Source organism: Microtus oregoni, unplaced genomic scaffold, assembly GCF_018167655.1.
Source record: "Microtus oregoni isolate MIOR12 unplaced genomic scaffold, Mior012 000000F_ref0000247, whole genome shotgun sequence".
Lineage (NCBI taxonomy): Eukaryota > Metazoa > Chordata > Mammalia > Rodentia > Cricetidae > Microtus > Microtus oregoni.
The window spans coordinates 46186545-46330723 of NW_024543059.1; the positions used below are offsets into that span (position 1 = coordinate 46186545).

At 38.6% G+C, this 144179-nt stretch overlaps 1 protein-coding gene across 1 annotated transcript; it reads left to right on the forward strand.

Moving 5' to 3' along the window:
• The first annotated feature begins 28766 nt into the window (after positions 1 to 28766).
• On the forward strand, positions 28767 to 59523 carry LOC121464656 (ankyrin repeat domain-containing protein 7-like). The gene is made up of 8 exons (XM_041677715.1): positions 28767 to 29017; positions 31269 to 31383; positions 31549 to 31731; positions 36756 to 36862; positions 37777 to 37914; positions 42679 to 42718; positions 58683 to 58770; positions 59471 to 59523. Exons 1-8 carry the CDS (start codon positions 28767 to 28769, stop codon positions 59521 to 59523), a joined length of 975 nt encoding a protein of 324 aa, XP_041533649.1.
• The last annotated feature ends 84656 nt before the right edge of the window (positions 59524 to 144179 follow it).

A 144179-nucleotide genomic window follows, 5' to 3' on the forward strand; every position in this document is an offset into this window, starting at 1 on the left:
CCACCATTTGGTATCTTCAAGTTATTTCTTTAAAGACTTGTGTTTTTTGACATAAACGTCTTTCACTAGTTTGGCTAGGGTTATCCCAACTATTTTATATTGCTTGTTGCTAGTGTCAAGGGGGTTTCCCTGCTTGCCTTCTAATTCCATTTGTCATTTGCATATAGGAAAATTATTGAGTTTATCTTATAGTTTATCTTGTATCCAGCCATTTTTCTGAATGTGTTCATTGGCTGTAGTAGTTCTCCAGTAGATTTTTTTTTTGGCTGCTTATGCTTTCAATTCTATTATCTGCAGAAACGACACTTTGATTTCTTCCTTTCCAAATTGTATTCCCTTAATCTCTTTTAGTTATCTTTATTCCCCTGCTATTACTTTAAGTACAATACTGAATACATATGGAAAGAGTGGACAGTCTTGTCTTGTTCCTGATTTTGTGGAATCACTTTGAGTATCTCTCCATTTCATTTGATGTTGGTAGTAGCTTTGCTGTAGATTGTTTTGATAATGTTGAAGTATGTTCCTTGTGTCCCTGCTCTCTCCAGGACTTTTCTCATAAAGAAGTGTGGATTTTTGTCAGACCCTTTTTTTTAATCTAATGAGATCAAGTGATTTTTTTCAGATTAAACATGCGGTGGGTTACATTTACTGATTTTCATATTTTGAGCAGTCATCTCTGCATCTCTGGGATGAAGCTTCCTTGGTCATGGTGGATGATGTTTTTGATGTGTTCTTGGATTTAGTTTTTGAATGTGTTTTCAGTGTTGTTGTGTCTATGTTCATGAGAAGAATTGGTCTGTCATTCTCTTTGTTCAATCGTGGTGTGCTTTGACTATCAGCATACCCTATAAAATAAATTTTGCAATGTTTCTTCTTTTATTTTGTGTCATATTTTGAGAAGTATTTTCTTTAAAAGTGTGATAGAATTCTGCAATAAAACCAGATAACCCTGGGCATTTTTTTTTAAATGTTCAGAGACTTTTAATGACTGCTACTATTTCCACAGTGGTTATATGTCTATTTAAAATATTTATCTGACCTTAATTTAAGTTTGTAAATTGGACCTATTAAGAACATTATCCATTTCTTTTTTATTTTCCAATTTTATGGAAAATAAATTTTATGGAGTACAGGTTTTTAAAGTGCAATCTAAAAATCTTTAGATTTCCTTGGTGTATATTACTAGGTCCCCCCTTTTGTTTCTGATTTTATCAATTTGGGTATTCTTCCTATTTTTTATTTAGTTTATTTAGTTTGTCTGTCTATCTTGTTGAGTTTTCCCAAAGAACATACTCTTTTCTTTATTGATTCTTTGTATTGTTTTCTTTGATACTTTGTGATTTGAATCTGCCCTCAGATGGGATATTCCCTACTTTCCTCTCTTCTTGGGTTTGCTTGCAGAAGTTCTAAAATTTTCAGGTATACTGTTAAGTTGCTAGGAGATTTCTCTATTTTTTTATGTAAGCACTTACTGCCATTAAATTTTCTATTAGCAGTACTTTCGTTGTGTGTGATAAGGCTAGGTACATAAGGTTAGGTATGTTGTATATTCATTTTCATTATATTCTAGAAGTTCTAAATTTCTTTATTTCTTTCTTGAGCTTGTTTTCATTCAGTAGAGAGTTGTACAGTTTCCACGAGTTTGTCGGCTTTCTTTCTTTCTTTCTTTCTTTCTTCTTCTTCTTATTTTATTTATTTATTTATTTATTTATTTATTTATTTATTTATTTATTTATTTAAGATTTCTGTCTCCTTCCCGTCACCGCCTCCCATTTCCCTCCCCGTCCCCCAATCAACTCTCCCTCTCTCATCAGCCCAAAGGGCAGTCAGGGTTCCCTGCCCTGTGGGGAGTCCAAGGTCCTCCCACCTCCTTCCAGGTCTAGTAAGGTGAACATCCAAACAGCCTAGGCTCCCACACAGCTAGTACGTGCAGTGGGATCAAAACCCAGTAGCATTGTTCTTGACTTCTCAGCAGTCCTCATTGTCTGCTATGTTCAGCGAGTCCGGTTTTATCCCATGCTTTTTCAGATCCAGTCTAGCTGGCCTTGGTGAGTTCCCGATAGAACATCCCCATTGTCTCCGTGTGTGGGTGCACCCCTCGTGGTCCTGAGTTCCTTGCTCGTTCTCTGTCTCCTTCTGCTCCTGATTTGGACCTTGGGGTTTCAGTCCGGTACTCCAATGTGGGACTCTGTCTCTGTCTCCTTTCATTGCTTGATGAAGGCTAATATCCAGGAGGGTGACTATATGTTTTTCTTTGGGTTCAGCTTCTTATTTAGCTTCTCTAGGATCACAAATTATAGGCTCAATGTCTTTTATTTATGGCTAGAAACCAATTATGAGTGAGTACATCCCAAGAGTTTGTCGGCTTTCTATTGTTTCAGTTGTTGAACTCCAACTTTAAATCCGTGGTAGTCTAATATCATGAAGGGGATTATTTCAATTTCTTGTGTCTGCTGAGATTTGCTTTGTGACTTAGTATATATTCATTTTTGGGGAAAGGTCTGAGAAGCTATACTCTTTTTTGAGTTGGATGAAATGTGTTTATATCTGTTATTTCTGCGTGGTTTAGAATGTCTCTTATCTCCAGTATTTCTCTTTTAGTTTTTGACTGGCTGTTCATTGGTGAGAGTGGGGTATTGAAACCACCCCCCCCCCATCAATGTGTGAGGGTCAATGTGTGATCTAAGCTTTACCAATGTTTCTTTTACAACCATGGTGCCTTTGTGTCTAGTTTATTGATGTTAATTATTGAAAGTTCATATTGGAACATTTTTCTTTTGATGAGTATTAAAGTATCCTTCCTCATCTCTGTTGAATAATTTTGATTTCAAGTTTATAATGTTAGATATTAGAATAGCTACACTAATTTGTTTCTTAGATCAATTTCCTTGGAAAATATTTTTCCAACTCTTTACTCTGAGGTAATACCTATGATGTTGAAATGTTTTTCTTGTATATCAGAAAGAATGATCCTGTTTTTGTATCCATTCTGTTTTTCTGTGTCTTTTTTTTTTTTTTGGTTTTTCGAGACAGGGTTTCCCTGTGGCTTTTGGAGCCTGTCCTGGAACTAGCTCTGTAGACCACGCTGGTCTCTCTGTGTCTTTTGATGGGGATTTGAGTCTATTGATATTAAAATGTATCAATGTATCACTGACAAATGATTGTTAATTCCTTTATTATTCTATCTCTCTCTCTTTGTGTGTGTGTGTGTGTGTGTGTGTGTGTGTGTGCTGTGTTACACTTCCCTTCTTTGGGTTTGCTAGCATGTGATTATTTATTTCCCATATTTTCATGGGTGAAGTTAACCTACTTGGGTTGATGTTTTCCCTCTAGTTCCGTTTGTAGGATTGGATTTGTGGATAGATATTATGTAATTTGTCTTTATCACAGATTATCTTGTTTTCTTCACTTACGATTTATGGTGATTGAAAGTTTTTTGGGGTAGAGTATTCTGGTCTGGCATCTGTGAACTATTAAAGTCTGCAGAACATCTGTACATCTCCATTGAAAATTTGGGTGTAATTCTAACAGGTGTGCTTTATATGTTATTTGGTCTTTTCCCCCTGTATCTTTTTTTTTTCCATTTTTTTATTGAGAAAAGGAGAAAAAAAAAACAAGTTTCCACCTCCTCCCAGCCTCCCATTTCCCTCCCCATCCTCCTCCACTTCTCCCCCTCCTCCCATCCTTCTCCCCCTCCCCCCACTCCTCTCCCCATCCCTCTCCAGTCCAAAGAGCAGTCAGGGTTCCCCGCCCTGTGGTAAGTCCTAGGTCCTCCCCTCTCCATCCATTTCTAGGAAGGTGAACATCCAAACTGGCTAGGCTCCCACAAAGCCAGCACATTACGTAGGTTCAAAACCCCGTGCCATTGTCCTTGGCTTCTCATCAGCCCTCATTGTTCGCCATGCTCAGAGAGTCCAGTTTTATCCCATGCTTTTTCAGTCACAGTCCAGCTGGCCTTGGTGAGCTCCCAATAGATCAGCTCCACTGTCTCAGTGGGTGGGTGCACCCCTCGTGGTCCCGACTTCTTTGCTCATGTTCTCCCTCCTTCTGCTCCTCATTGTGACCTTAGTCCAGTGCTCCAGTGTGGGTCTCTGTCTCTATCTCCATCCATCACCAGATGAAGGTTCTATGATGATATGCAAAATATTCGTCAGTATTGCTATAGGATAGGGTCATTTCAGGTTCCCTATCCTCAGCTGCCCAAGGAACTAACTGGGGACCTTGGCTTGGGCATCTGGGAGCCACTCTAGGTTCAAGTCTCTTGCCAACTCTAAGGTGGCTCCCTTAACTAAGAATTGTGTTTCCGTGCTCCCCTATCCAACCTTCCTTTATCCCCATCCTCCTTTTTCCCCAAGTTCCCCCCATTCTCCCCTTCTCCCTTTACTCTCCCCATCTCCCCTTACGACCATCCCACCCCACCCCCAAGATCTCAATTTTCTCCCCGGCCATTTTGTCTACTTCCTATAGCCAATAGGACAACTATATGTTTTTCCTTTGGTTCACTTTCTTACTTAGCTTCTTTGGGATCACCAAGTGTAGACTCCGTGACCCTTGTTTATGGCTAGAAACCAATTATGAGTGAGTACATCCCATATTCATCTTTTTGGGTCTGGGTTACCTCACTCAGGATAGTGTTTTCTATTTCCACCCATTTGCATGCAAAATTAGAGAAGTCATTGTTTTTTACCGCAGCGTAGTACTCTAGTGTGTATATATTCCATACTTTCTTCATCCATTCTTCCTTTGAAGGGCATCTAGGTTGTTTCCAGGTTCTGGCTATTACAAATAATACTGCTATGAACATAGTTGAACAAATGTTCTTGTCATATGATCGGGCATCTCTTGGGTATATTCCCAGGAGTGGTATTGCTGGGTCCAGGGGTAGGTTGATCCCGAATTTCCTGAGAAACCGAAACACCGATTTCCAAAGTGGTTGCACAAGATTGCATTCCCACCAGCAATGGATGAGGGTACCCCTTCCTCCACAGCCTCTCCAGCAAAGGCTATCATTGGAGTTTTTTATTTTAGCCATTCTGACAGGTGTAAGATGATATCTCAAAGTTGTTTTGATTTGCATTTCCCTGATCGCTAAGGAGGTTGAGCATGACCTTAAGTGTCTTTTGGCCATTTGAACTTCCTCTGCTGAGAATTCTCTGTTCAGTTCAGTGCCCCATTTTTTAATTGTGTTAATTAGCATTTTAAAGTCTAGTTTCCTGAGTTCTCTATATATTTTGGAGATCAGACCTTTGTCTGTTGCGGGGTTGGTGAAGATCTTCTCCCAGTCAGTAGGTTGCCTTTTTGTCTTGGTGACAGTGTCCTTTGCTTTACAGAAGCTTCTCAGTTTTAGTAGGTCCCATTTATTCAATGTTGCCCTTAAAGTCTGTGCTGTTGGGGTTACACATAGGAAGCGATCTCCTGTGCCCATCTCCTGTAGGGTACTTCCCACTTTCTCTTCTATCAGGTTCAATGTGGTCTGACTGATAGTGAGGTCTTTAATCCATTTGGACTTGAGTTTTGTGCATGGTGATAGATATGGGTCTATTTTCATTCTTCTACAGGTTGCCATCCAGTTATGCCAGCACCATTTGTTAAAGATGCTTTCTTTCTTCCATTGTATACTTTTGGCTCCTTTATCAAAAATGAGGTGTTCATAGGTTTGTGGGTTAAAATTCGGATCTTCTATACGATTCCATTGGTCGACTTCTCTGTTTTTATGCCAGTACCACACTGTTTTCATCACTGTAGCTCTGTAATAGAGTTTGAAGTCAGGGATGGTAATGCCTCCAGACAATCCTCTATTGTATAGGATTGTTTTGGCTATCCTGGGTTTTTTGTTTTTCCATATAATGTTGATTATTGTCCTCTCAAGGTCTGTGAAGAATTTTGATGGGACCCTGATGGGGATTGCATTGAATCTATAAATTGCCTTTGGTAGAATTGCCATTTTTACTATGTTGATCCTCCCAATCCAAGAGCAAGGGAGGTCCTTCCATTTTCTGGTATACTCCTCAATTTCTTTCTTCAAAGACTTATAGTTCTTGTCAAATAGATCTTTCACTTCCTTGGTCAGAGTTACCCCAAGATATTTTATGCTATTTGTGGCTATCGTGAAAGGTGATGCTTCTCTGATTTCCCTCTCTGCTTCCTTATCCTTAGTGTATAGGAAGGCAACTGATTTTTTGGAGTTGATCTTGTATCCTGCCACATTACTAAAGCTGTTTATCAGCTTTAGGAGTTCTTTGGTGGAGTTTTTGGGGTCGCTTATGTACACTATCATATCATCTGCAAATAATGAAAGTTTAACCTCTTCCTTCCCAACTCGAATCCCCTTGATCCCCTTATGTTGTCTTTTTGCAATTGCTAGAACTTCAAGCACTATATTGAAGAGGTATGGCGAGAGTGGACAGCCTTGTCGTGTTCCTGAGTTTAGTGGGATGGCTTTGAGTTTCTCTCCATTTAATTTGATGTTAGTTGTCGGCTTGCTGTATATAGCTTTTATTATATTTAGGTATGACCCTTGTATCCCTAATCTCTCCAATACTTTTATCATAAAGGGATGTTGAATTTTGTCAAATGCTTTTTCAGCATCTAATGAAATGATCATATGGTTTTTTCTTTCAGTTTATTTATATGATGGATTACATTGATAGATTTTCGTATGTTGAACCAGCCATGCATCCCTGGGATGAAGCCTACTTGATCATAATGGATAATTTTCCTAATGTGTTCTTGGATACGGTTTGTCAGTATTTTGTTGAAGATTTTTGCGTTGATGTTCATGAGTGAGATTGGCCTGTAATTCTCTTTCTTGGTTGAGTCTTTGTGGGGTTTTGGTATCAGAGTGACTGTATGATGGAGGAAGGTCATTGGCTAATAAAGGAACTGCCCTGGCCCATTTTATTGGTTAGAAGATAGGTGGGAGGAGAAAACAGAACAGGATACTGGGAGGAAGAGGAAGTGAGGTCAGAGACTCCACAGCTCTGCTCTCTCGGGAGCAGACGCCTGAGAGAGATGCCATGCCCCGCTCCCGGCATGAAGCTCCGACCCAGGATGGACTAGGCTAGAATCTTCCCGGTAAGACTGGTTCTCACAGATTATTAGAGATGGGATGATCGGGATGTGAGAATTAGCCTGTAAGTGCTAGAGCTAAAGGGCCAAGCAGTGCTTAAAAGAATACAGTGTCTGTGTAATTATTTTGGGGCATAAGCTAGCCAGGCGGCTGGGGTGCCAGGGACGCAGCCCCCTGCCACTGTTATTACTTCAACTGTAGCTTCATAAAAGGAATTTGGCAATGACTCTTCTGTTTCTATATTGTGAAATACATTAAGGAGTATAGGTATTAGTTCTTCTTGGAAGATCTGGTAGAATTCCGCATTGAAGCCATCTGGTCCTGGGCTTTTTTTGGTAGGGTGGTTTTTTATAACCTCTTCTAATTCTTCGAGACTAACCGGTCTGTTTAGATTGTTCACCTGGTCCTGGTTTAACTTTGGTATATTGTATTTATCTAAAAAGTATCCATTTCCTTTACATTTTCCAGTTTTGTGGCATATAGGCTTTTGTAGTAAGATCTAATGATTCTCTGAATTTCCTCTGTGTCTGTGGTTATGTCCCCCTTTTCATTTCTGATCTTATTAATTTGCAAATTCTCTCTCTGCCGTTTGATTAGTTTGGATAGGGGTTTGTCAATCTTGTTGATTTTCTCCAGGAACTAGCTTTTTGTTTCATTGATTCTTTGTATTGTTTTCTGTGTTTTTATTTTGTTGATTTCAGCCCTCAGTTTGATTATTTCCAGTCTTCTCCTCCTAGGTAAGTCTGCTTCTTTTTTTTCTAGAGCTTTCAGGTGGGCTGTTAAGTCTCCAATGTGAGCTTTCTCTGTTTTCTTTAAGTGGGCACTTAGTGCTATGAACTTTCCTCTTAGGACTGCTTTCATAGTGTCCCATAAGTTTAAGTATGTTGTTTCTTTATTTTCATTGAATTCCAGGAAGACTTTAATTTCTTTCTTAATTTCTTCCTTAATCCAGGTATGGTTCAGTAGTTGACTGTTCAGTTTCCATGAGTTTGTAGGCTTTCTAGGGGTAGCATTGTTGTTGAATTCTAACTTTAATCCATGGTGATCTGATAAGACACAGGTGGTTACTAATATTTTTTTGTAACTGTGGAGGTTTGCTTTGTTACCGACTATGTGGTTGATTTTTGAGAAGGTTCCATGAGCAGCAGAGAAGAAGGTATATTCTTTCCTATTTGGGTGGAAAGTTCTATAGATGTCTGTTAAGTCCATTTGATTCATTACCTCCATTAATTCTCTTTTTTCTCTGTTAGGTTTCTGTCTGATTGACCTGTCCATTGGTGAGAGAGGAGTGTTGAAGTCTCCTACTATTAGTGTGTGCGGTTTGATGGCTGCCTTGAGTTTTAGCAATGTTTCTTTTATGTACGTGGGTGCTTTTATATTAGGGGCATAGATGTTCAGGATTGAGACTTCATCCTGCTGAACTGTTCCTGTTATGAGTATAAAATGTCCCTCTCCATCTCTTCTGATTGATTTAAGTTTGAAGTCTACTTTGTTAGAGATTAGTATGGCCACACCTGCTTGTTTCTTAGGTCCATTTGCTTGATAAGCCTTTTCCCAGCCCTTTACTCTGAGTAGGTGCCTGTCTTTGCGGTTGAGGTGTGTTTCTTGTAAACAGCAGAATGTTGGATCCTGTTTTCGTATCCAATCTCTTAGCCTGTGCCTTTTAATAGGTGAGTTAAGTCCATTGACATTAAGTGATATTAATGACCAGTGGTTGTTATTGCCGGTCGTTTTTTTTAGTAGTAGAGTTTGTGTGTTTCCCTTCTTTGATTTGTGTTTGTGAAGGGTCTCTAGACGTCTGAGTTGTTGTGGTCATTGTTGGACTCCTTGGTTAGTGATTTTCCTTCTATTACTTTCTGTAAGGCTGGATTTGTGGCTGCGTATTGTTTAAATTTGTTTTTATCATGGAAAATTTTATTTTCTCCATTTATAGTGAACGAAAGCTTGGCTGGGTATAGTAATCTGGGCTTGCATCCATGGTCTCTTAGTTTCTGCAGTACATCTATCCAGGACCTTCTGGGTTTCATGGTTTCCATGGAGAAGTCAGGTGTAAGTCTGATAGGTTTACCTTTATAAGTAATTTGGCCTTTTTCCTTTGCAGCTCTTAATATTCTTTCCTTATTCTGTATGCTTTGTGTTTTGATAATTATATGGCGAGGGGATTTTTTTTTTGATCCAGCCTATTCAGTGTTCTGTATGCTTCTTGCACCTTCATTGGTATATCTTTCTTTAGGTTGGGAAAGTTTTCTTCTATAATTTTATTAAATATATTTTCTGGACCATTGAGCTGCACTTCTTCTCCTTCTTCTTCTCCTATTATTCTTAGGTTTGGTCTTTTTATTGTGTCCCAGATTTCCTGAATATTTTGTGATGAGAGTTTGTTGGACTTGCTGTTTTCTTTGATCAGTGTGTTTATTTTCTCTATGGTATCTTCAGAATCTGAGATTCTTTCTTCTAACTCTTGTATTCTGTTGGTTATGCTTGTTTCTGTAGACTCTGTTTGTTTACTTAAATTTTCCATGTCCAGCCGGCCCTCTGTTTGTGTTTTCTTCTTTGCCTCCAGTTCAGTTTTCAAGTCTTGAACTGTTTCCATTATCTGTTTGATTGTTTTTCCTTGGTTTTCTAGGGTATCATTCACTGATTTATTTAATTCTTAAAACTTTCTGTTATATTTCTCATCCATTTCTATAAGGGCGTTTTTTACATGCTGTTTCAGGGCATCAATCACTTTCATGAAGTCAATCTTTTTTACTTCTTGAAAGGTGTTCATGTCCTTCCATTGTGAGGTCGCTGGTTTCTGGTGGCTTCATGTTGCTTTTCAGCTTGTTGGGCGAATCCTTGCCTTGGCGTCTGCCCATCTCTTCTTCCAAATGCTCCCTTATGAATCTTCTTTGATCAGATCAGGTCTCATTGCCTACCCAACGCTGGCTCTCCCCAATGTTGGCTCTCCTGTCGCCACGAGATCAGGTCTCCGTGCTGGTTGGGCAGCTTGCAAACAAAGTGCCTACCCCCAACGCTGTGTCTCCTGGCACTGAGAGATCAGGCCTCCATGCTGGTGGGCCAGTCGCAAACAAAGGGCCTACCCTGCTTGGTGCAGGCAGGCGATAGAAACAAAGGGAGTCCCGTCCGCTTTAGTGTCCCGAGGATTCGGACCCAGTGCCCAGACAGGCTGGGCTGGGTGATGTTATTTGCAGAAAGAGGACAGTGGGGCCGAGGTGAGGAGGGTTCTGGATGGGAGCTGGGTGGGCTAGGAAGAAAGAGGAGGTATGCAGGGAGTAGAGGCCCTGCCAAGAGCCCAAGAAGGATATGGGGCCAAGGAACCTCTGAGCTCCCCTTCCAAGGCTGGCGCCCCGGGGCCAGAAACTCACCCCAATGTTGTCTCTCCTGGCGCCAAGGGATCAGGCCTCCGTGCTCTCCCCCTGTATCTTTTAATATTCATTCTCTGTTCTGTATGTTTAGTGTTTTGATCATTATGTAACAGGTAGGTTTTTTTCTGGTACAATTTTTAAGTTCTGTAAACTTCATATATCTTTATTGGCATCTCATTCTTTAGATTAGGAAAATTTTCTTCTATGATTTTGTTGAAAGTATATTCTGGGCATTTCAGCTGGGATTCTTTTCTTTCCTCAATTCTTATTATTCATAGTTGTGACTTTTCCATAGTGTACTTGACTTCTGGCAACCAATGGACCCTAAATTATTGAGTTTCTTCGTGAACTCATTTATTTGCCTTCTTTATGGATTTTTAAAATATTATTTTATTAAAATTTATTTTATTTATTTTATATCCTGGCTGCAGTTTTCCCTACCTCTTATCCTCCTATTCCTTTCCCCAATCCCCTTCTGTTCCCACCCTATATCCCACTGCTCCTCTCTTTTTGTTTAGGAAAGGCCATTTCTCCCATGAGTATCAACAAGGCATGGCACAAAGTTACAGGAAGTCTATTCACCACCCCATGTATTAAAGCTGAACAAGTTGACCCAGTATGAGGAGTATTGTCTAAAAGCCAGTAAAGCCATGGTTAGGGGTCCCACAAGAGGACCAAGCTATACAACTGTAACATGTATGCAGAATGCCTAAGTCCAGCTTGACTAAAGGTGTTTCTCAACTGTAGGAGTTCCCTGGCAGTTTTGGGCTAGCTTAGGTATACTATCATATCATCTGGTAATAATGATACTTTGACTTCTTCCATTCTGATTTATATCCCCTTAATTTCCTTTAGTTGTCATATTGATCTAGCTAGAATTTCAAGTAATATATTGAATAGGCATGAAGAGAGTGAACAGCCTCGTCTTGTTCCTGATTTTGATGGAATTCCTCTGAATTTCTCTCTGTTTAATTTGATGCTGGTATTCAGCTTTCTATATATTGTTTCTTTTTTATGATTAGGTATGTCCCTTGGATCCCTGATCTCTGCAAGACAATTATCAGGAAGGTGTGTTAGATATTTTCAACGGCTTTTTCAGCATCCAAAGATATAATCATGTGGCTTTTTCCTTTCAATTGTTGCTATGGTGGATTACATTGACAGACTGTTTATGTTGAAGCATCCCTGCATGCCTTTTCTGAAATCTCTTTGATCATGGTGGATGATATTTTTGATGCATTCTTGGATTCAGATTGCCAGTGTTTTATTGAGTACTTTTGCATCATTATTCTTGTGTGAGTTTGGTCTGTAATTCTCTTTCTTTGATAAGTCTTTGAGTCGTTTGGTTATCCAGGTGACTCTGGCCTCAAAGAAGGAATTTGACAGTGTTCTCTCTGTTTCAATTTTGTGCAATAATTTAAAGAGTATTGTTATTAACTCTTCCTTGAAAGGCTGGTAGAATTCTGCATTAAAACCTGCTGACCCTAGACTCTTTTGAGGGCGGGGGACTTTTAATGACTACATCTATTTCCTTAGGGGACATTGTGTTATTTAAATTGTATGTCTGATGTTGATTTAACATTGTTAAATGGTATCTAGCAAGAAATCTATTTTTTTTTATACTTTTCAACTTTGTGGAGTAGAAGTTTTTAAAGTATTACCTAAGGGTTCTCAAGATTTCCTTCAAGTCTGTTGTTATGCCTCATTTTTCATTTCTGATTTTATTGATTTGGATATTCTCTCCCTGCTTTTTTTAGTTTAGATAAGTGTGTATTTATTTTGTTTATGTTTTTCAAAGAAGCAACTCTTTGTTTCTTGATTTTTTATATTGTTCTCTTTGTTTCTATTTTATTGATTTTAGCCCTCAGTTTTATGATTTTCTCCCATCGACTGCTCTTGGGTGTGTCTTCTTCTCTTCATGCTAGATCTTTTCTATGTGCCTTACAACCACAGCTGTCAGCTGGGCAGTGATGAAGCACACCTTTAATCCCTGCTCGAAGAAGGCAGAGGTAGGTGACTCTCTGGGAGTTCGAGGTCAGTTTGATCTACAAAGTGAGTGCCTGGACAGCTATGACTCTTTCACAGAGAAACTCTGTCTCAAAAAAGCAAAAGGAAAAAAAAGTTTTGCAGTTGTCATTGTGCATATAGAACTGTCATTAACATGAGCAAAATAGATAATCATTAAATTATTATTCTCACCAGAATTTGGAAAAGCCTGTCACAATTGCCTGACAAATTCTCTGACCACAATAGGACTACTCAGGAGAAAATCTGTCACTTCTCCAATAATTGATTCAAGAAAAAAAACACAAGTTCATTTTATGTTTTAATAAATTATAGTACAATATTACATAATCTTCAGTGATATTCCCACCTGCTTATTTTATTATGTTGTAGTATATTATTGTTATCTTCAATGTTTGTTTTCATGTGTTTATCTTATGTTTTATTATACTATATTGTATTAATATATTGTCATCTTCATGAGTTAACTTATATTCATCTTCCTTCCTTTGATGTAAAGAGTTTATGTATATGTGCATATATTTATATATGTATATGTGTTTATGTGCTTTGCCTTATGTGACTTTTTAGAATGCATCATTGTTGAGTGTTGAAAGTTATTGAATAAGTTAAATTATGAATTCAAATTTGTTTGAATCCAATTGATTTCTGTAATTCCCATTGCTCTTTCTAGTTACTAATGCAATCATCCAGCAACTGAAGAGGGTCACTGATGGTTCATTCATACCTTCTTTATGTAAATGAGCAATGCTTAATTAAATCACTGCATTTGAAAATGTTTATAAATCATCATTTGCAGTTTTGTATAAATATACATGAAGGACTTTTATTTTTAAACAGACTGTTATATATGAAAAATTATATGTGATACATAAATTTTTAAAAGATGGTTAAGCCTCAGAACCAAGCCATAATGATAATTTATTTTGAACAATATTTGCACAGTAGAATTTTTTCTTTCAATGGTGGCAAGAATAGGAGAAGAAAAGGCACAGTGTAGCAAATCTCTGGAAGATGGATAGACTGTGAGGTGGCAGATGTTTCTATTATAGTAGACCTATAAGGTGAGAAGTTCCAAAACAGGATTTGGAGTAGTTGACAAAGGAATGACTCTATTGATATATTGTTCAGGTTATTCCTCAACTTTTCAGGATCCCACAGCATCACACTTTGGAAAAAAATTACTGCATGTTGTGCTGGAAGACATTTCACAAATAAATCCAAAAATTTCATACATACGTAAGACTCATAGATGTCTCATAATGTAAACTGCATTTAGTGCAACATAGAGTGACCCTATTTGCTTAACCTTTCTAACAATATAAAAAAGTCTGAAGTCCAAAGTCTTTTCTGAGTCTCAAGGTTTTGATCCTTTAAAAAAATCAAAATGAGTGTTGAGTCTTTATGCCATACAATGTCACAGATTAAAGACCAACATTCTAAAAGGAAAATTTTAAGTAATGGTAATAAAAATCTTGACCAACACAAGAATGATTACCAATGGGAAAAATATAACATAATGTGACTCCTGGTCCAGTAGCTGGGAAATATGTTTGTGTGAAATGAACTCCAGAGGGAATAGGCACACCCTTTTCAGCCTTCAATCCTGCAGTCCACCTGGCTGGTCTCTCAGGCTTGTTCCACTTGTTGACTGCAGGGTTCCTTACACACACCTACATGTCTGGCATCTCCAGCATCCTTACATGTCCTTATAGACTTCAACCTCACCCTCATGCATAGCTTACTTTGGAGCTTCCAGTATGGAAACTTACTACATATTACCTGAACAACACTGTTTTATTCAAAATATTAGTACAAGCCTTAATGTCTCCATTGCCCTTGTTCTAGTTAGCTTTGGTCAACTTGACAGTCTAAAGTTGCGTGAGTCTCAACTGATTGCTAAGACTATGTTTGTCAGTGGTCATGTCTGTGAGAGATGGACTTCATTAATCAATGATCTGAGCATGATGTATCACACTATCTTAGGCTAGATCCCAGGAGAGTCAGTCCTGGCTGTGTAAGAAAACTAGATGATGAAGACAGAGTGAGAATCAGCATGTCATGTCTCTCTGTTTTTGGTCTTGAATTCTTTCCATATGTGTCCTCAGCTTTGGATAAAGATGTGGAAGTGGAAGTAAAGCCCAATAGACACTTTCCTCCTCAAAGTTCAGTGATTTATCACAGCACGAGGAATGGATCTAGAACACTTGTTTTCTGCATGCTTAAAAACTGTGGCAGCACAGGCAAGACTGGTCCTGCTGCCAACTTGAGCAGTGGTTGGGATTTCACACTATAGCTGTAGTAGCTCCTCAGTGCTGGGGGTGGAGAGAAGCCAGAAAATCACTTCTCCACTCTCTCTCTTTTAAAATTGTCCACAGAAATATATCCTATCTGAATCACAGTTTTATTTTCTACAAAATGAAGCACATAGTTGTGTCACATTACAAGGTCATACAAATAAAATAAGATAACATACATGAGAAAAGAAAATACACTTTGCTTTATTAAAGTTTTATTTTCCATTTAATTTTCAGTAATAACTTTTGCTGCTAAAAGTGTGCTTTTACAGAACCCAAATTAAGGCTAAAGTATTAAGATAATGATTACTGCACAGTATTTAAAGTAGATTGCATTGTATCACACTGACATCACTAAAAAGAAACAGATTATCACAAGTAAAGCAGAATCCTATTCATTGTAATATTTCTCTTAACTTCAGTTATTTCTGTCAATATCTGAAATGTCTTAGGATAAAATTCAAATATCTGTGCTCTTCAAAATCAACAAAACTATGACTATACAATGTGGTTATTAATATCCTGATAATAGAAAAAATCATAGAAATTCACAGAAAGCAATATTCTTAAAGAATGAGAATAACACGTCATCGTTTTACTTTTTCTTTTTTATGTTTTTGAGACAGGGTTTCTCTGTGTAATAGCTTTAGCTATTCTGGAACTCTCTGTAGACCAGTGTAAGGGGCATGTAAGCAGAAGCCATGATGTAATCATCTGCAGTGCAGTGCAGAGATAAACCCTAAAAGGAGTGTGGTGTGATAACCCATGATGGGAAGGTAATGATAAGAAGAAATGGAAGGATAAAGCTACGACCCAGAACAAAGCAGACAGAAGCCTCCAGATGCGGTAACGATGGACCTTTTCTTCTGCCAGATCCTGAAGCAAGAACTGCCCGACCCCGTCTCATCTCGGCTGATCAAAGATCCCACAGAGTAATCCAGAAGAAGAAGAAGACATCCGAGCCGGACCACCTGATCACTGTGTCGTGATATACTGGGTATTCCATGTCCATCTGACCCTACTGATGTGTATGTGTGTGCTGATTTAATGTTGAATACATGAATTAACCACAGTGTACGGAAACCTAATTCCTTCCTCTCTACTGAGAGGTAAGTGCTTGTGACAACTAGGCTGGCCTGAAGTCACAGAGATCTGCCTGCCTCTGCCCCGAGAGCTGGGATTCAAGGCGTCTATATCCACTGCCCAGCAATAGGCAACACCTCATCTTTTTAAATGCAGATTACACACACACACACACACACACACACACACACACACACACACCTTGTTAGAGAAGTTGGGTGTAATGGCTCCCACTTACAATTCTGGCATTTGGGAGACTAAAGCAGTTATTATTATTATTATTTATTTATTTATTAAAGATTTCTGACTCTTCCCCGTCACCGCCTCCCATATCCCTCCCCCTCCCCCAATCAACTCCCCCTCTCTCATCAGCCCAAAGAGCAGACCAGGTTCTCTGCCCTGTGGGGAAGGACCTCCCACCTCCTTCCAGGTAGTAAGGTGAACATCCAAACAGCCTAGGCTCCCACAAAGCCAGTATGTGTAGTAGGATCAAAACCCAGTGCCATTGTTCTTGGCTTCTCAGCAGTCCTCATTGCCACAAACTCAAGACTACAGAAAATTTCCCAAACAAGAATAAAATTAAAATCACAAAAGCCTTACAGGACTTTTATCATCTTGAATTTGTTTGGCTAAACTAAGCCCAGTGGGGATTCTTTTCCAACACTAACACTGGAGACCTGGACTCCACAGGAGTGGAACAGGCCCCCAGGTGAGCTTCATCAGAGCTCAGCTCACACAGTGTCCTACCCTACCCCCGCCTCTAGTCCCGCTCTGCCAGGGCTCAGCCATGCATGATCCCGCCCCACTCCCCCACTGTCACCGCCCACCTCCCCGGTTCCCTCCACCTTTGCCCCTCCTTCCTTCTCATGCATTCCTTTATGGGGGTTCATTTCTTTCTGGCTGTTTGGCTAGTCAGGAGTTCCAAGGCTAAGGCGTGTCTGGTCTGGTCCCATGTCTTCCTCTTCTTCTGGAGTCTGCTCACAGGTCTCGTCGTACAGGGAGTTGCTGACGGTGAGGGGCGAGGGATCCGGTGGTGAGCGGTGGCAGAGAGAGGGCAGGGCTGGGCTGGGGATGTTGCAAATCGGTGTTGGGGATGCTGCGAAGCCCTGGACGCTGAGGGGGTTGGGGAAGCTGAGGAGACGGTAAAGCTGTGTGTTTATGGGAAATGAGGAGCCTGGGATGCCCTGGAGCTCGGGAGCCATAGGGGTTTGAGGATAGGATTTGGGCAGCCTAGGCAGGACTGGGAGGACTTGGACTGGCTTCTGGCTCAGCTGGGATGGGAGGTAACAGAGTGTTACGGGAGGTCCTCCCACTCCTCCAGCCTATCGCTGCTGAGATACCAGCCCATTGGGGCGTGGTCTCTCTCCCTTTAAAAAAGCGGCCACTTCCCTCTCCTCTCTCTTCACTTCCTGCTCCACAGGCAGGCGACTAGACTCCCTTCCTGGTTGCGCAGAGGGCTGACGGTGATCTGTAAGTTTTTTCCCCTTTAAATAAATACCACCCTATTAATCATAACTCCAAACTGGTGTGGCATTGTTTATGACTTATGCCTTCAACAGAGGAATACCATTTTTAATAATGTTTGTCGTAGGCACGTATTCCTTCTTGTCTCGGTGGTGGGTGGAGACCTGTGTGCGGGAGGTCGACTCACCAGCTCTAAGCCTCATTCCAGGAAGACCTCTCTCTTTGAACAGTATTCACTGGGATGCAAGGAGGCCTTGTAAGTACTGCCTTTTCACTCTAGGGGGTGCTCCCCCAGTTTAGGCTAATTACTCACTATTGGATGGGATAGACTGTCTTCATGGCTCATATCAAACCATAGAGTCAAATACAGCAAGCCTGATATTGTATAAGACATTGCCTAAGGAGTAGGATTTCTCATTGTAATCCCCTGCCTGCAGTTTGCTTTTCTTTTTGAAACTGAAAATAATGTTGCTGTCTGAGTGAGGTGTCCTACATCTGCAGTTGGAAGGCCAAGGCTGGAGAATTGTTGAACGTTGGAGATCAGCTTGGGCAGTTATCAAGACTTCACTTGTTTCAGAAAGCACTAATTGTTTACGTACTTTGGAATATTAAATATGGTTTTGATTCAGTTGTGTAGCCCTTATATAGTCTGTGCTATATAGATGTGTCATCAGAATTGAAGCATTTTCTTAAATGGTGTAAAGAGGCTCTTAAAATATAAAAGTAAGTCAGGCAGTGGTGTTGCTCTCTTTTAATTTCCACACTCAGGAGGTAGAGGCAGGTGGATCTCTGAGTTCCAGGCCAGCCAACACTACTCAGAGAAACTCTGTCTTGAAAAAAGAAAAGAAAAGAAAACATACAGACAGTAACCAAGCTTTGGAAGTAAGTTTTCAGGGTTCCCAAGACCCCTTCCCTTAGGATTACACCAGCAGTAATAGGTGAAGCCTAGCAGCTTGTGGCCCCTGCAGACAGCTGCAGGGGGGCAGCTTTGTGAGTTCTCACTCTTGGGAACTCCATCTGTAGACCAGGCTGGCCTCAAACTCACAGACCTGCCTGCCTCTGGCTCCCGAGTGTTGAGATTAAAGGTGTGCACCATCACTGCCCAACACATTTTTTTTTTATTTTTATTTTGAGACAGGGTCTCTTTAAGTTGTTCAGGTTGGGTCTGAACTTCCTCTGTATCCTAGGCAGGCCATGAACTTGTGATCTTCCCTCCTCCTACCAAGCAGCTGTAATGTATGGACCTTTAGTAATTTAATTTTTTTTTTTTTGAGATATGGTCTCACATAGTCCAGGTTGCTCTCAAACTTCACTGTGTATCTGAGAATGATCCTGAACTCCAAATTCTCCTTCCTCTCCCAATTCTAGGATTAGTTATGTGCTGCCATGCCTAGCTTTAGGTATTCTTTATTTCTCTGCTCCTGGACAGAATTTTACTGTTTATCCCTGGCTGGTCTAGCACATTCTATTTAGGATAGAGATATTTTGACTGAGGGTGACATTGTGGGGCTGGCAAGAAATGTGGCACTACAGAAATTCCCAGGAATCCACAAGATGACCTGAGCTAAGACCCTAAGTAACAGAGGAGAGAGTGCCCGAACAGGCCTTGTCCTGTAGTCAGACTGATGAATATCTGAAATGTCAGCATAGAACCTTCATCCAGCAACTGATGGAAACAGAGGCAGAGACTTGTAGCGGAGCACTGGGCTGAACTCCCAAAGTCCAATTGAAGAGTGGGAGGAGTGAGAATATGAGCAAAGAGGTCAAGACCATGATGGGTACACCCACTGAAACAGCTTACTTGAGATAATGGGAGCTTATCAACTCCAGCCTGACAGGGAAGGAACCAGCATAGTAACCAAGCTAGACCCTCTGAATGTGGGTGACAGTTGTATGACTGGAACAGACTGTGGGGCTACTGGCAGTGGCACAAGAATTTGTCTTTACTGATTGTACTGTCTTTTTGGAACCCGTTCTCTTTGGATGAATACCTTGCTCTACCTGGATATAGCAGGGAAGCCCTTGGTCCTTCCTTGGACCAATGTGCATTGCTCTCTCTGGGGAGTGGTTGTGGAGTGGGGTTGGGGGGAAGATGGAGGGAATGGCAGGACGGGAGGGAGTGGGAACTGGGATTGATATGTAAAATTTAAAAAGATAGTTTGTTTTCTTTTTAAAAAAATAAAAATCAGACAGTTTGTATTATCACCAATAATTAGATTGATTATTGGATTATTGTTTTAGCCCATCTTTCTCATTCAATACTGTTTCAGGTGTCTACTTCTATATCAGCTTATGGTTCTCCATTCATTAAATTATTACTTTACTATTCTGCTTCATTATAACATTTATAAGACACTTGATGTCTGGACAGTGGGTGATTGTCAGCCATTTCACACTCTGTCAGTGATACGTGTCCCTTAACTGAAATACTGAATCAATAAATCTATAGCTAGAGTCATGGAGGCCTATAACTTTTATTTTTTTATATTTGAAATAAGAATTGATAAAGAAATTTGCTATGTAGTAAATAAGTATTATTTAGCAATACTGAATTTTGTTTTTCCTGTTTAATTTTTCAAAAAAATAATGAAAGGAGTGGGAAGATACTTAACAAAGAGAGAGGTAGTCAAAATGTTCTCCAGTCTGATACTCAGACATGTATGGATACAACATTTTCTTTTGATACTAACTGCTTCTGGATCACTTCTTGCTGTACTTAATAGTGTTGTTTCTCTAAGTTTAGAGAAACATCAACAGAGATTTTTTTATAATACTAGTGACATTCAGGATCTGGACATACTTCGCTAAAGAGACTGTCCTGTATTGGAACTCATTAGCTCAATTAGCCAGTGACATGCCTGCCACCATGGCATTCAGAAAAGTCTGGGGAGCCATGGTACAGAGAGAGGCACTTGTGTAAATGTCTCTGTCTGGGGATGTAGGAAGCAGTTGGTGCCCCACCTTCTCCAGCTCCTATACTTCGCGGTCTTTTTGACGTAACAGGTATTTGAAGTGCCATTTAATCTGTACATGTTTTACCTTTATTCATAAAGAACTTAAAGGGACATTTTCCTGGTCAAGAAAATAAAAGTTGTAGCTAACTAAGAGGTAGGGCTAGACATGCTGTTATTCCTGATGCAGTTCCCAATGTTATTTCCTGTCTTTGATAATTTCTGTTCTAGCTGTATCTTCACTGTATGAAGAAACTAGATAGATCTAGAAAGACAAATATAATACTCACTCATAAGTGGCTTTTAGATATAAGACAAAGAAAAACCAGTCTACAATCCACAATTCCAGAGAACCTAGACTTGTCTATTTTCTCATCTTAGACTACTTCTCTTTACAGAAAAAATGTGTGGGATATGATTATTTTACTCTTGTCATTGTTATTTAATATAAGCCTTTTTATGTATTTGATGCATAATTCAGTATAAGTTAAACTCTCTTATTCTGTTAAAATTCTTAGAATAAACCACTTTAGAGCCCACATTAGCTAACTGCTTTAGTATTAAAAAAACTAAGAATAATAAACCGAACAGTCCTTTGTAGTTGAATTACTATGAATACTTCTATTAACTGTATGTGTGATCCATATTAAAACAACATCAACAATAAAACATTCACCTTTTTCTTTTGGAAACATTAAGGTTTTTTAAAGTAAAATGTTACAAATGTTTTTAGAAATTTGTTTTTTAATACAATTTAGTTTCAAAGAATCTTGTAAACTACTTGACCTCTTGGATCTGAGTATAGATTAATATTATATTGTTAACACTCTTGGAGTGTTGCTGTTACTGTGTGAGTGTTAAACCTGCAGATGCTAATGGCATTACAGTTTCATTAAAAGGACATGAATACAAATATGTAGCTCTATTAGCTGATGTTCCTGACACAGGATTCTGACAGCATCTGGGTTCCTTACCCTTCTGTCATCCCACCATATCTTTGGGGAACTGGGAACTACAGTGGAGACCAGCGTTCCAGTGATGGCAGTAGTTCCCTCCGACAGATACAATAAGAAAGACCCCACAGTGCCGATAGCAGAGACTTCCAGTAGCTCTGCACCAGTACAGAACCCCAACAAACCAGTGGTTCTTTGAATTGCTACCCCAAGAACTGTTCTGATCCCCACCTGAAGGAGTCTGCACTATCAAAACTGCCTGTACCCACAGCTTTTATCCCTGTACAGAAAACAGAGGAAAGGTGTGCCATTGCTACAGGAACTGTAGGTTGTAAAATGGTCTTTTCTTTGGCTCTTTATAATAGATTCCTTTCCAGTCTTTTATAGTGCTATTAGTTAGACTTAGGTATAAAATTAATTGTTTATGTTTTTCTTGTAATTTATCATTCTCAGGACTCAACATTTTGGTTTTGTTTTTTGACAAGTATTTAGCGCATAATGATTAGTTTTAATAGCATGTCAAATTTGAATGCCACAGTGTATTGCAGTTGCATAAATATAAAAATATTTTATTTGTTTTTTATATTTTTTTAAAGGTTTGTGGATATTATCTTGATAACTTAGGATATAGTGTCAATGTAAAGACAATTTAAAGCATGATTTTCCACTTCAGACAGTTACTTGCCTCAGCTTGTATATTAGAAAATGAAGGCATGAGGTAAAAAAATAATTGAATTAGACCTTAGATCTGAAAACTGGAAGGAATCATTGCAAGCCAAATTACCTTCATACAACTTATTGTAATATCCTTAACCTGCTCAAAAAGTTAATGAGGCAAGAGCTACACCATAAGCAGTGTAAACTGCCCCCTCACATAAGACATTTATAATTCAAGCTTGCAGAACAGGATATGGTTTGCACTCTCAGTGACATAGAAGGGAATCCATAACCAATCACAAATCACAAATATATCTGTACTAGAAATTGCTGACTCCCATCAGGTTGATGTGTTGGTCTTTGGTAGTGTACTGTATTAAATGATGTATTAAACAGGATCTTTAGTTTCTGTCCTTGAGTGATGCTCTGTCCCTGAGCCTTAGCAAATAAGACATCTGTGGTTAATTGTACAAGGTAGGAAGGGGACACCTGAAATAATGGTAAGAAATGTTTCAGAGTTAGAGAAATACCCACATTGGCCATTTTTCAAAGTGAACTTGACTCAACCTACATATGAATGAAAGACTACCTGCTTTGTTTCTCAATTAGGTTGTTAGCTATGTGACTTCCATGTGCTTAGAGCTGGCATGAGATCTTCGAGCAGGTCTGCTTACATAGCTGTTTTGTGTTAGCAAAATAACTTGTAACAAGTCATGACTTTAAATTACTAAATGAAAAGCTTGCAATTTTAAATTTACCGAATTCCTCCAAAAAGGGGCTTCACTCCTACTCTGTGTTCTGGGGTTTATACCCTGGTGTCCCCTTTTTTTCTAAAATTAGGGATGGTGCACGGTGAAGAACCCTTGCCATCACTAGATTCCCAGCAACACAACACAAGAATTGAACAATTCAGTTGATACCCTTTCTAGCAGCCCTGGCCATAACTGCAGGGACAGCCACTGTAGCAGAAGAACTATTTCCCTAGCTATTTATAGTCAGCTTTCCTGGAAATTCATCCAGTATTCCCAATGGCTGACTCAACTATCCTTACTCTTCAGGATTAAATACACTCAGTGGCCACTGTAGTACTTCAAAAGCAGAGAGAATTAGATTTATTAACAGCAGAGAGAAGTGTTCTTTGCCTCTTCCTCAGGGAGGAATGTTGTTTCTATTTTAACCAGTTAGGTATAATAAACGACAAAATCCAACAACTCCAGATGGATCCTCTAAAACATAAACAACTTGATACCCTGACCAGTGGATCACTAATAATCAAATATGGACCTGGATGCTACCCTTGTTACCCCATCTCCTCCTCTTTTGCTTAATCCTTTTAATTGGGCCCTGCTTCATTCACTGTATGCTATTATGCTCTCTTTGAATTGTTTGAATGCTGAGGAAAGAGCAAAAACTACTAAAAGATATTTGTTTATAAATGCTGCTGAACTAATCCAACATAGATATTTTGAATTTGGATCTAAGAATATGATACTTTGGAAAAGAGATTCTTCTTTTGTTTTCACAGAGGATCAGACCTTGTGGATTGCATTAATCCCGATATGGTATGATAGACCACGCCCTCCTGAAGGGTTGGTGTGAACACCTTCAGAAAATTGCTTCGCTCAACTGCCAACTAAGATGAAACTAGCACACAGGTTATACCATGAAAGACCTAATTAATGACGCCCCCGTTCAGCAGGAAGCAGTTTGGAGAGAAAAAATTGCGCCCATGTTCCCAAATATGGTTTATAAACGTTCTTTAACATTTAAAGGGGGATATGATATAGACATGAATAATTTGCATTAGTATAGATTTTGCTTTATTGATAGAGATTTACGGTCAATTTTGTTATATGTATATGTATTTCTGATATTGATTAAGGTATTGTGATTGTGTAGTTCATTTAAATATGTACTGTATAATTAAGAAATATAGGTTGTGAATGGATAATCATTGATAATAGTAAAGCTTGTAGTCATGTTAGTTAGATTTTCTAGATATATTGAGATATATTTTAGATAGACATTCTTCATGTCTTTCAAAGATTACAGAATAGGACATTTAATGTTTTGATAACTGAGGACTTTTCATGACAATGAGACACTCTGCTCCTAGCAGCACCAATCTACTTCAAGAGGAAGATGGGCATCGAAGAGGCTCATTATGGAGTTTGATATCCATTTGGGCAAGAAACTGTTCTTGCCTGGACTGTTGCATAAACTGGACAAAGAGAACCTGCAGAGAGAGGACTGCTGAACTTGCCTAAAGGTGAGATGGTCTTTCGGGGTTCCTGACTCATGAAAGAGTCTGCGAGACATTCTGCAGGATACAGCAGAAAATGACTAAACTGTCTTTGGAATTTCCTGCTTGATGAAAATGTCTGCTGGATACTTTGGGCCTGAAGGCTGAAGATGGATGCCCCAACGGTACAAAAGAACTTTGGGTGACTGTCCAGGCAGCGAGATGTCTCTGTCATTTCTAGAGTTTTCTTATTTCTTGTTAGGTAGTATTATATCCTTCTGGAGTCTTTGATGGAGTTGAAGAATGAATTGATAGTTATAGTTTTCCTTAGTTATGATAAAAGATAAAATAGATATAAATATTGTAACTGTAATTCTTGCTTGATAACTTTTTATATATAATTTTACTATGTTAAAGTTAAAGCCTTTTTTGTTTAAACAGAAAAAGGGGAAGTGATGTGGGAGTGTCATATATCAATCTGTTGATTTCATTGGTTAAGCAATAAAGAAACTGCTAGGCCCATTTTATAGGCCCACTCTTAGGTGGGAGGAGTAAACAGAACAGAACGCTGGGAGGAAGAGGAAGTGAGCTCAGACTCCACAGCTCTCCTCTCGGGAGCAGACGCCTCAGAGAGATACCATGCTCAGCTCTCCCGGGCAGACGCACGCGATGAAGCAAGCCGCCAGGTTAGACATGCTGAACCTTTCCCGGTAAGACCGGTGCTCGCAGATTATTAGAGATGGGTTGATCGGGATGTGAGAATTAGCCTGTAAGGGCTAGAGCTAAAGGGCCAAGCAGTGTTTAAATGAATACAGTTTGTGTGTTGTTATTTCGGAGCATAAGCTAGCCAGGCTGCTGGGGTGCTAGGGATGCAGCCCCTCCGCTCATATTACTACACTTCTTGTCTAGATTTATTCGCTAACAGATCCAAAAGATTTCTAACCAGACTTTCAGCCAGTTACTATTATAGGATTGCTAGGCCGTACCTATGGAGCCAGATTGGCAGCACACAGTTACATTCGTGTGTGTGTGTGTGTGTGTGTGTGTGTGTGCGTGTGTGTGAAATGTACTGGGTTCTTTTTTATTGTTTATATGTATCTTTTTTAAAAACTAAATAATATGGTATTGGATAAACTGTCAGGGTGTTCATATCTGGAAAAGACTAATTCTCTCTCTCAGTAGTCATTAATTCCTTGTAGCTATTCATCTAGAAATGAGCACCCCCATGAGATTTTCCTTATCAGTGCTAGCATGTCAACAAATGTTTCAATTGCTCAGGTCATGTTTAAGCAGCCATATTGTTGAGATTTCATGGCTGTAGCCTCTTTGTCACAGCTGGAAGACACCACCTTTTAGCTGACTTCCTCTTATTATAATCTTTCCACTTCTTTTCCAGCATTGTTTCCTGAGCCATAGGTGTAGGAATTGTATTCTAGATGTCTATACTGGGATATTTTTAAATTTGTAAATACTTCTACATTAATTTTATGATTGCATAACTAGCTTCATATTGTTCATATATATGAACTTTTCTCCTTTTAGGTGAAACATAAAATTTTTCCTGTGAAATGCAAAGTTCTTCTATAATTTCCTTTATCTCTGTTTCTGCATTTCAGGAACTTATTTTTCTCCTCACCAACCCAAGTAATCTAAATGAGCTATAAGGAGTGTGCACTCATAAGAGGAATCTGTTTGTCGTAGATTAGTGATGCATCATATGAAACTTGACTAGTGGAATGGGACAGGACAGACATTCTTTTCCACTTCTGTAATAACTGCATTTTACACATTCTCTAATAAGCTGTATACAATAAAATTTATATTGACCTATAAAACAAAACAGAGAATATCTACCTCTGAATTAAAATCTGGATGAACTATTCAGGATAGACTGTATCTCATGGACTGGAAGAATGCCATATCTTTACAAATTCTGTTGAGTAAGCATCTTTTTTTAAGTATTTTTTCAACACTACGTTTGGTTGATAATCATGTAGGGGTTATGAGGTTGGAAAATAGAGCTCTTTTTTTCTAGATAAAAGATGCTTAAGTTTAATTTTCTCAAATTGAATGAATAGTTCTTACTTTCTTCTATATACATATATAATAGAATTACTTTAAATGTATCAAACGAGTTGTCTACAACACATACATACTTATACAGAACCAGAGGAAATATGTGCTTGTAAAAGAGAAATTGTTTGTTTCAGAAGAAAGGTTGATACTACAAAACTTTCATTGTGGATTGGAGGAATTAGTCACATTCTTATCCAGCTATATAATTTAAATGCTCTGATATGCACCTCATATATTGAAAGTAGATCATTAGTGTGCAGTAGTTAATATGTGTTTACAAAATAAAATCTATTCATTCTATAAAAACCATGCATCAGAGAACACTTTATTATTGGATGGGATTTTTTCCAACGTTTTATGTGCCTCATTTCGAAAAAGTTCTTGCATGCTTTTTGTCCATACAAAGTAAGATTTACAAATGCAATAGTAAGGGTGTGCTTTTCATTATAGGTACAGAATGCTTCGTACGCAAACCTCTGTCATGGGACACAATTTTTCATTATAGGTACAGAATGCTTCGTACGCAAACCTCTGTCATGGAAAACAATTTTTCATTATAGGTACAAAATGCTTCGTACACAAACCTCTGTCATGGAAAACAGTTTTTCATTATAGGTACAGAATGTTTTGTACGCAAACCTCTGTCATGGGACACAATGGTGTTTCATTTTTTCATCCATCATGTAACTGCATATTACCAATGTGGTAACCTCTCATCCATAGAGTGAAAATCTCCCTATATCTAACTTATTATTAGCATGTTATATATCCCACAATGAGAATCTTGGCATATAAAAAAGAATATATTCACTCATGAAAAAATTTAAAATACAAATATTTTTGTCAAATGAAAAAATATAGAAATAGTGTCTTCTAGGCACAATGGGACTGATGCACAAATGAACTTGCAGAGACTGTGGCAAAACACACAACACTTGTACAGGTTCAAGCTACATGTGGCTCTAGTACTGAGGGATCAAGTGCACACAGATTTCCATCTCTTACAGAGAAGGTATGTGTGATTTAGACTCTCAAGAAAGGGAAAGTCTGTTTTCTCTAATGGAGAGCCACTGGGTATAATAATAAAGTCCAATGTCTAAGTCCATTTGGACAACAAAAAATTATTCAAGATTTTTTTGCATGTGTGTGAGGTGGAAACTTTGTGTTTTTGCATTTTGTCTGATATTTTTTAGATTTTTTTTTGCTATTTAAAAAAAATTGAGACGAAAACATAATGATGGATGGGGGGTAGGTAGAGGGAGGATCCAGGATAATTGGGGGAAGGGAGAAGCATGATCAAAGTATCTTGTATGAATTTTTGAAAAGCAATACTGTTGCCAATGTTAACAAAAATACATAATTCTAAAGAATGAATATTTTAACGCTAAAAAAATTACTGAGCAATAGACAACTAATGACTACTGAAAGAGGAAGACCTCGTCTTTTCCATGGATAAACCCCCTAGTTGGTTATGCAATGCAAAATAACCAGAAAGTCTACACAGCCCAGCCTCCCACTTCCTTCTCCAGACTCTGGCCCAGTGAATTTCCCGTGACCTCCCCATCCAGACCTTTTACTCATTCTTGCCTTCTTAGTCACGTTCATTGCTGCTCTATGGTAGGGAGAGTTAACAGCAAGTGGCAGGCATGGTAGCAAGAAAAGGAAGCTTAGAGAACCTATCTCAGCCACAGTCAGGAAGCAGAGGGCGAATAGTGGGCAGAGACTGTAAACAGTCAAGACCTGTCCTCTATCAAGGCTCCGCCTCAAAGTCGCACCACCACGTGGAACCACGTGTTCAAGTATGTGAAGATGTATGGGCTGTGCTCATTCAAAGCCCTGCAGAGACCAAATTTAAAGATCCGATATTGAGAATATTGTGGAGACACTAAGGGCATTGAAAACAAGTTCTACGAAATAAAAACAGGTCTCAACTTTAAGGGAAATATGTGGACCCCGCTGTAAAGAAGACAATTGGAACCACAACAGCCATGGCTGGAAATGACATCTCCTTATTGCGTTATAATCATGTTAAACTCATTTGGCACCACTTCTGGGCTCACAAATAGTTTAACTTAAAGCTCTTCACAGCACGGAAAAGTTCGTGGACACAAAACCAAAAGCGCACAGAGAGAAGCTTAAAGAGAAGCTGCATTTTCATGGTAAGGCAACTCCCGCCCATGGCCACCTAGTGGGAAAAAAAGATTTTAGAATGAAGAATTGTGTTCCCCAAACAAATAAACTGCCAAACAAGATTACTGTAGGAAATAAAGGAATCCTTCAGCTTTGAGGAAGAGACAAAGAATTTGCAGGATAAGCATAGATTTACATGTTTACACTGCACATGCGCAGTGAGCACTATTTGTTCTGAGCTGTCAGTTATCCTCGAGGAAGTGCAGACATGCTTTTGTTTACCAGTGTGGCTTAGCAATGGCTGTTAGTAACTGTCAGCGTCTGTTTGGTCAAACCAGATCTTATGACTTCTGGGATTCACAGAGTTAGGCTCTAGTTGTTAGACGACCAGTGGAAAAAAGTTCGTATTTAAAGTTATTAGTGTTGATCTGGCAAAAAGGTAGCCGCGGTGATGTTCTCCACCTTGGGGAAGCTCTTCAGCTTTAAGAAAGAGCCAAAAACCCCTTTGGGGTTTTGTGACGGCCCGAGCATTGGAAAGGGGAGCTTGTCCTGTTGTGACTGTCGCACGGAGGATAGGTACGCACAGCCTTATGACCCTGAGAATAAATTCCATGAAGCGGTTTGTGAAGGAAGGAGCAAGGTGATGATGCGCCTTCTGTCTAAGAAGAAGTTTCACGTAAATGACAAGGATGAAAGGAATCGGTAAGAACGTTTGGAAGCTAAGGATGAGAGGCCATGAGGAAATTGGGTGACGGGAGAATCCTACCTTCCTTAGCTCCATCGCGGGCAATCGGTGTGGAGAATTCCCAGTTACGCTCTCTGTGCCGCAGTCTCCATGGCACCTGAGATAACAGAGAGGCCCAGTGTCCAGATCATCTTCTGGAGCTGGAGAAGCACAAGACCAGATCTCCAACAGGTTTATCATCCACCCATAACTCCCCCATAGAGTATTTTATTGACCATGAAATAGAATAACATAACAAAATACAAAGACATGTGATTTAACTTCAATGTACACAATAAAAAATGCTCTAAAATTGGAAAGTGTGGAATTTAGGTAACGTTCCTCATAATATGTCTTCTGTACGTCCCTCAAAACACATGAGCAAGCCGGGCGGTGGTGGCGCACGCCTTTAATCCCAGCACTCAGGAGGCAGAGGCAGGCGGATCTCTGGAAGTTCGAGGCCAGCCTGGTCTATGAGAGCTAGTTCCAGGACAGGCACCAAAGCTACAGAGAAACCCTGTCTCGAAAAGCCAAAAAAAAAAAAAAAAAACATGAGCAGCCAGGTTCCCTCATAGAACACTATAACTTCCCTAAGGACTGGACCGTGCCCTCCCCCATACAGAGTAAAATGCCCAGTCTCTGCACTTAAAATCCCACCAATCCCCACCCTGGAAATCTTTCCCCTGAAAAGTTCTACCTCCCCTCCTCAAGAAATGGTATAATCCCTGCCTTCTGCTCATTCCTTTGCTGTTTCTTGCCAGGCCACCCTCCTGGTTCTTTTTATCCTCCCAATAAATCTCTTCACTCCTGACTGCCAGGATACCTTTCCATCTGAGCTGTAATGCTTACATATCTTTTCACCTAAACTTGTCCATATAAAATCCAATATGAATTTATATTAATGAGTATGGACATTTATATTCCTTACTCATTTGAAAGATGGCTTTGTGCTGCTCCCTTTCCTTTTCTTCTCATCACTGGTGTTCTAGGGATGCCGTTCTCACGTCTCCACAGATGCCTATTTCTTATTTCTCCTAAGCTTGACTTCATATCGTTCTCAGGGGTTATTCAGGGCTGCCTTGATCAGCCACAGTTTTCATAGCACCATTTTCTCACAAGTCCAGGTTATCTGCAAGTTACTTCTGACAGTTTTTGTTACTCCTGGTAGAGGCCAACAAAGCTTGTTGGGAGTTTCATAACTTACAGAGCAACAAACTCATCTTGCTTATCCAATGTGAGCGCAGCTGAAGGTGTCCTAAATCTCCCTTGTGAAATTTGCTATTAGATGCTGACATTAGACATAGCAAATATCTGGTTTACATATACATGGTGAATCTAACTAATGTCAAGAAAGAGTCACACTTACTTATTCAAATCCCAAGTTTCCTTTGGCTTAAGTTCCTTAAAAGTTAAAGCAAAGCCTCCTGTGCACCTAGATTCTTGCTCTTAGTTATTCATAGTAATTTCACAGCTAGCATTTTTAAACCTCAGTGTAAAGACTAGGAATGGTGTCCATCTCTGTCACAGTCTCAGTTTAAGACACCATGGATTGCAAGGTGACATTCTACTTGTGCATTAAGAATTGCTTTCAAGTATCGGTGACGGTTTTACATTATGAATTATAAACGATTTTCCAATTTTAATGAATTAAAATTTGAGAAAAGAGAATTTAAGCTGGGTACTGTGTCATATCTACAACCCTAGCTACCTGTGGGTTGATGCAGCAGGAGCAAAAATTTAAAGTAGACCATGTTTCAAATTTTGAAGAGATTATCTTAGACTGTATAAAGTATGTAGTCCTTAATATAATTGCAAAAGAGATACAATGGAACTAACACTGACTTGGAATGTATTTATTACAGAGTTAACATTAAGCAGATATTTTGCTGTTCATGAATATTTTCTGAGTCATTGCAAAGGTCCTTATTTTTGTATCGTAATTTGGTAGGAGAGGCATACTTTTAACACCCAGTTTACCGACAAGGAAATCACAGCTAGTACCTAGCTGCAGGAGCTGTGGATTTTATTCACACTGTCATAAAAGTTCTATATTGTGAATTTTTCTAATATAGTAAATAATAAGAGCAAATAAATATAATTTTGGAAAAAAATAAATATTGGTTTATGGGTCAGAGGAGTTAAACGCTACATAATTGTAAGTATGTAAGTGACTGTGTATGTTGACATTATGCCCTGCAGTTTCACTAAAAATATCTCTCATTCCCACAGAACTGCACTCCATTTCGCCTGCTTTTATGGCCATCTGCATCTGGTTAATTTCCTTTTACATAATAAATGCAACGTAAATGCACTTGATGATCAAAAGTGCACACCACTAATGAAGGTAGTTCAAAGTCTTCAATTTCAGAAATGAATTTTATGTAAATGGTTAAAATGAAAGTAAAATTAATGTCACTTATATATAAATCATGGTGAAGGAATAAGTTAGGGGGACATTTATGTTGAATTCTTTGTATGGATAAGGTTTCCCTTTTTTCAATATCCACAGGCTGTACAAAGCTGGGAGACAAAGATTGTTTCTGTTCTCCTTGATAACAAAGCAGATCCCAATATTAAAGATTCTAAGGGAGAAACAGCATTACATCAGGCAGTGTATGTAAACAAGCCAGAGATTGCCACTATTGCCACCAGTCTTCTTGAATTTGGGGGAAACATTGAGGAAACTACAAAGGTAACTATTTTCTAAATGGAATTCCCAAGCATTTGAAAATCATGTGTTTTAACAGTGTCATGTATAGGGTCAATTTTCCATGTTTCTATGTCCAAGTATTCCTTGACTGATGCTTTGAAATAACTTGACTGGTATTCATTTAAATATTGATATTTTGTTACTGTTTGTTTTCTGATGTGGGATTCCCCTCTGTATGCTGAGAATACCATTGGTTAATAAAAAAAAAAAAACTGTCTTGGGCCTGAACAGGGAGGGAATAGAGGTGGGGTGGGGAAAACTAAACTGAATGCTGGGAAAAAGGAGGAGGAGTTAGGGAGAAGCCATGGAGCCGCCTCTGGAGACAGATGTGCTGAAACTTTGCTATAAGCCCATGACCTCGAGGTGATGCACAGATTAATGGAGATGGGTTAAATAAGATGTAAGAATTAGCCAACAACAAGGTAGAGCTAATGGGCCAAGCAGTGTTTTAATTAATACAGTTTCTGTGTGATTATTTCAGGAGTCTGGGTGGGAAATAGACAGGCACCCTCCTTACAACAATTTTCTAATTCATTGAGTCATTTGTGCAGACCATATACTTATGAGTACATGACCATCCACTGGAGCATGATTAGGCTACCAGAGACTACATATTTGAATAAAAATGACTATCCCCTCCCAGCATCTATCACCTGTCAATAAGGCCTCAGTTAGGAGCAAAACTTCATGCTAAATTCCTGTATCCACACTGAATTTTGTGTCGCTTGAGCTTGTGAATGTTTTCACAATGGCTATCACTTCATATGCCTATCTGCTCTGTTGTATGCAGAAGACACTGTATCTTTGTAGTCATCTAGTTTCTCTGGCTCTTAGAGTCATTCCCGTGATCTTCTGCAGTGAGCACTGAGACTTGAGAGAGGGTTTTATCAATGAGTGCAGAGAGATATGTGAGTGGAGAAGTGGGTTGGATATGGGAATTAGTTTAGTAAATCGAGTTAATGTGATCAAAACACATTGTGTGGAACTCTCCAAATGTGATTTTAAATGAGGAAGAAAAGTGTTGACTTCTTGAAAGAAGTATTAGAGAATACAACCTTCTTTTATGCATCTGTTGAAAGTATTTGTGAAAAGGTTTATTTGGGTTGCAGTTCCAGATTACTGCATATTATTGGGAAAATCACAAAGGCAGGATTTTGAGACAGCTATTCACATCTCATATAACCTCAAGAGGGCTAGAAATGAATGAATCCATGCTGCCTGTTCTCTTAACACTCAGCTGGCCCTCTGAAGTCTTACACAGCTCTATTCCCAAACTGGGCTATGGTCCCAAGCACAATGTATGGGACCACCTCATCAACCATCCATCAAGATAATTTTATACAGCGATGTCCATTTGTCAAACTGATGTAGATAATCCCTCAACCAAAATTTTTCTTCCTAAGTAACTCTAGTTGGTGTTGTTGTTAGATAAAAATAATCACCACAATGACTTTACTACATTTGGGGGTCTGTTACAGCTTGTGCTACCAATATTTGATTTGCATACTTATCCAAGGATGTGTTCACATGCAGCAAAGGATCAAATTTTAATAAATAAACTAGATGGCTAGGAGACAGTGCGGCCATATATACCCTTTGCAAATTCAGTGCACATTCAATCTCTAGGAGAATTTTAATAACTCCAACTTCATCCTGATCTTAAAAAATCAAGTTCTATCTCCATTGACCCTATTAGATTGAATGGTTCCCTTCAGGGGGCACTTCCATTATCCAACATCCAAGTGTGTTCTATTTGCAAACAAACACAGCAGGAGTTACTCATTTCACCTGCTTGGTTTTTTTGCCTATACAGGTGTTTGAGTCTACTATCATTATTTCTTGGTGATTTTGATATAAATTTAGGATAGCTGAAGATTAGTATGCTCCAGAGCTCTTTTAGCACCCTCTCACTTTCTAGGAGAGTTAGTCTGTATGGGAAGAAGCCATGAGTAATTCCAGCTTGATTCCTTCCAGTCCTGTGTCTAAAATAGGTGTTGTCTTTATTAACAAGATCTAAAATTCAAGTTACAGGGAGAACTCACGAGTAGTGTCAAGAGCTTGTATTGTTTGGGAACTTTCTGGGATTCCCAGTACTGCAGAGAAGGGTTCTCTTGCCTGGCACTGGGCATCTCATTAGTTATGGGTTTGGGGAGAGCTTTTTCACCCCTTGTGGCATAACTCTATGCACACTACAATAGATGGTTTTAATCTCACTGATAACGATAATCCTAAAACCCCAATTGACCTCAAGTATGTAGGTTTTTATGTAGGGTCTCACTAGTTAACACAGGTTAACTTACAAGCCATGGTTCTCCAACACCCTTCATTCTCTTGACAGAATTACTATTGTGCTGTCACATTTGAATCATCTTGTTTTAAATATCTTTAGATCATTGCTCCATGTTGATTACTGCCTAAGTTGTTATTCTTAGGAAAATTGTAGGTGAGCAATGCATTACCTACCATTAAACACTCAATTGTACTGATCTGTATGCACTAATTTAGAACACTACAGTCACTCTGTAACTTGGACTTAGACACAAAGCTGATAGAGAGTATAACAGAAATAGTGTTATACAGACTCTAACAGGGAGAGAGTATAAGAGAAATTCACAACTGGTCAAAATGCAGAGAGTAAATGCCCATGGGAGCCTTTGCACAATGGGCACACCTACAATAAAACCCCACACTTAAGGCTCAGGGAGCACTGAGAAAGGGGGTTGTCCTCACACACTATGATCCACAGACTAAAATGCCTTTTTCAAGATAGTGTGTTCTAGATATGAAAAGAATACTGCACCTATTAAATTTCAATAATATGGTGACCTAAACAAGACCTGTACAATGAGAACATCAGTTGACGTGTAAACACTGATGGGGGAAACTTTCAAAGTTCTACCCCTAAATGAAAATTTGCCCACAACGCATGGCTGATGAGGGAAGAATTCATTTTTCTTCACTGAAAAAATCCAACCCCAATGTCCAGACATAAATACATGCACACACATGCACGGACACATGCACACACACACACAGAGAAAGAGAGACAGAGGGATAGAGAGAGAGAGAGAGTCACACAGAGAGAGACAGAGAAATGACCAACATTAAATGGAATTAGTTTTTACAAATACATGTAAGTGTGTAACCTTAATAAAGAAGAGATCATGAGTTTGAGAGCAAGAAGGTAAGGAGGAACTGGAGAAGTGATGGTGTACAAATTATGCAATATAGTATTCATATAGGAACTTATCAACAATTTAAATTAAAACATTTTTTAAAATCATGTACTGGGCTTTCTAAACTATAAGACAGTTTTCATTTTATTAAAGTACAGAATTCATTTCAAGGTAAGCAATCAAGTTTTCTCTGAAGTCTCACTCATTTTGAGTCCATTTCTTTGGTGACCTATTTGGAGCAAGATCCTGACATTGTTACCCTGGTCCTCCCTCATAAGAGAATCAAGCAGAGGTTCCACGGTGTCCTCAGGAAACTTCCATATCATCACAAACTTCTGAGAATTGTGTCTCTTAAACAACTTCTGCTGTTGCTAATGTTTGCCCCACAGAACATTTGTCCAACAGGATTTCAGAAAATATTTCTTAATGCTGAACAATTCCACAATTTTGTCATAACTCTTATTTTAATTTTTATTTATTCTTTCATACAATACATCCCAACCACAGCTTCCTTTCCTCTCTACACCTCCAAGTTCCTCCTCCACTCTCTTCCATGTCCTCATCTACCACCACCCTCACCCCCAGACAAGTGCAGGCCTCTGAAGGATATCAATCAAACACACCACAACAAGATACAATAAGACCAGGCACAGAACCTCAGATCAAGGCTGGGAAAAGCAACCCCATAGAAACAAAAGGATCCCAAGAGCAAAGAGACAGAGACATCCCCACTCCCACTGTCAAGAGTCAGCCTAAAACACGAAGTCAACAACCATAACATACATACAAAGGACCAATACAGACACATGCGGGCTCCGTGATTGTCACTTAGGTCTCTGAGCCCCCAAGGGTCCTGCTTAGTTGACTACTCTGGCCTTGCTCTCCCTGTGTCCTCAACCCTTTTGTCTCCCATAATTCCTCCTCTCCCTCTTCTGGAGAGTTCTGGTGCCAGGCAGAGGGACCCAAAGGGGAACTCTAACTTGGGCTCTCTCTCTGCCTAAGGTTTGTCTGTGGGTCTCTGCATCCTCTCCCATCAGCTGCAGACGCAACTTCTCTGACGATGACTGGCCTAGGCCCTGATTTAGGAAAATAATAGAATTATGAAACTTTTCATTGATGTCTTTTTGCAGTGGTGGAGAGGGCAGTAGTGGTTGGTTCTACCCTAGATTCCTGGAATACCCAGTTTCCTGGTTCTGGTTATCCAGAAAGCATCTGGCATAGACTCTGTCTCATGGCCTGGGTCTCAAATTTTACTTGTTATTGGTTGGTCACTCCCACAATATCTGGGTCATCATTGCTCCAGCACATCTTGCAAGCAGGATAGATTGTAAATTAAAGAGCTTATGGCTGGGTTGTTTTCATAATGCTTAATCAAATTTCTCTATTGGGAAATGGGGTGTCTACTACATGTCTTTTGAAACACAGGAGAACTTCTGACATAGTGAAGAAAATTTAACTCATCCATGTAACAAAGGATTGAAAACCTTTGCTTCTTTGTGGTGGTTTGGGTTTCTTGAGATATTCTAAGGAAACTTTCCTTAGATGGAAATAACAACAGGACTCCAAAATTCCATGGTAAATGCTGTGACAGGAACCAGTGGTTCATGGGACAAGATGTTTCCCATGAGAGGACTAGAGTCTTGTGACAACTGTAAACAGGGTTGGAGCATTGCAAGGCTGAGAAATCTGAAAATGCACAATGGGCTGAGGAGACAAAGACTACTGCTCTCTAGTCTGTGGTAAGCACTATGTTCATGGGGCTAGCTGTATGGTTTTCATTTCAGTTATGGATAATGTAATATTGTGACTTATTCATGGATATCATTACAGGATGGATTTACACCTCTGCTGCTAGCACTCAGAGAAAGGAAACTTCTCATGGCTAAACATTTAATAAATCATGGTGCAAACATTTATGCACGTGATGACTTTCAAAGGTACTGTGTTTTGAATATTTAATACATTACTTGTGGTCAAGAATAGTAAAAAATCACTCAAAAATATTATGGGAATATACTAGATTTATCAACAAAACATCAATTATTTTTTCTAAAAAATACCGATTTTATGAAATGGCTATAACAGAGAACAATACATAGTCAGGTTCACATTCCCCATGATAACGAGATGTTTTTCTTGCTTAGAATCTTATATGAACTGATAGATTTTATATTAGTGTTTTGAAAAAACTAATTGATCACTATTAGTTCAATTACTGATATATCTTGAAATTCTTAATAACTATAAAATTTTAATTTCTTCTAGTATGTATAAAAGTTAAAACCATAGGTTGGATGACACTTTGCTTTAAACTTTTTTCTTTGAACACACTAAGACAATGGGGATGTTCTATTGGGATCTCACCAAGGCCAGCTGGCCTAGGTCTGAAAAAGCATGGGATAAATCCGGACTAGCTGAACATAGCGGACAATGAGGAATACTGAGAATTCAAGAACAATTGCAGTGGGTTTTTGATCCTACTGCACGTACTGGCTTTGTGGGAGCCTCGGCAGTTTGGATGCTCACCTTACGAGACCTGGATAGAAGTGGGCAGTCCTTGGGCTTCCCACAGGTCAGGGAACCCTGATTGCTCTTCGAGCAGATGAGGGAGAGGGAGGGGGACTTGATCGGGGGAGGGGGAGGGAAACGGGAAGCGGTTGTGGGGACGAGGCAGAAATTCTTAATAAATAAATAAATTTAAATAAAAAATACTTAAAAATCTGAACTCTGAGCTTTCAAGATGCTTAAATGGTTAGTAAATGGTCAATACTACACATGCAGGCCATACACTGAATTGACAAAATATATTAAATTCACCGTGTAAGTAATTTAATTGCCTTTGTCATTCTAGAACAACGCTCATGTATGCAGTTAAATGGGATTCTGAGGATATTGTTGAGCTGTTACTGAAGAAAGGTATGGACCACTCCACAAAGGATGCATTTGGGTGGAGTTCACTGCAGTATGCCATGGCAGGAAAACGCAAAGTGTAAGTATATACATTAAAATACAAACTAGTACTGAACATAGGCACAAATTTCTTACAAATGTTGTACTTTACACCAGATGGGATTTCATTATTTAAATACTTACAGAATGGAGGTATTTTAGTTAACTCCACCTGCCATAGAGCAAAAAAAAAAAAAAGACATAATAGTCAAAAGTAGCAATGTGTATAGGAGATTTTTCTTTCAGGGTTAAGTAATGTTGTCTTGTCACCTATTCAAACTATCCCATTGTCCTAGAAGGTCATCACAGTAAGCTGCCTCGGAGAAGTCTCTCTTTTCTACCACGAAATGAGTTTGCGGATGTACTAAATAATCACATGGATCCAAAAGCTTGCAGAAAGAGGGCAGAGATGCATTCTTTCTTTGATAATAGTAATCTATATACAAAGGTTCCCTTCTATCGTCTTCTGCAGCACAATCTATGGTTGTGACAGCTCTCTTTCACCTATCTCAGGGAAAGTGGCAAGAAGTGTTTGGTCTATCAAGTGCTTTTGTACCTCAAGAATTCATGACATTTTCCAACTTTACCCCAGAAGGAAGACGCTGACTAAAATTCTGTGAATCTAAATTCTTTTTTTTTTCATTTGGAAAAAATTTCATTATTTACTAATCAGAGATTTTTATTTTGCTATGTAGATGATAACATATCTATTTTGTAAACATTTCTGAAGGCAAAATTTATTAATAATTTTATGGAAACAAAACCATTAGTTTACAATTCTTGGGAAGAATAATAACTGTTTTTATAGCTAATTCCCATCACATCTCATCAGTATGCTTATTCATGTGTAAAATTTGACTCTGTCTTCTGTGTCAGTTGGGGTTAAGCATGAAGATTCAAAATCAGTATAAAAAACTCACTTTAGTATGTCATTTCTGAGTAAAGGAAGAGTAGCAATAGACTAACCCATGTCATGAAATTCAGTAGTGTTCTCACCCTGGACTACCTCTATACTTCAGTAATAACAATATCTTACAGTTGTAGCATTTATTCATAGGCTCAATTATGAACTACACAGTGGTTTCCATTTGGGATTATAATCAGCCCAAGATTGAGAAGAAAATTTGATAGTGCTTCACTAATTCTGTGCATGTTTTAGGTGGTGTAATTTTCAGAGCCATCTTAGTGAACTCAGGTAGTAAATGCAGAGATTTGGAGCTTAAGAGAAACACTGTCACAGAAAAAGAGATTTAGAAATCCTTCTAATACCAGGGCACCATCTATCCTGTCAAAATAATCTAGATGATCTGAACTGTATTGCCACTGATTTGACATTTTACTTTTTTTTTCCTTCTTCAGTGAGAAATTGTATAAAAAGTTTTAGAGTTTATAAACCTAAAGGACATAGTAATATGTTCTGATAAAATGTCTGATACTGTTTAATACTTAAGAATTTAATATGTTGATGAATTCTTTCCTGTCAGTATTAAAATAATAACTTTATTACCACCATGTCTGTACATGGAAGAGAGAGTATAATTTTGGAGTATGAGGACTGGCTATTCTCAAGTCAACAGAGTGACATCACAGGTATGTCTTCTTCAGTTTCATCCTCTCTAGTCTTTCCTCAGATTTGAAAGGGTGGAGGAAGAATGTTCTGATTTCTATAAGAGAATATCATTGGTAAGATGTTCATGAGTGGTACAGCTGGATCTTAAGATAGACCTATTCCAAGGTTCTTGAAGAACTGCCACACTGCCTTCCCAAGTGACTGTACAAGTTTGTACTTCCACCACCAGAGTGTTCCCCTTACCCTACATCCTCAAAGAGGAGTTTTAATTTTTTAAATACATTTTAATTAAAATATAATTGCATCATTCCCATTTTGTGTTCCTCTTTCCAGCTCCTCCTATGCAGTTAAAAAACAAAACGAAGTGTATGTTTTGGTGGAAATTATTTAAGAAATTAGTTGTATAAAACTGTGTTGTCTAAAAAGTATGTCAGTTTTGTGCAGGAAATTTAACTCACATCTAAAAATATTTTGATATTAGCATGTTGTTGACAGTCCTTCTGCTTTTGTCTCGCCCCTAGACCATTCACTGTTCTGAATAATTTTTCCTTTGAAAAATGTTAACATGCTGTCTATTTCCTTAACAGTCATCACACTACACCGTATTGGAGTTCTGTGCTCATTTTATGTGTGCATGTATCTCTTGTGCATGTCTGGTGGTTGTGGGAATGAGATGATGGAGTTATAGATGGTTGGAAAATACCATATAAGTTTTGGGAACTGAATCCTTGTTCTAAGAGCAAAAAGTACTCATAACTTTTAAGTCATCTTTCCAACTACCCCACCCACGTATTATAGTTGTATTAAAATTCATTTTTACTTCCCATAAATAACGAATGTAGAGCAGAAAGTGCTCATCCCTGAGTGTCAGTAACTCCCCATGTCTAAATAGTCATTAGTTTTCTCCAGTTCCTTATCCAGGAGCATGACCCTCTGAGATTACCCTACTCCTTCTTTGTTTTTTGGGTTTTTTTTTATTAATTTATTTAAGATTTCTGCCTCCTCCCAGCCACCGCCTCCCATTTCCCTCCCCCTCCCCCGGTCAAGTCCCCTCCCTCATCAGCCCAAAGAGCAATCAGGGTTCCCTGCCCTGTGGGGAGTCCAAGGTCCTCCCACCTCCATCCAGGTCTAGTAAGGTGAGCATCCAAACTGCCTAGGCTCCCACAAAGCCAGTATGTGCAGTAGGATCAAAAACCCATTGCCATTGTTCTTGAGTTCTCAGTAGTCCTCATTGTCTGCTATGTTCAGCAAGTCCGGTTTTATCCCATGCTTTTTCAGACCCAGGCCAGCTGGCCTTGGTGAGTTCCCGATCATCCCCATACAGGCATCCTTCTGAATATTAACCTTCATCAGGCGATGAAAGGAGACTGAGACAGAGACCCACACTGGAGCACCAGACTGAAATCTCAAGGTCCAAATCAGGAGCAGATGGAGAGAGAGCACGAGCAGGGACCTCGAGGGCTACTCCTTCTTTGTTAGCATGTCTTTTGATATTGTCTTTGTTCAGATCTTGTTTATACAGCTGTTTCACAACAGACTTCCAGACTCATTACAGTCTTTCCACCTGCCTCTTCTGTGACATTTCCTGAGTCATAAATGCTGAAGCTGTGATGCAGATGAATCCATTGGGACTTGGATCCGTACTTTCTGTTGACCTCTGTTTTGTGTCTACTTGTAGATTGTGGTGATGGTCTCTGCTTGCTATACAGAGGCACTTCTTTGAAGAGGGGGTCTTTTGATTCTGTTTGTCTTCTTAGAAACTAGCTCTTAGACTCACTGTATTATTTGATTCTTTGTGGTGTTTTCTTTGTATCTAATGCATTCTTTTTTATTATTTCTTGCCATTCAGTATTTGGGGGTTTGGAGTGTTCTTGTTTTTTTCCAAATTCTTGAGTGAAATATTTAAGTCATTTATTTTTCTTCTTTATGATCTTTTAATGTAGATAATTAAAGCTATGAATTGCACTCTCAGAATTGTCACAGAAGTTTTATTTGTGTTTTCTTTCTATTTTCATTTATTTTAGGACTCTTTTTCTTTTTTGATTTCCATTCTGATCCATTCAGTAATGAGTTGTTAAATCTCTATGACTTTATATGCATACTATACTTTCTTTGCTATCAATTTTAAGTTTTATTATACAATAGTCAGATAGGATACATGGCATTTTTAAAATTTTTTTTATTTCTTTACATTCTTTGTGCCCCAGCATATACTCTATTTTTGAGGAGCTTCTATGTGCTCTTGACTGTATATTCTTTGGTGTTTGTGTGATGCATTAATTATCCTTCAGGTCGATTTGATGAAGTTGACATTTAATTTTCCTTTTCCTATTTTTTTTGGCCAGATGACCTATATATTAGGAAAATTGTGCTTTTGATTTCACCTACTATAACTGGGTTTGTGTTTTTCTGTACCTTTAATTCTATCAAGTTGATTGTTTATGACTTTGGATGCAACAGAATTTGGTGTGTATATATTAATTAACTAAATTAATTGATACTTTTGTTAGTATGAAGTGCCTTTGTCCATTTTGGTTCATTTTAGTTTGAATTCATTTTATCAGATATTGGCATGGCAGTACCTGCTTGCTTCCTAATACTATTTGCTAAGAATATTTTTTTTCATCCTTTTATTGTAAGATAATTCCTGACTTTAAAACTATAATTTTTTTGTAGACAACAGATGGTTGAATTTTGTTTCTTTATCCATATAGGTAGCCTTTGTCTTTTTCTTAGTATTTTGAGGTGACTAATAATTGGAATTGTTATTGAGAGGTATGTGTAGACTCTAGTATCCTTTCTTGATGTTTTATGTTGTTTACTGCTCTTTATATTTCATTAAATTATAACTTTGTTTTGTCTTTAAAAGTCTCTAGTTATAATCATTCTTTTCTTCAGTTAAAAGTATTCCACTCAGTATTCATCCTAGAGGTTTTGTTTGATACACTATTTTACTCTGTTTCATGGAAATGTTTTCTTTCTTCTTCACCTACAGCAGACAGTTTTCCTAGGCACAGGAATATTGTTTGGCATACATGGTCTTTTAGTATGTGAAGTATATTGCTTCATGTTCTTCAGGCTTTCAGAATTTCAATTGAGAAGTCAACTGTTATTCTGATGGCTTTTCATTTTTAAGTGACTTGTGTGTTTTCTTCTCTTAAAGCTTTCAATATTTTCCTTGTCCTGTAAATTTAGTGGTTTCACTATCATGTGCTTTGTGGTGTTTCTTTTCAGGTCTTGTCTAATTGTAGTTCTCATTGCTTCTTGTATTTTGGTATGTATATCTTTCCTTTCTTGGGTAAAGTTTTTCTCTTTGATTTTGTTAGAAATATGGTCTAGGCTATTGACTTAGAATTATTCTCCCCTATCTATGCCTACAATTTAAATATTTGACTCTTTAATAGTGTCTCAAATTTCCTGCATGGTCCTTTACTATGCCTTTTATTTTTTCATATTATTTGTTCATTTTGTCTAAATCTTCAAGTTTATCCTTACATCCTGATATTTTATCTTTTGTCTGATTCCTTATGTTGGTAAGGCTTTCCTCTGAGCTTTCAAAATGGATATTGAGTTTTTCAGGTTTTATCTTCATTTTATACATTGAGTTAGGCCTTTGGGAATTGAGATGGCTCCAATGGGAAATGGTGGGAGGATAGGAAGGGGAAGAAGTGTCTTATCCAGCAAAGGTGGCTCACAAACAGCCTTAGTTCTGGAATAGGCTTGTGGGTTTGCAGAGAAAGTTGAGAAGCAACTTTCCCAGCAAAGATAACTGGGAAATATGGGTGCTAAGCCTCCAGCAAGTCTAAAACAAGGTAAGTTTTTTTGGAAATAGAAGTAGGCAGGAGTAGGATGGGAAATAGAAGAGACTTACCCAACAAAGGTGACTGTCTTAGTTAAGGTTTCTACTGCTGTGACAAAACACCTTGATTCAAACCTAAGTTGTGGAGGAAAGGGGTTTTGGCTTCCACTTCCAGATCACAGTCCATCATTGGAGGAAGGAAATCAACCAAGGCTGGAACCCAGAGGGCAAAGGCTATACAGAGGTCATCGAGGGTAGCTGCTTACTGGCCTACTTCACATGGCTTGCTCAGTCTGCTTTGCTATAGAAGCCAGGACTATCAGCCCAAGAATGGCCACAGACACTTGGACTGGGCCCTCCCCAACTGTGCACTCGTTGAAAAAATACTTCATAGCTTGATTTCATGGAGGCTTTTCTTCAAATGAGGCTCCTTTTTCTCTAATGTCTGTAGCTTGTGTCAAGTTACCAAACAAAACCAGCCAGCACAGTGAAAGTACTTACTCAAGAGTAATGCAAGTAGGAGCTCACTGTGTATTGTGTTGTCCTTAATGTCTTATATAAAAAAGAAAACTAATTTTCTATCCCGATAGAAAGAATGTTAGTGATTTATTAAGTGATGTGCATGCACATAACTAGGTATGTGATGGAGGAAGGTCATTGGCTAATAAAGAAACTGCTTGGCCCTGATGGGTTAGAACATGGGTGCGTGGAGTAAACAGAACAGAATGCTGGGAGGAAGAGGAAGTGAGTTCAGATGCCAGGCTGCTCCTCTCTGAGGCAGACGCGAGGAAGCTCCGACCCAGGATGGACATAGGCTAGAATCTTCCTGGTAAGCGCACCTAAGGGTGCTACACACATTAATAGAAATGGGCCAAGCAGTGTTTATATGAATACAATTTGTGTGTTGTTATTTCGGGGTATAAGCTAGCCAGGCAGCCAAGAGTCGGGCTGTGGGAAGAGGCCCACAGCTCTTACTACAGGTATGCACCTATAATTTTATAACAATCCATCTTCCATAGCAACATTCTCTGACCCTGTCTTCCCAGTGCATACTTTTGAACTTCTACATTGAGCAATGTACAGAAAGGATGTTTACTGAAGGAGGTCAAGGGTGGAAAACAATAGCAATTGAGTTTCTGCCTTATTGCATTATAGGTAAGAACAAGAATTATATAAGGGCTCATGGCTACCTAACCCCAGAGGAGATCAGGGAGAGTGTGTAGCATTGATTTTGCCTTAGTTCTATATTCTGATTTCTTGCAAGTCTTGATGAGAAATATTGTCCGGAACAGTTCTCATCATCTTATGGAGGATTAAAAGGTACAATGCTTATTGTCTCATCGTTCTCTCTGACAGGCTGTTTCATCCTTACCTGAACAAATGCTGCTGTCAGCTGTGTATCTGAAGAAGGTTTGGAGTGTGTGTGTGTGTGTGTGTGTGTGTGTGTGCATGTGTGCCTGTGTTCTTTCTATCTTTAAATGGATCCTAGTACCAATATTCCAAACAAACAACCTTACTTTGATAGTTAGTTATGGTCAGTACTGATTCTGTCAATGGTACTATTTTCCATCAGTCTGATAGTTCATTCTTGTTTATGGTCACTTACTTTTGGGTATCAAATGCTGATAATTTCTTTAATTCTTTATCCAATAAATTCGAACAATGTGAATATCTCTTGATGCATTAATCATTTGTCAGTAGCATTGCTATTATTTACCATAGAAGCTTCTTCAGATATAAATGTTATGTTTTGTAGAGTAATATCATATACTGAAATTTGTTTTACTATTGCTTCAGTCACAGAAAATCAGCCTGAATACACCTCTCCATCACGGTAGGATTTTAGAGTGTTTAAGAATGAATGTTAAGTTATAAATTGAACCAGGACTTAAGAAGCTAGTGTTGATTGAATATTCTATTCTTGACTGTATTCCATGTGATATACTTTATGTATTCGTATAATCATGTTTTAAACATTTATATCATTGTAATTGTCTTGCTAGTTTAGCAGATGTCGTCCAAAGATTTTGATTAATTTCATGATCACTTAGTTAAGTAGTAGCTATCTCATGAATTGAATGCCATCCTGTGCATTTTCTTGCTCTTCTAACTACATTGTGATGGTCTCATATAGAAAGTCAGTTTTTCTTATTGTGAACTGTAGGTTAGAGTTTTCCTGAGAAAACTATTCATAGCTCAATAGATTGTTTTAATCTTTTGACATTTTTAATTTAATAGTCAGTGCATGGGTACATCAATCTGCCATCAAAGATTGGAGCAAAAAAACCTCAGTTAACTGTGTGCATAGTGTCATAGGTTGGAAATGAACAAGATGAGAGAAGTCCTGGAACCACTTTATTGTATTTGCACTGCATGTGCACACACACCACATCACATTTATCACGTTCATCACCTATTCAAAATGCATTTCTAATTTATTCTCAGTTTTGCTTACTCTTCAAACTTCCCAAGTGATGGAAGTTTTTTCCTTTTTATCGGGTCTTTGTTTCCACATGACATCAGGCTTCTTGAAAACTTAATGTACATTTTACTTGTCTTCAAGTTTCTTTCCATGAAGTTTAGAATTTTTTTTGTTTTTTTTTCGAGACAGGGTTTCTCTGTAGCTTTGGTGCCTGTCCCAGAACTAGCTCTTTTAGACCAGGCTGGCCTCGAACTCCCAGAGATCTGCCTGCCTCTGCCTCCCGAGTGCTGGGATTAAAGGAGTGTGCCACCACCGCCCGGCGAAGTTTAGAATTTTTGTTAGGAAATTATGCTTCCTGTTTTTACTGAAGAATCTCAGATGCTAAACAATTTTGAGTTCAAGGAATCTTGAAAACTAATAAAAAATATCCTGAGCACAACAAACTAGATTCAGCATCTTAGATAAATATTTGTTCTGATGGAACACCCAAAGTGCATGTGGAAATATAAATGGCCCAATTCTGGTTCACATGTTCATTAACTAGAAGACCAAGTGTCTTCTTTGCTGACCAGTATTTGATTGAGTGCTTCAGCAGTAGAATAGGGGAGTGAGTCAAATGTTCTAAGTGGAAGAGAAGAAGAAGGGCATTGAAAAGTGAGCACAATGGTAGATTAGACTGACTTTAACAAGGGAAGGGCAATATTAAAAGAAACAACGTGGTGGTCAAAAGGACTAAGTGTTTGGGCTTACAATTGAAGGCAATAAAGTTATTTGTAAGTACGCAGGATATTGAAAGTCTCTTAGAACTACATGCTAAAATAGGCCTGAAAGTAATTTGTAAAAATATGTTGCTTTTTGTGCTTAATTGTGAGAAATGACAAATTCCAATTTTCTTTTGAAATTTCCTTGAGCTATGGTGATGTTTTTATAGAAAACAGAAAACTATCACAGAGGGCAGGCTAGAGAGTGTTCCAGGAACTGGAAGGAACACAATGAAATCTATCTGTGATCCAGGGCAGCTGCTTACTTTCATGTGTATCTTTTCCCAAGTCAGATTCAAATGTGCAGCAACAATATCTTCATAGAAGTAGGAACGTATCTAGGCGTGGGGTGGGTACTGACCCTCATTTACCTTATTTGGCTCAATCAGGGAGCTAGCTGCTACTCAGGTTCTTTGAACCCATACATTCAGGAATCTGCACCTTCCTGGGATGAATATTTAAAGGCTGGAGGACACCACTGAAGACTGTAAAAGATGGAACAAGAAATTATATCTTATAGAAGGAAGATATCTAGAGAATATAGAGGGAAACAGAGGCAAAAGTACAAGGGATCTGCCTTTCCAGAAGTCTCTGACCTCAACTGAGCACATGTGAAGGTTTTTTAAATGCTCAGTGGTAGCTGAATAAGCCTGAACTAATTAGGAAGCTTAACTGTGTTATTTATGTTGTAACAATTGAACCTCCCTGAGAAGAGCATTCCTACCACTAATGTACACATTTAGGTGTTCACTTGTAAGTTTAGTATTCAAGCATTTTAATGTGTTTTTGTGCCTGAATTAGCTGTTTTGTATGAATGGATGTGATGGTTTCATGACAATGTTTTTTTCCTATTCTAAAGAATGAAGGCTACCATTTGTAAATTATATAGTTTGGTGCTTTATGAACAGAATTAGAATAAAGACACTGTTTCCTTCTGCCTTGCTTTGGTCTATCATTCTATTTAAATTTAAGTTGGAAGGCTATATGAGAAATTGATTGTAATTTGGGTGCAATCATCAGGACAGACCCTTTTCAAGAAAATGATTTTCAGGTTCCAACAATTTATTGATTGAGATTGACACTATTTGATGTGGAAGTATCTATGAATCCTTATTATGCAGTGCAAAGATTGGGAGAACTGGAGGCAGAAACTAACAACTGAAAGAATTTTATAAACCAAATGTTTAATAGCAGTATAAAGAAGTAGCATTTGCTATTCAAATAACTAAACTTTCAGAATATTTTATAAGCTATTACTCACATGGGTTTTTTTTTTGTGTGTGTGTTTTTGCTTTAAAGACATTACTTCAAATCGGAGTCACTGATTTCTCTTTGTTCAAGGATTGAGAACAAAGCTAGCTTTGAAACACAGGTAATCACAGCCTTTTTGAGATAAATTCTTGCTCTAAATATCTTCTTTGTGGTGTAGAACTATTAGAATATAGCAGTTGTCAAAATGCCATACTTTGAGAATGACAATTAGTCAGATAAAAGCTTTTATAAAAATTACAGCAATTTTTAATGTCTTAATGAGAAAAATACTAAAACATGTTAAATATTTTAACACCATGAAAATTGACAGTGAGGTAAGAAATATGTAATCACAGGGAAATCATAGGTTAAATAGTTTTACCACAGTAAGGATAATTTGAAATTTGGGAGTATTTGGATAAGTAAACATTAGAAGTTTTACTTTTGATTTTGAGTGGTGGAATTTTTATAATTTTCATGCTTTTCTAAATATGTAACCAGCTTGTTAATTATGTTAAATAGGGCATCTACCCAATAACTTTTGTTTCAAAATAATGTATTATAGAGTATGGAACTTAGAAGTAGTTTTCTAAAATTTTTTTTAAGTTTTACTTGTGATAATAAGTTTTATTTATTTATTTATCATTCAGTTATTTATTTTAGAAGAACTTTCTATGTCTTAATACTCTAATTAGAAAAATATTATTTAATGTTTAAAAAATTATAAATTCAAAAATATTTCTCTTTAAATTAGTATAATAATAGATTTGAATTACTTTGTTCTAATAATCTGTTGGAGCCAGGTATCATAGCACACATGCTTTATCCCAAAACGTGGGAGACAGAGGCAGGTGTAACTCCCCATGAGTTCAAGGCCAGCCTGGTCATAATGAGTTCCGTCTTGGCCAGCAAAGAATATATAATTAGTTACAAAAATAATACTTATAAGATCTTCATAAAATTTTAAAAATTTTCAGTTCCTTCAGTTATGAATAACTGTCCCCCTTTCCCTATATCCTCGCCAGCATGAGCTGTCATTTGTTTTATTATCTTGACCATTTGGATTTAGGTAAAATGAAAACTGAAGGTGGTTTTGATTAATATTTCTCTGATAACTAAAGATGTTGAACTTTCTTTTTTTTCAATTATTTATTTATTTTTAATTAAAAATTCCCACCTCCTCCCCTCCTCCCAACTCTCTCCTCCTCTCCCCATCCCCTCCCCCTCTCTATTCAGTTCAAAGAGCAGTCAGGGTTCCCTGCCCTGTGGGAAGTCCAAGGTCCTCCCCCCTCCATCCAGGTCTAGGAAGATGAGCATCCAAACAGACTAGGCTCCCACAGAGCCAGTACATACAGTAAAATCAAAACCCCGTGCCATTGTCCTTGGCTTCTCAGTCAGCCCTTATTGTCCGCCACATTCAGAGAGTCTGGTTTGATCACATGCTCCATCAGTCCCAGTCCAGCTGACTTGGTGAGCTCCCATTAGATCAGCCCCACCGTCTCAGTGGGTGGGCGCACCCCTCGCGGTCCTAACTTCCTTGCTCATGTTCTCTCTCCTTCTGTTCCTCATTTGGACCTTGGGAGCTCAGTCCAGTGCTTAAGCGTGGGTCTCTGTCTCTAGTTTCATCCATTGCCAGATGAAGCTTCTATGGTGATATGCAAGATATTTATCAGTATGGCTATAGGATGGGGCCATTTCAGGCTCCCTCTCCTCAGCTGCCCAAGGATCTAGCTGGGGACATCTCCATGGACCCCTGGGAACCTCTCTAGAGTCCAGTCTCTTGCCAACCTTCTAAATGTTTCACAGACTTTTGCTTCATGTTTTGAGGACTCTCTGCCTAGTTCTGCATCCCATGATTTGTTTTCTTGATATTTAGTTTTAGTTCTTTGTATGTTTTAGGTGCTAATCCTCTATTATGAGACGTATCACTGGTAAAGGCTTATTCTATTCTGTTTGCCATCTCTTGGCTTAAATGATGTCGTGCTTTGATACGCAGAAGCTTTTCAGCTTCATGGGGTCACATTTATTAATTGTTCATTTTATGTCTGTGCTATTGGTAACTGGTTCAAAATTTCTGGCCCGTGAAAAGGAATTCCAGTCTAATCCAGACTTTTTCTTCAATCAGAGTCAGCATTTCTGGTCTTCTGTTGAGGTCTTCAACCATTTGTACTTGAAATGTTTGCAGAATGATAGATATGGATCTATTTAATTCTTCAACACAGAACCATCTAGTTTGACCTAAACCACTTATCTAAGATGCTGTGGTCACACAGAATTCTTCAGACACCATAGGCTGTGGCTAAGGCTATTATTGGTTGCACTCTACAACATAATAGGAAGAACCTATTGCTGGAGACAACACTTAGGTATATCATCAGCTGTTGCCCATCTAGAAGCTTCAGTCCTGCTGACTAGTATTCATAGTGCTGGATGGTACACTTCAAGCTGACAGAAGAGAAATGTAACAATATCACCAGCTACAAATGCTGTTGCTTACAACATCCACCTTCCTGCACCATATATTGGTCCCATAGTGGCACAAATAACCAGCCACTTTATGATTAGATTTAGGTACTGCATGTTATGGAATACATAGCTGACATTGGTAAAGATTTCAAGAACATGTGACTAAACTGTTAAAGGAATATAGCACAAAATGATTCCTAAAAACATACCCATATACCCATAGATCAATATCTTACGTAGTCCTCATCAGAGAAGTTTCCTCTTGCAGAAGATGAGAATCAACATAGAAATCCATAACTAGGCAATATGCAGAGAGTGAGAGATTTTGAAGCACCTAGTTATAAATTGGATGTCTTCATCAAACCTTCCACTTTAATGCTTAATGTTTATGTAGAAAAGAAAGCAGAATGATTATAATAGCCAGTGGTAATGGATAAGGTCAAGGAAATAGTGTCTTCCAGACACAACGGGACCAAGACCAATGTATGTATAATTTCTGAGACTGTGTGAGTACACAGATGACCTGCACAGGTTCCAATCAGACAGAATCCCAGCACTGAGAAGGGGAAGAGAACACGGGCTCCTACACCTAACCAGAAAGCTATTTGTAATTGATACCTGCTGCCAAAGGGAAAATCAGTGTTCTGCTTGGAGTGTCACTGGGTATATTGATAACACTGCAGGGCAGACCTGATGACGGGAATTGTTGATCAACACAAAGCAAACTCTGTAGGATTTTGTGTGCGTGGCGGGGCTGTTTTTGTTGTAGCTTTTTGTTTTATTGTTTCTAAGTTTGTATTTCCATTTTGTGTGGAGCTGGGGAGGTTTGAGAGAAATATTGTAAACTGGGATGGGTAAGGGAGATGGGGAAAATCTGGGCACGAGAGTGGGGAAAACATGATCAAAAGATATTGTTCATGGAACGTTTTTAAATAAAATTTTGAGGAAAAAGCTCTTTATGTAATTGAGATATACATATTTTGCTACAACAGTCAGCTCTAGATTGAGGCCCTTGATAACCAATGGTAACAGCACAATTTTAATTTTGTTTAATTTTTGCACTCAAAATCTTAAAAACTCACTCAAATTTTTTGCATCATGTCTTAATTTCAAGTTTTGAAGAATGTCTACATAGTTTTTCAGTGCTCACTTAAATCTACAGGATCATTCTGAAATCCAGGAAGTTAGGTTTTCTGCTTCTGGGCATTTAGATCACGTGTGATTATAGTTTTGTGGATTTCCTTCTGTTTGGATTTTCATTTAGCAAGTCATCTCTGAACTTAATGAATGTAAGGTAAATTCTCCACCACTCAGCCACACACCCAGCCCTTCTAGTCTTCTTGTTAAAATCTATATATAGCTTTTTAAACTGGAAATTCAGGATACAGTCATTTAGGCGTTTTTTACTCCTTCATCCATTTTATAAATGCTGGGACCAGACTGACATGTATTTCAATGGTATTTTAAGACTTATAAATCTTCAGTTGGTATAATGTCAATGATGTTTCATCACAGAAGCTTCTGTGTTAAGGTTACCCAGTTCACGTGACTTAATTATGAAGTGATGACTATTATTCTTATGCTATTTAGATAGCAGGGGGTCCATGTGAATTTTTTTTTTTTTTAAATTTATTTATTTATTAAGGATTTCTGCCTCGTCCCCACAACCGCTTCCCATTTCCCTCCCCCTCCCCCGATCAATTCCCCCTCCCTCATCTGCTCGAAGAGCAATCAGGGTTCCCTGACCTGTGGGAAGCCCAAGGACTGCCCACCTCTATCCAGGTCTCGTAAGGTGAGCATCCAAACTGCCTAGGCTCCCACAAAGCCAGTACGTGCAGTAGGATCAAAAACCCACTGCAATTGTTCTTGAATTCTCAGTATTCCTCATTGTCCGCTATGTTCAGCTAGTCCGGATTTATCCCATGTTTTTTCAGGCCTAGGCCAGCTGGCCATGGTGAGATCCCAATAGAACATCCCCATTGTCTTAGTGTGTGGGTGCACCCCTCGTGGTCCTGAGTTCCTTGCTCATGCTCCGTCTCCTTCTGCTCCTGATTTGGACCTTGAGATTTCTGTCCGGTGCTCCCGTGTGGGTCTCTGTCTCTGTCTCCTTTCATCGCCTGATGAAGGTTAATATTCCTGAGGATGCCTATGTGTTTGTCTTTGGATTCACCTTCTTATTTAGCTTCTCTAGGAACATGAATTATAAGCTCAATGTCCTTTATTTATGGCTAGAAACCAAATATGAGTGAGTACATCCCATGTTCCTCTTTTTGGGTCTGGCTTACCTCACTCAGGATAGTGTTTTCTATTTCCATCCATTTGTATGCAAAATTCAAGAAGTCCTTGTTTTTTACTGCTGAGTAATACTCTAATATGTATATATTCCATACTTTCTTCATCCATTCTTCCGTTGAAGGGCATCTAGGTTGTTTCCAGGTTCTGGCTATTACAAACAATGCTGCCATGAACATAGTTGAGCATATACTTTTGTTGTATGATAGGGCCTCTCTTGGGTATATTCCCAAGAGTGGTATTGCTGGATCCAGGGGTAGGTTGATCCCGAATTTCCTGAGAAACCGAAACACTGCTTTCCAGAGTGGTTGCACAAGTTTGCATTCCCACCAGCAATGGGTGAGTGTACCCCTTTCTCCACAACCTCTCCAGCAAAGGCTATCATTGGTGTTTTTTATTTTCGCCATTCTGACAGGTGTAAGGTGGTATCTTAAAGTTGTCTTGATTTGCATTTCCCTGATCGCTAAGGAAGTTGAGCATGACCTTAAGTGTCTTTTGGCCATTTGAAGTTCTTCTGTTGAGAATTCTCTGTTCAGATCAGTGCCCCACTTTATAATTGGGTTGATTAGCCTTTTACGGTCTAGTTTCTTGAGTTCTTTATATATTTTGGAGATCAAACCTTTGTCAGTAGCAGGGTTGGTGAAGATCTTCTCCCAGTCAGTGGGTTGTCTTTTTGTCTTAGTGACAGTGTCCTTTGCTTTACAGAAGCTTCTCAGCCTCAGGGAGTCCCATTTATTCAATGATGCCCTTAGTGTCTGTGCTGCTGGGGTTATACATAGGAAGTGGTCTCCTGTGCCCATGTGCTGTAGAGTACTTCCCACTTTCTCTTCTATCAGGTTCAGTGTGTTCGGACTGATATTGAGGTCTTTAATCCATTTGGATTTGAGTTTTGTGCATGGTGATAGATATGGATTTATTTTCATTCTTGTACAGATTGACATCCAGTTTTGCCAGCACCATTTGTTGAAGATGCTCTCTTTTTTCCATTGTATACTTTTAGCTCCTTTATCGAAGATCAGGTGTTCATAGGTTTGTGGGTTAATGTCAGGGTCTTCTATTCGATTCCATTGGTCGACTTCTCTGTTTTTATGCCAATACCAAGCTGTTTTCAATACTGTAGCTCTGTAATAGAGTTTGAAGTCAGGGATGGTAATGCCTCCAGACAATCCTTTATTGTATAAGATTGTTTTGGCTATCCTGGGTTTTTTGTTTTTCCATATAAAGTTGATTATTGTCTTCTCCAGATCTGTGAAGTATTTTGATGGGATTTTGATGGGGATTGCATTGAATCTATAGATTGCTTTTGGTAGAATTGCCATTTTTACTATGTTGATCCTCCCAATCCAAGAGCAAGGGAGGTCTTTCCATTTTCTGGTGTCTTCTTCAATTTCTTTCTTCAAAGACTTATAGTTCTTGTCAAGTAGATCTTTCACTTCCTTGGTCAGGGTTACCCCAAGGTATTTTATGCTCTTTGTGGCTATCGTGAAAGGTGATGCTTCTCTGATTTCCCTCTCTGCTTCCTTATCCTTAGTGTATAGGAAGGCAACTGATTTTTTGGAGTTGATCTTGTATCCTGCCACATTACTAAAGCTGTTTATCAGCTGTAGGAGTTCTTTGGTAGAATTTTTGGGGTCGCTTATGTACACTATCATATCATCTGCAAATAACGAAAGCTTAACTTCTTCCTTTCCAATACGAATCCCCTTGATCTCCTTATGTTGTCTTATTGCTATTGCTAGAATTTCAAGCACTATATTGAAGAGGTATGGAGAGAGTGGACATCCTTGTCGTGTTCCTGATTTAAGTGGGATGGCTTTGAGTTTTTCTCCGTTTAATTTAATGTTAGCTGTTGGCTTGCTGTAAATAGCTTTTATTATATTTAGGTAGGACCCTTGTATCCCTATTCTCTCCAAGACCTTTATCATAAAGGGGTGTTGAATTTTGTCGAATGCTTTTTCAGCATCTAGTGAAATGATCATATGGTTTTTTTCTTTCAGTTTATTTATATGGTGGATTACATTGATAGATTTGCGTATGTTGAACCAGCCCTGCATCTCTGGGATGAAGCCTACTTGATCATAATGGATAATTTTTCTTATGTGTTCTTGGATTCGGTTTGCCAGTATTTTATTGAAAATTTTTGCGTCGATGTTCATGAGTGAGATCGGTCTGTAATTCTCTTTCTTGGTTGGGTCTTTTTGTGGTTTTGGTATCAGGGTAACTGTAGCTTCATAAAAGGAATTTGGCAATGACTCTTCTGATTCTATATTGTGAAATACATTAAGGAGTATAGGTATTAGTTCTTCTTGGAAGTTCTGGTAGAATTCTGCATTGAAACCATCTGGTCCTGGGCTTTTTTTCGAAGGGAGATTTTTGATAACCATTTCTAATTCTTCGCGAGAAACCGGTCTATTTAGATCATTCACCTGGTCTTGGTTTAGCTTTGGTATGTGGTACTTATTTAAAAAAATGTCCATTTCTTTTGTATTTTCTAGTTTTGTGGCATACAGGCTTTTGTAGTAAGATCTAATGATTCTCTGAATTTCCTCTGTGTCTGTGGTTATGTCCCCCTTTTCATTTCTGATCTTATTTATTTGCGTGTTCTCTCTCTGTCGTTTAATTAGTTTGGATAGGGGTTTGTCGATCTTGTTGATTTTCTCCAAGAACCAGCTTTTTGTTTCATTGATTCTTTGGACTGTTTTCTGTGTTTCTATTTTGTTGATTTCAGCCCTCAGTTTGATTATTTCCAGTCTTCTACTTCTCCTGGGCGCGTCTGCTTCTTTTTTTTCTAGAGCTTTCAGGTGTGTTGTTAATTCCCCAATGTATGCATTCTCCGTTTTCTTTAAGTGGGCACTTAGTGCTATGAACTTTCCTCTTAGCACTGCTTTCATTGTGTCCCATAGGTTTGAGTATGTTGTCCCTTTATTTTCATTAAATTCAAGGAAGACTTTAATTTCTTTCTTGATTTCTTCCTTGACCCAGGTGTGGTTCAGTAGTTGACTGTTCAGTTTCCATGAGTTTGTCGGTTTTTTGGGGGCAGCGTGGTTGTTGCCTTCTAATTTTAATCCGTGATGATCTCATAAGACACAGGTGGACACTGATATTTTTTTGTATCTGTGGAGGTTTCCTTTGTTTCCGAGTATGTGGTCAATTTTTGAGAAGGTTCCATGAGCTGCAGAGAAGAAGGTATATTCTTTCCTATTTGGGTGGAATGTTCTATAGATGTCTGTTAAGTCCATTTGCTTCATTACCTCCAATAATTCTCTTAATTCTCTATTAGGTTTCTGTCTGATTGACCTGTCCCTTGGAGAGAGAGGTGTGTTGAAGTCTCCTACTACTAGTGTGTGTGGTTTGATGTCTGCCTTGAGTTCTAGTAATATTTCTTTTACATAAGTAGGTGCTTTTATATTGGGGGCGTATATATTCAGGATTGAGACCTCCTCCTGATGAATTGTTCCTGTTATGAGTATAAAGTGACCGTCTCGGTCTCTTCTGATTGATTTTAGTTTGAAGTCAGTTTTGTTAGAAATTAGTATGGCCACACCTGCTTTTTTCTTAGGACCATTTGCTTGAAACACCTTTTCCCAACCCTTTACTCTGAGTAGGTGCCTGTCTTTGTGGTTGAGATGTGTTTCTTGCAAACAGCAGAATGTTGGATCCTGTTTTCGTATCCAATCTTTTAGCCTGTGCCTTTTTATAGGTGAATTGAGCCCATTAATATTAAGTGATATTAATGACCAGTGGTTGTTTACTCCGGTTATTCTTATTGCTTTTGGTAGTAGAGATTGTCTCCCTTCTTTGAGATGTGCTCGTGAAGGGTCATTAGATGCCTGGGTTATTGTAGGCAGTGTTGGCAGTGTTGGATTCCTTGGGTTGCGATTTTCCTTCTATTACTTTCTGTAGGGCTGGATTTGTGGCTACGTATTGTTTAAATTTGTTCTTATCCTGGAATGTTTTGTTTTCTCCATTGATAATGAATGATAGCTTGGCTGGGTATAGTAGTTTGGGTTTGCATCCATGGTCTCTTAGCTTCTGCAGAACCTCTATCCAGGACCTTCTGGCTTTCATAGTTTCCATCGAGAAGTCAGGTGTAAGTCTGATCGGTTTACCTTTATAAGTTACTTGCCCTTTTTCTTTTGCAGCTCTTAATATTTTTTCTTTAACCTGTATATTTTGTGTTTTGATTATTATATGGCGAGGAGATGTTTTTCTTTGATCCAGTCTGTTTGGTGTTCTGTATGCTTCTTGAATATTTAAGTGAATATCTTTCTTTAAGTTGGGAAAGTTTTCTTCCATAATTTTGTTGAAAATATTTTCTGGGCCTTTGAGCTGTGACTCTTCTCCTTCTTCTATTCCTATTATTCTTAGGTTTGGTTTTTTTATTGTGTCCCATAGTTCCTGAATGTTTTGTGTTGAGAATTTGTTGGCTTTGCTGTTTTCTTTGATCTGTTCGTTTATTTTCTCTATGGTGTCCTCAGCATCTGAGAGTCTTTCTTCTAGCTCTTGTACTCTATTGATTATGCTTGTTTCTGTAGACTCTGCTCGTTGGCCTAGATTTTCCATATCCAGCTGGTCCTCAGTTTGTATTTTCTTCTTTGCCTTCATTTCAGTTTTCAATTCTTGAACTGTTTCCATTACCTGTTTGATGGTTTTTTCTTGGTTTCCCAGGGTATCATGTACGTATTTACTCATTTCTTCAAACTTTTTGTTATACTTCTCATCCATTTCTATAAGGGCATTTTTTACATGTTGTTTAAGGGACTCTATTATCTTCATAAAGTCGATTTTTTCCATTTCTTCTGTGTTAGGTTGTTCAAATACTTCTGTTGTAAGATCATTGGGTTCTGATGTTTTCATGTTGTTTTTCGGATTATTGGGAGAATTCTTGCCTTGGCGCCTGCCCATCTCCTCCTATTGATCCTATCCAATGGGTCCTTTAAAAACCGGATCAGGTTTCCCTGCTGGCCAAGGGCTCCGCTTACAAAATGCCCTCACTCTCTTTCGTGGTTCCTGCTGCAGGCCAAGAACCCTCTCACCCCTCTGAAGGATCTTCAGGACAGGACCAGGCTCCCCTTGTGCCAGTGACCTGGCCAACCAAAGGCCTACCTCTTTGATTCGATTGTAGTAGGGCGATCTGCTCTCCTTATTGCATGCCTGTTCCCGCCGCTTGGGTCTGCCTCTGCGCTGGTCCCCGAAAGCCTCTTCCTGTATGCGGTGTTGCTCCGCCGCGTCTGGCCGCCGCCGCTCCGCCGCGTCTGGCCGCCGCCGCTCCGCCGCGTCTGTGGTCCATGTGAATTTTAAATTGTCTTTCTACCTTGTGCTGGTGCATTAAAAATGCTGAATGTGTAATTGCACAAGGACATCTCCTCTACTATTGCTAAGTGTAGGTAAATACCTGGAACATTGCAGACATCAAATGAATGCTAGATGCTTTTCTTCATAATAATACTATGCTCCATTAACATCCTCTCTTCATTGTGTTTAATATTTCATCGAATATTTATATACTTTATATGAATGTAAATGATTAACTTATTGCTTTTTAATTCTTTTTTTCTCTAATCTCTAAAATTTTCATCAAAGTATTTTTTTGGTACATCCATCTTTTCCTAAACAAAACTAATTCTAAAATATTTTAATTTTTCTCTGCATGGTATAGTCTGTATTCCCTTGCCAAGTCAATGTCTTATTTCAATACTAAATTTATTTTCTCAATAGAATTGTTTTTAAAAAAATCTAGTGCTATAGTATATCGAGCAAATTAATAATTATCAGGTAAATAGTTACTTTTAAAATTGTGTTTCAGTTTTGGTGAGGAATGTAAGTTCCATATCATGAGCTTAGTGCCTTGTTGAATTCTGAAGGTGAGCATTTTTCTAATTCTGCTTTTAGGCTTGATTGTTTATCATATGTGACTATATAATATGTACAGAAGAGTTGATCTCAAGAGCAGGCAAATGGTTTTCTATGAAAATATACTGGTTTGGGGGAACACAGGGGCGTTTAAGGCAAGTTTTATCAGTGTAACAATCCCAGCTTTCATGGGACTCATTGTGCAGCCGGCTGTCCTCAAATTCACCAAGACCAACCTGCCTCTGTCTCCAGACTGCTGGGAGTAAAGGCATACACCACCACACCCAGCAGAAAATATACCAGTTTTTAATTTTTCTCTTAAGTTTAACTGAATTCAAAATAGGAAATTCAGCTGTGTTCTCTTATGATGTCTCATTATTGTTATCGATTTTAGCAAGACATTCCTGAGAATATTCTGGAAAATGGTGCAGATGACTTACCAATGGCTTCCGAGCAATACAGAAATGTAGAAGCCCAAGAAGGTAATGCACACACTTTACTTGTAAGATCATTAGACAGGGCTATGTTTAAAACACGATCACTAATTTCATATTAACTAAAACAGAAGTGAAATAACAATAAGTTAGCCCACAACAACTTTCACTCAAAAGTTGAAATAAGAATTCAGTAAAAGAGTTGCCCTTTATTTTATTTTGTTTTATTAATATATTTTTAGTTTCTGAGAATTTCATACCTATGTATTGTATTTACATCATTTTCACCCTTCCCACTATTCTTCCAACATTCTCTGTGCCCCAAACACACCTCAAATTTGTGACACAGTATCTGTGTTGATACTGTTGCTATAGACACACACGTGTGTGTCGTTGTAGTGTTGCTTATTTCTACACTTGTTTAGTGCTGACTTCTGGAATTTCATAACCTCTCACAGAGATCAACTCTGGAAAGAAATCAAATGATTTGTGCTCTGTGAGCTCCTGGTTGTCTACAGCTCTTCATCTAGGGATTGTGTCTTGTGAGATTTCCTTCTGACATATTGGCCTATGAACTAGTGTTGTCCTTATGCAGGTGTTCATTAAAAATCAAACTCTTGAAATTTCATGGTAGCACCATCCAAGTCATGCATAGAAGTTTCCATGTAGCAGCTAAAGCGCTGGACCTCTGATTTTTACAATCTATCCGCACCTACTTTTGCTATTTTCCCTTTGCCTTCGATTTAAGGCTGTGTAGGTGGGGGCTGGGCACCTTATGGTCACTTCTTGTACTTTGACTAACTGGAGATATTTGTAATACCTGTCTGCTGCTTAAATGAACTTCTCTAATGAGAAATAAGACTTAACAATTATTTGTGGATGTAACTATGGCTCTAGGAATCACATTTAGAACACAGTAACTACGCTGATATAAGAAAATGATACAGCCAGGCGGTGGTGATGCCCGCCTTTAATCCCAGCACTCGGGAGGCAGAGGCAGGCGGATCTCTGGGAGTTCAAGGCCAGCCTGGTCTACAAGAGCTAGTTCCAGGATGGGCACCAAAGCTACAGCGAAACCCTGCCTCGAAAAACCAAAAAAAAAAAAAAAAAGAAAGAAAGAAAAAAAAAGAAAATGATACTGTAGGTTATTCTTACGGTCAATGATTTCTTCAGTCATCAGTACTTGACTAGATTTACAGAACCAGTCATGAGTTGCTCATTGACTGAGCCTTAAAACCAAGGATACAGCTGTTGTTACTCCAAAAATTAAAATACCATTATCACACCTTGGGTACCTTTTTCTGCTGGCGGGATTATTGACTGCCTATTACTCTTGGTGTTTTGCACAGCACTATGAGAGCAGTCAAGTCAGTTCCAACTCATTTCCTCCAAATCTTACATCTGAAGTTTGTAGCTTCTTTAGTAACAGGGTCTTACATTAAAATTATTTTGCTCATTGCAATGAAGACAATAAATTATTTCCCAGTTCTTGTGTGTGTGTGGGTATGCTTGCAAGCACATAATGAATGTATTTAAGTCTATGACATATTAAGTTATGAATTTTAGAAAGTGTGGTAATTTATGTGATATTTATTAATTTCTAGGTGAAATTGGTCAATTATTTATGTATCTTGAACCTGGCAATATGTAGTGTTATATACTAATATAACAAATGATATACTAATATTTCTATAATTAGCACATTTATATAAGATTCTAAATATTAATCTATAGAATATATTTAATTGAAATACTTGAATAATTTTTTCTAAATTCAATATATTTTAATATATTATCATAAAACATTTTATCTAACTGCGGCTTTTATTGTATTTTTTAATTTACTGTATGGATTTGTCAGAAGAAGCAGAAGTAGAAACAATACCGAATTTAAAGCTGGAAAATGAAAATGTTTGCAATAAGAATGAAGGCTATCAACAATTGGTACGTTACTGTTTAAATTGAAATTTCTTACTTAGTACTGTTTGGTTTAATGATATTACCATAGGACAAAGTAAAGTGCATATCAGGCTTTTATGTGCAATCACTAGATTATAATTTAATATTAAAATAAAAGGCTTTATCTACTACAAAACACATAGTATTCTTAGAATCTAGTCCCACAGGTAATCATTTTCTTATGTTGTTCAGTAAATTATTATGTGATTATTATCCATGTTTTATGTTAAGCTTTTTACATGGCTGGAGATCCTCATGACTCTACATTTAAAATAGTGGGTTTTATAAACTAAATTTGTGGTATAATGATTACACTCAATCATGCAAAGGAGTAAAAATGTTTTCTTTATGGTCATTGGATTATTTCCAGGTCCTCATTTTGAGTAGATAAATTAGTCATATAGTTAACTAAAGTGCCTATTAAAAGAATGTTTGCTTCCACAATGGGGGCCTAATTGTGAAGGAACAAAGAAAATATTTTACTCAATCCAATGGAGAAAAAACTTATTTCCTAATTCTATTCCAAAGTCCATCATGAATATGTATATATTAGGAATTGAATTAATGTAGAGAAATTCTCAAAGATTCAAGACGCTATTTATTTCCCATTTCCGGGATCTTTCCAAGGACATAACACAATACCATACTCACTGCAGTATGAAAACATTCGAAAGATATTTTTAAAACTTTGAACTTACATAAAGCTTTATAGTGACTATCTAGTATCTGCTGAGAAATTAAGCACTGACTCTTCCAGATGGAAGCCAATGCTATAGTGATAGAACATAAAGCATGGAAAAAGCAACTGTTTTGGGTCAGATGGGTACATTTTGATTCATACAGAATAGGAGCATTTATGGTATGGTGTTATCAGAGATCAAAGCATGAAGGCCGAGATGTCTTAAAAGATGAGTGTGAGTCCATGTCAATTCAGATAACATTTCTGAGCACATAGAATAATGGACATCTTCTCATAACTTGTAAAGTTCTCTTGTATGATGAGAAATCTAGGTTTGGTTATTCTTGAGAACATGTAAGAAATGTGGCAATTATGTATTTGGAGATTATTTCTGTTGATTGAGGAACATTTGCATACAGTACCTACTTTGTATTACAACACTATTGTTTAAAACTGATATAGAAAAATATTTCGGTCTTCTTTATCATTTTGTTCAAGTTTTTTTCTATCTATAAGAAATTATATGTCAGTTCTGTTGGATCTATTTACTGAAATTAAGCATCTTCTGCCTTATTTCCTTCACATGTAACATGGCATAATATAAATACATTTAACATGATACTTATCTTCAATTAGTTCTAACCACAAACAGTCATAGTTATAGCATTTCATGTTAATCTTGTACTAAAGGAGTGGCCCTATTAAGAATACAACACTTATTTCATAAACATCCTTCAACTTTACTATGAAGTAAAAATTACTTTGATATATTGTAATATGAAAATAATTGTCTTTATTAATATATTCACACCAGAGATCACTTTGTCTACAAATGCATTTCCTCTTTTATAGTCCTTGTATATAATGGGTTACCATGAGAAATGAAAGATGAACTTAAACTTGAGTATATATATATAAGATTTCCCATTCAAATATCATGGTCTCAAAGATGTACTGCATATATTGTCAAGTACAATTCTCTTATAGTCAAAAATTAAGGTATATTCATAGAAAAAAAAGACCTTTCTAATACTCATTACTAATACCATTTGACAGAGTGTTTTTGACCCTAATCTACTGGAGGAAGCTTCCAGAAAAGCTGACCAATCATGTAGAAATGATACAGGAAAAAGTGAAATAAACCAAGGTAAGAGTCATCATGAAGATTTTATGTAAGACAAATGCTATCTTTTGGATCTGGATTATCTCATTCAGGATGATTTCTTTTAGTTCCATACATGTACCTGTAAATCTCATAATTTCCTTTTTTATTAATTTTTTATTTTTATTGAGCTACACATTTTTATCCACTCCCCTCCCTTCCTTGCCTCTCCTCGTCTACCCTCTCTCATGATACTCCCATGCTCCCAATTTACTCAGGAGATTTTGCCTTTTTCTCCTTCCTCTGTAGATCCTATGTATGTCTCTCTTAGGGTCCTCCTTCTTGCCTAGTTTCTCTGGGGTTGTGGACTGTAGGCTGGTTTTTCTTTGCTTTATGCCTAAAAGCCACTTAAGAGTGAATTCATATTATATTTGTCTTTCTAGGTCTTTGTTACCTCACTCAATCTGTTTTTTCCAGATTTATCAATTTTCCTGCAAATTTCAAGACATTATTTTTTACCACTGAGTAATACTCCATTGTGTAAATGTACCACATTTTCCTTATCTGTTCTTTGGTTGAGGGCCATCTACGTTGTTTCCAGGCTCTGGCTATTACAAATAATGTTGCTATAAACATAGTTGAGCAAATGCCCTTGTGGTATGATTGAGCATCATTTGGGTATATATTCAACAGCAATATTGGTGGGTCTTGGTAGGCAGATTGTTTACTAATTTTCTTAGAAATTGCCATACTGATTTCCAAAGCAGCTGTAACGTTTGCACTCCCACCAGAAATGGAATAGTGTTCCTGTTACCCCACAAGGTGGAATCTAAGAGTTTCTTTGATTTCTCTGATTGCTAAGGATGTTGATCATTTCCTTAGGTATCTTACAGCCATTTGATATTAGTCTGTTGAGAGTTCTCTGTTTAAGTCTGTACCCCATTTTTATTGGATTATTTGTTCTTTTGATATCAAGTTTCTTGAGTTCTTTGTATATTTTGGAGATCAGTCTTCTATCTGATGTGGGGTTGCTGAAGATCTTTTCCCAATCTGTAGGCTGACGTTCTGTCATGTTGACCGTGTCCTTTGCTTTACAGAAGCTTCTGTTTTAGGAGGTCTCATTTATTAATTGTTCCTCTCAGTGTCTGTTTTACTGGGTTATATTTAGGAAGTGATCTCCTGTGCCAGTGCGTTCAAGTGTACTTCTGTTGACTGAGGTTTCTGTCCTGCCCGGTCCCATAGCCATTCAGTCCCAAAGAAACACACACAGGTCTACATTAATCATAAACTGATTAGTCTATTAGCTCAGGCTCCTTATTAACTCATACAATTTATATTAGCCCATAATTTTTTATCTGTGTTACTCACAAGGCTTGGTACTTTTTTATTGATTTTTATTGATCTTTATATTTTTCTCTAATCCCCTCCCTGCCTCTTCCCTCCCCTTCAACCCTCCACCAAGGTCCCCATGCTTCTAATTTACTCAGGAGATCTTGTCTTTTTCTACTTCTCATGTATATTAGATCTATGTAAGTTTCTCTTAGTGCCCTCATTGTTGTCTAACTTCTCTGGGATTGTGATTTGTGGGCTGGGTTTTGTTTGGTTTTGTTTTATGTTTTAAAACCACTTATGAGTGAGTACATGTGATACTTGTCTTTCTATGTCTGGGTTACCTCAATCCAAATGATGCTTTCTAGCTCCATCCATTATTGTCTGCAAATTTCAAAATGTCGCTATTTTTTCTGCTGTGTATACTCCATTGTGTAAAAGTACCACATTTTCCTTATCCATTTTTTGGTTTAGGGGCATTTATGTTGTTTCCAAGTTCTGGCTATGACAAACAATGCTGTTATGAATATCGTTGAGTACATGTCCTTGTGGCACTATTGAGGATTCTTTGGATATATACCCAGAAGTAGTATTACTGGGTCTTGAGGAAGGTTGTTTCCTAGTTTTCTGAGAAATTGCCACATTGACATCCAAAGGGGCTGTACCAGCCTGTATTTCTACCAGCAATGCAGAAGTGTTCCATTTACCCCACAACCTCTCCAGCATAGGTTTTCATTAGTGTTTTTGATCTTGGCCGTTCTGTTTTTTAATTTTATTTTTTCTTTTTTATTGGTTTTTTATTGAGCTCAACATTTTTCTCTGCTCACCTCCTTGTCTCTCCCTTCCCCTTCAAGCTCAGCTGGTAGAGCAGAGGACTGTAATGGATGATCTTGGCCATTCTTACAAATGTAAGATGGAATCCCAGAATTGTTTTGATTTGCATTTCACTGATGACTAAGGATATTGAACACTTCCTTAACTGTCTTTCAGCCCTTTTAGATTCCTCTGTTGAGAGCTATCTGTTTAGATCTGTACTCCATTTTTTATTGGATTTTTTGTTCATTTGATGACCAATTTCTTGAGTTCTTTGTATATTTTGGAGATCAGACCTCTGTCTGATGTGGGGTTAGTGAAGATCTTTTCCCATTTTGTAGGCTGTCATTGTGCCTTGTTGACCATGTACTTAGCTTTATAGAAGCTTTGCAGTTTCAGGAGGTCCCATTTATTAATTGTTTCTCTGAGCATCTGTGCTGATGGGGTTATATTTAGGAAGTGGTCTCCTGTGCCAATGCATTCAAGTGTATGTCCCACTTTATCTTCTATAAGTTTCAGTGTAGCTGGCTTTTTGTTGAGGTTCTTGATCCATTTGGACCTGAGTTTTGTGCATGGTGATACATATTGGTCTATCTTCATTCTTCTACATGTTGATATCAAGTTATTCCAGCACCATTTGTTAAATATACGTTCTTTTTTCCATTTGATATTTCTTGCTTCTTTGTCAAAATTCAGGTGTTTGAAGGTGTGTGCATTTATATCTGAGTCTTTGATTCAGTTCCATTGGTCTTCCTGTCTGTTCTTATGCCAATACCAGGCTGCTTTCAGTACTGTAGTAGAGTTTGAAGTCAGAGATTGTGATGCCTCCAGAAGTTCTTTGATCGTATAGAATTGTTTTGGCTATCCTGGATTTTTTGCTTTTTCATATGAAGTTGAGTACTATTCTTTCAAGGTCTGCGGCGAATTTTGCTGGGATTTTGATGGGCATTGCATTGTATTTGTAGAGTGCTTTTGGTAAGATTGCCATTTTTACTATGTTAATTCTGCCTACCCAAGAACATGGGAGATCTTTCCACTTTCTGGTGTCTTCTTCAATTTCTTTCTTAAAAGTTATTTTTTTTTGAGTCAGGGTTTCTCTGTAGCTTGGAGCCTGTTCTGGAACTAGCTCTTGTAGACCATGCTGACCTTGAACTTACAAAGATTTTCCTGGCTCTGCCTCCTGAGTGCTGGGATTAAAGGTGTGCACCAACACTGCCTAGTTTTTTCTTTAAAGTTTTTTTTTTCAAATTTTAAATTCTTGGCATACAGGTCTTTCACTCACTTGCTCACCTCATGTTATTTTCTATGGTTTGTGACAATTGTAAAAGGTGACGTTTCTCCAATTTTTTTCTCAGCGCATTTATCATCTGTAATATCAGGGCTACTGATATTTTTGACTTAATCTTGTATCCTGTTATATTTCTTAAGGTGTTATGAGTTCTCTGGTAGAATTTTTAGGATCACTTAAGTATATTATTATATTTTCTGAAGATAGTAAGAGTTTGACTTCTTCTTTTCCAATTTCTATTCCTTAATCTCCTTTTGTTGTCTTATTGCTCTAACTAGAACTTCAAGTACCATATTGAGTAGATATGGAGAGTGGACAACCTTGTCGTGTTTCCTCTGCAAGATGTTTATTACTAAGGGGTATTGAATTTTGTTGAAGGCATTTTTATCATCTAATGATATAATCATTTTCTTTTAGTTTGTTTATACAGTGGATTACATTGACAGATCGTCATATGTTGAACCATCCCTGCATCTCTGCGACAAAACCTCCTTGGTCATGGTGGATAATTTTTCTAATGTGTTCTTGGATTCGATTTTTAACAGAAACAAAATACTCTGTTGTGTCAATGTACCTCATTTTCATTATTTATTCGTTAGCTGGAGGAAATGTAGTTTGTTTCCTATTACTAGCAATTGTAAATAAAGCAACAATGAATGTGACTGAGCAGGCATATCTGTAGTAGGATATAGAGGGGTTTAGCTATATACCAGAGAGATGTATAGATGGATTTTGAGGTGGATCAATTCCAAGCTTCCTGAGAATACACCACAGTGATTTCCATAGTGGCTGCACAAGTTTACATTCTCATATGTAATGAATAAGTGTTTCAGTTTCTCTATATCCTCACAAGCATGAGCTGTCATTTGTTTTATTTATCTTAACCATTCTGACTGGGGTAAAACAAAATCTCGAACTAGTTTTGATTTGTATTTCACTGATGAATAAGGATGTTGGCCATTTAAAAATGTTTCTCAGCTATTTGTTTCATCTTTTGAAAATTCTCTGTATTTTTGAATACCATTTTTAGTTGAGTTTTTTTTTTGTTTTCTAGGATCTCAGATTCTCCTATATATTTTAGATACTAACTGTATTATCATATACGTAATTGCTAAAGTTCCTTTCCAATTGTGTAGCCTGATTTTGCCTTACTGAGGTGCACTTTGCTGTACAAAAGCAGTTCAGTTTCATGAGGACCCATTAGATAAATGTTGATCTTAGCTCCTGTGTTACAGATGTCTTCTTCAGTAGGTCTTTTCCTGTACCAGTGAGTTCAAGCCTATTTCTCACATTCTCTTTTGTCATATTCAGGGTATCTGGTCTTATGTTGAGGTATTTGATCCACTTGGAGTTGCATTTTGCCCAGGATAATAAATACAGGTCTATGTGTATTCTCCTTCATGTAACCACCATGTTTGGTCAGCACCATTTCTGGAAGATATTGTCATTTATCAAGGTGTAGTTCTGATTTCTTTATCAAAAATAAAGGGTCCATAGGTTTGTGGACTTATGTTTGGGCCTTCAATTTGATTTTATTGATCAACATGTCTATTATTATGCTAACACTATGCTGTTTTTATATCTATAGCTCTGTATATAATAAAACATAAAATCAGAGATGGTTATGCCTTCAGCCTTTTTTTATTATTAAGAATTCTGTTAGCTGTCCTGGTTATTTTATGTTTCTACACAGAGCTGAAAGTTTCCTTTTCAATTTCTGCAACAAATTTAATTGTGGATTACATTGAATTTGTAGATTGCTTTGGTCTATTTCAGTATATTTTGTCAATGCCTGTCCTAATCAGTAAAATAATAGGTGTTTGTCTTGAAAGAAGGGAATGAGAACTCATTGCCATCCATAGCCTTCATAAAGGTATTTTTGGAGTTGTCATTGTACGTGTGACTGATTATTATATATCCATTCCCTTTCAGTGTGGGCCTACAAATGTCTTCACCCAGAGGTAATTACATTTTAATATTTATATTGAGTAATTACATATTGGTTGAATTTCAAAACATTGATTAAATATCTCATTTCAAATTCCATTCAGCTGAGGGATTATGTCCACCAGATCTCCAAACCAAAGTCTGAACCACATCAGTTTCAGCCAGGTAAATTTCCTAAGTCACATTCTTCTGATCAAAGCATTTAATACATGTCAAACACTCACGGTGATATAATTATACCCTAGAGATAGTGATGATAGGATTTGATATAAGCAGTGCCATCTCTTTAGTAGTATACATGCTTTAAAAATATTCCCAAGAACAAAGTGAAGTACTTATAAATGCAAGCTAAACTTCAGTGTTTAACATTCAGGTTCTGTCATCTAAACCAATTTACCCTTGAGTCCATTCACCTTGACTTGCAGGTGTTCATTGCCATGCGTCATTGGCTTGGCTTGAGGCCTGAGGCCTCTGGTTTCTGCTGCTATCACCAACAATAGGCTCTTGTCGTGACTCCCCTTGACCTGACACTGCCCTGTCCTAGAGATCCTTGTGCTGTGGATCTGTAGGTTCAGCCTGACACAGGCTCCCACAGTTCATAAACAGGGTAGATGTTGGAATGGTTCAACTCACAGTCCTGGTTCTGGGCCTGGGTAGTAGCTGGGTGATCAGCTCATTAGATTGTCCTCATTGTCACTACCCAGATGAGCTCTCCAGCACTGCCTAAGCTTGCTCACCTCATGCAGCCTACGGCAAGGAGCAGAGATAGTTCTCCTGCTCTTGGTCCCTCAGGTCTGGGTCCCACACTATCACCAGGGCCAGCTCACCTGTTTTGCTCGGGAAAGGTGGGAGACCCTCTCTCCCTATTGCTGCAGCAGGCATATGAGACGGGAGTGTCGGCTCTCCTGCTCCCACGCCCTCAGTGCTGGCTTGCCTAAGACCCTGACCACAAGGTCATCTGTACTGTGCTGTCCTGTTGGGTGCAGGGCATGCACTCCTGTGTGCCCTAGCTGGTGTGGTGCTGGACTTGTTCTCTCACTCTCATTACCTTGAGGCCTACTCTTGCCTGACACCAGTAGGTAACAAAGGGTGTAGTGGGGAGGACATCTTCCCTCTCCCATGATCCCTTAGGAGTTAAGGGCATGGCTACAGGATCAGCTCTGTTGCTCTCTCAGCATCAGGGCTGGCTCATTTGCATCCCAACTTGGCCAGCTCTAGAGGCTGCCCAGAAGCAGGGCTGCTTTCTCACGCACTGCAGCCAGTGAGGGTCAGGGATATTTCTCCCACTTTCGTTACCTCAGGACCAGTTCTCTCTCCTGCCACAGATTTTTATGAGTGAGGGAATCTTTCCTTTACCCATGCCACCACATGACAGATGAGAGAGAGCAGGATCAGCTCTCCAGAACAGGGTTGTTTTGAACTATCTTACTTTGTTTTGTTACAAAAATGATATCACAATAAATTAGGGTGCACTTTTTGTAAATGAGAACCTCCATGTTGTTGCTTGTCTGTATGTTGTCTGTTGCAATGTATGTATCAGTTAGTTCAGTGCTGTTGGTAAGTCATAGATTGGTTTATGTAGATATAAATGGTACAATGTGACACTATACATTTCCTTTTGTCTTTACCTTGCACAATTAGAACCTTTTCCTAAGCTCTCTTAGAGCAGTTCTTGTAAACTCTAAATGCAAAGTTCTCAGAACCATATAACTTATATATTATCACTTCTTTATTTCTAAATACTTACACTTTTGTTTTAATTTTGTTAATATCTCTATTGTTGATAGTGTTGATTTTTTGAGTTACATGACACATCACAAAGCACTTAAATGAACTCTTTCACCATAGAGAAACGTACAATAGAAGTAAGACAGTGTAACACAAGCAACATAAAAGAGTTCACATGGCTCATTCACATCTAACATCAAGGGATGGTGAGAGTCCAGCTCTGCAGAGCTTCAGATATGTGTGTCTATTAAATTATTGACCTTCTGTTTTTTACTCTGGGCTGCCATCACTTTACACACTCAGCATTTCTGAAAATTTCTGAAACACTTTCACGCTCTGTTCTTCCCTTCTCTTAAACCGTTTCCCCAATTCACTCACCTGTGCTGCATTCAGCCTCCAACCACAGGTAGAAATATCTTCTTGTACCTTAATTGTAAAGATGAATTGCTCTGTAAACATGAAGGTCCCCATATAGAATGTGTAAACATTAGACTTCTATGTATGAGGAGCCCATTCTCTACCTGAACTATTCTATGCCAACACAGGAAAAGCAACACCCATCTCCCTTTCACATTCTGACATGTAGTGTGTGACCAGCTAGCTATATAGTTTACAAACTACTATTTAGGAAAACGAAAAGAAGTATTTTCTAATACCTAATTTTTAATCATTATAAAATGAATAGATTTTTATCTAAATGCACATTTTGGTTAGATTAGTGAAATATGTGCACTTGTCAACAGAAACTGTCATGGAAGACCAAAAGCAGACCCCAGAAGAGCAGAAACAATACAGTGGTGGAAAAATTAAGTGACCATTTGTAAGTAAATATTTAAATTTATACTACTGTTTAAATCATGCTATTTTCACAATAATGTTTCATAGGCCAAATAAGGTTAAATTTACTACAACTTTTTAAAAATTGATACATCAAAAGTAAATGTTTTTTAAAATAATATTTTTAATTATTCTTTTGAACCTTCATACACCACTGACTCCCTCTAACTCAGTCTGGTACTCATCAACCTTCTTCTTCTGGGCTTAATATCTTTTAAAAATATTAATTAACCCGCTGAGTCCAATTAGGACTGAGCATCTGTAAATGTGTGTGAATACACCTACTGGGATATGAACAACCTGCCAGCAGCCACAAGTCCTTAGATAAATGAGTCTTCTCTTTTCACAACCATCAGTTGACAACTGCTCCTCAGCTAGTGCTGGGGCCTGGGAGACCTTTCCTCATGCATCCTGGAATCTTGACTGGCTTGTTTTTGTGTAAGTCATTGGACACATAGCTTCTTTGAGTTGATCTGTGCATCGGCTATTTCATGCCCTGAAAAGAACATTTCAAAGTACCTCTCTTCAGATTGAGAAGCTTACATTTTTTTTTGACCATTGTTCCACAATGTTTCCTGAGCTGTGAATAGGAAAGTTTAACACAAATGGCCCATCCACTGATGAGCACACACGGTAGATTATTCTTATTGTGTAAACTAGTTATGAGTCTCTGCATTAACCACTATCCTCTGAAGAAAGAATCCTCTAACCAACATTGAGAACAGAACAAACCTAAATAATAACACTGGGAGATTCTCCTCATCTAGTCTGGCTTTCCCTGACATGGGAAACAAGATGCTGTAACAAGATTTACAGCATCAGACATTAAATCCATCCTGTGAAGGAGGTCTCACACCCAATCAGAATCTGGTTGGTCTTTCACATAACCATCATGCAGCCACTGTAGACAGCTTGCCTAGCCAGCCAGTGTTGTCGTATGAAAGGCCCATGACTGGGTGAGTTCATTGAAAGGTCCATGACTGGATGAGTTCATTGAAAGGCCCATGACTGGATGAGTTCATTGAAAAGTCCATGACTGGATGAGTTCATTGAAAGGCCCATGACTGGATGAGTTCATTGAAAAGTCCATGACTGGGTGAGTTCATTGAAAGGCCCATGACTGGATGAGTTCATTGAAAAGTCCATGACTGGATGAGTTCATTGAAAGGCCCATGACTGGATGAGTTCATTGAAAAGTCCATGACTGGGTGAGTTCATTGAAAGGGCCATGACTGGGTGTGTCACCGTCACCCATGCCCCTGGGTGTGTCACCGTCACTGTCACCCATGCCCCTGCTCTCACTTACTCTCTTACCCTCATTGCCAATTAAACCTTTAGCCCAGCACATATTCCCAGGTTATTTCTTGTCCCCTGTGTTCTACTGCCCATTCTAATTATATTTTACTAAATTTCATGATTGTAGGTTTCTATATAACCTCCATCCTCCCATCGTCCACCCATTCATGATCCAAATTATCAACACCCATATTCCCCTCCTCTGGTTTGATTTACCTATATTTTACTATCTCCCTGTCAATGGCTCCATCTAATTTCCTGACTTCCTCATGTCATCCAAGTTAAACACACATGAGATGCACACAAGAGGACAATAGATCAAATTTGTTTTTCTGATTCTAATTGACCTCAGTGAGTAAAACTTTTTCTAGATCCATTAATTTACTTGTGGTTTTTATTATTTCTCTTTATAGCTAAATAATACTGCATTTTATGTATATACCATAATTTCTATATCCATTCATCTACTGATGAATATCTGGGTTGATTCTATATCCTAGGGCTTTTGAGTAGGGGTTTTCCCTTGATGTGTTTTTTATTCCAATATTCATTATTGATTTTGGCATTAATTTTGTAGGTTGCTAATCTGCTAAAGTGTTTATCGGCTGTGATATTTGTGTGTGTGTGTGTGTCTTCACAGTCTTTACAGATGATAATATCCTACCATCTTTAAGTTGATACATTTTGCTGTGATGTGTGTGTGTCTTCACAGTCTTTACAGATGATAATATCCTACCATCTTTAAGTTGATACATTTTGCTGTGATGTGTGTGTGTGTGTGTCTTCACAGTCTTTACAGATGATAATATCCTACCATCTTTAAGTTGATACATTTTGAGTTCTTTCACTGTTTGCATCATTTAATTTCCTTCTTGTCTTATTGCTTTAGCTAGGACTTCAGGCCTTTCTGGATTATATATGGAAAGAGTGAACTACCTTTCTTTTGTTTCGCACCTTAGTGGGAATATTTTGATTTTTTCCTCTATTTACCAAAATGTAGTTTATAGACTTGCTGTATTATAGCTTGTAAATTTTGATGCATTCCCTATCCATATCTAGCCTCTCCATGACTCTTACCATTAAGATCCAGATGTTTAAATTTCATAAGAGGTCTTACCTGCATATATTAAGACAGTCATGTGGTTTCTTTCATTCTGGTTATGTGATAGGTAATATCTTTTGATTTACATGTGTTGATTTCTCCCTGCATTCTGGGACGAAACAGATTTGGTCACGATGAGTAATCTTTTTGATGTGATCTTAAATTCACTTTTCCATTGAAGAAGGGAGTCAAATGATACGATTTATCATTGATAAAAATCCCTGCAGAGTAATTATAAGAAAGAATGGGGAATATGAAAAGGTTCGTCAGCTGCTGCATTTGCTGCCCCTTCCCAGTCTGAAAGGCTTGCAGGTCTCTGTGCCTCACCTTTTCTTTCGGTCACGTCCATTCCCCATGAAAACTCTGCCCTATGGACCAAAATGCTGCTCTCTGCTGGCTAGCAGACCGGTGGCAGAAATTCTGTAATATCCAAGTGTTTTTTTAACATATTTTTTATTCTATGTGGGCAGATGTTTTGTCTGCATTTATTTTTGCGCACCACATGTGTGGCTGGTGTACTCAGAGGCCAGAAGAGGGCATCAGATTCCCTGGAAATGGAGTTACAGACAGTTGTGAGCTGTCATAAATTGGAACTGAGTCCACTGGAAGAGTAGTTAAGAGTTCATAAATCCCGAGTTCCAGTTTGTCAATACCTCATTTATAAGTTTTGCATCTATGTTAACTGTGGAAATTTGTCTGTGTTTTCCTTTTCTTTTTGTGTGGTGTCTTTATCTAGTTTGGTTATCAAGGTAATACTGGCTTCATAAAAAGAATTTAGAAAATGTCCTTTCATTTTCTATTTCATGAAATTATCTGAGTAACAATGGTATTAATTCATTTTTGAGTTTATGTATAACTCTGCAACTAACTCATCTGGTCATGTGTATTTTTACTTGAAAAACTTTTTTTTTTTTACTTCTTCAATCTTGATAGTAGTTATAGACATACTTAAATAATCTCATCTTGACTTACTTTTGTTATATAGGATGAATCTAGAAATTCATCCATTTCTTCTATATTTTACAATTACATGGAATAAAGATTTTTTAAAAGAATGTGTGATTTCTGAAATTCATTGTAATTTGTTTTAATGCCTCCTTTTTCATTTCTTACTTTACTGATTTGTGTCTTCTCTCTCATTTGGATAAGGATTTTTTCAATCATATTTATCTTTTCAAAGGATCAATTTTTATTTCATTAACTTTTTGAAAACTTTTAAATTTCCATTTTATTAGTTTCAGTACTGGTTTTGATTATCTTAGTTAGATTTGCTTGAATACAGGTACAATCATTCTTTTGAATTCTTTGTCCTGAATTTCATTCATGTTATTCTCTTTGCAGGTCTCTACTATGTGAGCAGCAATTTTTGGAAAAAATGTTTTACTTTGTTAGATTTTCCTTCTTCTTTTTCCTTTTTCAGTTCATATTTCATGTTCCCATGCAGGCATTTAAAATGATCAGGATGGACTACATCTTGTTATGCTGTGATGTGTCACAGCATCCCTTGTCACTAATCTGGATGCCCCAGAAGCTCTCTCTTTTGTGCTTCTGAGTGTCAGAATCTGCCGAATGCCTGGAGCTCGATTCCTCTGTCATACGGGTGCTGCCTGGTAGATTATTCCTCACCACCTGGAAGAATAATCCCATGCAATATAAACAGGTCCCAGCAGGGGCATGGGAGCTTCTCACCTGGTTCTGGAGATTGCCAAGTGTCATTGGTGGGGCTAATCTCTATATGTCACGGTCCTTCACTTAGTGCAGGAAGTTATGCTACCTGGGATCCTGGAGGAAAATCCGTGGGCACTATGTCCGTGTAAGAGACCATCCAGGCCAAGTCCCAAGACAAAGTTCACATGACTCTTATGTGGCCACAAGCAGAAGTCGGGATGTTTCTTGTGGTTCTAGAGTTTTGGGGACAGCAGAGGTTGGCCTATACTTAGAACTAATGTCCCTCATTTAGTGAGGGAGTCCTAGTGGGCTGGGCTCTGTAGCCTTAAATACTTAATTCTAATAATATTTTTATTTATTCTAACATTGGGAATATTCTTAAAGTATACAATAATCTATGTTTTACTTTTCATTTGGATGGTATGTTTCAAATCGTTCATAATATTTTATTTTCAGTATATAAACTCCTTGTTTTTACACAGTCTCTTTCAGATTGATGCTATCAGAGCATGATTGTGTGCATGTTGCACCAAAAAACATAGCTCTTCCCCCACAACAAGAAATAGAATAGAGAACATAGAGAAAGTAAGAGATATATTTCATTTTTAAAGGCATTAGAAAGAATGTTTATCAAAAACAATCTTTTAGCTCAGGAATATGAGTACTTAAATATGCCATGAAGTATAAAAATTTTAAGTATCAATTTAATGTTTATCTCATGAGTCAACAACAGATTCAAGTAAGACTGTCATATAGAGAAATTGTGTGTGCATGTGTGTGTGTGTGTACGTGTGTGTGTGTGTTTGGGTCATATTTCAACAGTTCAGGAATATTAGGAAATAAGGCAGGAGAAAGGTCTGTGATAAAGAATATCAACAGTTCAAACACAGGAAACATGGAGGAAAATGGGGCAGTTTGTCTGTTGGAGAGTGAGAGAATAAATTCTGCAGAAAAGGAGTAGGAATGTGTTGTATATTTAATGAGACATTAATAGTTTCTAGTACAAAGCTCTCATTTATAAGGAGAAAGTAATCCCTAAACTCCCTCATGCTTTCCTCACTGTTACCAAGTACTAGAGTTAGGATTCAATTTAGAGTTTAAGGCTAGCCTTAGCACATGATTAGACTTCAGAATATATGGTTAGAGCAGATTTAGGGTTAGAATTAGGTATTATTATTAAGGTTCACAAATGTTGTCATGGTACATATAGGCCTGTCATGAGCACCAAGGAGATACATAATTAATAAACAGAATATTCATGATAGATGAAAGATGGATGACACAAAAGTATTTGCATTTATTATGTAACTGAATTTTATGACTACTCTACCTAGCTCTTACACCATAGTCCATACAGTTTTATAAAATGTAACAGAGCACTCTGAATATAAAATGGATTATTCTCATCCCAGAACTAGGGCAAACTTCCCACAATATCTGACAATTTCTTTGACCATCCCAAGAAGACAGCTGCAGAGAAGCTCTATCCCTTCTCCATTAATTTGTTCAAGAAAACCACGTTTATTTTGTTTTATTATGTTGTTATGTATTATACTATTATTATCTTCAGTCTTTATTTCCATGTGTTTATTTTTATGTTATATTTTTAGTTATTTTCAGTGTAATTTTTATATTTATCTTCCTTCCCTTAATGTAAATATTGTTTATCTGTATATATTTATTTGATTTGTAATATACCCCTTCTAAAAAGGCATCATTTTGATTGTGTGGAGTTATCAAATAAAGATAATTAAGTTTTCCATTCAAGTTGAGTCTACTTAGTTCTGTAATTCTTTTTAGTTCTTCTAGTTACTAATGCATTCAAACAGAACTTGATGAGTTCTGAAACCACAGATTGGGAACAATTGTCAAAGGCTCTAGTGATTTACTGCATAGGTCATGTCTCACCTTTTATAGACCACACAGTTTTTCAAAACTGGCCCTACCAGTTAGGGAACAAGCACTTACTGCATGTTCCTGTGGAAGACATTTCACACATAATCCAAAACCATCCATACGTAAGGCTCTTGGATATGTCATAATGTAAACTACATTTTGTCCAACTTGGAGTGTCCCTATATGATTAACAATTACACCAGAGTGCAAAAGTTCAATGGCCCAGATCTCTTCTGAATCTCAAGACTTTGAACCTTTGCAAAATCAAAATGTTGTATCTTTATACTATAAAATGTCACAGACTAAAGACCAGGATTCTAAAAGGGAATTTTCAGTAATAGAAAAGAAAAGCTTGACCAAAACAAGACCTAATCCCAGTGGGGGGAAAAAAAAACAAAACAAGTCTTGTAGCTCCTGGTCCACCAACTGGAGACTGTCATTCCATGAAAAGATTCTAGGCAGACCCTCTTCAGTCTTGCCTTCTGCAGTCCACCTGGCCTTTCTCCCAGGCTTGCTCCACTTGTCGACTGCAGCTTTCCTTACACATATACCACATTCCTGACATCTCCAACATCCTAGCAAGTCCATGGCAACTTTAATCTCACCCTCCCTCATGCATAGACAACTCTGGAGCTAACAGTATGGAAACCTATTACAACTTACCTTAACAACCAGCCTTTTCTCAAAATCTTGGTACAAATCTTCATGTGTCCATAATTCTTGCTGTGCTAGTTAGCTTTGGCTTTATTTTTTTAAAGAATTTTATTCACTTTACATACCAACCACAGTTCCCTCTCCCTCCTTCCCTGTCTCTCGTCATTCCCCTTAAACCACTCTGATCCACTCCTCAGAAAGGATAAGACCTTCCATGGGGAGTCAACAAAGCCAGGCAAATTCTATTGGGGCTGGACTGAGACCTTCCCCCACACATGGAGGCCAAGCAAGAAATCCCACCTTATGGAATAGGGTCCAAAAAGCCAGCTCATGCACTGGGGAGAGATCTGGTCCAACTGCCAGGGATGCCACAAATGACAACAACAAAAATGATGTGTAGTCCAGGCTACATAACAGATAGCAAGAGTTATGGACACATGAAGATTTGTACCAAGATTTTGAGAAAAGTCTGGTTATTAAGGTAATATGTAGTAGGTTTCCATACTGGCAGCTCCAGAGTAAATGCAGAGAACCTAGTTATGCTCCATACTAGAGTCAGTGAGCTGCCATGAGTTTGGGTCAGCTGACTCTGTGAGTTCCATTGCCATGCTCTTGACTACCCCATTCTCATATACTAATCCCTTCCTCACTTTGACTGGACTCTCAGAGCTCACAGGAGGAAATTTTCACATTCTAAAAAGAATAAACTTTTGATGGTATGAGAATCTTTCAGAACACCAAATAGACTGAACCAAAAGAAAAGTACCGGGGCTGGAGAGATGGCTCAGTGGTTAAGAGCACTGCCTGCTCTTCCAAAGGTCCTGAGTTCAATTCCCAGCAACCACATGGTGGCTCACAACCATCTGTAATGAGGTCCAGTGTCCTCTTCTGGCCTGCAGACATACACACAGACAGAATATTGTATACATAATAAATAAATAAATAAATATTTTTTTTAAAAAAGAAAAAGTACCATTGCCATATAATAATCAAAACACAAAACATACAGAGTAAAGAAAGAATATGAAGAGTTGCAAAGGAAAAGGCAAAGTAACATGTAAAGGCAGACCTATCAGAATTATACCTGCTCAATGGAAACTCTGAAAGACAAGAAGGTCTTGGACAGATGTCCTGCAGACACAAAGAGACCATGGATGCCAGACTAGTATACCCAGCAAAGATTTAAATCACCAGAGATGGAGAAAGTAAGATATTTCATGACAGAATCAGATTTAATCAATACCTATCCACAAGTCCAACCTTCTAGAAAGTACTAAAAGGAAAACTCCAACCCAAGGAAGTTAACTGCAACCACAGAAAAACAAACAACAGATAATCTCATACCAGTAAATCCTATAGAAGGGAAACACAAAAACACTACCACCACCACCAAAACCAAAATTAACAGAAATTAATAATCACTGGTCATTGATATCTCTTTATATCAATGGACTCAATTCACCTATTAAAGACATAAGTCACAGAATGGGTACAAAAACAGGAGCCATCCTTCTGCATACAAGAAACACATCTCAGTCTCAAAGAAAGACATTACCTTCGAGTAAAGGGTTGGGCAAACACTTTTCCAATCAAATGGACCTAAGAAATAAGCTGGGGTAGCTATCCTAATAGCTAACAAAATAGACTTAAAGATAAAATTAATCAGAAGAGATGGAGAAGGACAGTTCATAGTCATCACAGGAAAAATCCATCAAAATGAAGTCTCAATTCTGAACATCTATGCCTCAAATTTGTAAAAGAATCATTTTACTAAAGCTTAAATTGCACATCAAACCCCACACACTAACAGTAGGAGAATTCAACAACCCACTCTCTTCAATCAACAAGTCTGCCAGAACGAATCTTAGCAGAGAAGGAAGGGAAATAACAGATGTTATGACTCAAACAGACGTAACAGATATCAGTAGAACATTCCACCCAAACAGAAAAGCATATCCTTCTTAGCACCTCATGCAACATTCTCTAAAAATCAACCACAGATTCAGTCACAAAGCAAATCAAAACAGATACAGAAAAAAAAATTGGAAGAACTTTATCTTATCAATCACCGTGGCTTAAAGTTAGAAATCAACAAGACTAACTGCAGAAAGCCCACAAGTGCAGAGAAATTGAACAATTCTCAACTTTAAGTTGCCACTGGGTCAAGTAAGAAATAAAGAAATCAAAGACTTCCTAAAATTCAATGAAAATGAATGTACAACATACCCAAACTCATGGGACACTTTGAAGTAGTGCCAAGAGGAATGTTCATAGCACTCAGTGCTCATAAGGCACGTGAAGAAATCTCACACTAGCGACTTAACAGCACACCTGAAAGCTCTACACTAAAAAGAAGCAGACTCGCGCAGGAGGAGTAGATGACAGGAAATAATCAAATTGTGGGCTGAAATCAATGAAATAAAAACAAAACAATAGAAAGAATCAATGAAACAAAAAGCTGGTTCTATGAGAAAAATCAACAAGGTACACAAACCTTATCCAAACTAACCAAAAGGCAGAGAGAGAATATCCAAATTAACAAAATCCAAATTATTTATGTAGGCATTGAGTGCTATGAGCTTTTCTGTTAGCACTGCTTTCATAGTGTTGAATAAGTCTGGGTACCCTGCTTCACTGCAGCTTGGCACCAGCTCTGCCATATGACCCGCACTGTGACACTACTGGTCATCACGGAACCAGTTAACACGTATGCTGTTACTTAATAATCTTGACAATCTGGGCATGTTTTGAGAACATCTTTTGCCGTGTCTTAGTAATGTAATTAATCTAGACTATGTGTTATTTGTCATCCAATTATTCTAGGCTTTGAGTTATGAATATATATTAGAAGTATTTTACCTCTCTTATGAAAACATCAATAGTATCTAGGGAGCTTGAAATTAACTTTACAGTGGTTATTTTAAATTAATCAAGACTGTGGATTTTAGATTTTTGTCTGTTTGCATGATTTTAAATAAATGATTATTAATTGAATTACATTCATTCGCTGCTTAAACAAGTGAAATCACTTTTGGTCCCCATATTAAATGAGTCTGTGGAACACTAAAATAAAATATGAGTTTACTTTCCAGAATTTTAAATGTACTTTTGGACCATAAATGACACAGAGTAACTGAAATCACACAAAATAAAAACAAAACTAAGGTTAGACTGCTACATTCAAATTCTCTACAATCTTTCCTCCTCATTAACTTCAGCAAGAAAACTTAAGGGGAAAACTAAGGTCTTAAAATGAAAAATATATGTGCTACATTGTGTGAGAGTTTTCCTGGGGAGACAGGACACACATCTCTTTGTGTCAAGTGTCATGACCAATAATACATAAAATATTGGTAAAATGAGAGTCCAACTTGGGGAACCAAGGAATTTGTCAGGGCTACTTACAGGAGCTGGGATGATTCAAATGTTGTTGTATCCCCAGAAAGACCACCTCAGCATGAGTAATGACTCATGAATGTTGTAGACTTGGAGCTCTTCAGGTCAGAGCATCTCCTCAAGGCCATTTAACTGGTCAGATAATGCTCTCATCAGAAGCTGTTTACTACCTCCATAAGCTTGAGGAGGGCTCTTGTGAATCTTGATTCGCCAGTTCAGGACTTGTAAGGTTGTTCACTTACTGAGTCTCAGGAACTCCTTCAATGAGATAGTGTTTCTACTCAGAGGAACTGCTACATTCCACTCCTCTCATGACTTTTGCTTTCCCTCCACCCTCTCTTCTGTGATATTCTCAGCCTTAGAGTTAGTGATAAGAATTCCTATGTACGGCATAACAGTGACTTGTTCTTAAGGACGATGTCAGTGATTGGGAGTCTCTGAAGCACACCATCTACTGTAAAAATTAAGTTTTCTTTCAGGACAAGTAGCAAATGACAGCAATAGCATAAGTGCAAATATTGAGAAGGCAGCTTGATAGGCATGTGAAACCATTTATCAAAATGACAAAAGACTCACCACTAGGGTCGATAATCTTTCTAGCCACAAATCTTTGTCCTGGATTTTATCAACAGCTGTGGGCCTCCTGGAGAACTCAATAGGAGTGGTCTTAAATCTAATCAGAAAGCTGGAGTTAGTGGTATTCAGGATAGTGGTGTCATGCCCGCCAAAGCGTGTGCTATCTTGTAAATATGATGTCCCACTTTGAAAATTAGAAAAGTAGGTTCCTGCTGAATGGATCTCTTTACCTCTCTGGTCAACACTTTTCTGGTAAATTGGGCATCATGCACTTCCTGCTCTCAGCCTCCATTCCCTTATTATCACTTTTCCATTACGCTTTTTATTTTTACCATTTGACACTGACCATAGGTTGCAAGGTTTTAGATCCCAGGAAAGGTTCTTTAGCATAGATTTAACTTTCATTGTCTTTCTCTTGCATCCCACAAACTATAAGATATGTCAGGCTAATACGTGGCTCCATTTAATCCTCTGTTACACATAATGGACCTGTCCAATCAGTCGTGGTCAGTGTGGAGGACACTAACCATGTTGTGGAATATTATTTTAAGGTGTATTACACTTCTTTCTACTGTTTTTGCTTACAATGCAAACACATGTTCCATTGTTTGATTAAATAAAATTAACCTCTGATCAGGAGACTACATCAGGAACTAGATGACAGAAAATGGTAGGGAAGAACCATATGTAGTAATTATTCTTAATTGGGAGCCAAGCAGAAGGTCTGGGGGATTTTCTGGAGACGCTACCAAAGAAGATGTTACTTGCTATTCAGTCCCTCTGAGTGAGAAGAATTTCACCTCAACCTCTGAACCCTGAGTTCTATAGCGGGGTAGAGATCTACGTAAAGTTTCCCTTAGTGGATTTGAAAGAGCCAGTATGTGAGGGAACAGAATTCCTCCTGGCCCTTGCAGCCAAACCACCGCTGATTACAGTCGAGCTGTAGCTGCTGATTAGAACAGGAGTTGCTCAAAAACAACAGAACCATATTTTCTATTCTCATATTCTGATACACAAGTAAATTCCACCTGGAATGCTATCCTGGTCACAGATGCGTTTCTTAATACACAAGATGAGGACAGGCAACCATCACCAACGCTTGCCAACACTTGTGACATATGTGTTATCTACAGGGGCTCAAATATTGAAAACCTTTAACCTATCTCAGAACATCTCCACACTCATGTGCTCACTCCTCTTTATTCAGTGGACACGAACTTAATTCCACACAGGCAAAGAAAGTCCCACAAGGAATTCACTGGTGGATATCTGTCAGTGGTCTTGTCAGAGGAGCTGCAGTCAGCTTAAGGAATACAATTCACCAGTTAACAAAGCTGGGATGGGTACATCCTGAAGAGACAAAGCCCTGGAAGTATTGTTTCTAGAACTCCCCTTGCTTCTGCTGTGTTTCCTCCTGCTTGCTGCTGCTGTTTTCCTGCTCTGTATTTCATGGTGTGATTGTTATGTAAGAGGATCCCACTGTATCAATTATAGTGTGATTGTTTCTTGGAAAAATCCCACTCCTCACTAGACAATCACTTGTAGATCATAATGAAGATCATTTTTATAGGAGCAATGATGCTTAGTGGAATCAATGGTTTAATTGAACTTTCTGAGTCAGTCTAAAAGATACACATGGCTAAAACAGTGAAGATTGTTAGGAAAATTTGCTCCAATAAGAGATACAGAAAAGGCAAACATATGCTAGAAGTCAGCTTCCCCTTTGTTTGATGTGAGATCTGTAGAGGATGGAAAATAAGAAGGGAGTTTCTAGCATTAGAGACCCATTGATTCTGTCAGTGGAAAACAGGCTGATGATCAAAGAAAGTAATTTTGTCCCCACACCCCAGGTTAGGCCTGAGTTCCTTGGTTATATAGCTTCCAGAATTAATGACAGATTTCCATATGCACCTTGAAAAAAACGAAGTTATCAAAGGAAATTAAGTGACCCATTTGTGGGAAAAAAATAGATGGTTAGCTAAACCACTTGTTTAGTTTTTGTAGAGTAGAGATAGACTGACTAGGAATCTTCTATGTTGAAACCACAAAGAACTGCCTACCAGTACAAAAGGAACTGACTGAAATATACTGGGCTTGCTTAAAACTTTATTAGTCAATTATAAAATAATCATTGTTTTGGGTTGAAGATATTATGGTGTGAAAATTAATACAAAGGAAAAATGTTAACTACTTGTGTGCTTCTAAGGAAAACATGTAACATGTGATTATGTCATTTCTTCCTGTGTAAATATCTTATTTTTGTAAAACATGTAACTTATGTTTCTGAGGCAATCTTTCCTTGTGTCAAAATTTTTGTCTTAGGAGTTATACAGTGATAAGGAAGAAACAAGAGGAGAACAACAGGGAAGATGGAGAAGGATGAATAAAACTGGACAGAAGAACAATACAGAGAATTGCTGTTATTAATCATAATGTAAATATGTGATATGCTACTCACAAAAGGGTCACAATCCATAGGTTGAGAACTTCTGAACTGCAAACATAATGTAAAGTTAAAGAGCTTAGAGGAAAATCTTTACAGTGGGTCTACAGCAGAAAGTTCTAGAACCAACAAGTAGTGGATAGTGTGAAAGTAGTTGCAAGACTAGGGCAAGCACACACATGCACGTGTGCGCACACACACACACACACACACACACACACACACACGGGGCAGGAGACAGAGAGAGAGAGAGAGAGAGAGAGAGAGAGAGAGAGAGGGAGCCCACCCTCAGGAATAGGTAGAAGTCAGGAAAGCTTAGGCTGTTGATTACAGGAGTACTGCTCTAGAGTACCCTTGACCTGTGACAGATGCATCCAAGTCACGACTCTCTGAGGCTTTCATGATTTTTTTAACTTAGAAAACAGATGAAAGTTTTAGATATTTTAGCATTACCATTGTTTGAAATCTGTACTCAATATCCTCATAGAAAGAGCAGTTAACAACAATCTATAAAATAGCTGGAGGAGACTCACATCTCTTAGTCATATCAAAATCTAAGGTTTTGAATTAAATGCTTCAATACTCTTTATTATATCCAGAGGGCTGAATATATATATATATATACATATATATACATATCACAATGAGAAGCACTCTTATATATTTTATTTTAAAAATTACTTTTTATTTTACATAACACCTCCAGTTCCCTCTCCCTCCCCTTAGCCCATCCCCCACCTCCCACATTCCTACCCCACTATCTACTCCTCAGAGGAGGTAAGGACTTCCTTGGGGAGTCAACAAAGTCAGGAATACCAACTTGAAGCAAGACCAAGCCCCACCACCACCACAAATCAAGTCTAAGCAAGGTATCCAACCATAGAGAATGGGCTCCAAAAAGGCAGTTCGTGCACCTGGGATAGCTCCTGGTGTCAGTGCCAGGGACCCCAAATAGATCTAGCCACATAACTGTCACCCACATTCAGATGGTCTAGTTTCATCCCATACAGGTTTCCCAGCTGTCAGTCTATAGTCCATAATCTCCCACTAGCTCTGTTGAGCTGTCTCTGTGGTTTGCTCCATCATCCTCTGGATGATCCTTGTTCATATGGTCCCTCCTCCCTGTCTTCATCTGAGCTCCAGGAGCTCAGCCCAGTGCTTGGCTTTGAGTCACACCATCTGCTTTGAAAAGCACTTTTAAGTGTATATTTAGAAAACAAAGGAAATTTGCATTTTTGAACTTGTGACAAGGAGTATTTACATAAATAATTTCCAATAAAAGTATGGGAGATGGATTAACAAATCTCTACCCTGAGCTGAGAAGCATCCTTGTTTTGGATGGTCACACTTGCAGTCAATGCATAGTCTTCTATACTGAGGAAAAGTCTGGGTGCAGTGTCTGCCCAGAGGACCGGCTCTAGTTAGGTCAAAAGCCAAAGAAACTAAAGAGGACGTATGGAGTTGGCAAAGTACTGGACTGACAGACACAGATGGGGACTGTATGTGAGAGGCAGAGCTGAGTTCTTCATTTTGTTTTCTCTTTCTGCTCCTACAGTTATAAAGTAGCAATGAAATAATTTTATGGTTGGAGGTCACACAACATGAAGAACTGTATTAAAGGGCCACAGAGTCAGTAAGGTCGAAAACCACTGCTCTAGCCTCTATTTGCCCCAACTGATTTCTAATTAACTGCAAAAGGCTCCAGAACTGCCTGCAACATGCCAGTCCCAGGAGGTCCTTTCGAGCCATCATTCCAAACTTCTCCAATGTGGCCACACTTTGTTAGGCCTAGTTGGTCCCACGGAACCTGGTCATCAATTGAAACAGATATCCTCCAGCCAGAATCCTCTCCCCATTTCTGATTTTTGACTGACACTCAAGCCTTTCTGGGTCCAGACCACGGCATTCTAATAGGAGCTAAAAAGCAGTTTCAGAAGAAATTTTGTTGACTCTCATCAATAACAAAGTGGCTCAAATATCAATTTTAAAATAAACAGGACAAATAGCTATTAGCATACCAAAGCACATGCTGACCTGTAGGTTCACAAAGTATCACAAAGTGACTCCTCTTAACTCTTCTCAACCCAGCCTCTTCCCTAAATGAGATTTAATAACAGCATACAGTAGAATAGGTAAGGAAGAAGGCAGTTTTCAGAAGAGTTAGAGGGTTACTATGATCAATTGTAGGGTCTGAGTAAACCTACAGACCCAAATAGTATGTAAGAACAAAGATTGTTTATTATACCCCATGTATGTTGTTGTGATCCAGCTGACCTCACTCCCCCTGACTGATAGCGGAACTTCTTTGGTCTGTAATTGACAAGGATGTTTGTGTTCTTTCTGGCTGGTGGGTCTCCACAGAAGGAGTAGAGGTACAAAAGGTTGCTGGGCAAAATAAAGGTTGCTGTTCTTCCACCTGAAAAGAAGCCTCCGTGTCTCAATCCCAGCATACCCCCCCCCCCGCCCCCGCGCGCCAGTCTCGGCTATCCAGGCTGCGCAGGCCGCAGCAAAAGTGTCTTCACTTTCCTTGCTGAGGTAACAGGCTGAGAGTGCTCATGGCTCTCTGAGGTATTGAGTCTTAGGAGCACAATACAGAGAAGGAAACCAGAGAGTTTCTAGGACTGTTGTAGCTGAAGCAGAGAGACAGCTGGATATGTGCACAGGACAGTTAAGGACCATGATTCTTTCTCCACACAGTTTTCCACAACAGTACTTCATGGTTGGTGTTGTTCAACAGTAGAGTTCGGAGAGGACTCAAGAATATATCTGGCAGTGTTCAACCAGCAGCTGAGATTGGCTGGTCTTTTCTGGCTAGACAGATGTGCCTCCCTCTTCTGTGGCTGCACAAGTGTCTTCCCTGAAGCTTTTGAGGGATAGGAAAGTTTTCTTTCTCTCATAAAGCATGATTGTTTGTGACTGCCAAGGGTATAGGAGCAGATGTGATCTCACTGGCACCTGCATACTTGGTCAATGCTCTTCTTGATAGTTATCTTCCACTCTTGGTGCAGTTTACAGGTAGCTACACAACCTTGGCCCAAACTCCACAAAATCTCCTAAAATTATTAGTTAGAGTGTGGCTCCATATCCTCAACTCTCAGCCCCTAGGAACCCGAGACAGAAGAATCAAGGCAATTGGGCCAGTCTCTAGCTGCATAGTGACTTCACTGATAATTTGGTTAAATGAGACCATTCTTAAAGAAATAAAATAAAACCAACCATTTTTTGACTTTTCTAGTTTTTTATTTTTTAAGGAAACAATCTTTTTCATTTTACATATCCACTCCCTCCCCTCCTCACATTTCCTCCACCTACCTCAGGCCCACCCTCATCCACTCCTCAGAGAGGGTAAGTCACACTCCTTTGGGAAAGGTATAAGGCCCTCACTACTATATCTAGGCTAAGCAAGGCATCTATCCAAAGAGAATAGGTTCCAAAAAAGCCAGAACAAGGAGTAGGGATAAATCCTGGTGCCACTGCTATTGAATCCACGGTCTGTCCCAGCCATACAATTGTCCCCCACATTCAGCCTAGTTTGCACCTATGCTGTTTCCTTCCCTGTCCGGCTGGAGTTGGTGAATTTCCATTAGCTCAGGTAAACTGTTTCAGTGGGTGTACCCATCATGGTCTTGATCTCTTTGCTCATATTCTCACTCCTCCCACTCTTCAACTGGACTTTGGGAGCTCAGTCCAGTGCTCTGAAGCAAGTCTCTGCCACTGTTTCCATCAGTTGCTGGATGAAGGTTCTATGGTGACATTTAAGATAGTCATCAGTCTGACTATAGGGCAAGGCCAGTTCAGACACCCTCTCCTCTATTTCTTAGGGTCTTAGCTGGGATCACCCTTATGGATTCCTGGGAATTTCTCTAGTGCCAGGTTTCCTGCTAGCCCTTTAATTTTTCCCTCAATCAAAATCTATTTTTCCTTCCTTTATCTCTTTCCTTCCTGCATCTCAACTATCCTGTTTCCACAAGTTCTCCTCCCCTCTCCCCTTTTCCCATCATCTTCCTCCCACCCCCATGCCAGGTGATCTTGTCTAGTTCCTTTTTCCAGGAGGATATATTTATGTTTTTCTTAGGGTTCACCTTGTTACTTAGCTTCTCTAAAATCATGAGCTATAGGCTCAATACCCTTTGCTTTACAGCTAGTATCCACTTATGAGTACATACCTTGTTCATCTTTTTGGGTCTGGGTTTTCTAGTTCCATCCATTTCCATGCATATTTCAAGATGTTATATATTTTTTTTTACCTCTGAGTAGTACTCTAAAATGTAAATGTGCCACATTTTCTTTATCCATTCTTCAGTTGAGGGGCATCTAGGTTGTTTCCAGGTTCTGACTATTACAAATAATCCTGCTATGAACACAGTTGAATGAATGCCCCTGTAGTATGATTGAACATCTTTTGGGTATATGCTCAAGAGTGGTATTGCTGGGTCCTGAGGTAGGTGGATTCCAAATTTTCTGAGAAACCACCATACTGATTTCCAGAGTGGTTGTACAAGTATGCATTCTCACTAGCAATGGATGAATGTTTTCCTTAAACCACATCCTCTCCAGCATATGCTATCATTGGTGTTTTTGATCTTAGCCATTCTGACTGGTGTAAGATGGTATCTCAAAGATGTTTTGATTTGTATTTCCCTGATGGCTAAGGATGTTGAACATTTCCTGTGTAATTTTAGCTTCTTTGTCAAAATCAAGTGTTCATAGGAGTGTGGATTAATATCCAAGTCTTCAGTTTGACCCCATTGTTCAACCTCTCTTTATGCCAATACCAAACTGTTTTCATTACTGTAGCTCTGTAATTGAGCTTGATGTCAAAGATGGTGATGCCTCCAGTGTTCCTTTATTATACAGGGTTGTTTGGACTTTCCTGGGTTTTTTGATTTTCCATATGAAGTTGAGTATTGTTCTTTCAAGGTCTATAAAAAATTATGTTGTGATTTTGATGGTGATTGCATTGAATCTAAAGATTGCTTTTGGTAGGATTGTTATTTTATTATGTTGATTCTACCTATCCAAGAGCATGGGAGATCTTCCCATTTTCTGGTATCTTCTTCAATTTCTTTCTTCAAAGACTGAAAATTCTTGTTGAACAGGTCTTTCACCTATGTGGTTAGTGTTATTCTGAGATATTTTATGTTATTTGTGGCTATTGTGAAGGATGATGCTTCTCTGATTTCATTCTCATTTCTTACTCATTTGTATATAGAAGGGCTATCTATGTTGACTGAGGGTTCTGTCCTGCCCAGTCCCATGGCCATTCATTCCCAAAGAAGCACTCAGGGATCTACATTAATCATAAACTGGTTGACGTATTAGTTCAGGCTTCTTAGAAACTCTTACATCCTACATTAACCCATAATACTTGTCTGTGTCAGCCACATGGCTTGGTTCCTTTTATCAATGAGGCATTCTCATCTTGGTTCCTCTGTGCCTGGGTTATGACTGTACACCGAGACTTTTTCCTCTTCCCAGAATTCTTCTGCTCTGGTCGCTCCACCTATACTTCCTGCCTAGCTACTGGCCAATCAGCATTTTATTAAGCCAGTACAACTGATAAAACTTTACAGGGTATAAGACCATTGTCCCACAGTTGCTGTTTTGAAAAAAAAGGGGGGGGGAGTGCTGTGACTCAATGATCTTGTGCCCTGTAAAGATTTATCAGTTGTATTGCTTTAATAAAATGTTGATTGGCCAGTAGCTAGGCAGGATATATAGGTGGAGCAACCAGGCAGGAGGTAGAGGCAGGGTGACAAGAACAGAAGATTTCTAGAAAGAGGAAAGACTCAATCTGCAGTTGTAACCCAGACACAGAGGAAGCAAGGTGAGAATGCCTCACTGATAAAAGGTAGCAATCCATGTGGCTGACACAGATAAGAATTATGGGGTAATGTAAGTTATAAGAGTTAATAAGAAGCCTGCCCTAATAGGCCAACCAGTTTATAATTAATATAAGCCTTTCTGTGTTTCTTTCTGACTGAATGGCTGCAGGACTGGGTGTGACATAAACAAACCTCAGGCAACAAAGTTACTAATTATTTTATGAGTTGATTCTGTATCCTGCCACATTACTGAAGGTATTTATCAGTTGTAATGGTTCCCTGGTAAAGTATTTGGTGTCACTTATGTATACTATCATATCATCTGAAAATAGCAAAACTTTTATTTCTTCCATTCTAATTTTAGTCCCCTTGATCTCCTTTTGTTGTCTTATTGCTTTAGCCAGAACTTCAAGAATTATGATGGAGTAGATATGGAGAGAGTGGATAGCCTTGACTTGTTCCTGATTTTAGTGGAATCACTTTGAATTTTTTTCATTTTAATTTGATGTTGGTTATAGGCTTACTGTATGTTGCTTTTATTATGTTTAGATATGTTTATTATGTTCCTTGTACTCCTGTTTTCTCCAAGACCTTAATTATGAAGGGATGTTGGCTTTTGTCAATTGCCTTTTCAGTATCTAATGAGATGATCCTGTTTTTTTTTTCTTTCAGTGTATTCATATGGGGGATTACATTGATAGATTTTTATTTTTAACCATCCCTGCATCTCCAGGATAAAGCCCACGTGCTCATGGTGGATGACTTTTTTAATGTGTTCTTGGATTCAGGTTGGCAGTATTTTATTGAGTATTTGTGCATCTATGTTCATGAGTAAGATTAGTCTGTAATCCTCTTTCTTGGTTGAATCTTTGTGTGGTTTCAGTATCAGGGTAACTGTAGCTTCATAAAAAAAACAAAATGTTCCTTCTGTTTCTATTATGTAGAATACTTTGAGGAGTACAGGTATTAGCTTTTCTTGAAGTTCTGGTAGAATTCTGCACTGTAACCATCTGTCCTGAGCTTTCTTTTATTGGAAGGTTTTTAATGATTGCTTCTATTTTCTTGTAGGTTATAGTTCTATTTAAATTGTTTACCTGGTCTTGATTTAATTTTGGTATGTTGTACCTATCCAGAAATTGTCCATTTCTTTTACATTATTCAATTTTGTGGAGTACAGTCTTTACTGTCTGTTGTTATATCTCCCTTTTCATTTCTGATTATGTTAATTTTGATGTTTTTTCTCTTTCTCTTCCTTTTTATTAGTTTAGATAAGGGTTTTTCTATATTGTTGATTTTTTTCAATGAACCAGATCTTTGTTTCATTGATTGTATTGTTTTCTTTGCTTCTATTTTATTGATTTCAGCCCTCAATTTGATTATTTCCTGTCTTCTACTCCTCCTGGGCTAGTCTGCTTCATTTTTTTTCCAGAGATTTCAGGTGTCCTGTTGAGTCAGTAGTGCGAGCTTTCTCCACTTTCTTTATGCAGGCACTGAGTGCTATAAACTTTCCTTTTAACACTGTTTTCATAGTGTTCCATAGGTTTTGTTATGCTGGTCCTTCATTTTCACTGAGTTCTAGAAAGTCTTTAATTTCTTTCCTTATTTTTTCGTTGACCCAGGGGTGGTTCAGTAGAGCACTGTTTAATTTCTAAGTTTTCATGGGCTTTCTGAATTCTAATTTAAAACTATGGTAATCCAATAAGATTCAGGGGTTACTCCAATTTTTTTTGTATCTGTTGAGTGTTGTGTTAAAAGCGGCGGGGCTGCGTCCCCAGCACCCGGATTCCACATGGCTAGCTCTAGCTTATGCCCCGAAATAATTACACGGAAACTGTATTCTTTTAAACACTGCTTGGCCCATTTCTATCTAGCCTCTTCTAGGCTAGCTCTTGCACCTGGACTAGCCCATTTCTAATAATCTGCTGTAGCCCATGAGCTGGCTTACCAGGAATGATCTTAACCTGCGTCTGCCTGGAGTGGGAGAATCATGGCGACTCCCTGACTCAGCTTCTTTCTCCCAGCATTCTGTTCTGTTTACTCCACCCACCTATGTTTTAACCTATGAGGGCCAAGCAGTTTCTTTATTGCTTAACCAATGAAATCAACAGATTGATATATGACACTCCCCCATCACTTCCCCTTTTTCTGTTTAAACAAAAAAAGGAAGGCTTTAACTTTAACATAGCAAAATTACATATAGCAAAACAGTTATCAAGCAAGAATTACAGTTACAATAATTGTATCTATTTTATCTTTTATCATAACTAAGGAAAACTATAACTATCTATTATATATATCTATTCTTCAACTCCATCAAAGACTCCAGAAGGATATAATACTACCTAAGTAAACAAGAAATAAGAAAACTCTAGAAATGACAGAGACATCTCGCTGCCTGGACAGTCACCCAAAGTTTTTTTATACCATTGGGGCATCCATCTTCAGCCTTCAGGCCCATAGTATCCAGCAGACATTTTCATCAAGCAGCAAATTCCAAAGACAGTTCAGTCACTTTCTGCTGTGTCTTGAAGAATGTCTCGCAGACTCTTTCATGAGTCAGGAACCCTGAAAGACCATCTCACCTTTAGGCAAGTTCAGCAGTCCTCTCTCTGTGGGTTCTCTTTGTCCAGTTTATGCAACAGTCCAGGCAGGAACAGTTTCTTGCCCAAATGGATATCAAACTCCATAAGGATCCTCTTCGATGCCCATCTTCCTCTTGAAGTTGATTGGTGCCACCAGGAGCAGACATGTCTCATTGTCATGAAAAGTCCCAAGTTATTAAAATATTTTAAATGCCATATTCTGCAGCCTTTGAGAGATATGAAGAATGCCTATCTGAAATATATCTCTATATATCTAGAAAATCTAACTAACATGACTACAAGCTTTACTAATATTGATGATTATCCATTAACAACCTATATTTTCTAATTATACATTATACTTTTAAAATGTACTACATAATCACAATACCTTAATCAAGAGCAGAAATACATATACATATAGCAAAATTGACCTTAAAATCTACACCAATGCAAATTATTCATACCTGTATCATTTCCCCCTTTAAAGGTAAAAGAACATTTATAAACAATATTTTGGGAACAGTTTCTCTCCAAACTGCTTCCTGCTGAATGGGGGCGCTGTTAATCAGATCATTTACGGTGTAACCTGTGTGCCAGGTTTATCTCACTTGGCAGTTGAGTGAAGTAATTTTTTGAGGGTGTTCACAGCAACCTTTCAGGAGGGCATGGTCTATCATACCATATCGGGATAGATGCAATCCACAGGGTCTGGTCCTCTGTGAAAACAAAAGAAGATCCGTTCCAAAGCATCATATCCTTAGACCCAAATTTTGAAATCGTAATACCCTATGATATCCATTCTGGTTCCATTTGGCAGTCCATATAATGAAATGTCTGTCTGTACTTAGCTCCTTCACAGTCAAAAATTTTAAAGAAAACACAATGTACATAATCCAGACTCTCTCTGAATTTTCCATTTTTACGTGGCTTATTTTTACTTTATTTCTCTTAATCTATAACTATCTGTACTCTGTCTCTTTAAAGACTTTACCTTTTTTTTTAAACAATTAACTTTATTCTCTATATTCTTTTTCTCCTCTCTCTCAAGCCTACGTACATTCATCCAACAGTGTGGTCTTTTATGTCTGAATCTGTCATATTGTGAATCTGTAATATTTTTACTATGCAGGAGCATTTCTTAAAATGTTAAGCACTTCTTAAAAACTTAAGTTGCACCATATACAGGTAATATGGTACCGTCTGTGTCCTGCCCAGTCAAAACCTTAACTGCGCTGTTATTACAGTAATTACAGTAGTTCCTGCCTGAGACCAGCACAGTTCAGCATGGCAGAGCTGAGCTGAGCAGCTCCTGCCTCAGAGCCATTTGGTGCCCATGAGTCACACACAGTTCCAGGCACACAGCAGTCCACATTGCCATCAAGCAAGCTGTAGAGCTTTACTCCAAATGCTCCATTCCAAAGTTCTGTCTCCCACAGGGGCCAGACAGAGATCGCAATGGCAGCACAGCCCAGAAAGCGGCAGGTTAAAACTGCAGCTTTTTTCCTGTTGCGGCTGCTGAGTCAGGAAATTCTCTCTGCAGCATGCCACCCACAAGCAGCAAAAAACTGTGTTAAACTCTCTCTCTCCTTTTTAAAGCCCTCTCAGGTTTTTAAGTGGATTTAGGCCATCACGTCTGGGTGCCACTCTGTTGTGTTAAAAGTGGCAGGGCTGCGTCCCCAACACCCAGCCGCCCACATGGCTAGCTCTAGCTTATGCCCCGAAATAATAACACGGAAACTGTATTCTTTAAAACACTGCTTGTCCCATTTTATCTAGCCTCTTCTCGGCTAACTCTCGCACCTGGACTAGCCCATTTCTAATAATGTGTGTGGCACCCAAGGTGCACTTACCAGGAAGATTCTAACCTATGTCCATCCTGGGTCAGAGCTTCATCGATCATGTCTACCGGGGAAAGGGGAGCATAGCCTCTGAGCTCACTTCCTCTTCCTCCCAGCATTCTCTTCTGTTTACTCTTCCCACCTATGTTTTAACCTATCAGGGCCAAGCAGTTTCTTTATTACTTAACCAATGAAATCAACAGATTGATATATGACACTCCCACATCATCTCAAAGTTGTTTTGATTTGCATTTCCCTGATCGCAAAGGAGGTTGAGCATGACCTTAAGTGTCTTTTGGGCATTTGAATTTCTTCTGTTGAGAATTCTCTGTTCAGTTCAGTGCCCCATTTTTAAATGGGTTAGTTTTTTAAAGTCTGGTTTCTTGAGTTCTTTATATATTTTGGAGGTCAGACCTTTGTCGGTTGTGGGGTTGGTGAAGATCTTCTCCCAGTCAGTAGGTTGCCTTTTTGTCTTAGTGACAGTGTCCTTTGCTTTACAGAAGCTTCTCAGTTCCAGGAGATCCCATTTATTCAATGTTGCCCTTAATGTCTGTGCTGCTGGGGTTATACATAGGAAGTGATCTCCTGTGCCCATCTGTTGTAGGGTACTTCCCACTTTCTCTTCTGTCAGGTTCAGTGTGTTCAGATTGATATTGAGGTCTTTGATCCATTTGGACTTGAGTTTTGTGCATGGTGATAGATATGGGTCTATTTTCATTCTTCTACAGGTTGACATCCAGTTGTGCTAGCACCATTTGTTGAAAATGCTTTCTCTCTTCCATTGTATACTATTAGCTATTTTATTGAAAATGAAGTATTTATAGGTTTTGGGTTAAAAACCGGATCTTCTATATGATTCCATTGGTCGACTTCTCTGTTTTTATGCTAATACCATGCTCTTTTCATTACTATAGATCTGTAATAGAGTTTGAAGTCAGGAATGGTAATTCCTCCAGAAGTTCCTTTATTCTATAAGATTGTTTTGGCTATCCTGGGTTTTTTGTTTTTCCATATAAAGTTGATTATTGTCCTCTCAAGGTCTGTGAAGAATTTTTATGAGATTTTGATGTCCCCATCAATAGATTGCTTTTGGTAGAATTGCCATTTTTACTATGTTGATCCTCCCAATCCAAGAGAAAGGGAGCTCCTTCCATTTTCTGGTATCCTCTTCAATTTCTTTCTTCAATGCCTTAAAGTTCTTGTCAAATTGATCTTTCACTTCCTTGGTTAGAGTTACTCCAAGATATTTTATGCTGTTTGTGGCTATCGTGAAAGGTGATGCTTCTCTTATTTCCCTCTCTGCTTCTTTATCCTTTGTGTATAAGAGGGCGACTGATTTTTTGAGTTGATCTTGTATCCTGCCACATTACTAAAGGTTTTTATCAGCTGTAGGAGTTCTTTGGTGGAGGTATTGTGGTCGCTTATATACACTATCATATCATCTGCAAATAACAAAAGTTTAACTTCTTCCTTTCCAATTTGAATCCCCTTGATCGCCTTATGTTGTCTTATTGCTATTGCTAAAACTTCAAGCACTATATTGAAGAGGTATGAAGAGAGTGGACAGCCTTGTAGTGTTCCTGATTTAGTGGAATGGCTTTGAGTTTCTCTCCATTTAATTTCATGTTAGCTGTTGGCTTGCTGTATATAGCTTTTTATTATATTTAGGTATGACCCTTGTATCTCTAATCTCTCCAAGACTTTTATCATAAAGGGATGTTGAATTTTGTCAAATGCTTTTTCAGCATCTAATGAAATGATCATAAGTTTTTTTTTCTTTCAGTTTATTTACATTGGTAGATTGTCTTATGTTGAACCAGCCCTGCATCTCTGGGATGAAGCCTACTTGATCATAATGGATAATTTTTCTAATGTGTTCTTGGATTCGGTTTGCCAGTATTTTGTTGAGGATTTTTGCATCGGTGTTCATGATTGAGATTGTCCTGCAATTCTCTTTCTTGGTTGAGTGTTTGTGTGGTTTTGGTATCAGGGTAACTGTAGCTTCATAAAACGAATTTGGCAATGGCTCTTCTGTTTCTATATTGTGAAATACATTAAAGAGTATAGGTCTTCTTGGAAGTTCTGGTAGAATTCCGCATTGAAACCATCTGGTCCTGGGCTTTTTTTGGTAGGGAGTTTTTTGATAACAGCTTATTATTCTTCATGATTATCAGGTCGATTTAGATTGTTCCCCTCGTCCTGGTTTAACTTTGGTATATGGTATTTATCTAAAAAAGTGTCCGTTCCTTTTACATTTTCTATTTTGTGACATACAGGCTTTTGTAGTAAGATCTAATGATTCTCTGAATTTCTAGTGTGTCTGTGGTTTATCCCCCTTTTCATTTCTGATCTTATTAATTTGCAACTTCTCTCTCTGCTGTTTGATTAGTTTAGATAGGGGTTTGTCAATCTTGTTGATTTTCTCCAGGAACCAGCTTTTTGTTTCATTGATTCTTTGGATTGTTTTCTGTGTTTCTATTTTGTTGATTTCACACCTCAGTTTGATTATTTCCAGACTTCTACTCCTCCTAGGTGAGCCTGCTTCTTTTTTTTCTAGAACTTTCAAGTGGGCTGTTAAGTCTCCAATGTGTGCTTTCTATGTTTTCTTTAAGTGGGCACTTAGTGCTATGAACTTTCCTCTTAGGACTGCTTTCATAGTGTCTCATAAGTTTGAGTTAGTTTTTTTCTTTATTTTCATTGAATTCAAGGAAGAGTTTAATTTCTTTCTTTATTTGTTCCTTAATCCAGGTATGGTTCAGTAGTTGACTGTTCAGTTTCCATAAGTTTGTTGGCTTTCTGGGGGTAGCGTTGTTGTTGAATTCTAACTTTAATCCATGGTGATCTGATAAGATACAGGTGGTTACTAATATTTTTTTGTAACTGTGGAAGTTTGCTTTGTTACTGAGTATGTGGTCAATTTTCGAGAAGGTTCTATGAGCTGCAAAGAAGAAGGTATATTCTTTCCTATTTGGGTGGAATATTCTATAGATGTCTGTTAAGTCCATTTGATTCATTATCTCCATTATTTCTCTTATTTCTCTGTTAGGTTTCTGTCTGATTTACCTGTCCATTGTTGAGAGAGGAGAGTTGAAGTCTTCTACTATTAGTGTTTGCGGTTTGATGGCTGCCTTGAGTTTTAGTAATGTTTCTTTTATGTATGTGGGTGCTTTTATATTAGGGGCATAGATATTCAGGATTGAGACTTCATCTTGATGAATTGTTCCTGTTACGAGTATAAAATGTCCCTCTCCATCTCTTCTGATTGATTTAAGTTTGAAGTCAACTTTGTTAGAAATTAGTATGGCCACACCTGCTTGTTTCTTAGGTCCATTTGCTTGATAAGCCGTTTCCCAGCCCTTTAGTCTGAGTAGATGTCTGTCTTTGTGGTTGAGGTGTGTTTCTTGTAAACAGCAGAATGTTGGATCCTGTTTTCTTATCCAATCTCTTAGCCTGTGCCTTTTTATAGGTGAGTTGAGTCCATTGACAGTAAGTGATATTAATGACAAGTGGTTTTAACTCCAGTCACTTTTTTAGTAGTAGAGTTTGTGTGTTTCCCTTCTCTGAGTTGCGCTGGAGAAGGGTCTCTAGATGTCTGAGTTATTGTGGGCATTGTTGAACTTCTTGGTTTGTAATTTTCCTTCTATTACTTTCTGTAAGGCTGGATTTGTGGCTATGTATTGTTTAAATTTGTTTTTATCCTGTAAAATTTTATTTTCTTCATTCATAGTGAATGAAAGCTTGGCTGGGTATATTAGTCTGGGCTTGCATCCATGGTCTCTTAGTTTCTGAAGTACATCTATGCAGGACCTTCTGGTTTTCATTGTTTCCAAAGGGAAATCAGGTGTAAGTCTGATAGGTTTACCTTTATTAGTAACTTGGCCTTTTTCCTTTGCAGCTCATAATATTCGTTCTTTATTCTGTATGTTTTATGTTTTGATTATTATATGGTGAGGGGATTTTTTTTTATCCATTCTCTTCGGTGTTCTGTATGCTTCTTGAATCTTCATAGGTATATCTTTCTTTAGGTTGGGAAAGTTTTCTTCTATAATTTTATTAAGTATATTTTCTGGACCATTGAGCTGCAGTTTTTCTCCTTCTTCTACTCCTATTATTCTTAGGTTTGGTCTTTTTATTTTGTTCCAGATTTCCTGAATGTTTTGTGATGAGAGTTTGTTGGACTTGCTGTTTTCTTTGATCAGTGTGTTTATTTTCTCTATGGTATCTTCAGAATCTGTAATTCTTTCTTCTATCTCTTGTATTCTGTTGGTTATGCTTGTTTCTGTAGTCTCTATTCATTTACCTAGATTTTCCATGTCCAGCTGGCCCTCTGTTTGTGTTTTCTTCTTTGCCTCCATTTCAGTTTTCAATTCTTGAACTGTTTCCATTATCTGTTTGTTTTTACTTGGTTTCCCTGGGTATCATTCATTGATTTACTCAATTCTTCAAACTTTCTGTTATACTGCTCATCCATTCTATAAGGGCATTTTTTACATGCTGTTTAAGGGCATCAATCACTTTCATAATGTCAATTTTTTCTACTTCTTCTTGTTTAAGGTGTTCATGTCCTCCTGTTGTGAGGTCACTGTGTTCTGGTGGTTTCATGTTGCTTTTCAGATTGTTGGGTGAATTCTTGCATTGGCACCAGCCCATCTCTTCCTCTGAATGATCCCCTATGGATCTTATTTTACAGGATCAGGTCTCCTTGCCTACTGATGTACCTTCCCCGTGATGGCACTTCCCAGTGATATCTCTCCTGGTGCTCCAGTGATGTCTCTCCTGGTGCCAAGATCAGATCTCTGTGCTGGTTGGGTAGCTCGTAAACAAAGTGCCTACCTTGCTTGCTGCAGGCAGGCTATTGAAACAAAGGAGCTCCCACCCCCCGGTTGCCCTCAGGATTTGGCCCCCCCTCTAAGGAAATAGAAGTAGTCATCAAAAGACTCCCACCAAGAAAAGCCCAGATACAGATGGTTTCAGTGAAGAATTCTACCAGAATTTCAAAGCAGAACTAATACCAAAACTCTTCAAATTATTCCACATGATAAATACAGAAGGGACATTGCCAAACTCTTTTTATGAAATGACAGTTACCCTGTCACAAAGCACACAAAGATGCAACTAAAAAATAGAATTGCAGACAATCTCCCTCATGAACACTGATGCAAAAATCCTCAAATACTCAACAAAATACTGGTAAACCAAATCTAAAAACACATCAAAAAAGTCATCCACCATGATCAAGTTGGCTTGATCCCAGAGACGTAGTATGGTTCAACAGATTAAAATCTATTAATGTAACCTACAATAAAATAGACTGAAAAAAATAAGATCATCTCTATAAATTCGGAAAAGGTATTCCACAAAATGCCTGGTTTACCTTTAGCCTGATCCTTGGCATAGATTTCCTACTGAAAGTATCCCCTGCCACACATGATAACTAAGACTAGTACTAGGATCCTTATGATAGCACCCTGCCTCTTAATGAACATTAGAGTTTTTTCCTAGGCCCCCAATCCTATATACTCCTTATACCCAGGAATAAAGTTGAGCTGAAGTCTGAAGACTGAAGTCTGTCTTCTGGAAGGCTGTCCTTGTCATATTCACACAACCATCCAAACCCTATTTCCCTCATTTGCTCCCTCCATCCTTATATAGCCAAAGATCTTGGAAAAAGCAGAACCACATATTTTCTTAGAAATTAAAGGCCCCAATCTAAGCAGAAAACTTTATCTGTGTGAATACCTCTTTCTGTTCCTTAATAAAACTTTGTGTTGTTAGAGTTAAGACTGTGTATATAAACTTAGACTGCAAATGTCTGTAGTAGCCCATAATAAATCAATTAACTCACTGGGTATGGTGTTCATCTATAGTAACTATGTTTAATTATGCAAGTTCAATTTTAACAAGCATGATAATTTTATAGTGATTTAATTTAAAATATGCTGAGCTCTTTAATTTAGAAAAGGATAAACTATATAGACCCAAACAAATTCACATTATATAGCACATCCCTGCATTGTACACTAAATTTAATTGAACTCTAATTGCTGCATTTAGAAGGGTTCTAGAAAGGGAACTTCTGCCAGTAAAGTAGAGCTGTGTCAGCATTGAGATATGAGTAGACTGAGCTGCACCAGCAAAATGTCCATGCTTATTATATTAACTGCAAATAAAAGATTTGCCAAGCCATTTGGTCTAATTTAATATTGCTCTAGTGAACATACAGTTTATGGAAGTTAAAATAAAGGCAGTATCTGAAGCAATAAAATTGCACTAATTTTAAGTGATGACTGAAGGTTGGGATGTGCATGCTTCTTGGAAATTTACTTTCTCTACACTGTAAAGGTCATTTACATTGCTTAGTGCTTCTTTAAAACATTCCTCCTCACACCTCAGTGGTCCTGCTGGTTACCACAGCAGTCTCAGCACATCACTCATGAATTTTCTACAAACTATTCCTTATATTCTGCCTTTCAGAGTTCTTTAATAATACATTGAATATAGTAAACATCTGATCTTGTGTTGAATTTCGTACTATCTAATACTCACCTTCTTTCTGATCCTCTGAATTTGTTCTAGTTCAAAGAATTAATAGTAAAATTTAATTGAGAATTTAAGAATTTTTGAAACCAAATACAGTATCTTAAGGTTTAAAATTTTATTTTTGTAGAGTTTTAGATGCCTCTGTGAAAATTATTGATCTTAGTAGATTAAAAATAGATACTCAGGAAGTATTATACCCTATTACAATGATTAATGCAAGTCTAAAGCATTCACATAGTAATGGAAGTGAACAGTGATCATATTACTATTCAAAGCATGTTGAGTTGATGATTTTCTGCATCTCTCCATGATTTCATGTCCGTCTGTTTAAAAAAAATTAGAAGAAAAGCCACCTGTACTCTCATGTGTTTCTCAGCATATACAAGTAAGAACATTAATATAATTGGTGTTAATCAAAAATTTCCACTTTTAGTCAGTAAAAGTCATCTTGATTAGGTTAATAAAATCAGTGACATAGTTGAATAGTATTTCAAGGTATAATTGTAGAGCTCAAAATGACCTTTAGTGTTTCAAGAACACAATTATTAATGTTGGGCAATGACTGTAGACATATATCTTTTTTTCTTCATATTGGGACAACACACTTGCTTCATAGCTATTGAAAGGGGGCTAATTGTGATATGGGATTCCCCTCTGTATGTTGCAAATATGTTTTATTACCATTGGTTAATAAAGAAGCTGCTTTGGTCTATGGCAGAGCAAATATAGGTAGGCAAAAAAACTAAACTGAATGCAGGGAGAAAGAAGGCAGAGTCAGGTAGACACTATGTAGCTATCAATGGAAAAGGATGCCAGAACTTTACTGGTAGGCCATAGTCTTGCGATAATACACAGATTAGTAGAAATGGGTTAATTTAAGATGTAAGAGCTAGCTAGAAATATGCCTAAACTGTTGGGAAAAGAGTGTTGTAATTAATATAGTTTCTATGTAAGTATTTGGGTATGGGTGGCTGGGAAGTGAATGAGCAGTCTCTTTTAAAATGGTGCCCACCATCTTGTATGGATCCACATAAGACCTGTAAAAGCTTTTAAAAAGAGGGCTTCTAGACCCCCCAAAACAGGAACCACGTGCAGTTTCTTGGTAGTCACTTATTTTCAGATAGGCTCTGTTAGCCGGCAGCAAGCAGAGACATGGCTACTTAAAGAGAAGTCTTCCTGACTCATCATTAGCAGCAAAAACTAAGCGGCTCCTTTAAGAAACAACTTCCTGGTTTGAAATTGCAGAACAAATGGTTCTGGCTCTTTCGGGAGGTTCTGGCTTTGAGCACTTAAAGTGCAATTGTGGGCAATGTGCTACAAGTTGCTAGATGACAGCCTGGGCCAACTGCTTCCCAGAGCTGACAGAAAATGAAGGCCACAAAATTACAGAACATTGAGTGACTGTCTAGGCAAGAAGATGTCTCTGTCAATTCTAGGGGTTTGGAAGTTGCTTACAAAGAACGTCCTTGTTTACTTATGTAATATTATATTCTTCTGGGGTTTTGATGGAGTTGAAGACAGACAGCTATAATTTTCCTTAATTATGATAAAGATAGATTAGATATGAAGCTCCATAAATATAATTCTTGCTTAATAACTGTTTTGTTATATGTAATTTTACTATATCAGAGTTAAAACCTTCCTTTTTATTTAGACAGAAAAGGGGAGATTATGTGGGATTCCCCTCTGTATGATATGAATGTATTTTTTTTTTTTTTTAGTTTTTCGAGACAGGGTTTCTCTGTAGCTTTGGAGCCTGTCCTGGCACTAGCTCTTGTAGACCAGGCTGGCCTCAAACTCACAGAGATCTGCCTGCCTCTGCCTCCCGAGTGCTGGGATTAAAGGTGTGTGCCACTACTGCCCGGCACTGGTTAATAAAGTAGCTGTTCTGTCCTATGGCAGGGCAGAATACAGGGAGGAACTAAACTGTATGCAGCGGGGAAAAAGCAGATTCAGGCAGATGCCTTGTAGCTGCTGAAGGAGAAAGATGACAGAACTCTACCAGTAGATTACAACCTCTTGGTGATATACAGATTAATAAAAATGGTTGATTTAAGATGCAAGAGCTAGCTAGGAGTATGCCTAAGCTATTGGCCACATAGTGTTATAATTAATAAAGTTTCTATGTGATGGTTTGGGTGTGGGCAGCCAGAAAGTGAAAGAGCAATCTCTGTTTACACTATTGCTTCTGGTTTGAGTGCAGATAGGACATCATGGAAAGAAAGCATAAAAGTTAAAATTTTATGATTTCAGTGAGAGTATGTGTTAAATGTTACTCATATCTGAACAAAGAACAGACTAGATAGGCAACAGGGCATTTATAAACTTCAAGTTTACCTCCTCTTAGCCGTTCTTACAGCAAAGCTCCACTTCAGAAATATACCATGGCTTCCCAAAATAGCATCACGAAGAGTGAAAATGCAGAGTCCTGTAGGAGATACTTTATAATCAAGTCATCACAATAAATGGTGGTTTGGGGCTTTTAAAAAGTTAGACTGTTGAGGGACTCTACTCGCCGGATACTACCTCTCTCTTTCAATCCCACCCAGCTTGCATCCAGAAAACCTCCACCCTTCTACCTCCCTCCTCTCTTCGGGCATATAACATCTCCCAGCTCAGCCTGTTTGGGCGCTGGGACCTAGTCGTGAGGGCAACCAAATGGGCGGTAGTTCCTTTGTCTCAATAGCCTGCCTGCAGCCAGCAAGGTAGGCCCTTTGTTTACGAGTTACCTGACCAGCAAGGAGATCTGATCTCGGCGCCAGGAGACCCATCATAGGGCAAGGAGATCTGATCTCTGCACCAGAAGGTACATCAGTGGGCAAGGAGACCTGATCCTGTAAAAGAAGATCCATAGGGGAGCATTCAGAGGAAGAGATGGGCAGGTGCCAATGCAAGAATTCACCCAACAATCAGAAAAACAACATGAAACGACCAGAACCCAGTGAACTTACAACAGGAGGACATGAACACCTGAAGCAAGAAGAAGTAGAAAAAAATTGACTTTATGAAAGTGATAGACACCCTTATACAGGAGGTGAAAAACTTCCTTAAAGAAATGGATGAGAAGAATAACAGAAAGTTTGAAGAACTGAGTAAATCTGTGAATGATATCCTAGGAAACCAAGTAAAAACAAACAGATAATGGAAACAGTTCAAGAATTGAAAACTGAAATGGAGGCAAGGAAAAAAACACAAATAGAGGGCTGGCTGGACATGGAAAATCTAGGTAAACGAATAGAGACTACAGAAACAAGCATAACAAGAAAGAATCTAGGATTCTGAAGACACCATAGAGAAAATAAATGCATTGATCAAAGAAAAAAGTAAAACCAACAAATCCTCATCACAAAACATTCAGGAAATCTGGAACACAATAAAAAGACCAAACCTAAGAATAATAGGAGTAGAAGAAGGAGAAGAAGTGCAGCTCAACCATCTAGAAAATATATTTAATAAAATTATAGAAGAAAACATTCTTTTTTTTCCTTTTTTTAAAATTTATTTATTTATTAAAGATTTCTGTCTCTTCCCAGCCACCGCCTCCCATTTCCCTCCCCCTCCCCTAATTAAGTCCCCCCCCAGCCCGAAAAGCAATCAGGGTTCCCTGTCCTGTGGGAAGTCCAAGGATCCCCCCACCTCCATCCAGTTCTAGTAAGTTGAGCATCCAAACTGCCTAGGCTCCCACAAAGCCAGTACGTGCAGTAGGATCAGAAACCCACTGCCATTGTTCTTGAGTTCTCAGTAGTCCTCATTGTCCGCTATGTTCAGAGAGTCCGGTTTTATCCCAGGCTTTTCCAGACCCAGGCCAGCTGGTCTTGGTGAGTTCCCAGTAGAACATCCCCATTGTCTCAGTGTGTGGGTGCACCCCTCATGGTCCTGAGTTCCTTGCTCGTGCTCTCTCTCCCTCTGCTCTGGATTTGGACCTTGAGAATTCAGTCCTGTGCTCCAATGTGGGTCTCTGTCTCTGTCTCCTTTCATCGCTTGCTGAAGGTTAATATTCAGGAGGATGCCTATATGTTTTTCTTTGGGTTCTCCTTATTTAGCTTCTCTAGGATCACTAATTATAGGCTCAATGTCCTTTGTTTATGGCTAGAAACCAAATATGAGTGAGTACATCCCATGTTCCTCTTTTTGGGTCTGGCTTACCTCACTCAGGATAGTGTTTTCTATTTCCATCCATTTGTATGCAAAATTCAAGAAGTCCTTGTTTCTTACTGCTGAGTAATACTCTAATATGTATATATTCCATACTTTCTTCATCCATTCTTCCATTGAAGGGCATCTAGGTTGTTTCCAGGTTCTGGCTATGACAAACAATGCTGCTATGAACATAGTAGAGCATATACTTTTGTTGTATGATAAGGCCTCTCTTGGGTATATTCCCAAGAGTGGTATTGCGGGGTCCAGGGGTAAGTTGATCCCAAATTTCCTGAGAAACCACCACACTGCTTTCCAGAGTGGTTGCACAAGTTTGCATTCCCACCAGCAATGGATGAGTGTACCCCTTTCTCCACAACCTCTCCAACAAAGGCTATCATTGGTGTTTTTGATTTTCGCCATTCTGACAGGTGTAAGATGGTATCTTAAAGTTGTCTTGATTTGCATTTCCCTGATCGCTAAGGAAGTTGAGCATGACCTTAAGTGTCTTTTGGCCATTTGAAGTTCTTCTGTTGAGAATTCTCTGTTCAGCTCAATGCCCCATTTTATAATTGGGTTGGTTAGCCTTTTACAGTCTAGTTTCTTGAGTTCTTTATATATTTTGGAGATCAGATCTTTGTCACTTGCGGGGTTGGTGAAGATCTTCTCCCAGTTAGTGGGTTGCCTTTGTGTCTTAGCGACAGTGTCTTTGCTTTACAGAAGCTTCTCAGTCTCAGGAGGTCCCATTTATTCAATGAGATCCTTAATGTCTGTGCTGCTGGGGTTGTATGTAAGAAGTGGTCTCCTGTGCCCATCTGTTGTAGAGTACTTCCCACTTTCTCTTCTATCAGGTTTAGTGTGTTCAGACTGATATTGAGGTCTTTAATCCATTTGGACTTGAGTTCTGTGCATGGTGATAGATATGGATCTATTTTCATTCTTCTACAGGTTGACATCCAGTTTTGTCAGCACAATTTGTTGAAGATGCTCTCTTTTGTCCATTGTATACTTTTAGCTCCTTTATCGAAAATCAGGTGTTCATAGGTTTGTGGGTTAATGTCAGGGTCTTCTATTCGATTCCATTGGTCGACTTCTCTGTTTTTATGCCAATACCAAGCTGTTTTCAATACTGTAGCTCTGTAGTAGAGTTTGAAGTCAGGGATGGTAATGCCTCCAGACGCTCCTTTGTTGTATAAGATTGTTTTGGCTATCCTGTGTTTTTTGTTTTTCCATATAAAGTTGATTATTGTCTTCTCCAGATCTGTGAAGAATTTTGATGGGATTTTGATGGGGATTGCATTGAATCTATAGATTGCTTTTGGTAGAATTGCCATTTTTACTATGTTGATCTCCCAATCCAGGAGCAAGGAAGATCTTTCCATTTTCTGGTGTCCTCTTCAATTTCTTTCTTCAAAGACTTAAAGTTCTTGTCAAATAGATCTTTCACATCCTTGGTCAGAGTTACCCCAAGATATTTTATGCTATTTGTGGCTATCGTGAAAGGTGATGCTTCTCTAATTTCCCTCTCTGTTTCCTTATCCTCAGTGTATAGGAAGGCCACTGATTTTTTGGAGTTGATCTTGTATCCTGCCACATTACTAAAGGTGTTTATCAGCTGTAGGAGTTCGTTGGAAGAGTTTTTGGGGTCGCTTACGTATACTATCATATCATCTGCAAATAACGAGAGCTTAACTTCTTCTTTTCTGATTTGAATCCCCTTGATTCCTTTATGTTGTCTTATTGCTATTGCTAGAACTTCAAGCACTATATTGAAGAGGTATGGAGAGAGTGGACATCCTTGTCGTGTTCCTGATTTTAGTGGGATGGCTTTGAGTTTTTCTCCATTTAATTTAATGTTAGCTGACGGCTTGCTGTAAATAGCTTTTATTATATTTAGGTATGACCCTTGTATCCCTAATCTCTCCAAGACTTTTATCATAAAGGGGTGTTGAATTTTGTCAAATGCTTTTTCAGCATCTAATGAAATGATCATATGGTTTTTTTTCTTTCAGTTGATACATATGATGGATTACATTGATAGATTTGCGTATGTTGAACCAGCCCTGCATCTCTGGGATGAAGCCTACTTGATCATAATGAATAATTTTTCTAATGTGTTCTTGGATTCGGTTTGCCAGTATTTTATTGAGAATTTTTGCGTCGATATTCATGAGTGAGATAGGCCTGTAATTTTCTATCTTGGTTGGGTCTTTGTGTGGTTTTGGTATCAGGGTAACTGTAGCTTCATAAAAGGAATTTGGCAATGACTCTTCTGTTTCTATATTGTGAAATACATTAAGGAGTATAGGTATTAGCTCTTCTTGGAAGTTCTGGTAGAATTCTGCATTGAAACCATCTCGTCCTGGGCTTTTTTTGGAAGGGAGATTTTTGATAACGGTTTCTAGTTCTTCGCGACTAACAGGTCTATTTAGATCGTTCACCTGGTTTTGGTTTAGCTTTGGTATGTGGCACTTATCTAAAAACATGTCCATTTCTTTTGCATTTTCTAGTTTTGCGGCATACAGGCTTTTGTAGTAAGATCTAATGAGTCTCTGAATTTCCTCTGTGTCTGTGGTTATGTCCCCCTTTTCATTTCTGATCTTATTTATTTGCGTGTTCTCTCTCTGTCGTTTAATTAGTTTGGATAGGGGTTTGTCGATCTTGTTGATTTTCTCCAAGAACCAACTTTTTGTTTCATTGATTCTTTGGACTGTTTTCTGCGTTTCTATTTTGTTGATTTCAGCCCTCAGTTTGATTATTTCCAGTCTTCTGCTCCTCCTGGGCGTGTCTGCTTCTTGTTTTTCTAAAGCTTTCAGGTGTGCTGTTAAGTCTCCGATGTATGCTTTCTCTGTTTTCTTTAAGTGGGCACTTAGTGCTATGAACATTCCTCTTAGCACTGCTTTCATAGTGTCCCATAGGTTTGAGTATGTTGTTTCTCTATTTTCATTGAATTCCAGGAAGACTTTAATTTCCTTCTTGATTTCTTCCTTAACCCAGGTGTGGTTCAGTAGTTGACTGTTCAGTTTCCATGAGTTTGTCGGCTTTCTGGGGGTAGGATTGTTGTTGAATTCTAACTTTGATCCGTGGTGATCTGATAAGACGCAGGTCGACACTGATATTTTTTTTTATCTGTGGAGGTTTCCTTTGTTTCCGAGTATGTGGTCAATTTTCGAGAAGGTTCCATGGGCTGCAGAGAAGAAGGTATATTCTTTCCTATTTGGGTGGAATGTTCTATAGATGTCTGTTAAGTCCATTTGCTTCATTACCTCCAGTAGTTCTCTTACTTCTCTATTAGGTTTCTGTCTGATTGACCTGTCCATTGCTGAGAGAGGTGTATTGAAGTCTCCTACTACTAGTGTGTGTGGTTTGATATCTGCCTTGAGTTTTAGTAATATTTCTTTTACATACATGGGTGCTTTTATATTAGGGGCATAAATATTCAGGATTGAGACATCATCCTGACAAATTGTTCCTGTTATGAGTATAAAGTGTTCATCTTGATCTCTTCTGATTGATTTTAGTTTGAAGTCAGTTTTGTTAGAAATTAATATGGCCACACCTGCTTTTTTCTTAGGACCATTTGCTTGAAAGACCTTTTCCCAGCCCTTTACTCTGAGTAGATGCCTGTCTTTGTGGTTGAGATGTGTTTCTTGCAAACAGCAGAATGTTGGATCCTGTTTTCGTATCCAATCTCTTAGCCTGTGCCTTTTTATAGGTGAGTTGAGACCATTAATATTAAGTGATATTAATGACCAGTGGTTGTTCATGCCGGATATTCTTGTTGTTTTTGGAAGTAGAATTTGTGTGTCTCCCTTCTTTGAGTTGTGCTAGTGAAGGGTCGCTAGATGCCTGAGTTATTGTAGGCAGTGTTGGCAATGTTGGATTCCTTGGGTTGCGGTTTTCCTTCTATTACTTTCTGTAGGGCTGGATTCGTGGCTACGTATTGCTTAAATTTGTTCTTATCCTGGAATGTCTTGGTTTCTCCATTTATAGTGAAGGAAAGCTTGGCTGGGTATAGTAGTCTGGGCTTGCATCCATGGTCTCTTAGCTTCTGCAGTACTTCTATCCAGGACCTTCTGGTTTTCCTTGTTTCCATAGAGAAATCAGGTGTAAGTCTGATCGGTTTACCTTTATAAATTACTTGGCCTTTTTCCTTTGCAGCTCTTAGTATTCTTTCTTTAACCTGTATATTTTGTGTTTTGATTATTATATGGCGAGGGGATGTTTTCCTTTGATCCAGTCTGTTTGGTGTTCTGTATGCTTCTTGAATATTCAAAGGAATATCTTTCTTTAAGTTGGGAAAGTTTTCTTCCATAATTTTGTTCAGAATATTTTCTGGGCCTTTGAGCTGTGACTCTTCTCCTTCTTCTATTCCTATTGTTCTTATATTTGGTCTTTTTATTGTGTCCCATAATTCCTGAATGTTTTGTGATGAGAATTTGTTGGCTTTGCAGTTTTGTTTGATCAGAGCGTTTATTTTCTCTATGGTGTCCTCAGAATCTGAGATTCTTTCTTCTATTTCTTGTATTCTATTGATTATGCTTGTTTCTGTAGGCTGTGCTCGTTGACCTAGATTTTCCATATCCAGCTGGTCCTCAGTTTGTGTTTTCTTCCTTGCTTCCATTTCAGTTTTCAATTCTTGAACTGTTTCCATTACCTGTTTGATCTTTCTTTCTTGGTTTCCCAGGGTATTATGTACGTATTTACTCATTTCTTCAAATTTTTGGTTATACTTCTCATCCATTTCTATAAGGGCATTTTTCACATGTTGTTTAAGGGACTCTACTGCTTTCAAAAAGTCAATTTTTTCCACTTCTTCTGTGTTAGGGTGTTGGAGACCTTCTGTTGTAAGATCATTGGGTTCTGGTGTTTTCATGCTGATTTTCAGATTATTGTGTGAATTCTTTCCTTGACGCCTGCCCATCTCCTCCTATCGATGCTATCTAAGGGGTCTGTTAAAACTGGTTCAGGTTTTCCTGCTGGCCAGGGGCTCCTCTTACAAAATGCCCTTGCTCTGTTTCCTGGTTCCTGCCGGGGGGCCAAGATCCCTCTCACCCCTCAGAAGGGTCTTCAAGTTTAGGACCGGGCTCCTCCTCTGCCAGGGACCTCCCCAAATGAACGCCTACCTCTTTAGTTTAATTGTAGTGGGGCAATCTGTTCTCGGTGTTTCGCGCGGTCCCTGCAGCCTGCTTCTGCTGCTGGGATGTTTCCCGCCACCAGCAGCCTGTGTCCTCTGCTGCCGCTCCGGTCCCTGCCGGTTCCAGCCTGTCCCAGTTGGTCCCCGCCGGCTGCGCTGGGCGTCCTCCAGCTGCCTTCCGCCGCCCGGCCCGGTGTTCCGGCCGCCTTCCGCCCAGAAGAAAACATTCTTAACCTAAAGAAAGATATACCAATGAAGGTTCAAGAAGCATACAGAACACCGAATAGACTGGATAAAAAAAAATCCCCTCACCATATAATAATCAAAACATAAAACATACAGAATAAAGAAAGAATATTAAAAGCTGCAAAGGAAGAGGGTCAAGTTACTCATAAAGGTAAACCTATCAGACTTACCCCTGACTTCTCTATGGAAACCATGAAAGCCAGAAGGTCCTGGATAGATTTACTGCAAAAACTAAGAGACCATGGATACAAACCCAGACTACTATACCCAGCAAAGCTTTCGTTCACTATAAATGGAGAAAAAAAATTCTCCAAAATAAAAACGAATTTAAACAATAAGTAGCCACAAATCAAGCCTTACAGAAAGTAATAGAAGGAAAATTATAAACCAAGGAATCCAACAATGCCCACCATAACTCAGACATCTAGAGACCCTTCACCAACACAACTTGAAGAAGAGAAATACACAAACTTTACTACAAAAAATGACCGAGGTTAACAACCACTGGTCATTAATATTACTTAATATCAATGGACTCAACTCACCTATAAAAAGGCACAGGCTAAGAGATTAGATACGAAAACAGGATCCAACATTCTGCTGTTTACAAGAAACACACCTCAACCACAAAAACAGGCATCTACTCAGAGTAAAGGGCTGGGAAACGGCTTATCAAGCAAATCACCTAAGAAACAAGCAGGTGTGGCCATACTAATTTCTAACAAAGTTGACTTCAAACTTAAATCAATCAGAAGAGATGGAGAGGGACATTTTATACTCATAACAGGAACAATTCATCAAGATGAAGTCTCAATCCTGAATATCTATGCCCCTAATATAAGAGCAACCACTTATGTGAAAGAAACATTACTAAAACTCAAGGCAGTTATCAAACCGCAAACACTAATAGTAGAAGACTTCAACTCTCCTCTCTCAACAATGGACAGGTAAATCAGACAGAAACCTAACAGAGAAATAAGAGAATTAATGGAGGTAAGGAATCAAATGGACTTAACAGACATCTATAGAACATTCCACCCAAATAGAATAGAATATATCTTCTTCTCTGCAGCTCATGGAACCTTCTCGAAAATTGACCACATACTCGGTAACAAAGCAAACTTCCACAGTTACAAAAAAATATTAGTAACCACCTGTGTCTTATCAGATCACCATGGATTAAAGGTAAAAGTCAACAAAAATGCTACCCCCAGAAAGCCCACAAACACATGGAAACTGAACAGTCAACTAATAAAACACACCTGGATCAAGGAAGAAATAAAGAAATTAAAGTATTCCTTGAATTCAATGAAAGTAAAGAAACAAAATACCCAAACCTATGGGACACTATGAATGCAGTCCTAAAAGGAAAGTTCATAGCACTGAGGGCCCACTTACAGAAAATGGAGAAAGCTCACATTGGAGACTTAACAGCCCACCTGAAAGCTCTAGAAAAAAGAAGCAGACTCACCTAGGAGGAGTAGAAGACTGGAAATAATCAAACTGAGGGCTGAAATCAACAAAATAGAAACACAGAAAACAATCCAAAGAATCAATGAAACAAAAAGCTGGTTCCTGAAGAAAATCAACAAGATTGATAAACCCCTATCCAAACTAATCAAATGGCAGAGAGAGAATATGCAAATTAATAAGATCAGAAATGAAAAGGGAGATAAACCACAGACACAGAAAAATTCATAGAATCATTAGATCTTACTACAAAAGCCTGTATGTCACAAAACTGGAAAATGTAAAAGAAACAGACACTTTTTTAGATAAATACCATATACCAAAATTCAACCAGGACCAGGTGAACAATCTAAACAGACCTGTTAGACATGAAGAATTATAAGCTGTTATGAAAAACCTCCCTTCCAAAGAAAAGCCAGATGGTTTCAATGCAGAAATCTACCAGAACTTCCAAGAAGAACTAATACCTATACTCCTTAATGTATTTCACAATATAGAAACAGAAGAGCCATTGCCAAATTCCTTTTATGAAGCTACAGTTATCCTGATACCAAAACCACACAAAGACTCAACCAAGAAAGAGCTTTACAGGCCAATCTCACTCATGAACATCGACGCAAAAATTCTCAATAAAATACTGGCAAACTGAATCCAAGAACGCATTAGAAAAATTATTCATTATGATCAAGTAGCCTTCATCCCAGAGTTGCTGGGCTGGTTCAACATAGGAAAATCTATCAATGTAATCCACCATATATATAAACTGAAAGAAAAAAAAACTATATGATCATTTCATTAGATGCCGAAAAAGCATTTGACAAAATTCAGCATCCCTTTATGATCAAAGTCTTGGAGAGATTATGGATACAAGGGTCATTCCTAAATATAAATAAGCTATTTACAACAAGCCGACAGCTAATATCAAATTAAACGGAGAGAAACTGAAAGCCATTCTACTAAAATCAGGAACACGACAAGGGTGTCCACTCTCGCCATACCTCTTCAATATAGTGCTTGAAGTTCTAGCAATAGCAATAAGACAATATAAGGGGATCAAGGGGATTCTAATTGGAAAGGAAGAAGTTAAACTTTTGTTATTTGCAGATGATATGATAGTGTACATAAGCAACCCCAAAACCTCCACCAAAGAACTCCTACAGCTGATAAACACCTTTAGCATTGTGGCAGGATACAAGATCAACTCCAAAAAATCAGTTGCCCTCCTATACACAAAGGATAAAGAAGCAGAGAGGGAAATCAGAGAAGCATCATCTTTCACAATAGCCACAAACAGTATGAAATATCTTGGGGTAACTCTAACCAAGGAAGTGAAAGATCTATTTGACAAGAACTTTAAGGCATTGAAGAAAGAAATTGAAGAGGATATCAGAAAATGGAAAGATCTACCTTGCTCTTGGATTGGGAGGATCAACATAGTAAAAATGGCAATTCTACCAAAGGCAATTTATAGATTCAATGAAATCCCCATCAAGGTCCCATCAAAATTCTTCACAGATCTTGAGAGGACAATAATCAACTTTATATGGAAAAACAAAAAACTCTATTACAGAGCTACAGTAAAAAAACAAAAAGCATGGTATTAGCATAAAAACAGAGAAGTCGACCAATGGAATCGAAGAGATGTGGATTTCAACCCACAAACCTATGATCACCTCATTTTCGATAAAGGAGATAAAAGTATATAATAGAAGAAAGAAAGCATCTTCAACTAATGGTGCTGGCACAACTGGATGTCAACCTGTAGAAGAGTGAAAATAGACCCATATCTATCACCATGCACAAAACTCAAGTCCAAATGGATCAAAGACCTCAATATCAGCCCGAATACACTGAACCTGATAGAAGAGAAAGTGGGAAGTACCCTACAATATATGGGCACAGGAGATCGCTTCCTATGTACAACCCCAGCAGCACAGACATTAAGGGCAACATTCAATAAATGGTCCTCCTGAAAGTGAGAAGCTTCTGTAAAGCAAAGGACACTGTCAATAAGACAAAAATTAACCCACTGACTGGGAGAAGATCTTCACCAACCCCGCAACAGACAAAGGTCTGATCTCCAAAATATATAAAGAACTCAAGAAACTAGACTTTAAAATGCTAATTAACCCAATTAAAAAATGGGGCACTGTTCTGAACAGAGAATTCTCAACAGAAGAAATTCAAATGGCCAAAAGACACTTAAGGTCAACCTCCTTTGCAATCAGGGAAATGCAAATCAAAACAACTCTGAGATATCATCTTATACCTGTCAGAATGGCTGAAATAAAAACACCAATGATAGCCTTTGCTGGAGAGGTTGTGGAGTAAGATGTACACTCTTCCATTGCTGGTGGTAATGCAAACTTGTGCAACCACTTTGGAAATCAGTGTGGTAAAGAAAAGACTGCCTGCCTTTTCTGAAAAAAAAATGCAATTTTTCTGGTCATAGGGCATTGTGCAGTGTCAGTGTGGTTTATGGCTAGTCTCCTGTTGTCCTCAGAGAAAGAGACTCATGAGTAAACCAAGGTCTCTAAGATGTTCTTAAAACTTCAGGTTAGTAGTAGAGTCTTGTTTCAAAGACCTCGGTATTCATTTGTGGTGAGTGCTGTGACATACAGACACACAGCTGGAGTGTGGTGAGTGCTGTGACTCCATACAGACGCACAGCTGGAGTGTGGTGAGTGCTGTGACTCCATACAGACGCACAGCTGGAGTGTGGTGAGTGCTGTGACCTCCATATAGACACACAGCTGGAGTGTGGTGAGTGCTGTGACATACAGACACACAGCTGGAGTGTGGTGAGTGCTGTGACTCCATACAGACACACAGCTGGAGTGTGGTGAGTGCTGTGACTCCATACAGACGCACAGCTGGAGTGTGGTGAGTGCTGTGACTCCATACAGACACACAGCTGGAGTGTGGTGAGTGCTGTGACATTCAGACACACAGCTGGAGTGTGGTGAGTGCTGTGACTCCATATAGACGCACAGCTGGAGTGTGGTGAGTGCTATGACTCCATACAGACACACAGCTGCAGTTTTGAGTGGGTTTTTTCTAAGTTGACATGAGCAGTCCACCCATTGTTTCATCAAAATTGGATCTTTTCCTGTGCCCTTGAGTTTGTGAACCCGGAGGGAAATGAGACTAGCAGATGCCCAGACATATCAGATAATAGTGACTCCACTGGTTGCTGATGTCAAGTTATGTTAGACTATAACTAACCATCTGGATGGCATTATTTATCTCTTTGTTGTAAGCTCATAGCTGAATTACTTAAGTACAATTTATAGCATTTTAGTGCAGTTAATTCCTCACAGAAAACCTAAATTGCAGATTTAAAAGGGACTGAACAACCATGGTGTCTGTAAATAACATCACTTGGCACCTTTTATCACTTTGAATAGTTTGTAACACAACTTGAGTGAACGCTTTGGGAAGTGTTGTTAGATTCTAGTGTTGCTCCTCAGTGTTGGACTGAGTTCTCGGCTCCGTCCTAGACATTTGCACTACAGTAACCAAGTCCATTCTTGTTGTCTGTGACTGCTCTGTACCTGCTGGTGAGCACTCCTGGGCTACATGCCAGCTGCTGCAAAGGCTATTTTATATCCTTCTGGCTATAGCCAGGGCTATGGAAAAGAAATACTATTTTTTTGTATGCAGCTTTGACGTCTATCTCTGCTTGCTGTGCCTTCTTCTGGCTGCTTTCTTGTGCTAATAAAGTATGTTTGGTGTTCGCCCTGTGTATCTGGTGCTTTATACATTTGCCACAGTTTCTCTTGTACGTGGAATGGTTTGGGGTTTTAAAATAAGAATTACTTGGCAACCTTAGTGTTATTAATGTAGACCCATCTGCAACCTAATATTGACCTGTCAGAATGAGCTAACTCTAAAGTGAATGCTCTCTAGTGCTCTCACCTTAATCCATCCTGTGGAAGTGTCTGTAGTTAACTGCAAATTGGTGTACAGTTGACGACAGAAAACTCAGGAGTGAAACCCTGGTGATTTCTCTGTTACTAGTGAAAGACTGGAGCTGGCGGTAGCATTAGCAGAGGAACATTAGTGCATCCAGCTGCATCAGAAACAGGTTGCATGAAGTTTGTGAACTGGGACACAGCATAATTTAGTGGTTTGGGGACCATTTTAATTGATGATAAATTCCCAAAATGTGGACCTTTAACCAAAGACTTGTTCATTTTTATGCAAAACAGGGATTGAAGGAACTTAGATTTTTCTGTTACTTGTAGTAGAAGTCCCTGAGGAACATATACTAAAGTGTTTGAGAACTTCATCCAATCCTACTTTCAAAGCATAATGTGCAATTAAGTTGTTATGACATAATTCTATTGCATAATTGTTGGGTCTGTTTTCTTGAGCTTATACTGTACATGGAAAGTAAACCTCTTGAGGAAAAAGCAGTCCATGCTGAGTGTTGGAGAGAACCGTGTGAGCAAGTGATGCTGTGAAGAGCAGGGGAACTCGGAGAAAGACTTGATGGTTTTATATGCGTGGAGCAAACTGATGTTCTTACTAGAGTTTTATAGAAAATACTAATGCTTTTATGTATTTCAGAACCTCTCCTGTGTTATTATGCAAATTGTTCTAAGTGTGTGACTTGAGTTTATGTAAGTATGTGTTACACTGTGCTAAAAGGCACGTTTCAGTTTATGTACAATGTACATATGCAACTTTGGGGTTAAAAAAATCACCAGCATGAAAAAAAAATTGCTCTTACAAGCACATCAGAGGTAGAAACTGGGATTCTCTTAGCAATAGCCCTCTTGTCTTTGGTTCCCTCTTCCTTTCCCCTCCTTCTCTCCTCTCAGTCCTTCCCTCCCTCTCTCCCTGCTCTCTCTCTCTCCTCTCATTGATACTGAAGAGTGTTTTGAAGAAAAACACAATGAAAACAAACTTTAACATACAAGGCAGGACTCTGGCTATTCATAAAACATGAATACACAAATAAGAACGTTACGTGTAGGCAGAGTTTTCCTGTCACAAATGCCTGCTTCCCCATAAGCAGCAGCCACTTCCCAAATAACTGACTCAGAGAGTTAAGATGAATTACAAGCACTTGGCTTATTATTATAAGCTCAAGCTTATTATTAACTAACTTTTATATTTAAATTAACCCATATTTCTTATCTATACTTTGACGTGTGCTCATGGCATGTTACCTAACTTTTTACATGCTCTGCTTCCTCAGTGGCTGGCTGGCATCTCTCTAACCCACCCTTCTTCTATCATCTATAGTTTGGTTTCCCCACCAGGCAGTAGCCTGCCTGGCTACTGTCAATCAGCATTTTATTAAATCCATTTGAGTGGCAAATCTTTACAATGTACAAGAGGATTGTTTCACAGCACCTACCTTCATGATTTCTGAGCAGCAACAAGCAGTCTCAGTATTTAGTGACTACCAGTTCAGTAACTTTAGTTATCCTCTGTACAGCTGTGTCTTCTTCTGCAAGTCCGGAATTACTGCTGTTTGAGCAGGTATTATAATAGTAGATGATGCATTATAAACTTTACTTATAGTCATTCTTAACTATTCCCCAAGGCCCAAATCATCATACATTTTGTCTTCTGAACTCATTATTTCCAAGTCCTGAACTACTGTGAAGACAAAATCATTAGAATTCTTTGTGGGAAATCATGGGCCGAAGATTGACTTCCTCTGGACTGAGCAATGGCCTTGTACCAGTTCAGTCCATACTCATTCTCTTCTACTGCCCGGTGAACTTCAGTCTTACATTTTATTAAATTAACAATTTGCTTAACTACTTTTCCAAATTTTATTACGTAAGCAATAGTACTAATGCAACTTCTAAGAACTATAGCAACTATGTTTTAAAAATAGCACTATGTTTTCACCTTAGACATTATATATTTCTCAAAGGACACAGATGATAGTTATTCAAATTTACAAAGAAAAAAATGCAGGTTAACCATTGGTGTGAAAGACTGAAACATGTTTTGAAACTCTTGACTAAGCACTAAAAGTTAGGTAAGTTTCTTCATATGTGCATTCCTATTACAAATAGCCAAACTCAAGTTTTGTATTAAGAAGTAATTTGTTCTTGTTAATTTTTCTTCAGAAATATTCAGTATCAATACTTATGAGAGAGAGTGAAAGAGATAGGGGAGAGAGAGAGAGAAACATACAAAGAGAAAATTGATAAGGTAAAAGCAGAAAAATACCATTAAGCCTTAGGCTGTAGATATTTCAGAGTAGTTAAAAGCATTTGTTTCTCCTGTAGAGGATCTGGGTTCAGTTCTTAGCACCCCCATGGAACCTCACAACTGAGGTCCTTTTTTCTATGTGTTGCTTGTATTGGTTAATGACTAAAGAAACTGCCTTGGCCTGATAGGGCAAAACTTTAGGCAGGGAAGATGGAACTCAATTCTGGGAGGAAGAAAGCAGAGTCAGGGAGATTCCATGGACCCGCTGCCAGAGATAGATGTACTGAGACTTTGCTGGTAAGTCACAGCCTCGTGGTGGATAAACAGATTAATTGAAATAAGTTAAATTAACATGTAAGAATTAGCCAATAAGAAGTTAGAGCTAATGGGCCAAGCAGTGTTTTAATTAATACAGTTTCTGTGTGATTATTTCGGGGCTAAGCTAGCTGGGAGGCCAGGACAAACAAGTAGCCTGTCTCTCCTTGCAACACACAATTATCTATAACTCCAGTTTTAGAACATTCCACACTTTGCCATGGAAAATTGGGAAATTGCATATTCTCATAATACATAAATGTAATAAAACAAATATTTAGAATAATAAGCATTTAATTTATCTTATTGAAGAATTACTTGTATGCTGTATTTATGATGCTTAATTATTTCATTTAATTCTTTTAAATAATATTTATACAGTAACTATCACATTGTAAGTCACTTTCTCTAGGGGCCTGCATTTTAGGGACACAAACCTGTATGTGCACAAAAAATGAATCATTCTGGAAGACCTCTTACTTAGGACATTTTTGTATGTCTCAAATGTTTATTGAGCTAGATTGTATTGTGCAAATTCGATGCTGTGTGTTTTTTCTCACATTTGCACAGTTATACAAAGCTACTTTTAAAATTTTATTTTCATAAAAACTCAAAAGTATTTATATGTGATTATAAAGATTGATATCTACAATAATTTAAATCTCCAGAACTCTATATAAATGGAAATATGATAATGTCCTTTAGCTCTGAATAAATAGATATACTTCTGGAAATATAATTTCTGAGGCTTCGCATTACTATAGTTTATGAGTTGGTGATTTCCCTGCTGATATTTCAGCTTTGCAGAATTATTTGACAGTAGGATTCTAGCATGTTTCTTTGGAATCTCATTTCTATTATCTTATGTTCATAGGACACTCACTGTGTTCTTCCTAGCATATTTCATAGTGTATAATTTAGTATTCTGAAATAAAAAAAAACATAGTGGAGTGTGTAGCTCAGTAGAAGGAGTACTTGTCCAGTGTGTGTAAGACTCTGGATTTACTAGGAAAATCGTCAGAAGAAAATGGCAAAATGTTTGAAAGATCTGTGGCTCTGTTGTCTGTAGTAAGAATTTCTTCTTTGTTTTTGGTGATATATGGTCTCATTATGGAACCCAGATTGGCTACTAGATTTTGATCCATCTGCCTCCTCCTTTTAAGTAAAGGAGGATTCTAAACATCTGCAACATCCCTAGCAATAAATTTTTCATAATGTTGCAATGAAAAATTAAATAAACCAAACTTTTTTACAAACACTTTCTCCAACCATGGTTTTAACAGAATGGGCTTTGGGAAACTCAGCTCTACATGTGACATGACTTAGCCCCTGAGTGTTACCTACAAGATTGGGGAGCATAAAGATAAATGCTAAGGTACAATGATAATAAATTTAATCTGATAGCAGAATAAGGCATATAGAATTTATTGAGCCATGTACTGAATAGAAGAGAAGACAGAGCAACTGAAGTCAAACTTATAAATTTATTAATTTTGTGTATTTCTTCAGTGTAGAGACTGAATCCACAGCCTTACTTGCATAAGGAATTCACAGTTTCTAAATTTTTATGAAAGAAAGAAGGAAAGGAAGAAAGGAAGAAAGGGAGAAAGAAAGAAAGAAACGGGAAGGAAGGGAGGGGATGGAGGGAGGAAGGAAGGTAGGAAGGAAGGGAAGGGAGGGAGGGAGGGAAGGGAGGGAGGGAGGAAAGAAGAGAACTTACCCCGAGACTTGGTTAGTACCACAAAAAAAGAAAAGAAAACAAAGTAGGCTAGCTACTGAATGCTAAGTTTTCCGTTTATACAGTTCTAAGAAATAAGATGAATGAGAATCTGGCCAATTACAATTCCTACCAAGAACAACAGGATAAAAAATAAGTGAGAAATTCTTTATACATGTGTGTCCTGTTCAGTAGATACTGAAAAGGTAAAATGTGAAGGAAAGTCTGTACTGGCAAGATCATAAGAGAAGTGTGCCTGTGGAAGGTACAGTTATGGCTACACTCAGGGGTAGATAGGTTGTCCTAAGAAATACAGAAAACAAAAATAAAATGAAATGGCAGTATTCTGGTTTCACTTTTGTTGCTGTGACAAACATAATGACCAAAAGCAATTTAGAGGAGGAATGGGTCTATTTCAGCTTATAGGTCAAAGCCTGCCACTGTAGGAAGTCAAGATTAGAATACAAATAGGAACTTAAGGCAGAAATTGTAAAGGAACAGTTCCTGCTGGCTCACTCACAGGCTCATGTTCAGCTATCTTTCTTACAGAGCCCAGGACCACCTATCTAGGGAATGGTACCACCCACAGTGGGCTGGATCTTCCTACATCAATTAGCAGTCAAGACAATTCCCCATAGACATGCTCATAGGCCAGTCTGACCAGGGCAATCCCTCACTTGAGACTTCCTTATGAGATGACTCTAGGCTGTGTCAAGTTGACAGATAAAGCTAAATAGGACAGAGTCACAACAACAGTCACACTAAAATACATGGTTCTTAAGACATGTGCCTCTCAACACACCCCTAGGTGACTCTCAGGACATTTGACTAAAAAGCATATTATTTATAGAGGCCAAAAGTCCCTGTTATTCTAATAACACACAGTGAAATTTTAACACTTTTTGTAAGAGACATGGTCTCATCTACTTTAGGTTGTTTCAAACTCTTCATTCCAAAGAGGATGATTTTGAAATTTTGTTCTTTCCACCTGCACTCACAAGTGCTGAGATTAGAGGTGTGCACAACAACCTCTAAAAGGATTATGGTCTGCTGGTGATGGAACCTCAGTCTTTGTGCAGGTAAACCAACACTCCAATGACGTAGCCACACCCTCAGCACTATTTCAGCATTCCCAGATAACACTGAGAGGGTGGAGACTCTCAGACGGAGACTTCTGTGACTGAAGCAGGCTGTGACTTTTTTAGCGTAGATAATGAAATGTAGAAGACACAAGCATTCCTTAATTACTATCTCGGAGGACTGGTTGTCAATTTTCCAGTGTTCTAATTGTTTATTGAGGGGATCATAAATGTTGTATGAAGGAATTTAACATCAAGATCCTTTGTAACAGTTTTGAATAGTATTTTTGGGACTCAAAAACTCAAATACAAAACAAGATACAGAAACATAAATACAAACTAAGATTAAAATTTAAAATGGCTAAAACACCTGAAACAACTATAAATTTTGCTAATGACAAAAATTTGTGGTAAAAATCACTGTAGAAACAAATAAAACAAGCATTAAAAATAAAAATTAGAACATTTCCTTAAGTGTCTTTCAGGCATTTTAAATTCCTCTGTTGAGAGTTCTCTGTTTAGATCTGTACTCCATTTTTTATTGGCTTATTTGTCCTTTTGACAACCAATTTCTTGAGTTCTTTGTATATTTTGGAGATCAGACCTCTATCTTTTCCCATTCTGTATGTAGGCTGTCGTTTTGTCCTGTTGATTGTGTCCTTTGTTTTACAGAAGCTTTTCAGTTTCAGGAGGTCCCATTTATTAATTGTTTCTCTTAGTGTCTGTGCTGCTAGGGTTATATTTAGGAAGTGGTCTCCTGTGCCAATGCATTCAAATGTACTTCCCACTTTCTCATCTATAGGGGTCAGGGTTGTTGGCTTTATGTTGAGGTCTTTGATCCATTTGGACTTGAGTTTTGTGCATGGTGATAGATATGGGTCTATTTTCAATTTTCTGTATGTTGATATTCAGTTATGCCAACACCTCTTGTTAAATATGCTTTCTTTTTTTTCAATTTGATATTTTTTGCTTCTTTGTCAAAAATGAGGTGTTCAAAGATGTGTGGATTAATATTCGGGTCTTCTATTCAATTCCATTAGTCTTCCTGTCTGTTCTTATGCCACTACCAGGCTGTTTTTAGTATTGTAGCTCTGTAGCAGAGTTTGAAATCAGGGATTGTGAAATGGCTTAAAGACACTTAAGCAAACGCTCAACATCCTTAGTCATCAGAGAAATACAAATCAAAACAACTCTGAGATTCCATCTTACACCTGTAAGAATGGCCAAGATCAAAAACACTGATGACAACTTATGCTGGAGAGGTTGTGGGGAAAAGGGAACACTTCTGCATATCTGGTTGGAATGCAAACTGGTACAACCCATTTGGATGTCTGTGTGGCAATTTCTCAGAAAAATTAGGAAACAACCTCCCTCAAGACCCAGTAATACTACTTCTGGGTATATATCCAACGGATGCTCAGTCATGTCACAAGGACATGTGCTCAACTATGTTCATAGCAGCATTGTTTGTCATAACCAGAACTTGGAAACAACCTAAATGCCCCTCGACCAAAGAATGGATAAGGAAAATGTGGTACATTTACACAATGAAGTATTACACAGCAGAAAAAATAATGACATCTTGAATTTTGCAGGAAAATGGATAGAGCTAGAAAATATTATTTTGAGGGAGGTAACCCAGACACAGAAAGACAATTATCACATGTACTCATTCATAGGTGGTTTTTAAACATAAAGCAAAGAAAACCAGCCTACAAACCACAATCCCAGAGAACTTAGACAACAATGAGGACACTAAGAGAGACTTACATAGATCTCATCTACATGGGAAGTTGAAAAAGACAAAATCTCCTGAGTAAATTGGGAGCATGGGGACTTGGGTGAGGGTTGAAGGGGGAAGGGGAGAGGCAGAGAAGGGAGAAGATAAAATTGTAGAACTCAATAAAAATCAATAAAAAAAAGTAAGGATTAGAATCCCTAATCAGAAATAAAATGACAATTCCAGGGTTAAGAGACACTCCACCTGGATATATAATTTTGACTTGATTCCTGTGCTACTTTTGTACATTTGTTTTATTTTAGATTTTCACATGTGAGTACTTTATTTTTATCCTTTCAGTGCTACCCATCCCCAATATCAATTCCTCCTGTGTCTCTGACACTCTCTCAAATTCATGAATTCTCCAATTATTATTGCTACACATAATACATACAATGCACACACACACACACATATATGTAAATACATCCTGAGAAGAAGTCCATTTAGTAGTGCTCATATACATGCGTTTAGGGCTGACTACTTGGGACTGTACAACTGAGCAGGAGACTTGTACCTGGAGAAGCCTGCCTCTCAGAATTCCTTCATTGCCTGTAGGTCTTCAACTAGCAGTGTGTCTATCTCAATTACTTTTTTTATTGCTGTGATAAGACATCATGGCCAAGAAGCTTACAGAAAATAGATTAATTGGGGCTTACAGTTACAGAAGGTTTGTGCCATGACTGACATACTTGGAAGCATGGCAGCAGGCAGATAAGCCATGGTTTGGGAGCAGCAACTGAGAGCTCACATGGACAGAGAGCTAGTGACACTAGCTAGAAATAGCACCAGTCTTTTGAAACCTCAAAGCTCACACCCTCCTCCAACGAGGCCACATCTCCTAATCTGTCCCAAAAAGTTTCAACAACTGGGGATCTGGTGTTGAAACATATAAGCCTATGGAGGAGAATTCTCATTTAAGTCACCGCAGGGGCTTTGTGGGAGTTCCCCGTTCCATATTAAAACATCAACTGGTTTTTATCAATGTTCAAATCTTTCATGGGTACAGCTTTATTCACATACAATAGACAGTTTCTTACAGATGACATCCTGGTACTCTGATTGCTACTAAAACAGTGCAGGAGGAATGGTTAATTTTGGCTCAGTTTATGGGTACAGAGCTCATTGTGCTGGGGAAGGCTTGTAGTGGGAGGCTGCTCACATCTCAACAGATCAGAGGCAGAGGAGGGGAATGCAGGGGAATCAGTTAACTGGCTTTCTACTCCTTTGTATGTTATTAAGTCTTAGACTCCAGCCCATGAGGTGGTGTTGCCCAATACCAAGGCATTCTTCTCTCTCAATTAACCCTTTCTGAAAATGCTCTTCTAGTCATAACCAAATATGTGCCTCATTAAAGTCTGGTACATCTTAATGCAATCTAGTTGATGGTCTAGATAATCCATCCTAAGTCCCTCTTCTGAAACTAACTCTCTCTGCAGATGTTTCCTTATACTGGCTTCTCAATGGCACAATATCTTGACTTTATGTATCTCTTTGTGTGTACAAAGGGAAAGAAAGAGTAATGAGCCAATGATCTTTTATTTTCTAAACAAAAGATTGACGGCATGGCTCAGCAGTACCTGTTTTTCTTACACAAGGCCTGCATTCAGTCTGTCTGTAGCACTCAGTCTGGCAGGTCACAACCATTTGTAAATCCATCTGTAGGAGATCCAATGTGTTTCCTCCTTTCCAGGCACACACTCACAGGGCACATATAAATTTATACATTCACATAAATAAAAATGCAATCTATAATAAATAAAAAGGATCTGAATGTACTCATAGTTCTTGGCCCATGTTACTTCCTCAGTAGATGGTACACACTGAGCCTCCTCTCCATTCATGAATGAATTGTAGTAGTGGAGCCAGGGCCATGGCACCCATGGCACTGAGAAGAGAAATAAGAAAGGAGACTGCTTCACCCATGGAACAGGTGCTGGCTTTTGACATCAAAACAATGCCAATCTAGATTCCATTTAGAGCAGAGGAAAGTCTGGCTAAGGGTTTGAGTCTTCCTTCTGATCATAAAATATGTATTTAATTCAACAATCATTAAGGTGTGCGTGCTTTGAAAACCTCCAGGCTTTCTAAAACACATTCCAACAAGTAGATCAAATGATGTATACTGGTGAATTATTAGGTTCTTCAAGGCTGTCCACGTTTTACCATCAGAGAGACAGGTGGTAACTTCCATGATATTGTATCATACTTCAAGCTTGCTACATCCCATTTCTCTATATAATTATGCATTTGCACATGTATTTACTAATTCATGCCCACAAATAATCCATTCCATAGGCATAATTCTTACCACTATTTGCAAATGTCAAAATTGAAGCACAAAATGTTTAAAGAAGTTATCCCAGGAAGCACATTGCAAATGGTTGAGCTGCTACTCATATTTGCCGTCTATCTTTGAAATTAGTGTAACATATAAAATTAAAGCAAAAGCCTTTGAAAATTCAATATAAAATAAAATGTTGTTCCTGTAACAGAAGATCCATCGGAGAGAGGCTTCTCTCCCCGGCTACTGCCTCTCGCTTCCTATCCCATCCCAGCTTGCTCCTAGGCCCCCCCTTTCCTTCTGCGGGGTCATAAGATCCCCCAACTCAGCCTGTTTTGGGACTGGGGCTCTGGGGACAAAGTGGTGAGTGAAACCGGGCAGGAAGGAGTTTCCTCACTGAGCCTGCAAACAGCAAGCCCGCTGAGAGGGCCCGGGCCAGCAAGTGGTCCAGATCCTGTACCAGAAGATCCATTGGAGAGGTGAGTGTGTTCCTGACCGGCCAGCAGACGCCCGAGGAAAGGAAGCACAGACATCCATCAACCTCCTAAACTTTCTGGTCATTCTGCAGGGGCTTCTCTCCCTGGCTACTGCCTCTCTCTCTCCCTATCCCATCCCAGCTTGCTCCCAGGTACCCCTTCCCTTCTATGGGGTCATAAGATCCCCCAGCTCAGCCTGTTTGGGGGCTGAGGCTCTGGGGACAAAGTGGTGAGTGCAACTGTACAGGAGTTCCTTTGTTTCACCGAGCCTGCAGGCAGCAAGCTAGTCCTTTTGTCTGTGAGGTCCCTGGCCACCAAGTGGCCCTGATCCTGTACCAGAAGATCCATTGGAGGAAGAGATGGGCAGGCGACAATGCAAGAATTCCTCCAACAAACTGAAAAACAACATGCTAACACCGGAACCCAGCAAACATACAACAGGAAGACTTGAATACCCTAATCCAGAAGAAGTAGAAAAAATGACAATATGAAAGTGATAGAGTCCCTTAAACAGGATATGAAAAACTCCCTTAAAGAAACGGATGATAAGAATAACAAAAGGTTTGAATAAACGAATAAATCCCTAAAAGATACCCTAGGAAACCAAGAAAAAAACAATCAAACAGATAATGGAAACAGTTCAAGACTTGAAAACTGAAATGGAGGCCATGAAGAAAACACAAACTGAGGGACGGCTGGATATGGAAAATCTAGGTAAATAAACAGGGACTACAGAGTCAAGCATCATTCGTTCACCATCAATGGAGAAAACAAAATATTCCAGGATAAAAACAATTTTAAACAATACGTAGCCACAAATCCAGCCTTACGGAAAGTAATAGAAGGAAATTCTGTTACTTTTTAAAAACTGTCTTCTGTGCTGTGTTCAGGACTGGGTACATCTCAGACTCAACATTTCTATTTCATGACTAAATGATTCAAGGGTGTGTGAGAGGGGGATGTTTCCTTCAGGGGCAGCAATAGATTACACCATATTGGGAGGCAAAGCTAAGGTCCAGGCCTGATAAAAACTACATTGATGTTTGAAGTAGGAAAGAAGCTCTGCAAACAAAGATTCCAGACAGGCTAGCAGCACACTAGAGTGTATGTAGATTCTCTGCCCACTGGGCACAGGAGAGTAAAAGATGTCAGATTAATTCTATAATAATTCTGTTATATAAAATATGACTTATAGAACATGAACTTCTCACAATTGCATTGCCAACATAGAGGTTTCAATATATTCACATTTTTGTAAATATATAGAATCACCAAGGGTAATTCTTGTATTATTCAAACATAGGATTCATGTCCGAAGATCAAAATGATTATGTATCTTGTATATGCATTGTTCAATATAGCATCCCACTGCTGTTTAACATGGTGTGATGACTTAAGCAGAAATTTTTTCAATTAAATTGTAAGCGATGAAGAGAATGTCTCTGAAACGTCCCTAGAGTTCTGACTGTTGATCACCACAGATATTACATTTGGACAAATTTGATAACTCACATCAAATGAAGTTCAGGAAATATCTAAAAGGAAAGTCAAGCATTATCAGTTATAGGAACACAGGTATCTAAGTGTCAGTATGTCAGAAATCCAAGGGACCAGCCAAACTGACAACACGACCATGGAGCAAAGGATGAGTTGAATGTCCCAGCCAGGAATCAGCACAGCTACCGAGGGCCTCTCTCAGCCCACAATGTGCAAAGAGTTGCTCTTGACCTGAGAACAAGATGCAGACAAGAGCCTTCCAAGACTTAGTCACAGCACATTTGTTCTTTTCCCTTTACAAAGGTAGAACAAAGGGAATGGTTACTCATGTGCAGTGGCTTCGGTTAGCACACTTTTTTTTTTTTTGGTTTTTCGAGACAGGGTTTCTCTGTGGTTTTGGTTCCTGTCCTGGAACTAGCTCTTGTAGACCAGGCTGGCCTTGAACTCACAGAGATCTGCCTGCCTCTGCCTCCCGAGTGCTGGGATTAAAGGCGTGTGCCACCACCGCCCGGCTTTGGTTAGCACACTTTTGAAACAGAAAAGAACAAACTATAATACAGCATACACTAGTCTCCAGTACTCGTAGGAGCATAAATTATCACATCTTCCATCCACAGAAATAAATTAGACATGGACCCTCAGAATGATTTTAAGATCCTGCTTAGAAAATCATCTCGAAGTCCACTTTCAGAAAAATGAGGAATGAAAGGTTTTCAACCACAGTTAAACAGGTCTATCTCAAATTTTCTTTTCTTTCTTAATTTTTTAAGATTCATTTGTGTCATATATTTGTGTGAGTTCTTTGCCAACAATTACCCATGTAAGCCTTGCTTAGCATTGCCCAATATCACAAGACACTCCATAGAGAGATGTGACTTCTTGGTTTCCTTTGGGTTTTGTGGTTTTTTTTTTCAGTTTTTTTTCTTTTTTTTTATTGAAAAATAAAAAAAAAAATTTCCGCCTCCTCCCAGCCTCCCATTTCCCTCCCCTTCCTCCCACACCACCCCCCTCCCCCCACTCCTTTCCCCATCCCTCTCCAGTCCGAAGAGCAGTCAGGGTTCCCTGCACTGTGGAAAGTCCAAGGTCCTTCCCCCCTCCATCTAGGTCTAGGCAGGCAAGCATCCAAACTGGCTAGGCTCCCACAAAGCCAGAACATGAAGTAGGATCAAACCCCAGTGCCATTGTCTTTTTTTAACATATATATTTGAGGCAGAGATTCACTTCATATTTCAGAATGACTGTTAAGTGACACCCTCTGCCTTCCAAGTGCAGTATTGCAGATGTGAATCAGAAGAACCAGTTTTCATATGAGCATTAACACGACATTTAAAAGCACAGACAGCAAACAGAAATTTGTGGGTTTTGGAATGACTCAGAAAGACTCACTATTCAGTTGACATCAGTCCACTGGTGCTGTTTTCTGATAATTCTCAGGTGTAGGTACAGCCTGTGTTTGTCACAGCTCTCAGATGTTCTTGAGAATGTTGGTGTGTGAAAATCAGGGTGCATAGGGGATTCTACTTGCATTTGTTGTCTATAAAGGGTCTACATATGTTGGAGTGAGGCACATAGAAGAGTCCCTGAGATGAAATTCTTTGTCCAGTGTTTAATCAGTGAATTAAAAATGAACAGGAAGGTACATTCACTTAACTTGAGAAGAACACTTGGCAAGTGACATACTCCACTTGAGAACAAATTGCTGGATTAAACATATAAATTTTATTGAACACTTACATAATAAATATATTTTATGTTTAGCTATATGACTTCTACATACAGAATGTTTATTTTATCTTTCCATAAGAGCATATTTTTGGATAAATTTTACAAGAAATCTAATTAGTAAGTGCAACTCCTTGCTTGTTAGCATTTACAAAATTATTTTAAACTTATCATCTCCATGAATAAAATTACTTCAAAGGAGCAATTCAAATTTGTCACCATACAGCACTTCCATCTCAACAGAGATGAACAAGTGTCATACAAAAAGTAGCTAGAAATGCAGTGAAATGTTTACAAAATATTTTTATATGAGCTATCTTCCAAAGTTTGGAAGTTTGTATCTAATATTTTAAAATAATAAGGAAAAATTCTACATTGGAACTTCACATATGTGTATGCCCCTACTAACGTGTGATGGGAAATTTCAAACATAGAGGTGAAGAGAACGAATACGTGAGGATCCAATGGAAAGTGTGCAAAGTGGAAAAACTCTAACATATAAATTCACTGCTGATCACTCTTCTTCTCTTAAAGCCATTCATATTGGTCAGAGAATTTACCATGAGCCAGAATTCCTCTCCTCTAGGACACTACATCCTGCTGGGACAGAGAAAGATTTTAAAAAATATAATATTAAGACGAGTGCTCTAAAAGAGATGTGTGGGAATTGTGATGGATATAGCTAAGTACCATAGTGCTTGACTGTAGACTCTGCTCCCTGGAAGACTGAAGTAGGAGAATTGTTTGAACCCAAAAGTTGCCTAGGTAACATAGGGAGGTACTTTCTCAAGAAGTGTAAAGGGCTATCACAAAGACAAATGGGAGTATTCCTTAGAATGTAGTTGTGTTTCTTTATGGTAAGACTGTTATCAAGAAAATGAATGACACTGAATGCTCATAAGAATGTAAGGAGAGGAACATTTATACATGGCTGTTGAGTGGCTATGTAAACTGGTAGTGACACTGTGAAAATCAATATGGAGGTTCTTCAAGAAACTGAATGCAATTCTGTCACATAACCAGCTACACTCAAGGCCTATACCTGAGTATATACCCAAGGGACTCTAAATCCTACAACAGAGATACTTTTGAATATCTGTGTTTATTCATAGTCAAAACAGCCAGGAAATAGGACCAGCTAGAAGTCAATCAATTGATAAGCATATAAAAAGAATGCAGTACACTTGCATAATGACTTTTTATACAGATGAAAATAAAAATAAAATCACAATAGTTGCAAGAAAATAGATGAGCTGGAGCCGAATATGTTAAACAAAACAAGCATATCAGAGAGACAAATGCCATGCTGATGCTCAAATGTGTAACCTATATTTCAATTTTTAAGAGGAGACAGAAACATGGTTAAGTATACAAAACCTCTTAATATTTTCACCTCTAGAAACTAAAACCCAGTTACAAGGAAAAAAATAAAGCCTTCTAGGGAAGTTCTTATGCACTGGACTTTTCCATGTGCTTGTTGAAAAAGAAAAGATTAGAGCAAAGTATATAAGGAAGATATAAGGAAGATCAACTGATCAGTTGAAGAAATGAAAAGGGAAACTTTGAGACCCAAACATTTGTGGATATAATTAACATTTCTCTTTTCCTTTAATATTGTCCATCTTCATTCACACAAAGTATTAACATTAGTAAAGTAAATCTGCTTATACCACTTGCTTTAGGAGCTAGAGAGTGAGCAGGTGGATGAATAAGTAGACAAGCGGATGAGTGTGAGTGGTTGAAAATAGATGGTGTGGTAGCTTGAAAGAAAATGTCCCCCATAAAGAGTGGCACTCTTAAAATCCTTGTTGGAGTGCTTTTGGCCTTGTTGGAGGAAGTGAGTCACTGTGGGGGTGAACTTTGAGGTGTCCTATGTTCAAGCTATTCTTAGGGTGATGCATAGTTGCTTCTCCATGTAGATTGAGATGTAAAACGTTCAGTTCCTTCTCCAGAATCATGTCTGCCTACATGCTGCCATGCTTTTCACCTTGAAGATAATAGACAACGTCTGAAACAGTAAGCCACCACAATTAGATGCTTTCTTTATAAAAGTTGCCACAGTCATGGTGTCTCTTCACACAATAGAAACCCTAAGACAGATGAGTTGATGAATGGATGCATGCAGGCATGCATGGATGAGTGAATGGGTAAGTGGAAGTTTGGATGGATGGATGAGTGGATGATGGATGGATAGGAATGGGTGAACGGTTTGACAAATGGATGTGGACAGGTAAATAAATGAGAGGATGTGTGGGTTAATAAGTGGATGGGTGGGCAGATGAGTGGGTGGATAACCAGATGGAGGGATGGTTGGGTAGATAAAAGTTGGATCTTATTTTAAAAGCAAGGTTGTTCTTAGTAATATTACTTTAAATTTTACTTCTGCTTTAATTTTAATATTATATTAGTTCTGGTGAACAAAGTGTACACAAATATGAAGTTGACAAGGAGAGCTGTATTTGGGGCTGGTTGTGTTCATTAAGTGTTATAGAACTTCATTTTCCAAAAGCACTTTGCTAATACAATTCCTGTAGGCACGAGCAGATATCGTTCTTGCAAACATTGAAAAAACTTTCCCAACATACTTTGTGTCCATGAAAATTCAGAGGCCTGAGTCAGGTTTCACAAACCATCCCTTACTTTCCACCTTCCTTTATTCCCATGAGTATACGGAAAGCAGTATCCTTAATTTCTTCTGCACGCTGTGGACCTGGTACACTTTCCTCCATGTGACTAAGGATATTACTTTCTCCTGAGAGACAACTCCACCGTGAAATCACGGGCCAGAGCTGATGGGGATGTGTCTGTTGACATGAAATCACGGGCCAGAGCTGCATGGGGATGTGTCTGTTGACATGAAATCACGGGCCAGAGCTGCATGGGGATGTGTTTGTTGACATGAAATCACGGGCCAGAGCTGATGGGGATGTGTCTGTTGACATGATTCACTCATCCTTAAAATTATCACCCAGTGTTTGCTGCCCCCACACTGTCCATCCTCCCTTCTTGTCCACCTGCCTTCCTGTCACTTGAGTTTAGGCTACAGGATTAGACTGAGAAGAGAAAACCTTCCCTGGAGTATTTAAACAACTTCCTCATCTGTGTAAGGCCAAGTCCCTGCAGCCAGTTATTGGTGTCCATTGCAAAAATGTGCTTCTATAACCGAAACTTAACTGCAAAAATTAGTGGCCGACCCAAGATCTCTGAGTTTTAGTGATGATTTCTTTTGTAATCACAGAAACCTGAAATTAAATGTTTATGTCTACTTCTGATTATACTTAGCTTATTATATGTTCTAATATATTATCATATCCTGATAATTATTCTAATTTGTTAAGTAATTATTCTCTATACACTGTGTTTTGTCAGATTTTAAGGAAGCAAATTTGCTAGAAGTTTGTTATCAACTCGTTGTGATGCTTACACAGCTGCAGGAAGCAGACTTTTTCCTAGAATCAAGGAAATCTGATGACTTTTTCAAAAAACAAGTTTTTTTTTTACCATTAAGAAATTTAACAGTAATTATTGTTAATTTTTAAAAGATTTATTTTAAAATTATGTGTATGTATGTGTGTCTCTGCATGGGTATGCTCACAAGACGTTGTTGCCTACAGATGTCACAGATTCCCTGGAGCTGGAGCTTACACAATTGTGAGTTGCCCTACATGGGTGCTGGGATCTGAACTCAGGTCCTGTGCAAGAGCTGTACTGCAGCACCGTCTTTAAACCACTGATCCATCTCAAAGCTCCAACAGTAAGCAGCTATAAAGATTCCAGACATGAGTGATTTTTGTATTTTAAAGTTTTCTAACTTGGATTCTTTTTTAGTCTTTAAATACTTCTTCAATTTCTAGTTATATAGCAGTCTTGTTACTATTACCCCTAGCCTGCTTTATAGACTGAACAAGGTCTGAAAAATTCTACAGTCAGTCTTTCTATAAAACATTTAAATTTATTTTCCTTTTTTAAGCCTGTCACTCTGGATATAAATATTATCACTGACAAAATTAATGCATAAGAGGAAAAATAACGAGTCTGCCACTTGATATTGGCTAGCTTCCCAGTTGAGATTAGTTTCCCATTCAGATGTGAATTATTTTAAGAACATGTTGTGATCCAGCTGCCCTCACTCCCCCTGACTGACAGCGGAACTTCTTTGTGGTCTGTAATTGATAAGGATGTTTGTGCTCTTCTGGCTGGTGGGTCTCCACAGAAGGAGTAGAGGTATAAAAGGTTGCTGGGCAAAATAAATGTTGCTGTTCTTCCACCTGAAAAGAAGCCTCAGTGTCTCAATCCCTGCACCCCCGCCAGTCTTGGCTATCCAGGCTGCACTGGCTGCAGCAAGAACAGATGGACAGCCAGTAATAGGTCTGCTACTGTATCTGTTATCATATAAAACCTAATGGAATCATATAATTTTAGTTTGAAGATCTTGAAAAGTAGCTGAGCCCTAATCACGGTTCCAATACCTCTGTTGTTACATGGGAGTCACATAAAATTTAAAGATAAATATAAGAAACATAAAGGCTTGGAAGATCATTAAGGTAACATGACATGAAAGATAAAGATGAGAAATATATTGCTGAAGAACTTTTTATTATTGTCATGTGTAAATCATTGTAAATTATTACACAGAAATCAATTTTATAGTGAGTAAAACTTCTGTTTTAGAAGACTGATCACCATCATCCTATATAGATGTAAATGTATCGAGAAAATTGAATATTTTGGAAGGCTAAGACATAAAATGCAATTGCAAACTATATTCTCTTCATCTTTCCATAGTCAGCTTTGGATCCATGGCTATCAACTAATGTCTGATAAAAGCTATATATTTTTAATAAATCAAAATTTCCTTTCCAAACCACTCTCCAGTAGTTGTACTCAGACAATGCAGATCACCAGGTGTTAAGGTCAAATGAGGTTTATTGACATAACAGTGTTTCCTATTCAATCATTGTATGTTTGTTCTAAAGTGGTCTTTAGAATAAATACATCCATTCTAATCAAATGGCTTCACTCTTCAGACAACAAGAAAACACAAATGGCAGTGTCCTCAAATGCTGCCAAGAACCACCAGTTATGTATTTCATGATTCAGTAGATTTATTTTCTAACTTTCATGCCCACCTGTGACAACTTGACTTCCAGTACTTCTCAGTGGACGGTGTCTGAACTCTTGTTTGATATCAACCTTACCTAAAAGTTGCTTGGCTAAAGGGAAGTAAGTGGGTTACTTATTTTTCTCATTGTTGTCACAAAAACCATGGCTCGAGCAGTTGAAGAGGAAGAGAGATTCATTTGCATCACAGCAGTCAGATGCTACAAAAGGAAACCAGTGGGTCGTGATGATGCAGAAGCCAGGGACTCACAAAAATGCCAAACTGAGTGATGGTGGAAAATTGGATCCTAAATGGAATGGTTATCTCAAACCTCTGGGATTAAGAAAACATTGCAGAAGAGAGCCGGGAAGTTTGTAAGAACTAAGACTGTGGAGTGGAGCAGCAGCAACAATAAACGTTTTGGGACATGACAGCAAATGTGTCCTGCCCAACACCTTCTTAGGACTGGGCTTGTTAACATTTATCACAGACGGGATGGGCCCCATAGACCTACTCCTACCTGAGGGACAATTGGCTGTTAATGATTGCTCAGGAATGGGTGCCATTTTCTTCAGTGGTGAAGTCCCTGACAAATTGCCCTTGTCCCAGTAAATGACCTCCCACCCACACTTGGGCAAGAAACTCTAACTTGACTCAGTAATTTACACATTACAGAAGACATGAAAGTAGGATGGGATGGTGATTTCAGCAAGAGAGGGAGAGGTATGAGAGGAGGACAATGGCAGGGTAATCTAAAATTTGTTATATAATGTATGAAACTTTCACAGAAAAAAAGAAGAAAGAAAGGAAAAGGGGATGGACGAAGGGAGGAAGGAAAGGAGTGAGAAAGGAAGAACGTGAGGGAGGGAGGAGGGAGGGAAGAAAAAAGGGAGAGAGGGGAGGAAGGAAGAAAGGAAGGAAAACAACTAGTGGGCAGAGGCAAGAAGACCAAAGCATCATGGGCACTGCCCTGTGTGTAAAGGGCATGAACCAGTTGCTGATGAAGTCAGAGGGCCCATCCTGGACATCATTTGCAGAGAAGATGGATAAAGGCAGCTGATGGAGCCAGGAGGACCAGCCAGAGCCTATGTGTCAGGGAGGCAGATACTTAGAGCTATTTATTTAAGAAGCATCTCAGAGATTCTCCCTCCAGTCACCCAGATCTCCAACATGCCTGCCTTTTTCTGGATGAGACTTATCACCCTCAGGACATCATACATCTTACTCCATTATTATACCTTCTCCTGGCTCGTAGAGTTAAGAATATATTATGTTTTAATGTGAGAAGAGCCACCCAATAATCTGTTTGCTGTCTAACTACCTGGCTGACATATCTGATTTTTTAAAATTTTTTCTGTCTTTTATTCTTGTTTTAGTCATATGTCTCCATACTCATAATCTTTGTTCCCTAGTTTCCCTAGGTACTGGGAAGATATATGTATAATCTTATATATCTTGTGTGTGTGTGTGTGTGTGTGTGTGTGTGTGTGTTTTGCTACAGCTGAATCTCTCAGTCTTTCTTAAGATTTTCTGCTTTCTCTCTTGTGGAATACATTAAGGAGTATAGGTATTAGATCTTCTTGGAAGATCTGGTAGAATTCCGCATTGAAACCATCTGGTCTTGGGCTTTTTTTGGTAGGGAGGTTTTTGATAACCTCTTCTAATTCTTCGCGACTAGAAACAGAAGGGTCATTACCAAACTCCTTTTATGAAGCCACAATTACTCTGATACCAAAACCACTCAAAGACTCAACCAGGAAAGAGAACTACAGGCCAATCTCACTCATGAATATCGACGCAAAAATCCTCAACAAAATACTGGCAAATCGAATCCAAGAACACATCCGAAAAATTATCCATTATGACCAAGTAGGCTTCATTCCTCAGATGCAGGGCTGGTTCAACATACGAAAATCTATCAATGTAATCCAGCATATAAATAAACTGAAAGAAAAAAACCATATGATCATTTCATTAGATGCTGAAAAAGCATTTGACAAAATTCAACATCCATTTATGTTAAAAGTCTTGGAGAGATTAGGGATACAAGGGTCATACCTAAATATAATAAAAGCTATATACAGCAAGCCGACAGCTAACATCAAATCAAATGGAGAGAAACTCAAAGCCATCCCACTTAACTCAGGAACACGGCAAGGCTGTCCACTCTCGCCATACCTCTTCAATATAGTGCTTGAAGTTCTAGCAATAGCAATAAGACAACATAATGGGATCAAGGGGATTCGAATTGGAAAGGAAGAAGTTAAACTTTTGTTATTTGCAGATGATATGATAGTGTACAAAAGCGACCCCCAAAACTCCACCAAAGAACTTATACAGCTGATAAACAGCTTTAGTAATGTGGCAGGATACAAGATCAACTCCAAAAAAATCAGTCGCCCTCTTATACACAAAGGATATAGAAGCAGAGAGGGAAATCAGAGAAGCTTCACCATTCACGATAGCCACAAACAGCATAAAATATCTTGGGGTAAATCTAACCAAGGAAGTGAAAGATTTATTTGACAAGAACTTTAAGGCATTGAAGAAAGAAATTGAAGAGGATACCAAAAAATGGATGGACCTCGCTTGCTCTTGGATTGGGAGGATCAACATAGTAAAAATGGCAATTCTACCTAAGGCAATTTATAGATTCAATGCAATCCCCATCAAGATCCCATCAAAATTCTTCACAGATCTGGAGAAGACAATAATCAATTTTATATGGAAAAACAAAAAACCCAGGATAGCCAAAACAATCCTATACAATAAAGGATCTTCTGGAGGCATTACCATCCCTGACTTCAAACTCTATTACAGAGCTACAGTAATGAAAACAGTGTGGTACTGGCATAAAAACAGAGAAGTCGACCAATGGAATCGTATAGAAGACCCGGATTTTTTCCCACAAACCTATGAACACCTCATTTTTGATAAAGGAGCTAAAAGTATACAATGGAAGAAAGAATGAAAGCATCTTCAACAAATGGTGCTGGCACAACTGGATGTCAACCTGTAGAAGAATGAAAATAGACCCATATCTCTCACCGTGCACAAAACTCAAGTCCAAATGGATTAAAGACCTCAATATCAGCCCGAACACACTGAACCTGATAGAAGAGAAAGTGGGAAGTACCCTACAGGAGCTGGGCACAGGAGATCGCTTCCTGTGTATAACCCCAGAAGCACAGACATTAAGGGCAACATTGAATAAATGGGACCTACTTAAACTGAGAAGCTTCTGTAAAGCAAAGGACATAGTCAATAAGACACAAAGGCAACCTACTGATTGGGAGAAGATCTTCACCAACCCCACAACAGACAAAGGTCTGATCTCCAAAATATATAAAGAACTCAAGAAACTAGACTTTAAAATGCTAATTAACACAATTATAAAATGAGGCACTGAACTGAACAGAGAATTCTCAGCAGAGGAAGTTCAAGTGGCCAAAAGACACTTAAAGTCGTGCTCAACTTCCTTAGCAATCAGGGAAATGCAAATCAAAACAACTTTGAGATATCATCTTACACCTGTCAGAATGGCTAAAGTCAAAAACACCAAGGATAACCTTTGCTGGAGAGGCTTTGGAGGAACGGGTACCCTCATCCATTGCTGGTGGGAATGCCATCTTGTGCAACCACTGTGGAAGTCAGTGTTTCGGTTTCTCAGGAAATTCGGGATCAACTTACCCCTGGACCCAGCAATACCACTCCTGGGAATATACCCAAGAGATGCTCTATCATATGACAAAAGCATTTGTTCAACTATGTTCATAGCAGTATTATTTGTAATAGCCAGAACCTGGAAACAACCTAGATGCCCTTCAATGGAAGAATGGATGAAGAAAGTATGGAATATATACACGCTAGAGTACTACGCTGCGGTAAAAAAACAATGACTTCTCGAATTTTGCAGGCAAATGGATGGAAATAGAAAACACTATCCTGAGTGAGGTGTCCCAGACCCAAAAAGATGAACATGGGATGTACTCGCTCATAATTGGTTTCTAGCCATAAATTAGGGCCACGGAGTCTACAATAGGTGAACCTAAAGAAGCTAAGTAAGAAGGTGAACCCAAGGAAAAACATATAGTTATCCTCTTGGCTAAGGGAAGTAGACCCAATTGCCGGGGAGAAAATTAGGATCTTGGGGGTGGGGTGGGATGGGGGTAAGGGGAGATGGGGAGAGAAAAGGTAGAAGGGAAGGAGGGGGGACTTGGGGAATCAGGAGAATTGGGATAAAGGAAAGGTGGATAGGGGAGCACGGAACCACAATTCTTAGTTAAGGGAACCACTTTAGGGTGAGCAAGAGATTTGACCCTAGAGGGGCTCCCAAGTGCCCAACATGAGGTTCCCAGTTAGTTCCTTGGGTAGCTGAGGATTGGGAACCTGAAATGACCCTATCCGAGAGCAATACTGACGAATATCTTGCATATCATCATAGAACCTTCATCTGGTGATGGATGGAGACAGAGACAGAAACCCACACTGGAGCACTGGACTGAGTTCCCAAGGTCCCAATGAGGAGCAGAAGGAGGGAGAACATGAGCAAAGATGTCGGGACCATGAGGCGTGCACCCACCCACTGAGACAGTGGAGCTGATCTACTGGGAGCTCACCAAGGCCAGCTGGACTGTGACCGAAAAAGCATGGGATAAAACCGGACTCTCTGAACATGGCGAACAATGAGGGCTGATGAGACGCCAAGGACAATGGCACGGGGTTTTGATCCTACTTAATGTGCTGGCTTTGAGGAAGCCTAGCCAGTTTGGATGTTCACCTTCCTAGATATGGACGGCGGGGGGAGGACCTAGACTTACCACAGGGCAGGGAACCTGGACTGCTCTGTGGACTGGAGAGGGAGGGGGAGAGGAGTGGGGGGAGGGGTAGAAGGGTGGGAGGAGGGGGAGAAGGGTGGGAGGAGGGGGAGGGAAATGGGAGGCTGGGAGGAGGTGGAAACTTGTTTTTTTGTTTATGTTTTTTTTCTTCTTTTCTTAATAAAAAAAATTATTAAAAAAAAAAGATTTTCTGCTTTCTTCTCTTTTCATTTTGAATTACAATTTAAACAGACTATGGCATGTCTTCCAGTAACAATTTTAGAGACAAGTTTTTACAAACCTTCAAGAAAAAGTCATTTCCAACTTTCAATTAGTCTTGTTCCTTGGAAAAGCAGAAGATGATGAATCTGCCTCCCCAGGCAGCATCGTGATTCCTCTGACTTGACTGAGAAAGTCCCAGAAGTGATGGCTAAACTTGAAATCAGCAAAATCTCAAACGGGTTCTTAGGAACAGCATCTACCTGCATATACTTAGGAAGGGATTGATTATGCTATATGTGAGCATGGAACTTGATGGGTGACCTTCAGAAGTGAAAATGGCTTTACTTGACAATTTATTTCCAGAATTTTTAGGAAATGCTAGGTTCCCAGAGACTACTGTGAAATGTCATATTTACAGCACATGCAGCTGCAGACGGGAGCAGGGTGAACCACAAGGGGACAGGCTGATGTGAAGTACATGGGGTTTAAAACCTAGAAGAAACCTGCCTGGTAGAGGAAGCCATGAGCAGAAAAAAATGTCTGGGAAATGAGGAAATGGTGCCAGTTTCTTGATCTGAGATTCTGACAATCAGACATTTTGGTCAATGAGTAACTCACAGCAGTTGCATTGATCATTAGTTAATGAGATTACTAAAACCATAAGTAAAAGAGGCCAATATTAGAAAAAATAAACAAAACCACAAGAACAATGCCTACTGAATGGCAGGTGCCAGAGTCCTCCAAACCTCTGTACTGGAAAGCTAGGAAAGTGTTTACCTCCTTCTAAAAGAGAATTTCTGTGGTCTCTTTCATGAAGCATAACAGTTTGGAATAGTTCAAAATATCTGTTTAGACCTTGGAGATTTCTTCCATGATTCTTATTCAAGCAGATAACAGCAAGGTCTAAGATTATGTACTTTCATAAAGACAGATAGGCAGCAATCTTAGCTACAGGTAATGGAGTGTGCTTCTATTACATTAGATAAGAACAGCCAGGAAACTGGGACGTCTGACAACAGGGGTGTGTAGCTGACTCAAGGCCCCAGAGTCTGAACTCTGAAATCAACAATAGCTCATGCCAAGATCTCCCTTCCAGTAACCTGTCAGAGCTTTGCCTGAGCCCAGCAAAAACCATGGAAGGATGGTTCTATACGATGTATGGTGTCCTTGATGGCATCTCTAACTGCACTGCAGTGCATGATGCTCCCATGAAAACCTGTTTCTCTCTTAGCCATGAACCAGATTCTCACTGACTGCTCCCCGTGGCTCCTCCCCTTTAGCCCTCAGGCACGGAACCTGATGAATCCATTGGACTTAGGCTGTTTGCCTCTCAGAAGACCTTGTAACAGCAGAACAGTTAATACTCCTGCTTTTAAAATACAGGCAGTGGGCTGGTCTTTGGCACTCCACCTCGTTTATTTTGCTTTTTAAATAAATTATCAAGTGAATCAACCTTAACTTCTGAATTCAGACAAGAAACAAAACAGCACCAATGTGGCCTAATAATTTATCTTCTATGCTATGAATATAACTTTTCCCGTTCTAAATGTGGGACATTTGAAGTTTTTAATCATTAAATAAGAGAATCTTAGAACCAATTACTTCAGGCAATACAAAACCACAGTCTGATTTTCACTGTGATGAAGTTATTTTAACATCTCACTGGCTCCTATATTCCTTAAAGTGATGAAAAAATTTCCAGTAATTGCTGAGTTCATTTATTCAACAAAGCTAAGTTCTGAATTTAAAGAATTCTTCCCAATCACCCATGACCTTCTGAAACTACGTAGGTTCCCTGTGCCCATCCCTTGACCCTCCAGACGCTCACTGCCCTTCTGCCAAGTTGTGGTTCCTTGAATGTGGGGCCAGAAGATACACATGGTCACCTTGTGTTGTTATCACAGCATCTCAGCAATAAGGATGCTCTGGGCCTCCTGAAGCCAGGTCCCTCATTTATCCACTTGGTGTTTGTTTGGAAAGGATGAGAGAGAGCTATTGGGAAATGCTGGGAGTTTAACATTTTACTTTCCTTAAGTACCACAGAACCGAAATCATTTATATGCAGGTCAAGATTTACACCAGTGGTCATAAAACAATATGCTCCCTGCTTCATGGGGAAGAAACGGAACATTCAAACTCAGAATAAAAGAGAGTGTATGTGGGGAGTAGAAGAGTGAAATCTACCTGAGGTGACAAGGTTAGAGTAGGAGTCACCCCGGTGGGGCAGGAGAGGAGACTTGGGGTGAGAGGGGCTGCTTTGGTGACATGAGGAGAAATTCAGAAACAACCAGAGCAGTTTCAAGGCTGGGAAAACTCAGATATAGTTCGCTCCAAGAGAGCAAACTCCCTAGACACAGATAGGTAATCCCGGAAAGCCAAAGGAAAAGATCAGGGCAGACCTCAAGCATTTCTAAAATTAACAGCTCGAGATACAACAGACGAGGGTGTCCAAAGTCCTGAGAATCCCAGCACCTTTCCTGAACCCCATAAACATCCATGTTCTTGCTACCCGGTATGACCTGATTAGTGAACCAGGCTGTCACTAGAGACATTTATTGGTCAGTGAAGACAGTGAAGAGTGGGGGTCAGGTGTGAAAACAGCCTAGAACATTTGCCTTTGTCCATATCACCCCGACTCAACAGCCCCTAAAAACAAACCAACCCTACGTCAGTATAGAATTAAGAACACAAAAGTGAGAGGTCATAACACCAGTCTCTGACTGTACATACTCAGCCACATATGTTTAAAAATAGATTTATATATTTTATGCGTTAATGTTTTTCCTACATGTAAATAAGTTACTGACCTGAATGCAATATCCTTAGACGCCAGAAGATGGCAGAAGATTCCTGAGAATGGGATTTACACACACTTGTAAACTGCCCTCTGGGTGCGGGGTATCCCAGACTCTCTGTGCTGCTAATTACCGACTCTCCAGCTCCCTTAGTCAAATGCGTTAAAGCACAGAACAAATAAAAGGTTTCCATCTCAGTAATTTAACTAAAGCAATGTCAGTAATGTTACCTAAAATGTGTTCCTTTAAACACTAAATACAAACAAATCAACATGTTATCGATCACATGGAGGTAGCAGATGTTGCCAGTGCCATGCTGCCATAGGTAGCTTTATTTTAACTTGCTAGAGTCAGTCACTTGGGAAGAGGGCACCACCACTGAAGAACTGCCTTCATCACACATTTTCTTCGTTGTCAGTTGGTGAATGAGGGCCCAGGTGGACAGCTGCATCCCTAGGGATATTGTCTTGAGCTACGTGAAAAACCGAACTGAGAAAGATGTAGAAAGCAAGCCAGTAAATACAGTTCCTTCATGGTTTCTCCCTCAGTTTCCATCTCTGGATTCCAGCCTTGACTTGAATTCCTGCCTCCTGAGGGGATGATTTGTAACCTATAATCAGATAGAACCCTTTTCCTCACAACCTGCTTTTGGCCAGAATGTTTATTTTGGCAGGAGAAAATAAACTAATATTAAAGGCCAAAAATAAATGAGATACATAAATATCTAGTATCTTTTATCTATAACCCTTAAAATATCCTGAAAATTGTCATTCCTTCACTAACTATCAACTTTACCCCTAGGGATTAATCTCTTGATATCAATGTTCATCAAAAGAACTGGAGTCCCTTATAAGAGTGGCTGCTTCTAACTGGGAAGGTCAGGAGCATCTAAAGATTCCCAGTCACTTTTTCTTAAAAGCAAATTCCCCAAACATGTGTTGTAGCATCAACAAAAGAGAAAAGTACCTAATTGAACCGGGCAGTACCAAAATCTACACTGTGGCAATTTGAAAGTTTAATGATAAACGTAGTTAATATGAAAAACAATATCTGTATTATGCCTCATTCGATCAGTAAATCCTGTAGTCTACAAGGACTCAGGGGGAAACAGTGAACAGAGACAGACAGAGACTGAGTGATGCAGAAATGAAGTGAATTTGTGTTAGTCTTACCTGCCCACTTTGACCCGTTTACCTCATACACCTTGAAGGCTCTTGTGCCTTGCTTGATCTCTATGTGTTCACAGCTGACAGCCAGTCAGTTTTTATATGCCTGTGTTTCTTCTGTCTTGTCCTGGTGATTATTTTGGCTGTAAGTAATTAATCAGACATAATGGAACTTGATTAGTCTTATGTGAGCACCGAGCTTTTTAGTAATGGAAGAGGTGCATTGGTGGATATATTAGCCCTTCTTTCTCTGGATCAGTGAATCCCAGTTTAAGTAGTGAGTAAGGCCTCCGAAAGCCAAGAAAATTAGCAGGTTGTTGCTCATTTCTTGCAGCAGCTGGTGAGTGAGGCAGGTGCATGTGTTCCCCTTTCTCCACCCACATCCTCATCCCAAACAGTGCTGGTTCTGCAGGAGGCAGGTCTTGGTGAGGTCCACAAAAAACATTTGCCTTAGTGATATGTTTTTTTTTCTTTTGAATCTGGGTTAATACACCTTAAGCAAGTTCAACCACTTGTAATTTAGCAATCAGCGGACCAAAAAAAAAAAAAATCACTTTCCCAATAGTAGCCATGTTTCTTTTTTATCTTTAGATTTATTTTATTTCGTGTGTATGAGTTCTTTGCTCACATGCTCATCAGTGTAGCACACGTATGCCTTGTGCGGTGAGATCTTAGAAGAGGCAGTCACATCCCCTGAACTACAGTTATAGTCAGTGGTGGGCCAGCATGCGGGTGATGAGAATCAAAACCTAGTCTTCGTAAGGAATAAGTGTTCTAAAGTGCCAACCCTGTAACTGTATATCTTATAAATGGTTCAGGTATTAAGGGAAAGTGAAAGAAGAGGAAACAATGCAAATGAATAAAAAAGTGATAGAATCAGGAAATAATCTTGATTTAAACCATGTGCTGTTGGCATTAACTGTCACAACTATCTACTGAACTGTTGACAGAGGACAAGGAACCAAATCGTGACACTACCACTTTTTACCTCTGGTCTCCACATAGGCATGAGTGGTTATCCTTCTGTATACCTCCAACCCCACAAGACACACAATGAATAAAATCTGTGGGTACAGGCCAGTGATAGATGCTTTTAGTATCTTCTTAGTTGAGTATTCATTGTATTTTGAGTTTAAAATTTACCATGAATGAAAACATTTCCAAACTTTTCAGGGGGTAAAACCTTAGTTAACTTCCCTGCGGTCTCCTACCCTTGAGCCTGGATAACAGTGAGCATCTTCCAACATTGGACTCTGCCTCGAAAGCCCTGTTTTCTCAGAGGAAGGCCTGTCTTTTCAGATGCATCCTCAGAACGGGGTAGAGGAGGATTATCATGTAAAAGAGCCACATTGGGAGATGCAGGACAAAGGACAGTGAAGCCTGAAGCCTGATTGTGTAGTGTCTGGGTAGAGTGAACAGTGCATGTCTCACTGGAAAACTGCCTGGGCAGTTTGGGTTGTATGGGGTGTAAAGTGTGAAGTTGCCTGGTACTTGGCACTGTGATCATCTAGAGAAGAAGGGATACTGTGTGAGAGGTAGGTAAAGGGTAGTGGGTATTCTGCTTTGATGCCAACTTCTTTACTGCTAAGGGCAGCATTTTGATTTTGGGTCCAAGTCTCATTGAACCCAGGCTGCTTTGAACTACTCTGTTAAAGATGGAGTCAGTGATTAAATACATTTGCAGCTCTGTGCACAGTGAGCAGTGAGGAGTCTTTCATCTGGAGCTGAGATGCACAGTTATAGGTTCTCAAGCTGGGCAACAGGCTTAGAGAACTACGGAGTCAGAGCTGTTAGAATCCAGATACTATGGACAGA

Bases quoted from the DNA above. Each gene is read 5' to 3' on its own strand.
- LOC121464656 (XM_041677715.1), top strand. From the start codon at position 28,767: ATGTTCTCCACCTTGGGGAAGCTCTTCAGCTTTAAGAAAGAGCCAAAA. The intron at 36,863-37,776 runs GTACTGTGTTTT...TTGTCATTCTAG, and splicing joins GCACGTGATGACTTTCAAAG to AACAACGCTCATGTATGCAG. The intron at 42,719-58,682 runs GTATGTATATCT...TATCGATTTTAG, and splicing joins TCATTGCTTCTTGTATTTTG to CAAGACATTCCTGAGAATAT.